Raw genomic sequence first — 144,179 nt, 5'->3', positions numbered from 1 at the left:
TGCATTGCCATGCAAAATGCCAGCCCTGGAAAAGCATACACAAGCATGCATGCAAAGCCCAAGGCTGCAGGTGAGGAAGGAATAAAATGTCAACAAAGATGTGTTGCAAAATTGTGAGTCATTGGGAGGCAATGGTAGTCTAAATGTGCAACAATTCTTGGCAATTGATGCAGTGAGAGTAAAGTGAGCAGCGATCAAGGTTGTGGAAAAGCTTAGTATAGGTAAAGAGTCAAGTATTTTGTTTTGTGAGCTCTTGAGTGAATTGGGTATATTCGAGACCTGGATGAGAAATGAATTTGAGTGATCTTTTGTATTCTCTAGATATTTTTTCGTAATAAAATTCTTTCATCGTTCATGTCTGTGTAGTAATAAATTTTAGATAGCGATTGATTATTGAAAACAAAAACGACAAAAATAAAAAATAAAAATCTTTAAAAAATTATATCTATATGTAGTACATTTTAAATAGCGTTTGATTATTATCTCAGAAAACAAACATTATAAAAATGAATATGTTTTTTTATATTTTCTATTTTGAAAATATAGATATTTATTTTAAAACTACCATAAAAATATATTTATTTCATATATTTATTTTTATTTTTTATATTCGTTTATTCCATCCTGCAACACTAACCAACCACAAACGCAGTGTTGAACCACGTGAAATACTGCATGCAGTTGTATGGTGATTGTTTATCCATAATTTAATTATCTTCATAACTATCTATCTGATATAAATTTGTTAATATGTGTATTTTCTGCAACGAACTGAAATCAGAGCCGCCACGGTAAAACTTTATCAGCTGGGTTTATGATCTGCAGTGAGCCTTCCATATACTCCTGGGGAAAAACCATTAACGAGCTGATGAAACCCCTGAAAACCAAAAGCCACTAGACTATCAATCCACCAAGTACCAGTCTTTTATACTTTTCTTTGGGTTTAAGTCTATTTACTACTGCGTTGTCAGTTCGGTAACTACTGGATATATTATGTCTCCGGCGAAAAGACGAAGTGGAAACAAGTCAACTGGATTCATTGGAAGAAGAGTTACGGGGTTTGGTACTGACGTCATTGTTATGTGAGATACATGGGAATTATGAGCCAATGTGATGAACTTAGATTCAGGACATGCCGAGAAATTGAAGGACCTTATGCTGATTATGTTGGAAACAAACCAATTCGACAAATCTGTATTGCTTTCAGGACCAGTTATACCAGAGCCAAACACCTCAACTTTTTAGATGAGAAGTGGTCTAAGTGGATTGGAGAATTCGAGGCCAATTCTGTGATATACTGTGCTTTTGGAAGTGAATGAACTGTGGAGAGGGATCAGTTTGAAGAGTTGCTCTTAGGTTTGGAGCTCACTGGCATGCCATTCTTGGCAGCACTTAAACCATCTGCAGGCTATGAGCCAATTAAACTCCCATTACCTGAGGGAAGAGTGAAAAAAAAAAAACAAAAAAAAACATTCCAGCCCAGCTCACCATGGTGCAAGGTGGTCCGAAGCTGTTTCTAACTGAAGAAGTAGAGGAGACCCAGGAGGTAGGAGGAGGATTTGATTAACCTCCAAGAGCTTTAAGTTGATTTAAAGCGTAAATTAAATTAAAATCTTAAATTTTCCATTCAAGGATTCCAATTTCAAGCTCAAGCCCTTGTCATTCAATTAGGGGGTTGTGATATGGTGCTTGGAGTCCAATGGTTAAAAGGTCTCGGGTCAATCTTGTGAGATTTCTGTATCTGTCAATGGAGTTACAGTATAATGAGTATTCAGTTAGGCTTTCAAGAATTCAGATATTAATTATGGTTCAGATTTTGTACAGGAGCTTAAAAAGAGGATAAATGAACTATTACTATAAATTTGGAGTTTGAAAGCTGAGCAAGAGGCTACTGGAAAATTGCCAAAATTAGTGCAAGATCTGCTAGAGGAAATTGCTAGGGTTTTTTAGGATCCCAAAGGGCTGCCACCCCCAAAAAAGTTATGATCATCCTTTCCTGGTTTAATTAAACGAAGGCGTGATTGTTTAATCTGCAACCTGCGGACATCTGGATTCTGGGCAAGTATTTATTTAGATAATGTTCGATCTTCTATAGTGAATTATTCCTTAGGCCCTGACTTTTGAATGCAGTTATAACTTAGTCCTCTACGTATAAAAACCTCAAGTTAGAACCCTTAAATCTTTGTTGACCATTGTTGGTTTTTCTCAAAACTCGCACTATGTTGTTTTTCTGAGAATTTAAATTGCCGAATGGCACATTTGGGATTAAGAAAGCGTTGAAGGACTTAGTTACAGGCTCTCAAACATGAAAGACTAAATTATAATTGCATTCATAACTCAATGACTGAAATATAAATACTCAATAATTAGACGAAAACATGAACGATAATAGGATAATTTCCGGCTATCTTAAAATATAATTTATATTATTTTCTAAAACATCAACTAAAAAAATTCAAACTCATAACTCTATCTCGTCAAATAACCATATGTGATTATAAAAAATAATTTATTATAGTACTCATAACCATTACTTCAGTACAAGAACAAGCCAGAAAACGAAGACCGCACCGAAAAGAATACAAGGACTGGACATCAATCAAAAACATTATTCAAGAGCAAAGTCTGCCTGCATTCAGGCTTCACCACATATTATAAAGAAGTAAAATGATGCACATCCACCTTGATTTCAAATATGTTTTGTCAGCAGCATAATATATAGACTTAATAGTAGCAGGATACACAAATGCTAAAACTGGTATCATCTACTGTACACTTAGAGAAGTCCTCTTCAGTATTGACCTTTGTCTCCAACTTAACTGTTGAAGGTGTAGTTGTTGATTACTCTGTACGCTAATTATCTGTGCCAGCAATATATAAAGCAAACTAGGATGTCTCTCCAAATCAACAGAGCAGATGAGCGTCTGCCATTGCTAAATGGAAAGAGAAGTAATGCCAAGATGTTACTAAAGCAGTAAACTTTATCTATACAAAATCACCAGCCATTACTTGCTAAAGAATCATCAGCAATACCTTGTTATAGAATTCTGTTAGTTTCCACAATCAGGTAATATTCTGAAACTATGTTCCACGTATTATGCCAAAGCTATTTAGAAAATGATTGTAAGTAATCATGGCCCGGGGTCCATGCCGCCGCCAGTTTTGTGATCGTGAGCACCATTAACATCTCCAGAATCAGTTTTCTCTATCAGCCTTTGTCTTTCCCTTAAGAGGGGGGCCATTATCCGCAGTTACAACAGCAGTGAGCCTTCCCATTTTCTTCTGCAAATCAGCGAGTGGATCCTTTGAAACTTTTCCTTTCGGAGACCTCTTTCCATTAGCAAGCTTGAGTTCTAACCTATATAATGCACATAAATCGCATTTGTGGATCTCATATTCAAATAAATGCCACTCATGACAGCCTGGAGGTTGTGGGTCCATATAATAGGATTTCTTCTGGCCCCCAAGCTCCTTCATCACCTGCTTTCTTGATTCATGCCAACCACGGCCAGTGTAGTCTGGCAACGACCTCTGCTTCCTATTTCCGCTGTCAAACGCCCTTCTAGGCTTGTCAAAAAAGAGCCACTCCCTAATTGTTTCACCATCGAGTAATGAGAGATCAAATAGTTCTACGACGTGGAAACAAAATGAATTAGCCAAAATAAGATATGACAACTTTTTCAACCATATTAAGTCACATGAAGAAACATAATTAGCAGACCACATGGAGTTCTGAATCATAGATGAATCTTATACCGCATCAAATAATTAGCTTACAACATAGAGACCTTGATCATAGATGAATCTTACACGGTATCAAAATGAATTTTTCACCATTACTGAATAAGAGCAAGAATGCTGTAGAACAAATATGCAATGTAACAAGAAATTGTACTTGAAAATTAAGCAAAGGGAGAAAGGGGGAGGCACGCATGCGGGCTTACCAGCAGCATTCCATGGGGATTTCATGACAGCAGCCCCTTCACATTGAGGAATACCAACATTCTTACCCTGCATCTTTGCAATAAGGGCGTCAAATAGTAAATTATCCTTCAAATTAATGCCTCTAGGCCGCAAAACTGGGGCCATGCCAGGGGGACCTTCATTTAAGGCCAGGGTAGCGTGAAAGCTGCTACAGTAGTCCTCTAACCATTCGGCTACTTGAGCAGGCCTGGTGCAGTCCCATAATGCACATTTGGGCCCCATAAAAGCAGAAGGTGGAGGGCTGATATACTGCAGATTGTTACTCTCAGCATTTTTTCCACACTCTTCAATGTCATTAGTTCCACCAAAAAGCCCAGGGTCAAATTCTTCATCCAAAGTGAACTGTTGACAATCCAATAAAGTAGTTATATCGGGGGCGCTAACCACTACATTTTGCAAACCAGAGGCGGAGCTGTTGGGTTGATGAAACCCTTGAAAACCAAGCCCCTGACCATGACTATTTACCAAATATGCCTGAAATGTAAGTGTTTTATGCTCATCAGTCATCACCGAGAATATCTTTATGCCTTGAAAGATCAAAACTTAGGGCACTAGAAACTGAATACCATGTGAATGACAGTAAATGAATACCTCAGTTGATCACTGAAATTACACATGGACATGCAAATGAAACAAAAAGTAAAATGAATCTTGCTAAAAGCTGAAATCATTAACAAAAAACAGCTCAAGTGCTATGGATTAGCATTTAAGAAATGGTTCCCATCCGAATGTTTATTGTTGTCATAGTCTTGGACATGTATCTTCCCAAAATCAAATCAGGGCAGGGCCTTGCAGTTTTCTCAACACTTGGATAGTTGCATCTATTGGTCTTAAAGTTTTATATTAGAGATGTGTTGGGACTTGAACAAACCACAAGGCTAGTAACATCGAGACCCCCCTATGAAGCTTGCAAAACATAAAATCACCTTCTCAGGCTTATAATATGTCCCACATTGGCTTCACTAAATTACCTTCAAGCAATAGGCTTGCTTCTTTTTTCTTTTTCTTTTTTCAAAAGAAAAAAGTAATAGTTATAATGTGCAATAACAGATAACCAGCAAGAAAACAATCTACACCCTCCATGTGAACTATGGCATCAAGCTTCAAAGTAAAATGATAAGAGAATGTATATTCAGTAAGGAAAATAAAATAAAATAAAAAGGACCATAATCTTTCTGTATATGACTTGCCTCAGCCAGGAGCTAACATGGTTTTTTCTTTTTCCAATTTCCATGTCGGTAAACCAGAAAAATACAGTGCAAGACTTAAAATTCCATTTCTTCATACTTGTAGGTAATCATGATGTAGCCTTTTAAATAAATGAAAGTGTACTACAAAGAACCAAAATGATATGAACTGTGAAGTATGATGCATTTCTACAACTTACTAGTCAGAAGAACATTATAATAATCCCCAAATAGGATCTTACATGTTGAAATGTTGTTAAATTGCCAGGATTAAGGTTTTGAAAATTGGGCTCGGGCTGCATTTCTGGCTTCAAAACTGACTGCATTGTTAGTGGACTTGTGGCATCATCTTCTTCCTCGTACAATTGTAACAAGCGGCCTATATCATCTGAAAAGGATCCCAGACTGATATCCTACAAAATACCCATCCCAAATTAACTCATCTAAATTCTTTAAAGACAACACCACACTGACAGGCAATACAAATATTTCATTATCCACAATAGCAAATAGGAGATGCTAACAAGCAAAGAATTGGCAGGTGATGGCACATCAAGCTCAGCTTTCCACTCACGAAGACCTTGATACACCTGCTCCTCCAACACAGCAACATCACTATTCCACCCCTCTTTCCTTGCAGCTTGAAGGTTAGAGAACCTTTCATGAAGATCATTTAGCCGGGTTTTTGCATTGTCCATCAACAGATGGTGCGACATAGATGTGCATTTACTCTTTTTACCTTTCTGCATTGAACCTCTACCTCCTCAAAATCCTAAAACAAACCAGAATCAAACAATTAAGTTTCACACCAAAAATCAAAACTTCTTCGACATTAAGCATCCAAAAAGAGGTGAATAAAAAACTGAAACAGCACAGCATACAGACTTTCCAGGAGACAAAAACCAGGGCACAAAATAAACTAAGAAACCCTTTTTGCCACTTGTTTCAATCCTCCAAACCAAATATAACAAAACATCAAAATCAAAACCCACACATCTCACTTATGCATAAAAACAAATATCACCACAAAGCTGAATCTTTCGCCTCTAACAATAATCATAGAAATCGCAAAAAATATTGATGATTTTTTATCTAAAACATAAAAAACAAAAACCCAAAAGCCAGTATGTGCCAATCATCGCAGAAACACAGTGAAGCAAAAACAATAAACATAAATTAAACTGAAAAAAAATTAAAAAAGAAAGAAAGACAAGAAATTTATTACCTCAAAAAAAAAAAGTAGGACAGCAGCAAAGGTCTTATCGATGGGGCTGGAGATTCGAGAAAGAAAGAGGTTTTAGTACTGGCTGTAGTATGTTATGGTTTTGGATTTGGAAGGGAAGAAGGTTTGGTGCCCGCCAAACTGCAGAAGCTAAAAGGCTTGTCTTGTACCGACCTTTTCTTTCCGTCTCCTGAAAAAACAAAAATATTGATTGTATTTTAAACTAATTTGCTGAAATCAAACATCATTCATATTTAAAAATATAAATACAAATATCTTTTAAAAAGAGTAGAATATGCATTAAAATCCGAGTTATATACAAAAAAAAATAAACTATGGAGCTCATTAAAAAATAAAGAAAAATCTCAAATTATTTTAGAAATTAATAAAAATCAAATCATCATTTATGAAAGAAAACCAAGACTATTATTTCATTAAAAAATTGCTCATTCTATGATAAATTAACATTATTCAATTAATGTTCTTTTATCTCCTTATTTGATGAGATAATATATCCAACAACAAAACAATTTGATGAGAAAAGGAAGAAAGAACATGACATTGATTGGAATGGATAATTCCATGGTTTTCAATACCAAGTTAATAGTGGATTTTTGAAGGAAAAAAATACATTAACAAGTTGTTAAGAGTATAATTCTTTATATAGAAACAAAAAATAATTTGATTAATTAAAATTTTTTTATCTCATTAAATTGCATAGATCAACTTGGAGGTTACCCTATGTTTTAAATTAGATCATGTAGAAATTAAATTAAAGTGACCCAATTAATATGACAGGTCCAACCATCACCTAATCGACATAGTCAAAACCAAGTTTAATTAAAAAAATTATAGACATTTTTTTAAAAAAAAATATTAACACCACAATATTCTATGTGGACCCAAGTTTTAAGGTGTGGCCCAATGACTCGATTGACTAGGCCAAAATCTGATTTGCTTATTAAAAAAAAATTAAAACGATGTTGATTTAATATTTTTTAATAAAAAAAATACTAAGATAATGATATTTTGGATAAACTTGGGCTAATTTGCCCAAATTATGACTTAGATCATAATCTTTACCGATTTAATAACTTGTTTTTAAAATATATATTTTTTATTAAACCATTAACAATCTAAAAAAATAAGAGGGACGATCCTAATTAAAATTCAAATAAAAAAGCTAATGCAAACTAAAAAAATCATAAAAAAAATATTTGAATTAAAACTTCAAAGAATAAATGAAAAAAAATAAAATAAGGTCAAGTGCTTCTAGCCCTAGCAAGAAACCCAAAAGCCTTAGTGAGCCAAGGTTTGGAAACCTAGGCACGTGCGTCTATGTTGATTTCTTTTTTTTTTGTTGCATGTTATTTGTCTTTTTTTTTTAAAAAAAAGATAGATGATGTGTTGTTTAGAAATCCAGTTTCTGATCACCATAGTGGTGATCGAGAAATCAGGGTTCAACTTTTTAGACCTCAAAACTTATTTTCCAACCAGTTTTTAACATGAAAACACCTAAAAAGCATTCTAGAGGCTTTAAAAAACTCATTTGTGGTCTTAAACTTGAAAAAAATTAGTCCAAAAACACAAAATCAACCCAATTTCAAAAACATTCCCCAACCTCGATCTATTTTTTCAGGCAAGATTAAGGTCAAATAACACATCAATATAACTTCTCTAGTCGTAAAGGAACCTGTTAACACCAAGAATGAATATTTTATGGCTAAAACTTGCTCTCCTGATAACTTTCTCTCTCCTTCATCCTTTTCTAGTGACTCTCTCTCTCATCTCTTAAACCAGGGGCCAAGATAGGATGTAGCCTGACTTGTAAAAACGAAAGGTTTTGAGCATTCAGGTAATGATATGACACTATTACATGGGGATTTAACCAAAACAGGCCATGTAGATAACCTAAGATATTTTTTTATGGATTAGTGGGACCTATCTAGACTCAAAAAAAGGTTTGGAACTGTTAGGCTTGGTTAGTACATTAAAACTGCAAGAACAGGAAATCCAATCATTGGATTAAGAACAAATATTCCCAGGTGATTCTACATACTATTTTCCCTAGTAAAGCAACTATGTTGTTGAATATGGACCATCGAATCTTTTATAGTAGCGTTTTAGAACTTGGTGTTTTTTTTGGACAAGTTTGCTAATTTTCCTAGTTATCTTTGGAATTATTAGTTATTTTTAGATTTTATGTTAATTTCTTTTATGACTTAGGATTCTTGTTTTGTTTTCTAGTCTAGGTTAGTTTTTCTAGCCTATAAAAGCCATTGTAAACCTCTTTAGAAGATCACTTTGATCATATTATTATTTAAAAAATAAATAAGGTTTTTAAGGTTACTTGTGTTTGAACTCGAATTCAACTAGTCTTTTTTCTTTTTTGTGGCCGCCACTTTTTCATTGTGTTTCCACTTGCATCACTTTCTCTTTTTATCTCTTAATCCATGAATTAAAATAGAGGAAAAAAAGTAAAGTCTTGAACTAAAATATTTGATCCCTAAGTTAAAAGGGATCAAATAGGAACCTTTGCAAAACCCCAGGATAAAATTTAGTAAACAGGCAATGGAACATTTAAAAAAAAAAAAAATTATAATAAGGTTTCCTTTCTTTTTCTTCTTTAATTTTGTTTCCCAAACTTTCAATTTTGCACGAACAACAAAATCAAATAGATTTCTGTAAAACTGAGAACCAATAAAATGGCGGGACATTTTGCTAAGACTACAATAGTTCCATAAAAAAAGCAAGAAGGAACAAATAAAAATGACTAATTTTCAATAAACAACTAAATAAAAAAAACCAAAAGAAAAAAAAATTAAAGATTAAAAATAAAATATTGTTTGAAAGGAGTTAGAGTGAATTCATTAATTCTTTTATGTTCTTTTTAATAATTTAATAGTTTTCCATTAAAAAAAAAAGAGAGTTGAAATCAACATACATCTAAATAATTTTTTTTTATTTTAAAAAAATTATTTTTAACATCCTTGCATTATCAAAACGATTTAAAAACTTAAAAATACTAATTTAAAAAAAAATAATTTTCAAAATTTAATAAAACACCATTATTGCATTCAAAATGCCTATGAAAGTTGCAATGAATAATTAATAATAAAGTTTGACATAAAATTTCATGCTTTTCCTTGAAGATTATTTCGAAAATGATCAAAATGCATGGTTAGTCTCACCTTACTCAAGGCCCAGCATATCAATTACTAGTTTAGATTGCAGCACAGGAAGTTCAAAGAAATTTGCTCAATACTTGGTTAAAGCATAATCAGGATAGAATTTCCATTGAAGACCAGACCTATTGGTATGTATATATCTGAAAAATTACAACAGAAACTGAATATGCAGATGGTCCAGCATAAACACAAAGCATATGTAATTGATTTTCACCCATAAATGGGACCTAGATCCACTAGTATATGATTCTGTCGATTTGAGAATTGGAAACTTCATAAGCACTTGATGTCTGGTCGCGTGAGTTAATTGAAGCTTTTGTACAAAGTATTCAGTTCTCGACCATTGTCGGGGTTCTGTAAATGCAAACAGAAAATTTGAGGAACAGAGTATAACCTATTCGCAAAGAAGCTAGGTATATAATATACAAACGCAATAGATCAAGGAATTGAAGTTCAGCCAACGTAGAAAATATGAAGTGTATTGCAAGGAGAAAAATACTTTCCCTAGCGAGGGGCAAGGGTGCAAAGTAAGTTAGGTCAGTTCTTCCAGTAAACTTCTTGCTCTACTTAGTTTTTGAGTGATCAAGTTGGCTTTCCATTTCCATCTTCAGTAGCATGGCCGTCCTTGAAATGGGAAAACCCAACAGGACCTCGTCGTTTAGCAAGTTGTTCCACCTCGCCAAGCTTCTGTTTGAGAACCTGAATTTCTTTTGCTAATTCTTCATCTCTTTGCATCATCGCCTGTGACAGATAGTAGGAGAAACTTAGTTCTAAAGTCAAATAGACAGGGGATTTAACGTCTGTATATTCCTAAAGTTAATGGCAACAATAAATTGTCACAATTATTAGAAGTCTACCCATGTTTCAGGGCTCTCATTCCCCCGCTTGTGTTCACTGTAATTCTTTGCTTTAGTTTCCTTCTTATCCAAAAAAGAAAAAAGAAAAGAAAAAGAAACCAAGACTGCATGTATAAGAAAAATTAAGATGTATTTTAATCACTTCAAAACTTGACAAAACATAAAAGATCTGCAGTTCTGTGCAATGAGCCATCAAGATACTCCACATCAGTCACAAAGAAAAACTGCAGATAAAAAAAAAATCATTACAAAATCAGCTAGGCCCTATATTTTTTATACGAATACCTCCACCAATATTTCAATGTTTACAAAGGCATCCATTACTTTCTACATCCTAGTCTTCATGGTACCAGCAATCCCTTTATCTATACAAGAGATGGTACACCCTATATCCACTATATCCCATCTCTTCTCAACCATCTATCCTCCAAAATGGCAAGAAGCAAAAAAGAATAGAAAACGCAACGAGCAAAGTATAATAAGAGGAAGCATCTTAAAAGATGCCTAAGAATGTGAATAGTGTAATTTCAAAATAAACTAGCAATAAGCTAAATCAAGGAATAGCTTATTGTATACCTCAATTTCCTGTCTTCGCTTCTCCTCCTTTCGAGCTTCAGATCTGGAACTTCTTTGCACCTCGAAAATAACAGCAGCTCCAGCAACCTGATAATGTTTATATATGTTTAGCCAGCTTATAGAAAAGTAAGTTTGTACAGTTCAGCAGGACCATTCAAAAATCATCATGAAAATAACATAGATGAAGGTCAAATTGACTTCTGGACAGGGGTCAGCTACAATGTTTCTCAGGCTGATAATATTATAGGTACGACAATAGCAAATTTGGTGCAAACCCACAGGTCGGCTTCCAACTTGCCTTTACAAGTAGTCAGGGGCGAATCTACATTATGGACAAGGGGTCAATTGATGCAGGACAATAAATAATAAGAATTAAAACAAGAAAAGAAAGAAACTTTTAGAGAAGAAGCTGAGAAGAGAAAGTAAAGAAAAAAAAGAAAGGGGATTGGAGATATACAAAATTTGCAATATTTTCATTAATCATCAAAACTCCTTAACATTTAGAAAAGTAGGGTATTAATACTAAAACCCTAACTAGAACAAGCGATTGGGCTTATGACCAACTAAATAAAATACCTAACAATAATTAAATCAAACCCAACAAATAAAGCCAAATTAATAAACCTCAACTAAAAGTTCATATAAATTAAAACCAAAAACATAAGTTAAAGCCCAATCTTTCAATTGTTTGGGCTGTCTTCCATCGTCTATGATCATACGCATGCATAAATAATACCCCCCCCAAGTCCTTTTACATGAATTCTAACTTCTCCCATTGGTCCTTCTTTTTTATCTTTTCACATAGTTCCATATAAAAATGCATCAATTTTCTTTTTTCTTGTCAATGAAAAAATATTCCCCCACTTAAAAAATATTTCTAGCTTCACCACTGCATGTAGTAAACAGGTGTCAATGATTAATTTTATTTGAAACTATACTGGTTTCATTTCTTTGATCCATTCACAGAAAGGTTAGGAAACAAAAAGTCTTCACTGAAATGAGCCCAAAATGAGTATAACAAGCCTCCTGGTGCATTCACACATTATGGCATAGATATCAAATTGCTGTAGCCCTACGATAGTGGAAATTGCATACCCACATGGTCAAGTAAATCAAAATGTGCATGTGTTTTTTTAAAAGCAACAATAACATTAAAATTAAAAAACAACTGGCAACTTCTGATAACCCAATAACCAGAAAGGCTATTTTATCACCATAGTGTGTACAACATCATACCAGGCCCATTTGAATGATTGTAACTCGTGACTAGTCCTTACAGGGTAGACACATCACAGGTTGTGACAAGAGGTATTAGAACCAACCAACTAGTATCTCCATAGTCTCAGTACACAAGCATGCAGCTCAGACTCATTCATGTATAGGAAGCATATACAAACACAAAACACACATACAATAAACTTTTCCTACCATGGATATGCTTGATTTTTCAGATCCAAATTACACAAACAATAAAGGCAGGAAATGCTAGTACCGAAAACACAAAGAGTTCCCCAGTAAGATCTGCAGCAGCTTGGACAGCCTTCTCCTCATCCAATGGTCGTATTACAGCATCAACTGAATGGCCATAAATGCGTCTTTGCATTTTTGTTGTGAATCTATGATTTGCCTGATTCAGTCACAAAATGAACATATTTCTTACATTCTTTATTTCAAACAAGAGAAGAGAAATCATGAATTACAACAAAACAAGTTTCCGGGGACAAAAGACACAATGAAGCGCAGTGCAAAAATAGATGATGATTTTCAGCTTAACATCGCATTTCATTGCAAACATAGACAATCATAATTTCTTCAGCATAACAACAAAAACGTTTCCACCTAATCATGAGACACACGCGAGGTAAACATATTTCATGTGGATTCCCAGCCCGTAAAGTAAGAGAAAAGAATCAACCTTGAATGGATAAAAACTTTCCATGCTATAGGAGGCAGGCAGGCAGAGTACACAATGAAAATGGCCATAGCATGTATGTATTACAGTGATTACCTACTGAATGTAATAAAGGCCACAATTACAAATGATCTGGCATTGATTAGAGTGAATCAAATCTTAACAGAGCAACACTTAACAACATAACCTTGCTTACGCAACAGGGTTGTAGTACCACTAATGAATCTATACACCAAGTTCAAGACCATCAACCCTGTATTAATAACAAAACCAAGAAATAAACCAGAAAACAAAAGGTACCCCACTAACAAGAACACATTTTTAGACAGAAACCTCCAATCAATTAATTTGATGAAGTTACATTTACCAAGTTCAAGACCAACCCATTATTTAGAAACACAGTATCAGTGATCAAGCAACCAACCAACACTATTAATGCAAAAAAAAAAAAAACAATAAAAATTAGAAAAGAAAAGGTATGCCATTAACAAGAACAAATTTTTAGACAAAACCCATAAAGCAAATAACTTAAAAATGTAAAGAAAAGAAAAAAAGAAAAGAAAAGAAAAAAGAAAACCTGGGCCATGTTGATGATGAAGTGACGGAACTTAGGGTGCAACCCTGCTTCCTTCTTGAGACGATTAGCAATGGGCTTGCAAAATGTTTTGAGAGCAAGGGTTCCTAGCTTTACGACTGGTAATATCATACTTAATGTACCTTTTTACGTTCTGTAGCGTTCTTTCTTCTTCTTGAGAAAGCAGTCCTTTCCCTCCATAGGACGTTCTGAAATTTTCATTCAGGCGTGATGCTAATTAGACATGCTCCCACTTCTCTAAAAACTTTCCCAAATGCTAAAACCCAAGCTGGTTGGTCCATTGGGCCAGCTCCAGTTCGGTTTGGTTTCATGTAAGTGGTTTAGGTTTTATTAGATAGGTAGTCAATGCTTAAAAAAAAGTGTTGAGACAATGATAACAAACCGGGATAATCTATATTTTCCACATAAAGGAAAGAGCAAAAAAATAATAAAATTTAAGATCTAATAATTTAATATTAAATAATAAAATTAAAAAAATAAATAAATTTTAATAAAGAAAAGTTGAAGAAAAAAATTAAAAAAAATAAATAAATTTTAATAAAGAAAAGTTGAAGAAAAAAACATGAGTCAATCTAAGCACACTCGACAACATGTTATCTATGATATGAGATCGACTAAAATTTTTTTAAAAAAATCAAAGTTAAATCAATAAAAAAATTTGAGTAAATTTAGACTAACTTGATTAACTCACAACCCAAGTCAACCCAATAGAAAGAAAAGCAAAAACAATTACAAGGCTTTAAACCCAATAATTTAATATCAAAAAATAAAATTGAAAAAAAATTAATTTAAAAAAAAAACGTTGAAAAAAAAAACTTGAATTAACCCTAGTTAACTCGACTAACCCATGACCCAGAATATAAGATCAAGATAAAGAAAAAGGACCTAGAAGAAAAGAATGAAGTGAAATAAAAACAAAAGTTAAAAAATTCTAATCAACCCGAGTTAACTTAACTAACTCGCAACCCAGTATAATCTCATATAAAAAAAATCATAAAATTTAGGGTCTAATAATATAATTTCAATAAGAAGAGGCAATAACGGGAAGAAGTTAAAAATTGACAATGAAAAGTGTTCGAGCAATATAAAGATCGGAAGGATTTTCAATTTTAGTTCACGAGTCCATAATATTGATGAAAAAACTTTATTATTCTTTACTTGATATTTATTCTTTGTATTTTTAATTATACAATCTCAAATATTAATTTTGATTAGTTGAAATCTTAAAATAAATTTACATAAAAAATATAAGATCAGGAGATGAATTATTGCATGTGTTTGTACCACATCAAAAGGATAAGAAATTACATTTTTTTTTGGTTATGTTGAAGAATTCTGATCAACTTAGAAGTGAGACACAATAAGTCAAAAATAATATAAATTATCAATCACAGATTCTTTTTTTTTTTTTAAAGAAAAAAATTGATGTTATGTCACTCCCTTTCTGTGTCATCGATATAAGACTTTTGAAAACTATAATCTATATATCTGAATTTGATTAATTATTAATCATTGTCAAACTTTTTTAATAATTAATTGTTATCTTTTTAATGTTATTGGAGAATCATTATCGTTTACAATAGTGAACGATATAATATCTAACTCAAGTTAGCATGCTAAATTCATGGCTTAGTCATGAGACCAGGATAGCTCTGCATAGAAGAAATTGAATAAAACAATTGATGTCAACTTTTAAGCGAACTAAATGATGAAAAACGAATATTAAAAAAGTTGAAAAAAACCTGAGTTAATTTAACTAATTCGTGACCTGAGATATAAGATCTGGATAACCCCACATAAAAGAAAGCAAAAAAAAAAATCATGAAACTTAAGATCCAATAACCTAACATCAAAGGATGAAAAAAAAAATCAATTTGTAAAAAAAAACTAAAAAAATACGAAAGTTAAATTGAGCTAATCCTTAAAACTTATAACTTAGGTCATGAGATCGAGATTATCCCATAAAAGAAAAATACAAAAAAATCATGAAGCAAAATTTCTAATCATCCAAAAAAAAAAGAAAACAAATAATAATCAAAACAATGAGGAAAAAATCTGGTATAAAAACTAAATAAATGAAAATAATGAGGGACTAAGTTGAAAATTAAAATAAAAATTTAGAAAATGAAAAAAATAGCAATAAAAAGAATGAGAATCAAATTGAATAAAAAATTAAATGAAATTAAATATTGAGGCAAAATTGAAAAAAAAATATAAATGATAAAAAATAGCAATAAAAAAATAAGAACCAAATTAGATACCAAAATTATATGAAATAAAATGCTTATGAATGAAATTGAAAAAGAAATCAACTTCAAAATGCATTAAAAATAAAACAACTAGCAATTAAAAAAATGATAACTAAAATTAATAATAATAAAAAAAACTGATAGGACACATGTGATTTTTTGAAGGGCTAATGCAAAATACAAGGTGATGAAAGAGAAAAAAGGGAGAAAAAAAAAAGAAGTCTATCGAAGCCCAACCATTGCTCATCGTGAACACTAGCTTAACTTCCAGGAAGAGAATGATACGATGCTTCCAATGCTATCGTGGAAAGAGAAGTTCGACTATCAAGAGATGTCGCATACACTGCTTAAAGAACAGAGGCACATTCCACTCATCACACATGCTAACCACTTTTATTTTTTTAATTGTATTTGTATTTGTTAAAAGATTGATTTGTCCTCATCCAAATTGATTATAACAAAAAAAAAAAAACTATAATGAAAATACAAAAAATACCACTAGACATCATTTTATTTTTTCTCTTAAAGACAATGTAGTCATTATACTTTGCAATTAAAGTAGCAAAAGACCTAAAAGTTATTGCACCATAGTTTTATTTTTTATTTATTTTATTTTAAGTGTATTTAAGTCATTAAAATGTGCTCTAAAATGTAGAAAGACCAATTTATCCATAATTAATATAATAATAACAAATAAACCATATGGAAAAGACTGAATTGTCTCTAATAACTAGTTAAATGATTTTGTTTAAAAATAATAAAAATATCATTTTTACTATTTCAATCTACAATGAACTATGTCTTTGGCTACAATGATCATCTTGATTGATAGTTTTTATTTTATTTTTAATTATTGAAGGAATGTAATTATAAAAAATAAAAATAAATAAAACACAAAAATTGTTTTATGCTATTTGGCATCCAAATATTATATATCGCCAACACAGTAATGCATATTAAAAAAAAAAAAAAAAGGTGTCATATCACTCCATTTTAGTGTCGTTAATATAAAATTACAAAAAAAACTACTTGATCATTTAATTATGAAGTATCAAATCTCTATTATTGTAAATATTATATATAAGAAAAAAAATAAATAAAAGGTTGATTGGAGTAGACATTACTTGTTATTTCCACTTGAATCCTATCTATATCATAGACTTAATCAAAGAGATTGACTCGCAGAAATCTCCTTACGCAATTTGCTAAAATATATCATCTTGAGGTGTAGCTTGAATACATAATTCGGATATTTATAAAGTTAGCTAACCAGGACAGAAAGAAATCAAGAAATCGACTTTGGCAACTTTCCCTTTTGCGAATCTTCTGCTGGCTCTCTCATGCCTTTGGATCGACAACTTTGCTTGTTCCAGTCCTCATGATCCAAAATGGTCGACCCACAGCCACAAGGCTGATCTTGGCCAAGTTAGGATGAGGATGAGGATGAAGTCAGTGGTTAATTCAAGGGTTACTGTTTTGTCTCCCTATCCTTATCAGCCTTCCCCTTGCACTCATGATCTCTCATTGTGTAAATGCAATAAACATCGATGGCTTCACCAAGAAAACGACTGATAAAAGAAGCTTTAAAATCATGGCATCTAATAAACAAGCTCCTGTCGATTCGGCCAAATATATATCATGATTGCACAAACGACATACTTGAAGGGTCTATTTATTTCAAAAGTGTTTACCAAAAAAAATTAAATTTTTTTATTTTAAATTAATATTTGTTCGGTACTGTTTTCAAATCATTTTGATTTTTTTAAAAAATATTATTTTGATATATTTCCGAGCGAAAAACACTTTGAAAAGCAACCGCTATCACACTGCCAAACACCCCTGAAGCCAAGCAAATTATCGTTTCATTTTTGAGAAACTTTATAAATCCCCAAATATATACCAAAAACTTAAAAAGCTCAATGTCTCTTTCACATTTCATCTAAACACAAATTACTGTGGATTGAAGTAGTATAATGATAAAATTGTCATCGCTAAAGAAACTTGTTAACCATGCAGTTAAGGGTAGAGTTGTATTTTTCATGAGATACATTTGGTATTAAAAAAATGGCTAGGGATATGATCCCTTCAGATTTTTTGAGCTTCAATACAAATATTGATTTGTCTTTCAGGGCACAAAAGTTTTTAGGCTTCATTAATATAAGAAGGTGGTGTTAAATGATTCGGATAAATTGTTTAAGAATTAGGAGTTTTATATAAAAAAGGGAGAATTTTATTCTCTTTGATTTAGAAATTTCAACCAAGCCCATTTAAAGGTATTAAGCTTAATTAAATCAAGAAATGTGTAATTTGTTTTAAGTCTTACCGATTAAAAAATGAAACCTATGAAAAAGAAGTGGACTTTTATACATGACAAGAACGTGGAATTAAGCTCAATCTTACTTTTTTATTTAGTATTTTTTTTAATTTTATCTTTTAATATTAGGTTGTTTAAGAATTAGGCTTTGTATTTTTTTTAATTTGCTTTATGTGGAGTTATCCCAGTCTCATGAATTTATTTTTTTCTTTTAATTTTAAACTTCAACAATGGATCTGTTATAAAAGGAGCTTCATAATGTTTTGTTATTTTCCTTTTATGAAGTTATCTCAGTCTTATCACCCAAGTCGCAGGTTTAATAGGTTAGCTTGAATTGTTCTTTTGTGTCCATTTTGTAATTGATTTTATTTTTCGATTTCATTCTTCAATATTTGGTTGATTAGAAATTGGGCTTCATATTTGTTTATTTGCTTTCCATGAGGTTATCCTGATCTTATGACCTGCGCTGCGAGTTTAGTAAGTTAACTTGAGTTGAATTGAGTAACTAGTTTTGTCTTTTTTTTAATTTAATATTTTTTCAATTTCATCCTTCAACATTGGTTTGATTAGGAATTGACTTTCATAATTTATTTTGATTTTTTTTATAGAGTTATCATTGTCTCATAACCCAGGTCATGGATTTGATAGGTTAACTCAGGTCAATCCAATATATTACAGTCTCAATATTTGAAAAAAATTATCATCCAATGTCGATGTATCAATATTTAAAAAATATATCATTCAATATACATTATATTTTGAGTTTATGATTAAAACTGTTTTTATTAGAAAATACGTTATCAATACAGAATACTCTTTTTTAGGTAAAAAAATGGATCTAACTTGTAGCGCAACATAACCTAATAATCTAGTTGATGGATCAATAAATTCTATACACGATCCTTTTGTTTAAGAAGTCCATCGTGAAAAGGACCAAATACAAGGTACTAACCCAACATGCTTGGGCTTGATAGAATGCCAAGACCAAATGACATGGGTGTGATATCCCATATCGGAAGCGAGCGTCCAGAGCCAGGGCCTTATAAGTGCATGCTCACCTTGACTAGTAAGACGCGTTTTGGGGCTATGCGTGGCTGCCAAGAACAAAGCCGTGAGGGGGACTTGGGTGGAAGCCCTGGACATGGGTGGATTGGGAGGCCCAAAGAAGACAATATCTTGCTAGTGAGGTGGGGTGTTATATTTGGTATCAGAGCCGAGGACGGCTCGTCTTAAGGTGGGGGGATTGTGATATCCCACATAGGAAGTGAGCGTCCAGATCCAGGGCCTTATAAGTGCATGCTCACCTTGACTAGTAAGACGCGTTTTGGGGCCATGCGTGGCTGCCAAGAACAAAGCCGTGAGGGGGACTTGGGTGGAAACCTTGGACATGGGTGGACTGGGAGGCCCAAAGCGGACAATATCTTGCTAGTGAGGTAGAGTGTTATATGGGTCTGGCTTGCTTCCAAACCCAAAGCCCTTGGGTTTAATTACATGTTGAGCTCAAGTGCACTTAGATCTGGGAAGATGCCATCCCCAATATCCTTGGACTCAGCTACATATTAAGTCCACATGCATATGGATCGATGGGATGTCATACCCAACACCCTTAGGTTCATCTACGCTGTAAACCCAAGTGCATACGAGTCTGGAAAGATGTCAGACCCAACACCCTTAGGTTTTAGTAGTGCGTTAAACCTAAGTGCATGAGAATCTGCCAAGATGTCAAATCCAACACCTTTAGGATCAGATACATGTCGAGCTCAAATGCTTGTGGGTCTAACAAGATGCTAGACCCAACACTCTTGGACTCAGATACACGTTGAGCCCAAGTGCTTATGGGTCTCGCATGATGCCAGACCCAACACCCTTGAACTTAGCTGCACGCTGAGCCCAAGTGCCTACGGGTCTTACAAGATACCAGTCCCCACACCCTTGGGTTCAACTACATGCTATGTTTACGAGCATATGGGTCTGGCAAGATACTCGACCCAGCATCCCTGGTTTTGGAATTAGTCCGGGTTCGAATACATCAGGAATTGAAAGTCTTTATAGGCGTCATACCAGGTCATAAGGCTATGTTATAGTCTTTAACATAAAAAGTTAAGAATTTAGGATAGTCAATTCTCTATACTCTTAGGCATATAAAAGTTCTCCAAAAGCCTATCTTATTCCAATCATCATTAATGTTGATTAAGGGCTATTTTTACCAACATTAATGTGGTGTACATAATAATATATAAAATCTCCTATAGATCATCTGTATTTTCATCAAACATTAATGTATAAAATCTCCTTGTGTAAGGGATGCTTCTTCTCATCTATGTTTTTAAGAGGAAATAACTCTCTACCCCTTTAACAAAAAAAAAAAAAGAGTTAAGGGGCTATAAATATCCACTGAACCATCAAGGTAAAGAGTTCACATTTTTCATATTCTCTAAAGTATTCATATTTTTATTCTCAGATCATTTATTATGCATAAATAAGAACAAACATTTATGTTTTGGACTTTAAACTCATTTATTTATTTTATTGCAATCCCTTATAAAAAAAAAATCAATGACTTTATCATCAGAGGATCTCTAAATCCCATAAAAAGAAAATGTTTTGCTGGTGTCAGGATTTTTATCACTAACTATCAATTATTAAACTTTGGAAGAGAAAGTATGGAATTGAATATATGATCATCCTTTATCCAAACACTCAAGATTCTAATTCCCTAAGTATAATAGATTTTGGGAAATCATCACTAGTAAATACTAAAATTCATTCACAATATATGCTTTGACAAAATCCATATGTTCTGACTCCCGAACTAATAACATTAGAGTATATTTGTGATCTAACATGTGTAACATCCCTTCTTCGTAATATTATTCTTAAACGTGTATGATGTTATGTTTAGAAAAATTAAGTCACTAATAGTTGAATCTCATTTCCATCTTAACCTCTTAATTCTGTTCTCAAATGTCAAAAATAAAAATAATAAAGAAAACCCAATCTATATTTTGTTTTACTTAGGGAAATTAATGAAAGAAAATCTACAATTTAAAACTCATAAATATTTTTCTCATTTTTTTTAATAATTGTATAAACATTGACAAACCTTTAAAAACAATTTTGATAAAACAGTACCATAAAATTGATAAATTACAATGAAAATGCTGATGAAAAATATTTCATTGATGATTTCTATCATAAATAGATATAGAAACTTTCCATCGGTAATTGTTGATGTAAATGCATTGAAACTTTCCACCAATGAAAATTCTAATGGAATAGAGAGAATAAGAAAATAATAAAAATTGTATCGGCAATTCAATAAGAAATATGACATGTTAGTAATTATTGATGGAATTTTTTATGAATATTCCACTTGAAAAATTAAATGAAATAAAACCTAACAGTTCTCTCTTCCCCTCCATCTTCTTCTTCTTCCTTAAAAAAAAAAAAAACAGCAACCCCATCTCTTCTATATTCTCACAAATTCAACCACTATCCTCGTAGATTTAGTCACCCAAATCACCAGCATCAATCTAAATCTATCAATAGTGTCAACATTTATTTTTTGGTTTAATTTGTTGTGAAGCTTCACCATACCAAGTAAGCAAATATATTTATTATTTAATGAAATCGAGTTTGATTTTGTAACTTAGGTGTTTTATAATTGAAGAAATGATGAGTTATTTAATAGGTATCAAATATATTTTATCAATTTTATTGTCAAGTTAGAAATTGGAGGAAATTTGGAGAAATTGAATTTTTATGGAATTGATAATAATTAAAAGGTATTAATTTAGGTTGAATAAGTTTGAATTGAACTTTACAAATGATGGATAATTAGTTGGGTACTAATTATTTGTTAGTTTTATTGTTCAATTCATATTTTGATGTAAAATTGAATTTGTGTAGAAATGATAATTAATTTTTAGATTGTAAATTCATTTTGTATAGCAAGTTGAATTTTGAATTGATAGTTACATTATTAATAAATGTTGTCATCAATATTCTATATAGGTTTCATAAGTGATAGATGATCGTTCTTGGTTGTAATAAAATTCTTCCAAATTGTTGTATAAGCAAGATTATCTTAAAAGGGTTGAGAGTTTTATTAATTTTATATTTGTTGTTAGTTTTATTGTTCCATTCATATTTTGATGTAAAATTGAATTTGGACAGGAATGATAATTAATTTTTAGATTGTAAATTCATTTCGAATAGAAAGTTGAATTTTGAATTGATAGTTACATTATTAATAAATATTGTCATCAATATTATATACAGGTTTCATAAGTGATGGATGATCGTTCTTGGTTGTAATGAAATTCTTCGAAATTGTTGTATAAGCAAGATCATCTTAAAGGGGTTGAGAGTTTTATTAATTTTATACTTTCTAATCCAAAGTATATTAGTGAAGGTGAAATTAAATGTTCATCTATAATGTGTAAAAATAAAAAGTTCCACCATAAAGATGTTGTGACGATGCATCTATTTAAAAAAAAGGTTTCTAGATGGAGAATCTAATGTTCCTTGCGAAACCATATTAGAAATGATGGTTGACTCAATTCTAGTTTTAGAAACATATACAAGTTTACAAATGATAATAGTAATTCTTATAGGAGTATGGTGATAGATACAATGACAATGAATCAAGATTATTTAGGTGAAGGTTCACGTAACATCCCTTTAGATGAAGAACCAAATGTAAAAGAAGTTAGGTTTTTTGAATTTTTAAAAGATTCTGATAAGTGATTATAGAATGGACATACATGTCATAATAAATTGTTAGCTATTGCATAAGTATTTAACATCAAGTCAGATTATAGATTGAGAGATGTCGGTTATGATAAGATCCTTGAATGAGTGAAAAGCATGTTATTTGAAGAGAATAGGCTGAATGATAACTTTTATGCTGTAAATTCCATGAATACTAAAAAAATGATTTTTGTCCAAAATTTTACATGCTGTACCATGGTGAATATGCAAATTTTACTGAGTGCAAAACCTATTAGCATGCTCGAAATAAACTTAATAGTGGTAGAGGAAGGACACTTATCACATGTAAAAAACTAAGATACTTTCCAATCAAACCAAGGTTACAAAGGTTATTTATGTCCCCCAAAGATTACTAAGCACATGACATGATATTATTCACATGATGAAATGGATAGAGTTATGGTGCACCGTTCTGATAGTGAAACTTGAAAATAGTTTAATAAGGCACGTCTTCAGTTTTCAATGGAACAACATAACGTATCTATTGGCTTATGTACAAATGGATTTAATCCATTTTTATCTTTTGCTGCACCATATTCTTATTGGCTAATCATACTAACAATTTACAACTTGCTTCCTTGGATGTGTATGAAGTTATAATTCATGTTCTTATCTATGGTCATACATGATCCTTACAATCTAGGTATGAATACAAATGTTTATCTTTGACTATTAATTTATGAGCTGAATCAGTTATGATTAATTGAGGCTCTAACATATGATGTCTCAAGAAAACTAAATTTAGATGAATATGGTAAATGCATGGTGGGGAAAGTTTAAAGTTAGATAAATAATATATAGTTTTTTTAATAAAAAAATTGAAAACTAATTAATGTATGAATTGACTTTTAAGGAAGTATTTTACTAGGATGCAGAAAACAAGTGAGCGATTAGGAAAGTGTGGAAAAATCACAGTGCAATTAGAAAAGTATCAAGAAACAAAATGTTATATTACTTGTAAATTTGTAATATTTTATTTCCTTACATAATTTCTATTTAATAAATTTATATATTAGGTTGCGTGATTTGTAGTATGATGCCTATAAATATGTAATGAACAAAGCTAAATATAATGACTTAGTGTTGCGGAAACAATTATAGACCGAGGCATGTCATGGAGAAAAATTAGAAAAAAATTTATAGAATATGTGGCATCAAATGGATTTAAAAAGAGCTCACGATGGGTCTCAAAACAAAAATAAAGAAACTCGTGGTTCAATGAGTAAACATACTGGGGAACTACTTCCCTTTGTGGACCATACAAGGCACTTGATAAGAGCTTGTTGTTGTATATTGAATTATTGTTATTCAATTTTTAATGTAAAATAGCTTGGACACGAACTAATTCTAATAGAGCTATATAAGGAAACTCATACAAAGAAGGTGGATACGGGGAAAACAATGAAAATGTTTGTCGATAGTAGATCAGAAGCATTGTTGTGAGTTTTATTTTTGTAATTATTTTAATTAAAATTCATATTTATTTGCATTATTAATATGGATTTTTTATTTTAATTTTTTTTTGTTTGTAAGAGACATATAATGTTCACATAGTTGTCAAACTTAGAAAAGACACTTCCATCATTTCTCCTCACAATTCTCAATTATGGTTGGAGGTTGGATCAACTAATAAACCCAATAGAAATCAGGTTGATGGTATGCCTATAACATCAATAAGAGATATAACAACAAGCCATACTATTTCAATGGTAGGCACATTACATTCCAGCCTAAGCCATATATTGGTTCGAGATAGCGTTAAGGAACAAATGATTGAAATGAGGGCATAAATAAAAGAAAAAAAAGCATAAGTCAAACAAAAAAAAATTAAAAAATGGGAGGAAATACACATATTTGGCTTTACATTTTCTTTTCCCTCCTGACGTTTTCAGTTTAAGATCTCTTTCTCTCCCTCTATTTTTTATGGAATTTTAATATGTTTGAGTTTTTTTTATATGGAATTCATTTTAATATAACTTTTGTTTATGGAACTCATTTTAATATAATTATTGTTAAACAAGATTTTTGTTGTTGTTGTTGTGAGTTCTTAGGATTATAATCCCAAATGCATTTTGGGGATTATACCATAAAAAAAAACACAAACAAATGTGACATTCTAATAGAAGTATCAATAGAATTGACTATTATGTTGGCATTTCCTTCGGCAATGTTAGGTCATATTTTGTTGTAAAGTTATAGAAAGTTTTGGAATTTTTTATGGAAACACCGACGACATATTCCATCAAAATATTATGTTAGTGATGCCACAGAAAATGACTTGATGGAATATGTGAATAAATATTTTCAACGAAATATGCAATGGAACATTTTGTCGACAATTAAGGAGAATTTCCAACAAAATATTTTGTTAGTAATTAATGTTGCTGATGGAGCTCCCAGCAAAAAATAAGTTGTAAAATCTAATTTTTTTAATTTGAATATTTCATCTAAAATCCCATAAAAAAAAATTTACCAATGGAATCTACGATAAAACACAAATCCATGACAAGTATATTGCTGGTGACATTTTTCCATCAGCTATTCCATTGGAATAGTGATTGTAGACATAAGTTTTTCCTCAATGGGGAAGAAATATTCTGTCAATTCTTTCTAATTTTCTAGTGATGAGAGTAAGCCACCAACTAATGCTCAGTTGAATGATTCTATATCATGAATCAATACTTTTCTAGTTATATGAAAATATATATCAAGAAAAAAAGGAGAAAGATGAAAATGCATCGGAATTTACATATTTATACACCTTCAAAACTAATATTGACAAGAGCAAATATCAAGATAAACAGTAATTTTGGTGTTTTTTTTTATCATACAAGTTTGGTTTGTTTATTTTAAAGATATATTTAGAAAAAATTAATAAAGTCTTCTAAGTATTGCCTTGAACAACCAAATGTTCTTAACCATCTGGTCAACCTTATAATTATAAATTTAATATCCTTATATTAGCTTTCACACAAGAAAACTTAGCCATTTTGTGTTTGGATTTTAAAAATCAACGCATCTAAATTCTAGATAAAACTTGATAGAAGTTAAGATGATAACAAAGAGACAATGTAAGTGGATTTCATAAAAAGGATGGCCCCTCCATGTATAAAACTTGCTTTTTCGTTTTTGGTTTTGTGCATATTTCCTTCATGATTGCAAACATTAACTTAGGCTAATTAACATATTATATATGGGGTATTTGAGAGTGTACTAACGATTGCGGTTCAAAGTGCTTTTTACTGGGAAATACATCAAAATAATATTTTTTTAAAAAAATTATTTTTGATATCAGCACATCAAAATAATATGAAAACATAAAAAAATTAATTTTAAGCAAAAAAAAAAAAAAGTTCTAGATTTTTAGGAAACATGATTTTAACCGTATTCTCAAACACTGCCGAAAAAAACATAATGCTTTCGCAAGGAGAAAAGAAGGGTCATGAAAATATTAAACAAAAAACTAAAACCTCTTGAGAAATTACAGTAGTTCCAAATCTATTGTTTTTGTTCACTTAAACAATATAATAATGTTTTTGTCCTTCCATCCAAAAACTCAAAATTAGTTCTTAAGAGCATTGAAGTCTTTTCATATGGCCCATTTGTCATTACCAAATAAAGCAGGGATAAATAAATATTTTCTCATTTTAATTGCACAGTAAAACGATCTAAATATCATTGGAAGCAAAAACATTAAACCTAGCATCAAGGGATATTTTTGTATTTTCACAATAATTTTTTGGCTATTATTATTTAAGCTGAGGGGCATTTTGGTAATTGCACAAATATAAAAATAATAAACAATTAAAAAGAAAAGTGAAACTACGAAAACAACCTTAAAATAAAAAAAAATTAAGCCTGGGTCAAGTGGTGTTTTCGGTTTTTCACAATGGTTATTTTGTAATTACAAAGTCGGCTTAGGAGTAATTCTGTATTTGGCAAAATAAAAAAAGGTGGGCGTGTGGAAGGAAGCCGTGCCTTGCAAGCGACATGTGTGATGCCTCTTGGCATCCAAAGAGCCCTTCCACCTTGTCATTGAAAGCATTACTAAGTCCTTTTTTTATTGGTGCGACGCGTGTCTCTATTGGTGGTTTAGTTTGGTATTGGTGAGCATTCTATTTTTTTCTCCTTCCCTCTCTTCCCTCAAAAAATATAACTTGCCCCTCTTGGTTATTGATGTCTCAATTTTAGTTTTTATTTTTTTAATTTTAATTTCTTTGTCTTGGTTCTTTTGTAGAAGTTTTTATTTTATTTTCAATTTCATCACTCAATATCAATTTATTAAATATTATGTTCTCCAATATGGTCCCCATTCCTTAGATTTCAATTTGATCCTTATTGTTTTGATTTCTAATTTTTTTCTTGGTTTTTTTTATAAAAATTATTATTCTTTTTAATTTCATTATTTAATTAAAATATTGTTTTTATTTTTATATTAATTTAAATCTTTATTCTTTTTAATTTTTTTTACCCTTTTACTAAAATAATTTTTTTTATTAATTTCAACTCTTCAATTAAATATAATCTTAGCTCCGATTCTTAAAAATACACGTTTGTTATTACTTTAGCTAAACATTATTATTTTTTTATATATATAAAATAAAATTCAGCCGACCAAGCCCAGTGGTGACTAGCTTGCCTTTTATAAGTGGTCACACTTTCCATATCTCTCAATAGTGGATGGATCGCAAGCCGTAAGGTGGTCGACTTTTCCAAGCAATTAACAGGTATTTTACACTCTGGGCTTGTCATTTCGCTGTCTTATCTTATGGGTGGTCTGTCAAGCCCCAGCTGTCGTGGAGGTGGTGGCTTTTAAGCCTTTAGTGATAGGTGGAGAACATGGTGCAAATTATTTTTAAATTTATTTTTTTTAATTAAAAATAATTTTTTTATGTTTTTAAATCTTTTTGATGTGTTAATATAAAAAATAATTTTTAAAAATTTTAAAAAAATTATTTTGATGTATTTCTAAGTGAAAAATACTTTAAATTACAATCATTACTATAATTCCAAACAAGGATTTAATTATAGTGGAAAGAGATTCTAAACAGCATAAAATAATATAGTTCTAGATTTATTTTATAAATTATTATTGTGAATTGTAACAGTTAATTAATGAGTTTATGGATAATATATTTTTTTCATATTTTTTTTGTTATAAATAAAATAACTAATATATTATTAAAAGTAAAAATTCTAAATTGGCATCTAGAGGCTGTTTTGATTCTTCATTGTTTAAAATACAATAAAATGACTCAATTATCATTAAATAAAAAAAATATTTCATCGACTTTCAGGGTTTTTTATATTTTCATTCTGATTTTTTATTATAATAAATGAAAAAAAAAATAAAATTGATAGTTCGATAAATATAAATTTTTAATTTAAATTGGAAAGTGGGTGTTCCAGTTGCTAAACAATGGCTTCCTGGACGGTGTTAAAATCATCTCGGTAGCACATGCATCCTTTGGCGGAGCGTGTGGATAATAGACTTTTGTTATGACGCCGACAACCTTTTCTCTCCCCTCTTCGATCTCTACGCTGAACCCACTTAATTTTTATAGCAGCCATTCAATTCATTTTTCCTTCATACTTGATCCCTTTTAATGTGATCATCAATTGTTTAATTCAAAATTATTTATAAAATTGATTTTTTTAATTTTATTCTCATTTAATTTTCTCATTTGTCATATTTGGTTCCCAATGTTCTTTTTATTGTTATTTTTCTTATTAAAGATAATTTTTAAAATTTATTTTCTAATGATTTCATCCTCCATTTTTCAATTTTATTCTTTAACATTTATTTAATTGGAGAGATTGGGCTCTATAATTTTTTATTTATTTTCTTTCTATAGGATTTTTCACTAATTTTAAAAATAACATGGATTATCTTAGGTCTTTTTAATTGCTTTTTGTGTCTAATGGTGCTAAACCCAAATTTCTTGGTATGACATCCCTTGCCTAACCCAATTAACATAGCTCTGGTGCCCCTGTCAGACCCATGACGTTCCAGACCCAAGGCGCTAGGATCTGATAGTCATGCCTGACCCGAGCATCTATGGTGTGGTTGCTTTGCCAAACCCGAGCGCCTAGGGTTTGGCAGACATGCCTAACCCCAATGCCAGGTGTTTGGCAGCTATGCCATGTGCATGAGGTTTGACAACCATGTTTATTTTTCTTGAGAAGGCAAAAGAAGCCCCCAACCTAAATGTTAAAATTTTATGCCCTGAAGGGCAAATCAATATCTATATTACACCAAAAAAAAACTCCGAACATACCATTCTTTCAATTCCAAATGTATTTCATAGAAAAGACAATCCCACAACTGCATGCTTAGTAAGTTTCTTTGACAAGGACAATTATATCATTACATTACTCTAATCCATAATGATTTATATCTTTATGAACAGTAAAATGATAAACAACGAAACAATTCTATTGTATAATGATGTGATTCATGGTAAAAACACAATTTCTTGGAATAGTAAATATTCTTTCACTTATTAATGTTGTAAAATCTAATTTTTTGATGCGAATATTTCATCAGCAATCCTTTAAAAACAATTTTCAAATAGAAGCTATGATGAAACACAAATCCATGATGAGCATGTTACTGATGATATTTTTCAGCCAGCTATTCCATTGGAATAGTAATTGTGGGCATAAGTTTTTCTTTAATGCCCAATAAATATTCTTCAGTCAATTTTTTCTAATTTTCTAGTGGTGAGAGTAAGCCACCAACTAATGCTCAATTGAATGATTCTATATCATGAATCAATATTTTTTCTAGTTATATGAAAATATATATCCACAAAGAAAGGAGAAAGATGAAAATGCATCGGAATTAATTTACATATTTATATACCTTCAAAACTAATATTGACAAGAGAAAATATCAAGATAAATAGTGATTTTGGTGTTTTTTTACCATACAAGTTTGGTTTGTTTATTTTAAAGATATATCTCTCACATTGATCTAGTATATTTAGAAAAATTTAACAAAATCTTCCAGGTATTGCCTTGAACAACCAAATCTCCTTAACCATCTGATCAACTTTTTATAATTATAAATTTAATATCCTTAGATTAGCTTTCACATAAGAAAACTTAGCCATTTTGTGTTTGGATTTTAAAAATCAACGCATCTAAATTCTAGATAAATCTATCAAGTATAGAATTTAAGATTATAACAAAGAGATACTGTGAGTGGATTTCATAGAAAGGATGGCCCCTTCATGTATAAAACTTGTTTTTTCCGTTTTTGGTTGTGTGCATATTTCCTTGATGATTGCAAACATTAACTTAGACTAATTAACATATTATATATATGGGTTGTTTGAGAGTGTGGTAATAATTGTGATTGAAAATTTTTTTTTCTTGAAAATATATTAAAATAAATTTTAACATTAGTACATTAAAACGATCTGAAAACATTAAAAAAAAATTAAATAAATTTTTTTAATTTTTTCTTAAAAAACACGGTGTAATTCACGTTCCAAAACACTATAAAAAAAAACCTAATGCTTTCGCAAGGAGGAAAGAAGGGTCAAGAAAATATTAAAAAAAAAATAAAACCTCTTGAGAAAGTGTAATAGTTGCAGATCTATATTTCTTTTTTACTTGAATAATATAATAATGTTTTTGTCCCGCCATCCAAAAACTCAAAATTGACTTTGAAGGTCATTGAAGTTTTTTTATATAGTTTATTTGTTATTATCAAATAAAACAGGGATAAATAAATATTTTTTTATTTTAATTATATAGTAAAATGATTTAAATATCATTGGAAGTAAAAACATTAAACCTGGTGTTAATGAATATTTTTGTATTTTCATAATGGTTTTTTTGGCTATTATCATTTAAATTGAGGGGCAACTTTGGTTTTTGCACAAATATAAAAATAATAAACAATTAAAAAGCAAAGTGAAACTACAAAAATACCCTTAAAATAAAAAAAATAAAGGTTGAGGTCAAATGACATTTTTGGTTTTTCACCATGGTTATTTTGTAATTACAAAGTTGGTTTAGGGGCAATTCTATATTTGAAAAAAAAAAAAAAGCAGACATGTAGAAAGCACCCATGTCTTTCAAGCGACGCGTGAGATGCCTTTCGGCATCAAAAAAGCTCTTCCACTGTGTTGGTGAAAGCACCACTAAATTCTTTTTTTATTGGTGTGCCCACGTGTTTTTATTGGTGGTATAGTTTGACATTGATAGAACAAGAAGTGATTTTTGTCCTCTCCGTAGGAAAAATGTGTCGTATTCTATGAGAAATTAACAAGATTCTTTTCCAAAGTTTTTGAAATCCGAACCACTTGTAATCATATCCCTTTAATTCAAAAACCCAAATAAAGATGACGAACCAGCAAACCATGACCACGAATGACTACACACGATAAAAATATGGTTTTTGTGTGATGGGAACCTTATCGAACCCGACTTAAAGTTGATCTGACGAAGAAGATGGGTCATGGGTTGATATATATCAACATGAAGTTATCTAAAAAAATTATTTTTTTTTAAGTTTTAATATTTATATAATTTTTTTTATAAATATAAGCTATACATATTATAAATAATAAAGTTTAAAAAATTATTTTAAATTTTTTTTATTTCACATTAAAAAGATGCTACTATATTATCTTTTTAAATTTAAGTATTTAAACAAAAAAGATTTTTTTATCCTACATTAAAAAAACATAACTTTTTTCTTGTTAACATAAAGTATATATATTAAAAAGTTTCAAATCCTACATTGAAAAAATAACTCTTTTTTTTTATGAATATATAGTATATATACTAAAGTACTTCAAATTCTAAATTGAAAAAATAACACATTCTTCTAGTATTTATATAATGAACTTTGAAAATAGTTAATAACTAACTAAAAAATATGAAAGAAAGGGTATCTGGCGGGTCGATCATGTTTAACAGTTTTTTTACTCTTACCAGTCTTCTATCTTATCTAAATTGATTCAACTACCAAATCAATCAAGTCCTAGATTGACTAACCAAACCGATTCAGGTTTAATAACTATAATAGAAACTCAATATATACACATATTTTGGATTGTTTTTACATCAAGTTTTTCTCGTGTTTAATAATATTTATTTATTATTTATTTAATAAAATAATTATTTAAAGAAAAATCACTATATCTTCCGGATAGCTTGAGATGTTATTAAATTAAATTATTATCTTTATTCTAAAAGCTTGTTTCGATGTTACGGTTAAATACTTTGACAATCATACTAAGTTTAAGCATATAAATTTATTTGACTTTTTTCGAATCCCTCAACAAAACTTGGGATCTTTCTAAATTATTTTCTATATTTTTCAATATCTTAATATTTAATGTTTAAGAAAAATTTTAAAAATGCTTCTAGGCATAATTGTTTTTGAAAGTAAATTCAATTTTTATTAACATATTTCAAAATTTGCAGATCAAATTATCCAAATTTATATTTTTAAAAGGTTCCTATTAATGATAATTATTAAATTAAAAAAATAAAACATTCTCTAAAAAATATTATAATTAGGAACAAATAACAACCACAAACTTAATATAATTTTTCAAAAGTAGCTAATGCATACAACGTGTTCAAGTAGCATGTGTGGGGCCTCCTAGTAACAAAAAACTTTTTTTTTATCATATCGTTAGAAGTATAGCACCATCATCTTCCTATTGTGACGGCACGTGGTGGCTTTGGTTTGGCAATACAACGCCGAAGATATTTTATTTCCTCCCTCTCTTTTTTCTCTTCTCCGCTTGAAATTCTATTAGCCATGCAAAATTTCAGTGTTGCCTTCTAATTTATTGAGATTTTGAATTCGATTCTTGTTTTTTTTTTAAAATTTTTGTTCTTGGATTTTTTGTTAAATTTTGATTTTTTTTTTAATTGTATCATTCAATCCTAATTTGTGATATACTATTTTTCTCAATTTGCTCGTCATTTTTATTGCTTTTTTTTGGATCATTTTGTTAAATCATTTTTTCTTTTCAATTTAACGATTCAATAAAAAAATTTAGTTTTCCTCTAATTTATTTTTTGTTTCAATTTTAATCCTTGTTTTTTAAATTATTCTTTTGTTAAATTAATTTTTCTTTTCAATTTTACTATTGATTTAAAAAAATTTAGTTGTCCTCTAATTTATTTTTTATTTCCATGTTGACTCTTATTCTTTTAATTTCTATTTTTTTTTGTTTTATATCCTTTTGTATAGTTTAATGTGTTTTTTTTTTAATTTTATCATTTAACATTTTATTGGTTCTATTTCATCATTCAATCAAAAAATCTTAGTTGTCCTTAATTTATTTTTTATTTTAACGGCGATTCTTATTTTTTTTATTTTTAATCTTTATTTATAGTTTAATTATTCTTTTCAATTTTATCATTTAAAATTTGATTAGTTAGGAATTGTGCTTTGTGGTTTTGTAAGGTCAGGTGCTTCTATTCTAATAATCTGAGTTACATGTTTGAAAAGTTAATGCGGGTTAATATTATTTTTTTTACTTATTTTTTTTATTTTTTATTATAAATCTACATCTTGTATTAAGATTTATATAGTTTTTTTATACTATTTATTATTATTTCTCATCGTTATTTTTCTTCTTTTTAGTAAAAAGTCTTGTGATTGTTTTGGTCTATAAGAAGAGATTAATTAACAATTATTAATTTTTTTTTAATAATAAGATTCTTTTCCAAAGTTTTTGGAATCCGAACCACTTGTAATCATATCCCTTAAATTCAAAAATATATATATTTTTTTCTTTTTGTGTTTTGAAATCTTTTAATATGAATTATTTTAGAAACAGACTTACAAAGAGACAAATAAATAAAATACTTATTTTTGAAAAGAAAATTAAAAAAAAAATGATTTTAGTTTAAATAATGAATAAAATGAATTTATTATTTATTTTTATGATAATATCATGATAAATAAATAAAATATAAATTCGTTGCTTTTGCACGAATGAAGGGAGCTACGTAAAGAAAACACTTGTTTTTTAGATGTTTGTGGTTGCACTTTTCTTTTCATATCCATAGTTTATTTATTTTTATGATAATATCATGACAATTTTACTCTTTTTTTTTTTGGGATCCTGCTATTTTTAACCAAAAAAGAAAAATACAGCACCAGAACAAACTTCCGTATCTTTTTTAGCCATAGGTTGGGGAGCCCACCGTAGCACCTTTCACTATAAACAGCATGAAAGATATTTTTTTAGATGAAAAAAATATTATTTTATTTAAAAAACAAATTATATTAAAAAATATATTTAGAAAAAAATATTATTAGTTATGGTTTTAAAAAATTGAATTTTAAAAAATATTTATTTAGTTAAAAAAATTATGTTATAGATATTTGTATATAAAATAAATAAAAAATATATTTTCACGGATAGAAAGTAGATTATTTTATATTTTATAAAATCAAAGTTTAAAATATAATAATGAATGAAATTCAGTATAAAAATCAAAAGTTATTTGACTAATCAAATAATTATTTTTTGTTGGATAAAAAACATAAACTACCACAATACTAAATACATTATTTGTAACTTAAAACCACTTGATTTATTCATTTATGAACAAATAGTGATAACATGAGACATAACTATGTATATATTAGCTAACTATCAACAATAAGAATAATTATTATTTATAATAATTAATCATAACTATAAAAAGTATTTACACAAATTATTTAAAAGTGAGATTTGAATCCAAGACATTTATGTATTTTAAGTCAAATTCTTATCATTAACAAAACTCTAATAACCTACTTGAAATCAAATCAAATATAAAATTGAATTAAATTTCATTTGTGATTTGAATTAAATTAACAACTTATTAAATTTTCATATTTGAAATAAAATATTAATCTATAAAATATTTGAATTGAATTATATTGTTTGGAATATACATGGAAATGAAAAGAATTAACTATCTTGACTATTTTGCTCTTAATTCAAAAGAAAACTTGTTACAAAGACTCTTATAATTAATTATGTAATTCTTACATTATTTTTTATTTTTATTTATAAATATACATCTTGTATTTAGATTTATACAGTTATTTATCTACTATTTATTATTGTTTTTCATCGTGTTTTTTTTTCTTTTTAATAAAAGTCTAGTGATTATTTTGGACTATAAAGAGAGATTAATTAACAATTATTAATATTTTTTAAGTTTTAGATCAAAGAGCCTAATAGTATGATTAAAATTTTTAGAGAGTAACCATTTAGGTGGTGGTCCAATGGTAAGAGTTTGGGACCAAGAGATTTGCTCCGTCTGTGGTCTCAGGTTCGAGCCCTGTGGTTGCTCATATAATGACCACTGGAGGCTTATATGGTCGTTAACTTCAGGGCCCGTGGGATTAGTCGAGGTGCGCGCAAGCTGGCCCGGACACCTCGTCAAACTAAAAACTAAAAAAAATAAATTTCAGAGAGTTTTCTTTGTTATTCATATCATCCAATTGTTATTTAAGAATTTATCCTTTTAATATTTTTATGGGATACAGTTGAGAAATTAAGCCTTCTCCGTGGTTACAGTAAGTTTTTCACTCCTATAAATATGACAACATGCACTAGCATATATGTACTACTTAAAATCAATGGAGTTGATTAACGAGGAAAGTGCTAGCGAGCTACTTCAAGCTCAAACTCATGTGTGGAATCATATATTCTACTTTATAAACTCCATGACTTTGAAATGTGCTGTTCAACTAGGCATACCAGATGTGATCCAAAAACATGGCAAACCCATGACCCTCTCTGAGCTTGTTTCTGCCCTACCAATCCACCCATCAAAAGCTCAATATGTCCACCGCCTTATGCGTATTCTCGTGCACTCTGGTTTCTTTTCCCAGCGAAATCTTAACGGCGTTGACAACCAAGAAGCCTATTCCCTTACCCAATCCACTCGTCTCCTACTCAAGGACAATCCCTGGAGTGTGAGAGCTCATTTACTTTTTGTGCTCGACCCAGTTCTGACAAAACCATGGGATTGCTTGAGCACTTGGTTCCAAAATGATGATCGCACTGCATTTAGTGTTGCCCATGAAAAGGCACCTTGGGAGTACGTTGGCCAAGATCCAAGAATCAACAATCTCTGTAATGAGGTCATGGCTAGAGATAGCATACTGGCTTGTAAGTTGGTTGTAAACAAATGTAAAGGCATCTTTGAGGGGGTGAGTTCTTTGGTGGATGTCGGGGGAGGCATAGGAACTATGGCCAAGGGCATCACTGAAGCATTTCCCCACATGGACTGCACTGTGCTTGATCTCCCCCATGTGGTTTCTGACTTGCAAGGATGCAAAAATTTGAAGTATGTAGCGGGGGATATGTTTCAGGCAGTTCCTCCAGCAGAAGCAATTTTACTCAAGGTAAATTAATGTCAACAGTATTCTTCTACCAACACTATATATTAAATTTGCATATATATATATATATATATATATATATATATATATATATATATATATAAACATCTTTTATTAGTTTTTGTTTGAGAGGTGCTTATATACCCACGTCCGCGCGTCCTTGAGCTTATATTTTGAAACATATATAAACTATTCCATTCCTGACCTCTGTGTACACATGCATATGAAGATTTATATTCAAAGATGGACATCATCTCTAACCCAAAACTCTATACTACGGAGTTTTTATATATGTGCATCTTATGTTTTCTATTTCCTTGAGGATTTTTTTCCGTCTTCATTTATTCATGCTACATATCTTATGGCAAATGACAAACAGTGGATGCTACATAACTGGAGTGATGAAGACTGCGTGAAAATACTTAAACGATGCAAACAAGCAATTATGAGTAAGGGACAACAGAAAGCTGGGAAGGTGATAATTATAGATATGGTGAGAGAGAACCTGAATGGAGATGAGGGGTCAATTGAAACGCAGCTGTTTTTTGATCTACAAATGATGGTGGTTGTTGGTGGCATGGAGAGAAATGAAAAGGAGTGGGCTAAGCTCTTCTTTGATGCTGGTTTCCTCAATTATAAGATACACCCTGTGCTAGGCACAAGAGCTCTCATTGAGCTTTATCCTTGATAAGATCTTAGTAATGTTTTGCATTTGTTACGCTTAAGTGTGAAAATTCATGATATTATGATTTTGTCCAAAATAATATTTATGTGTAAAATAATAAAATTGCCGCCGCTGCCGCCGCCGCCGCCGCCGCCGCCGCCGCCGCTATTGTTGTTGATGCTAGTGTTGTTGTCATCATCATTATAATAAATTCTTTATCCTTAATGTTTTATTGTTCCTCACTTAGTGCAACTAAAATGTTTACAATATATCTTTTAAGATTCCAACAACAATAACAACACCTTATTTAAACTCAATTATTTCTTAATAAAATTGAGTCTAAACTCTAGATTAGGAGGAAAAACAAAGTTCAAAAAGTGTAGAGATAACTTTAAAAACTGAGGTGAGGAAGAATATATAAAATCAGGATAAACAATGCAAGAAACTCTTCATTTATCTTTTTTTTTTTTTATAATGGACTTTGGAATTAAAACTGATAAAGAATTAATAATGATGATTACTAGAATTGATTTTCAGCATTATTAACTTTGATTAACCATCATAAAATCAAAATTAAACCTGAATGTTTTGGCTTTAAATTTGATGATTCTGATTTGAAAAAAACTAATACGATTTAAAGAAACTCTTCTTGAAGAAAACTAATTAGATTCATGGGCTGGATTGGACGAAACAATGGGCTAGCAAAAAATAATTATTTATGAGCCAAAGAGTTATTTTATAATAAACCCAAATTCAAGATCAAAATATGTTAGCAAAAAATAACCTAAAACTAAGACTAAGGACCCAAAACTTGGAACAAGGAGCTCGAGTCAGTTGAGAATAATTGGGAGGCTTAACCTAATGGTTAGCCAACCCTTTCTATATATATATATATATATATATATATATATATGTAGGGCAATATACAATAGTAATGGTAGAGGTTACCACACAAGAGTATGTCTACAATATTTTCTATATACAACATTTCCTATATAAGTACATTCTATAATATGCCCCCTCAAGTTGAGGGTGGAGGATCAACCCGAAGCTTGAAACGAAAAGCAGTAAACGAAGAAGTAGGAAGTGGCTTAGTGAAGACATCGGCAAGTTGATCCTGGGAGGAAATAAAACGAATCTGAATCTCCTTCTTTGCAACTCTATCTCGGACAAAATGATAATCGACCTTAACATGTTTTGTGCGAGCATGAAAAACAGGATTCACAGACAAATAAGTGGCAGCAAGGTTGTCACACCAGATAATAGGAGCAGAAGCAGACGGAATCTGGAGATCTGTTAATAAGTACTGAAGCCAAATAACCTCAGCAGTGCCATCAGCTAAGGCTTTGTACTCAGCTTCAGTAGAAGAGCGAGTAACTGTGCGTTGCTTACCGGATTTCCACGAAATCGGCGTCTGACAAAAAAACACAAGGTAACCACCCGTAGATTTTCTATCCTCAACACTGCCTGCCCAATCTACATCTGTAAAACCATGTAAGGCAAAAGAAGAACTGCGAGTAATATGTAAGCCATGTGATGTCGTACCCCGAAGATAACGCAAGATGCGTTTCATGGCAACCCAATGAGAATCTGTAGGAGCATGCATAAACTGACAGACTCTGTTAACAACAAAGCAAATATCTGGGCGCATAAAAGTGAGATACTGAAGAGCACCCACAATTTGACGAAAGCGGGTAGCATCAGAAAACAACGGATCGGGCAGAATGGTAGCTTTGGATGTAGAGATAGGAGTATCAACAGGTTTGCAAGATAACATACCAGCTCGAGTGAGGATGTCAAGTATATATTTATGCTGGTGGAGCATAAGACCCATACTAGTAGACTGAACCTCAATACCCAAAAAATAATGAACAGAACCCAAGTCGCGAAGCTTAAATTCTGAGCTCAGTAGCTGAATGAGGCGTTGGAGCAGAAGAGAGTTACTACCCGTAAGCAGAATATCATCAACGTAGACCAGAAGATAACAAATATCAGCACCAATAGAGAAGATAAACAATGAGGTATCCACCTTAGAGGCACGGAAACCAATAGATAACAGAAAATCATTCAGACGAGTGTACCAAGCCCGCAGAGCCTGTTTTAAACCATATAGAGATTTATGCAATCGGCACACATGAGAAGGGAGAGCAGAATCAACAAAACCTGGAGGTTGTTTCATGTAGACCTCCTCGTCAAGAACACCATTGAGGAAGGCATTATGGATGTCAAGCTGATGAATTTTCCAACCACACGAAACTGCAATGGAGAAGACTAGTCTGACGGTCGCCTGTTTGATGACTGGACTAAAGGTTTCAGAGTAATCAATACCTTCTTGCTGAGTGAAACCTCTAGCAACCAGACGCGCCTTATACCTCTCGATGCTTCCATCAGATCTGCGTTTAATCTTGTATACCCACCGACTACCAACAACATTCATGGAGGGGTGAAACAACACTAAGGTCCAAGTTCTGTTTGCGCGTAAGGCCTGAATTTCCTCATGCATAGCACTATGCCACGCCTCATATCTGTTAGCATTATTAAAAACAAGTGGCTCATGAGAGGGAGGAGAAATTACCCAGCTGAAGGAGACAACAGAGGTTGCGGCAGTGGCTGTGGACAGTACTGTCTTGGGCTGCCTTAGACGAAGAACCATGGGATGTTGACGAGCAGCTGGGCATGGAGAAGTGTGACCTGTACCTAGAAGATGCTGAAGAGGATATGAGGAGAGGTCTACATAGAGCTGCAGACCAGCTGGAGAAGTAGTGGAGGGACTGGTCTGCACTGCAGACACTGGTGAGGCTGCTGCAGAACTGGGCTGCTCTGTTGCAGCAGACCTGAGAACATGCGCATCCGGTGATGGAGAACCTGTTCCTGCACAATGATCATTGGAAATACAAGCATATGGTGACAGTATGGCAGTGTGGGATGGTGATGAAGGGGTGGCAGAATCTATGGGCAAAAGGGTAGGCTGGTGGGGTGCGGTAGAGGGCAGAATTGGGTTGTGGTTGGGGCCGGTTTGGTAAGTAGTAGGCTGAAAGGATGGAGGAGGGTTCAAGGATGGAAGATAGGTTGGTGGGGTGGGAGGTACCGGTGAGGATGTTACCTGTTTAGACTTCGCAAAAGGAAAGACATTTTCATGAAAACGAACATGATGAAAGACATAAATACGATCAGACTCTAAGTCAAGACAACGATAACCAAGATGGGATGAGCTATAACCTAAAAACACACAAGGAGAAGACCGGAAATCTAATTTATGAGTATGATATGGACGCAAAAAGGGAAAACAAAGACACCCAAAAGTACGTAGGAAGTTATAATCAGGAGTGCGTCGAAACAGACACTCAAACGGAGATGTATTTTGGAGAACAAGAGTAGGCATGCGATTAATAAGGTAGACCGATGATTCAAAAGCATAGTTCCAAAATCGCAATGGGGCACTAGACCGGCCTAAAAGGGTTAGGCCAGTTTCGACAATATGTCGATGACGACGTTCAACAGTGCCATTTTGTTCATGAGTATGAGGACAAATTAACCGATGATGAATACCAATGGTCTGAAAAAATTTATTTAATTTATGATATTCACTGCCCCAATAAGTTTGAACAGATTTAATTTTAAGAGAAAACTGACGCTCAACAAGTGTTTGAAAACGTTGAAAAGTGGAAAAAACATCAGATTTCGCAACAAGCAGATAATACCATATATGTTTGGTATGCGCATTGACAAAAATAACAAAATAGCGGAAGCCATCAGAAGAAAATATAGGGGTAGGACCCCAAACATCACTAAAAATTAATTCAAGTGGGGCAGAAGTTTTGTGACCCGTAGGTCGTAATGACAAACGAGACGACTTTCCTAAAGGACAAGCTTGACACTGAGTAAGAGAATGTCTAGAAGTACATACGATTTTATTGCCGGAAACTAACAAATTGAAAATGTGAGGGGTTGGATGACCCAAACGACGATGCCACAGGTCGGCAGTCGCGGAGATGCAAGGAGACCAAAAAGCTTGAGGAACTGACGTGACAGAAGACTCGGAGAGGACATAAAGGCCATCATGACTCTGACCGGAAAGGAGAACTTCCTTGGTGACGAGATCCTTCACATAAAATATAGAAGCGTGAAATTCAAAATAAACACGATTATCACGACATAATTTTTGAACAGATAACAACGGTTTGGTAATGTGAGGCACATGGAGAACATTAGATAATGCAAACATGCGTTTTGGGGAATGTAATGTAGTATGTCCAATATGGGATATGTCAAGGCCCTTACCGTCACTAACATGCAAATAATCATTACCAAGATAGGGTGAAAAATCGGTCAGAGTTCCAAGATCAGGTGTGACGTGTTGATTTGTGTCGGTGTCGGGGAACCAAGTCGCAACAGAGATATTCCCAACAACAAGATGAGTAGAGGGCTGCGGAGAGCTGCTACGAAATTGGGAACAATGAGGAGCTGTGTGCCCAAAACCGGAGCACAATTGGCAGCGTTCATGCTGCTGTCCAGACCACTGCCCAACACTGGAATGGCGTCTGGTTGGTTGCCAGTGGTTTGGCCGCCAATCTGCAACAGAGTGGCCCCTGTTTTGGGGAGTAGAACGGTTGCTGTGGGGACGCCAATTACCTCTAGAGCGACCCCTGTTGCGGCTGAAGTTGGGGCTGTGATGAGACATAGCATGATGTGCAGAAAACTGTGGTGTTGGCAGCAGAGGTAGCTGCTGCGGCAGAGAAGAAGAAGACAACAGAGAGGGAGCGGCAGCCATGGAATGGAAAGAGTTCTTGTGCAGAAACTCATGGGTAAGAAGGTGGCTGTGAAGATCAGCATAGGATAGCGGTTCTGCCTTGGTTATGAGACTCGTTACCAAGTCTTTGAACACACCACGAAGGCCACGAAACACATAAAGGTTGAAATCTTCAAGAGACATGGGGCGACCAGCAGCAACCAATTCGTCAAATAACGATTTGGCTTGCTGCATGTATAGACTAACCGATGAGTCACCTTGCCGAAGGTCTTGAAAGGAGCCATGAAGTTGCATGATGCGAGAATTAGACGGAGAGGCAAGCGCTTTCTCAAGAGTGCGCCAAACACAATGCGAAGTAGAACAATCTACCACGAGATGCAACACATCCACGGAGAGAGAGGAGAGCAAAGCACTCAAAATAAGTTGATCCTGTTGCTTCCAACGAAGAAAAGAAAGGCTGATGATAGAGGAAGAACCAGCAGAGTTGTCAAAAATATGAGATGGAGGACACGGCATTGAGCCGTCAACAAAGTGAAAAACACCTTGACCAAGGAGATATGGCTTCATCTGCATTCTCCAATATAGATAATTTGTGTTCGTAAGTTTTAGCGAAACAACTTGGTGAGTGTTCGCTAAAGGAACAATAGTTGTAGTGTGGGTTCCCATGAGAGGTAAAGGAACGACAGGGACGTGGGAGGAAGAATCAGAGACAAGCTCTACAAGTGGAGGCTGCTGTGGGGAAGAAAAAGCACCGGCGGCAGCAGCTTGGGGATGGTTGGCCGGCTGTGCTGCACCACCTGTGGAGAGGGAGAAGTCGGCGGCAGCAGTAGAATCCATGTAGAGAAAATAAAGAGAGGGCCGGCTGCAAAGGGAGGAAGGGAGAAAAGAGTTCTGACGATAGAAGGCTCTGATACCAAGTTGAGAATAATTGGGAGGCTTAACCTAATGGTTAGCCAACCCTTTCTATATATATATATATATATATATATATATATATATATATATATATATATGTAGGGCAATATACAATAGTAATGGTGGAGGTTACCACACAAGAGTATGTCTACAATATTTCCTATATACAATATTTTCTATATAAGTACATTCTATAATAGAGCCATAGCTTAGCTAATTTGATCATGTGTTTATGGGTTAAACCCATACTACTTTGCTAAGACTCATTTATGACTCCTCAACATCCCACTATATAAACTAAAAAATATATTTATATTTTCTTTTCTATGTTGCATAGAGGGTTTTTGATTTTATAAAAATATGTCAACCAATAGTTTTGTGAGATCAATTTCTCATTTACCCATAACTTATTTTAATCATGTTAATGTTTCATATTAATGAAGTTTTGTTGGGCTCCACTTTTTAATAAAGATTTGACCTTAAAAATGAGTGGACTCTACTTTTAATTTGACCTTAGAGATGCTTTTTAATCATGTTTTATTAGAATAAATTTCAACAATCCTTCATTTGAATGAAAATTGTCTAAGTAGTATAAAAGACTTCAAAATTTATAGAGAGATACTAATTTGGTAGATCATCACATCAAGATAGGTTTCTTTTAACTTTAAATATTTCTTAGTGAAAAACTATTAGATTTACTCGATTAAATAGAGAAGGCGATGTCTTAAACTTTTAACCTTTGGTGTAAACCATGACAACAATATTCACATAGTTTTCTATCTAGATATTTACTTTGGCTCTCATTATTATGTTTATTTTGGCACTAAATAAATCCTAGATTTATGGATGTTTTATAGAAATTTTCCTTCATTAAAGTTCTCAAAGAAATGACCACATTTCTAACTTATATATGTGATTTTTCATTAAAAGTGTTCATTTATACTCTACTTGGTATACCAATATATAAAAATAAATAAGTGCACAACTCACCCTTTTATCACACTACAACTACCACCTATTTCATCATATGAATAAGTAGGAAATAATAATTTTTTAATGCTACCAAAAATATTATATGACTTAGTTTTCTATTTGAACGTGGATTTTGAGATCTCTAATCAACTAGTTGTTCTCACCATCATTACACTCTTTTTATTTTAATTTTTTTTAAACCTATACCCTTTGATGAATTATACATAAGATCTATCAATAAATCTTTGGTCAATGGGTTTGCAATATTTTACTTTGGATTTCCATAGCCAATGAAAATAATTTCATTTGATAACAAGTATTTAATTAAAGGTATTATGTCAATAATTTATATGTCTAGATTGAGCATTATATATTGCTTCAAACTCAAGACTGGTTGTTGCAATAGACATAAATTACTAGCATTGATTTTGGCCAGCATAGAATATCCTCTAAGCAATTTCAAAGCCTCTCGATTACCTCTTCACTTTTATCAAGAACAATAAACTTTGATTTCATCATGTAACTTATGATACAATTTTTTTCTAAGAGGAGTTTTAGGACATAATTACTCCACCAAGTGTGAAGACATATCCACTAGTGGATTTTGAATTCTTAGTATTAGATATCTAACATGCATCACTATACCCTTCTAGTACTCTAGGGTAACTAGCACAATATTATCCATAGTCCAATGTGTACCCCAAATATTTGAGTACCTTTTCTATTGCTTTTAAATGATTCATAATCAGATTATTGGTAAATTTTCTTAAAAAGCAGAGTCATCAGTTGGTTGCTAGTTGTTGTGCTATATGTATGTGCTATTAGTGAAAATATCGATATTAAATACCAAAAAATAACCATTAGCTAGAAAAATGGTGTTAAGACTATATAGAGAAAGCACTTCATGCATAGAACATATTGCATGCATGGAAAGTTTGTGTGGATGACTTGGGAACTTAAAAATACATAAATGTGTGTGTTGGTATAAGATCAGACAAAATGAGGTAAGTAAGGATAGGGTCAGGGTCTGCAATTCAAGGTTTCTTACTATTTAGGGTTAAATAGCTATGATTTCTAATTTTTTGGCAAACCAAAATGGTTGGAATGCTAACGTGTGCAATATACATGCTAGTTTTTTTTTTAATAAAAACATTGCACCATCATTTGCCACTTAAATTTTTTAAACAATCATATTTGAAAGATTTATTAAGCACAAGTAAATAATAGTCAATTAAAGGTTAAATTATCTACCATTCTATCAGATTTATGACAATTTATCCCTCTATTCTTTGCTCCTATTGTTATACATTTATTTGCAGCTTTAATAGTGGTATCAGAGCTTAATTCCTACAAGCTATGAGGCAATTTTTTTTTTTTAGATTGAGTGCTAAACACAATAAGGTTGAGTGCTACACACAGTGAAGTGAGTGCAAGTACTAGATAGTATGAGTGATTTATTTTAGGAACATTACACTTTGTAGCTTGTTTACAATCTTCAGCTTCATTCACGATCTAATCTTTCACCTCTCTTTCCTCCCTTTCCCCTAGATCCATTGCATTTTGCCAGCAAAAAAAGGAATACCACAGGATGATTGTTTTGTCTTGAACAATAAATACATGATACTTGATTATGGGATTAAAACCACATGCTGACAGACATATAAGTCTCCCTGTATGATCAGTTTATAACCCACAAGAAACAAATGCCAGTGATTGGTGGCTTGTTCCAGACTTCGACTAGACTAATAATACCTTGTATGAAGCTATTACGTCACCTTTTCCCCTTGATGAACTTCACAAAAGCCATTACGCGTTGAGTAAGTCATCAAATCTGCATGGGATGCCCTTGGCAATCATATCCTTCCAAACCCCGCGTTAGGTAGTAGTGATTATTTTTTAAAATATTTTTAACTCGGAAATGCATTAAAATATAAAAAAATATATTTAAATTTTACCTAAACCCTATTTAAAATACAATATCAAACGAGGGCTTAAACAAGCCTTTTATAAGAGTAGAGTGGTGTAACTAAAGGTGTCTAGAATTAAGCCTCATAAATCATTTCACTAAAAACTTGTTGTATCCATTTATTAGAATATTATTTTTATTTTTATCATATGAAATAAAATATTAATTTACATAGAAAAATGAAAATATTAATTAAGAAACATGATCAATTTTGAACCAACACATAATTCGCCAAAAATAATAAAAACTTGAAATGATAAATTATCAACAAATAAATCCTTATTATTTTGAATATTAATCTAAAGTCAATGTTGAATTTATTAAGAGAAAAAAATAGTTATCATATTAACTCTATTTTAGTATTATATATTATCTATCCTCAAGCCTCAATTATTATAGAAAAAATTGATTAATATCGTTATTTTTACCATAATGATTATCTTTCTACACTAATTTTTAATAAATAAAAAAGCTAAAATCATGAAAATAATCATTAAGTATTGTAATAATATTGATATTAAGAAAACAATAAATCATTGAAAAGGAAAGGTATTAAGAAAAATTGGGTTGGAAGCATACTAGGTTTGTATAGAAATAGGCTTGTGCTGGATAAGCATGGCCCAATAATATTAAAAAAAGAAGAAGAAAAATCAGTTAGGTTTTACCTCCGAAGCCCATTTTGAGACAATTTTAAGGAGGAGAAAAAAATAGAAAAAGGCTAAAACACCCCCACAACCCTTAATTACCTCTTTTCCAACCCCAAAACAACAAAAAACCAAGAATTAAACTGGATATTAAAAGGCTCTCCAAGTATAGATGTAATTTTTCTGGAATTATCGATGAAAAAAACCACCAGAACTTTTTTTTTTGGACTAAAAAAACTTTTTTTGTTTGCTTAAAGTAATTATTGGTCCCTTGGTTTTTCTGTGTTTTGAACTTTAATCATCTAACTTAGAACTTTGACTCTTAAATGTAAATTATAAGAAATTGATTATTAATTTAGCTATAAAAAATACAATTGAAAAAAAAAAAATTAAGAATCAAAATAAAATAAAAAAGCAATGAACAATATGTGAATAATAAAACAGTGAATGAGTGGTGAAAGGTCTCTTAATGCAAAACAAATAAACATGAATTTCCTATTTTTTTAGGCTATTTTAAGATTAAATTTAGATAATTCAAAATTTTTATACGATATATAAATATTAATTAGCTTATAATTATTAATTTTTTTATTTTAGGCATTTTTTTTCTCTCATTTCTCCGACCATCGGATCTCAAATCACCGCTCATGTCATGGCTCTCGACGCCCACCATTGCCCTGGTAAGCCAATTTTTTTATGCTTTATTTTTTATCCCAGAACCCACCGGCCGAGTTCGCTTGCTTATTCAATCGCAATGCATGAGATATTTTGGGAATCAATTTCAGAAAAAGAAATCATTACCTTCTGGAAATCACTTTTTGGATGGTTGGCTATGGAGATTTGATGGGATTGAACTGTAACAGGAGGGGTCATGTTTTTGTTTCGCGGGGAGTTTGGATGCTTGATGTATACGGGGGATTTTCAATGGGAAGTTGATAACGAGAGGGCAAAGGATGCGAGGAGTAGGCTACTTAATGTTCTCAAGAATGAGACGACTGATGTTCTTTACTTGGATAATACGTATTGTAATCCGTCTTTTGATTTTCCCACTCGAGAAGTTGCTGCTCAGTAGGTAGGATTTACATATTTCTTGTTCACATAACAGTTCTTTCTTTGAGTGTTTTTTGGTAGGTGCTGACGATTAATGTGCATTGCGGGGAATGGATACTGGTTAATAGGGATGAAGCATGGATAAAGAGCTAAATATTGTTGGTGTTGAAAATGAAAAAATATAGTGAGCAATTGATTAGTATTCGTGTCTTAGGAGTGATCATGAAAGTAAGTAGATTTATTTTGAGTTTATGGGCTTGGCAGAGATTATAGTGCTTCAAAATAGGAAACAGATCAGTTATACAACTTTTCTTACTGGTTTAATTACTTGGTAATGACAAGTTATTGATATCATTGCTTCTCATTCGGAGCATGACATCGTTATTGGGATTGATACTTTAGGGAAAGAAGAGCTTCTAATTCACATTTCACGTGTGCTTAACATAAAGGTACGATCATCATTGATGTTGATGGAAGATTCCGATCTTCTATATGCGTGGATTATGAAGGATGAGTTTATGTAAGGTGACTTTGGTTTGACTGCAAAGTCACTACTTCTTACGGTCGACAGTCGGCCAGAACTCAACACATGGTCCACCCTTGAAACGATGCCAAGAAAAATGGCCTCCTAAGTTTGAATTGGTGGTGTTTCATGTCATGTTGCAGAAACCTATGAGAAATTGTTGGAATTCTACGTAATTTTCTTAGGAAAACTCAAAACTTTTGCTACCTTTTTGGAATGCCTTTGCAAGAACCACCTTTTTGGTCATGTTGAGCTGATGGTATCTTAGTTGTTTTCTGTCAATGCTGGCTCCAACTATTTGAATGTGGCTGCTGTGCATGCCAGTGCACTTACTCATGTGTGATCCTCTGTTGTTTGCACTTGTACCTGTTGCTGATTCCCTAGTTTCTTTGCTCAACTTATATCCTCTTAGTTGCTGTTTTGGCACTAAAAAACCTTAGATGCTAAAGGATGCAAATGCAACAACATACCCAGGACCATCGTTTTTACTCTTACATGTCCATGGTAATCCATGTAGCCATGATACTCTGCTATATATGGTGTAACATAGTTGATCTTTACACCATGTAATGGTAAAAAATTCGAGAAAAATCATAGATTAGGAAATATAATGCCAAAGAAAATAAGAAAATTGTATAACTAGCCAGGACTTTACCTTCACAATGACCTAAATAAGGGTTTCCTGCAAAGTCTGCCATACTAAAACATTGAAGTATACTCACGTGGAGTGTTCATTGAGCACTATTATATATTATTCATCAGAATCAAAGCGACTGCCTTGTTTGAGACGTGCTGATGCTACTGACTAGCCTCCTCAGTTTCTAGAATCAAGTCATACTTTTCTTTCTTGTTTGTTGTATGTGACTGAGACATCAAGACTACAAACTGTTGTTAAACAGCTTGCATAATGTTCACGTGGATAAACATTTCACACCCATTTTTTGCAGGAGAAATGCCATCAATGAAGCCGAGGAGTATGACAGAAAATTGTGTAATTAACAACGTTCAGAACAGACTAAGGAGGAGGTGAGCGTTTAGGTTTTTGAAAATCACTTTTCCATACTCCCCTCTTCTTAGCATTTACTTTTGAGCATGTGCTGGTGCTTGCATACACTTTCCAAGCATGCATATAGTAATAAGTAGAGTTAGGATATTTAGGTGATGAATAATTTCTCGAGTGAATTTAGAATCTTCTATTATCTGTATTTTTTTCATGTCCTATTCAAGCATCTTGTATCTGTTGTTCAAAAGAAAACAACCATCATGGATATTAGGTTTGGTGTTTCAGTATATTTTTTGCATCTGTAGATAAACATTTCAGATCCGTTTTCTGCAAGCATAATGCTATGCATCTAGAGGAAAGAAGAAAAAGAAGGCGATATATCGGATCATAAGTGGCTTGTTTCACATTGTTAATTATACCACTTTTATAAGTGGCTTGTTTCAGGCAGGGATAGTTTTGGAAGCCAAAGAGCTTTTCGAGGATATACATGCCCAAAGCCATTTCCCAGATTTAATGACCTACTCAACTTAATTTGCTTGATGGCTTAAGAAAACAAGGGTATCTTGATCAAGCGTTGGGACTATCTCGTTGTTGGTTAATTTCGCAAGTTCACGAATCGTAACAAGTAATAAAGTGATGAGTAGAGTATCATCCTACGAGGATTTGTAAAAATTACTACTAATTATCAAATTCTTTTAAATTATGATCTATTTGAGGAATCAAATGAGATAGTTTATGAAACAAAAAGTAATGATTAAAAAACAAACAACCAAATGATTAAATATTAATGAATTCAATTGTACTGGTTCTAGGATTTCTGACTTACAGTAACTATGCCTATGTGAACTTTCTCGATTAAATTAATTACTCCTAATGTTGATAATCAGGTTTTTCTAATGTAAATATTAATCTCTCTCGAGCATCAATAAATTATTTCGACAAACAAATTTCATATACTCTACGAAAGTTCTGAACTTGTCGAAATTTATTAAGTACTGTAAAACCTGTAACGATTACAAAAGTTCCTAAGATATCTCTATCCTATAGATTTCTTAAGGTATTTCAAACAATAGCTAAAACAATTATCACTTCTCAGTTTCAAATTGAATTCTAAATCATGCAGATGTTGGCCAAACACACGCAAGCATTACACATAGAATGAAATACTCAACATCTTAATGTAATAATTCAATCGAAGAAATTGTTCACATATTCATAGTAAGGTTACATAAAAAATCCCAGAATAAAAGTCTACTCCATAGTTAAATTAAAGAGAAACAAACTTGATACGATGAACATCACTCAAAAGCATAGAATTTAAATGGAATAGATAGTTGTCCTCCCAGTCTTCAATATTTTTGCCTCTGTTCTTTTTGTTCCTGTTGGTATCGCCTCCTCTGTTTTTCTTTGCTATGTTATAGGGTTTCTACGTGTCTCTCCACTCTGTTTTTCAGACCCCGTTTCTCTTCTTTTATATTGTGGCTTTTCTACGCCTGCAGTAATGAGGAAAGTTTCCTTTTCTTTAACCTTTTTTTTTTATTAACCTTTTTTTTTTGTTTCTTTAAGAGAATTGATTAAAGTAAAATTTTGATTTTGATTTTATATAATTTTTTTTATTTAAATCAAATAATTATTTCTAATCAAATGTATTTATAAATCTTCTTTCAAGTAAGAGTTAAAAAATGAAATTTAAATACCTTCAAGAGAATAATGATGAAAACCAAAATATTATAATTCAAGGACAAAGTTTAGCAACTTGATATTATAAGAGCCACGACCCAAATAATTAAGTAGTAAAAAATGTCAATCCTGAGGGGTGTAGCTCAACTGGTCAGGTTTTGAATTTACTCCCTAAAGATCACCAGTTTGAGTTTCACAAACCTCAGGGCCACTGGAGGCTTACATGGTCATTAACTTCAGGGCTCGTGGGATTAGTTGAGGTACACGCAAGCTATCCTGAACACCCATATTAATAAAAAACAAATAGTAAAAAATGCCATCAAACCCCCTCTCGGTTATCAAACCCCCTCTCGGTGTGAGTCTATTGTTACAGTATTTTAACTTGTTTTTCTCATATATATTTTTAAAATCTTATGGCTCTTATCATTTAAGCATTTAATTTTCCTTCTCAAAAACGTAAAACCAAGGCTATCAATTTTGTAGGTGTTTCGCTTTTTCAATTGGAATGGAATATTTCGGTTTCGGAACGTTTTGGCGTGCCGTTTCAGGGTTGTACTGTTCATATATATATATATATATCAACAAACATAATTTAAATTCAAAATAAATTAATTATAAATTATGCAATACAAACACAACGTCAAATAAATATAATTTTAAAATTTAAAATATTCATAAATAGTCAAGATTAAATAGAACTTTGACTTAAAGTAATTCAACTTAAACAAAATACCAATTTGATTTAATGGCTTTTCAAGCTCGGAGCGGAACATGTGAAATGAAACCGGAACATTCTGGCCGAAATTTATCCGGAAAATCCGAAATAGACCGAGATTTGAAATGAGATGAAAATTGTTCCGTTTTGTTCTATTTTTTGAATTGGTATGAAATGTTTCGGCTATTCCTAACAAAACAGAACGGAATTAACAATCTTGTGTAAAACAGATTTTGACAACGAGGTGGTCTTTTTTTTTATTATTATTGATTGTCATTTTAAAAAATAACAAGTTACTATCTTAAAAGAATAAAATAACATAGAAATATATACTGCAAATCTTCATAGCTTATCGATTCAAGAAGTTAGATCGACATAATTGAATTAAATTAAACAACGTTCCAAATTTGCATAACCGGCTTAGGGCCTGTTTGAAAGTGTGATTGCGGGTGCTTTTCAAAGTGTTTTTCATTTCAAAATGCATCAAAATGATATTTTTTTTATTTTTTAAAAATTATTTTTGAGATTAGCGCATCAAAACGATCCAAAATAGAAAAAAAATAATTTTTAGCAAACAAATTGAATTTTTTGAAAACACGGGTTAGCCCGCGTTTTCAAATGCTCTCTTAGCATGAATAATGGAATTGATGAAAACTACAAATGAAATCTTTTAAAATATTTAAAAACTATTTTATTAATATATATTTAACGAGTAAGATCTTGAACAATTTTTATTTTATACTTAATTTTGTTTTGTGAAGTATAGATAATTTTAATTTCATAAAGCAGACAAATATTTCTTATTTAATTTTGAAGCTTTTGTTAAATAAAAATCTTGAATCATTGTACAAGTAAACCTTAATTTAAGTCTGCTTTTGAAATACATTCTATTTTTGTCACTTTACACTTTAATATGATTGTGAGAGGGAGAAACGAAGCACATTTGAAGAAACAAAAAACTGAAAGCACACAACATGTTGCACTGTGAAAACAGATTCCTGTAATGGAATTTTTCCTTTTAATTTTTTTTATTGGATAAAGTTGAGAAATTAAGCCTTCTCCGAGGGTAGAGTAAGTTTCACTACTATAAATATGAAGAGAGATCTCTTGAGGTATCACAACATGCACTAGCATATATACTACTTCAAATCAATGGAGTTGATTAATGAGGAAAGTGAAAGTGAGCTACTTCAAGCTCAAACTCATGTCTGGAATCATATATTCTACTTCATAAACTCCATGACTTTGAAATGTGCTGTTCAACTAGGCATACCAGATGTGATCCAAAAACATGGCAAACCCATGACCCTCTCGGAGCTAGTTTCTGCCTTACCAATCCACCCATCAAAAACTCATTATGTCCATCGCCTTATGCGTATTCTCGTGCACTCTGATTTCTTTTCCCAGCAAAATCTTAATGGCATTCACAACCAAGATGCCTAATCCCTTACCCAATCCACTCGTCCCCTACTCAAGGACAATCCCTGGAGTATGAGACCTTTTTTACTTTTTGTGCTCGACCCAGTTCTGACAAAACGACATTATTGCTTGAGCACTTGGTTCCGAAATGATGATCGCAATGCATTTAGTGTTGCCCATGAAAATACATTTTGGGAGTACGCTGGCCAAGATCCAAGAATCAACAATCTCTTTAATGATGCCATGGCTAGTGATAGCATACTAGTTAGTAAGTTGGTTGTAAGAAAATGTAAAGGCATCTTTGACGGAGTGAATTTTTTAGTGGATGTCGGGGGAGGCTTAGGAACTATGGCCAAGGGCATTGGTGAAGCATTTCCCCACATGGACTACACTGTGTTTGATCTCCCCTATGTGGTTTTTGTTGGTGGGAGAACCAACTGGTGGTGGCTTTGAAACACTCAGAGTGGATAAAACACATTTTTTTTTATTTCAACAAGAAGAAGCTTTACAAAAATGAACAAAAGCTCTTAATACACGCCCTCTCTTTTCTCTCTAGTGTTTCTTTCTTATCTTTCTCACACACTGATAATAGCATAAACTTAGTTTCCTATATATACACAAATTGAAAGTAAGAAAAAATCTTTATTGGTAGTTTGTAAAGGCGGTTGACAACTGGCGGCTGGTGGTTTGAGAAGTCGCTGGTGGTGACTGCAGGCGGTGGATGCAAGTGGTGGTTGCCTTCTTTGACCTTCTAGATTGAGTTTAATACAACAAATCCCCCCTTTAAACTCAATCGAGGGATGTCATGCCAAACATGAACTTCAATCTAATAAATATTTCTCCCTTCAATGACTTTGTAAAGATATGTGCAACTTGATCATTTGTTTTGCAGGATATCAGTTCAACTTCTTTGTTCTTCACATGCTCTCGGATAAAGTGATGACATGTATCAATGTGTTTACTTCTTTCATGATACACTGGGTTCTTTGCTAATGCAATCGCTGATCGATTATCAATATAAATCTCTATAGGATTTTCTTGAGGAAATCCCAAATGCTTCAGCATATTCCTTAACCATATTAAATGGCATATAGCTAAGTTGGCAGCAACATACTCAACTTCACAGCTTGATAACTTTACTATCGATTGCTTCTTGGATGACTATGTGAAAGATGTATCTCCCATGAAAAAGACAAATCCTGTTATGCTTCTCCTTTCATCCAGATCTCTACCCCAATCACTATCCGAGTAGCCAACAAGATTGAAGGTTTTACTTGAAGTATAAAGCATACCTTTATTTATTGTTCCTTTGATGTAGCGAAGAATTCTCTTGGCTGCATTCAAGTGAGACTGGTCTGGTGTCTCCATATATTTGCTGATAAGTTCAACTCCGTAGAGTATATCCGGTCTGGTACATGTCAAGTACCTTAAGCTTCCTACTAAGCTTTTGAAGTAAGTTGGATCAACATTTCCAACTTTACTCTTCCTCAATTCCATTCCATTTTCAACTGGAGTTGATACCGGATTGCAGCTTTCCGTCTTGAACCTTTCAAGAATATCTTTGGCATAATTGCTTTGGGATACAAAAATCTCATCTTCTTTCTGCACCACTTCTAAGCCAAGAAAATGTGTCATCAGACCAATGTCTGTCATCTCAAACTCCTGTACCATGTTTTTCTTGAAGTCTTCAAACATGGTAGGGTTGTTGTCGGTGAATATCAAGTCATCAACATATAGGAATGCAAATAATATGCTGCCATCTGCTTCTTTCTTCACATATATTGTGTGTTCATATGAACATTTTTCAAATCCATTGTCTTGAAAATACCTGTCAATTCTGGTATTCCAAGCACGCGGAGCTTGCTTCAAACCGTAGAGAGCTTTTTTCAACTTGTATACTTTGCTTTCATTTTCAGCTTCAATGTATCCAAGTGGTTGTTCAACATAGATTTCTTCTTCTAGGAAGCCATTCAGAAATGCTAACTTCACATCGAGTTGATAGATCTTCCATCTATGTTGTGCAGGTAGTGAGATCATCAGTCTAATTGTCTCTAGCCGGGCTACTGGAGCAAATACTTCTCCATAGTCAATGCCTTCTCTTTGTTTATAGCCTTTTGTCACTAATCTTGCTTTAAATCTTTGTACTTCTCCTTTTGCATTCTTCTTTGTCTTATAGACCCATTTGACACCTATTGCTTTCTTGTTTCCTGGTAGATTAGTCAGCTTCCAGGTATCACTCTTCTCAATGACATGTATTTCTTCATCCATTGCTTTTATCCACTTCTCTTCTATGATAGCTTCGTTGAAGCTAAGTGGGTCATTATATGCAAAGAAACAAAATAGAGTTGTATCTTCCATGACTTGAGTGACATCATACAACTCTTCTAGATTTCTCATCCTTCTTGGTTCTTCTGATGAGGATGCTGATGGTGGTGTTGATGATGATTCTGGTGTGTTTCTCCTGTTAAATACAGGGGATCTGTGTACCAGACTTTGTGGCTCATTTGCTGGTAATATTGGACCTTCTGCAAGTACTATTGGTACTTCCACTTCGTCTTCAAGGATCAAATCAGTGCTGATCCATTTGACTGCTTCTTGATCATCATTCCATTGCCAAGTTTTATCTTCTTCAAAGATAACATCTCTACTCATAATTACCTTCTTTGTGATGGGATTATACAGCTTGTATCCCATTCTTCTATCACCATATCCGACAAAGATGCATTTCTCACTTTTATCATCGAGTTTGGTCCTTCTTGCATCTGGGATCTTTGCATATGCCACAGAACCAAAGACTCGAAGGTGAGTAACACTTGGTTTATGACCACTCCATGCTTCTTCTGGAGTGACAGCTTGCAAACTTCTGGTTGGGCAGCGATTCAGTAGATACACTGCACATGATACAACTTCAGCCCAATATTATTTGGGCAGCTTCTTTGCTTTGAGTAGACTTCTTGCCATGTCAAGAATCATTCAATTCTTTCTCTCAGCTACACCATTCAACTGTGGTGTATAAGCTGGTGTTGTCTGATGTCTGATGCCTTGTTGTGTACAAAAGGCTTCAAAATCATTTGAAGTGTATTCTCCACCTTGATCAGATCTCACAGTTCTGATCTTATAGCTACTTTGCTTCTCAACAATTGCTTTAAAATCTTTAAAACAATTCAACACTTCTGACTTCCTCTTTAGAAAGTATATCTATGTCTTTCTGTTAAAATCATCAATGAAAGTAAGGAAGTACCTATTTTGTCTAGTTGACATAGGCTTTATGGGACCACACACATCTGTGTGCACTAACTCCAGTGGCTGATTTGCTTTCCAGTTGACTTCTTTGGCAAAATTGGATCTGTGATGTTTGCTGAGGACACAACTCTCACAGACTTCATCTGGATGATCAATGTGGGGCATACCTTTGACCATCTTCTTGCTTGTTAGCATTTTCAGACTTGTGAAATTCAGATGTCCAATCTTTAGGTGCCAAAGCCATTCTTCATTGTTGGTGATGGCACTCAAACACTTTGCTGCATCATATTGAATGTTTAAAGGAAATATCCTATTCTTGGACATCTTCACATAAGCAATTAATCTCCTATTGTATCTATAATTGTCAGATGACAATTCTTCATGAAAAGTGTATAACATTTCTCCATAAGTTGACCTACACTCAACAGGTTGTGCTTTATGGCTGGAACATAGTAAACATCTGCGATGTAGCTGTGATCGCCATTCTTCAACTTGATTGAGATGTTGCCTTTACCTTTAAATGTAACTTTTGAGGTATCTTCAAAGGTGACTAGACCTTGTATGATCTCATCTAGATCACCAAATAGATCTCGTTGGCCACACATGTGATTGCTGGCTCTAGAATCTAGATACCAAATATTCTCTTGATTCTCGCCAAGTCCTTGTTGAATAAATAATGCAGCTGATCCTCTGATGATGGCATCCTCTTCTGCATAGTTGGCCTGTTCACGTACCTCTAATGGAGCTTTCTTTCGACATTTAGTGCTATAGTGCCCAAATTGATTGCAACTATAACACTGGATATTCCTCTTGTCACGGTTATTGTAACCGCCTCCTCTTCCTCTAGGAGTGAATGCTTGTTGTCCTCGACCTCTTCTGGTGGTGTTTTTACCACCTCTTCCTCTAAATCCTGTATTCCAAGATCCTCTTCCTTGAAATCGCTGAAATCCTCCTTGTCTTTGTTGACCTCTTCCCCGAATGGTATAGCCACTTGTTGAAGTCTCCCCTTGCTCATATCTGTCTTTGAGAGATAACTTTGCTTGTAAGGCATGCTCAATTGCCTTATCTCCATTTCTTTTCACAATCTTTTGCTCATGAGCTTGCAAAGAACTCATAAGCTCATCCATCATCAACTTGTCCACTTCTTTGGACTCTTCAATAGCGACAACAACAAAATCAAATTTTGGATCTAGGAATCTCAAAATTTTCTCAGTAATACGAGCATCTGTGAGGGCTTCTCCATTTCTTCTCATCTAATTGACTATCACCATAATTCTTGTGTGATAATCAGAAATAGATTCCGAGGACTTCATTTGCAATAATTCAAACTCACCTCGCAAAGATTGGAGACGAATCTTCTTGATTCTGTCAGCACCTTTGTATTTTTGTTGGAGAGCCTCTCATATTGCTTTTAATGTTTCTGCGGAAGTAATGATCTCAAATATTGCTTCATAAAGACCTTGATAGATGATGGTCTTTGCTTTGTTGTCTTTCCTCCTATTGGCTTTAAGGACTTGCTTCTCTGCCTCATGTAGAGCATCTTCTGCTTCTTTGGACTCTGGTTCATCATAACCATATTGCACAATCTCTATACACTCTTGTGAACCAAGAAATGCCTTTAATCTGATACACCAACTATCATAGTTGTCTTTGGTTAGCTTTGGGATGAGTGTTTGTGTATTTTCTGTAGTCATTTTGCTCTTTGAATGACTATATCACATTCTGGGAGTTGAATTTGGCAAAACAGACACTGTAGATGGATCCAGAATGCTCAAAACAATAGGGAACCAGTCTGACATGGTTGAAAATGGGTCAGAAATTGGCTGAACCGGTCAGGAAACCGATTCTAGACATCGGGCGGTTCACTGGGGTTGAACCAGGAATATTCTCGGAAATATTCTTTTGGCTCGACTAGTGGCTCGGCTTAGCGGCGGCTTAGATGGCTCGGCTAAAATCACTATATATATAAACATCTTTTATTAGTTTTTGTTTGAGAGGTGCTTATATACCCACGTCCGCGCGTCCTTGAGCTTATATTTTGACACATATATAAACTATTCCATTCCTGACCTCTGCGTACACATGCATATGAAGATTTATATTCAAAGATGGACATCATCTCTAACCCAAAAATCTATACTACGGAGTTTTTATATACATGCATATGAAGATTTTTTTTCCCGTCTTCATTTATTCATGCTACATATCTTATGGCAAATGACAAACAATGGATATTGCATGACTGGAGTGATGAAGACTGCGTGAAAATACTTAAACGATGCAAACAAGCAATTACGAGCAAGGGGCTGCAGAAAGTTGGGAAGGTGATAATTATAGACATGGTGAGAGAGAACCAGAATGGAGACGAGGGGTCAATTGAAACGCAGTTGCTTTTTGATCGAGAAATGATGGTGGCTTTTAGTGGCTTGGAGAGAAATGAAAAGGAGTGGGCTAAGCTCTTCTTTGATTCTGGTTGCCTCAACTATAAGATACATCCTGTGCCAGGCACAAGAGCTGTCATTGAGCTTTATCCCTGATAAGATCTTAATGTTTTGTTTTCTTTTGTTCTGTTTTTTGTATGTTTATGTTTGAAACTTCATGATATTATGGTTTTCAAAGCCATTTTCTGTACTAAAGTTTAGCTTTGAATTGCTAAAATAGTTTGACATTTTGAGTGCATTTGTTTTCCGGAAAGTGGTTTTCGGAAAACCACTTTCCAAACTTTCCTGTGTTTGTTTACCATTAGAAAAATTGATTAACGGAAAACATTTTCCAGTCAAAGAAAAATTTGGCTTGGTTTCCATAAAAGTGTTTTCCTTTTATTTTGGGCAGAAAACACTTTCCGGAAATTATGAAAAATTTAGAAATATCGTATTATTTGCTAATTATATCAAATTTGGTCCTCAAACATTTGATTGCTATATATATTTTGTTTTGAATATTTATTTTTTAATTTCATCCCTTAGAATTTAATTTTTATATTAACTTAGGTCCTCATTTTTATAATTGTTATTTGCTTTTCCCTTATCATTTTTTAATTGAAATTTTTTATCTATTAAATTTGGTCCTCATTCTTTTGATTGTTACTTATTTTATTTGAAATAATTTATGAAATGGTAACTATTATTATTATTTTAATTTCTTCATCTTTCAATTTTTTTATTTTTTAAATTTGATCTCTATTATTTTGATTATTATTTATTTTATTTGAGATAATTTATGAAATTATATTTTTTTTCAATTTAATTCTCATTCAACCTTTTAATTTGTAAGATTTGTTCCTCATTATTTTAATAAAATTGAAAAAAATAAAACATTAATAAGTTATTTTCTAGCTCATTTTCCATGACATAACCAAACACTGGCAAGCGTTTTCCAACTTATTTTTCATTACACTATCAAACATCAAAAAATAATTCACTTTTCCGGAATTCACTTTCCAAAAGGAAACTACTTTCCAAAAGGAAACTACTTTCCAGTAAACAAACAGGGTCTTTCTCTCTTATGTAAACAAATTCGTTTTATTTATGGGGATTTATAGCCATCATGTTTTACCAACTGCTCGTGACTTGTATGGAGTATTAAAATATGTTTTTAGAAGTAAAAATTGTTGTCCAAAAATTTAGTGAGTAATAAAACCAGTAAGCATTAATTGTTTAGATCATAAGAATATACTAAGCAAAAAATTGTTCTAGAAATAACTAGAATTTATACAAGTTTTAAACTATAAACATGCAATTTTATATATCATTGCAAACTTGCAATAAAAAATAAAAACTATCATCCATTCTAAGCGTATATTCAAAGTTGCATAAGAGATAGAAATATAATTCTAACTTGTATACTAATCATATAATATATCCATGATTAGATTAAAATAAAGAAGGATACTCACTTGTGAAAGCATTTTTAAATAATAAAGTTTGTTTTGTTGTTGTTGCCAATAATTAATTCTTTGTCCTTAATGCTTCGTTGCTCCTTACTTGGAGCAACTAGGATGTTTGCAATATGTCCTTTAAGATCCCAACAACACTATATTGTTTAGATGCACTTCTAAACAAAGCATCTAAACAAGGTCTAAGAATCAAAGTCAATAGACTCAATTATATCTTAGTAAAACTGAGTCTAAGCTTTAGATTAGGGGGAAAGAAGTTTGAAAGTGTGTAGAAAACTTTAAAAACTGAGGTGGGGAAGAATATATAAAATTAGGATAAACAATGAAAAAACTCTTCTTTCACCCATTTTTTATAATGGATTATGGAATCAAAACTAATAAAGAATTAATAATAATAAGAGTTATTTTATAATAAACCTAAATTCATGATCAAAATATGATATAAAAAAATAAACCCAAAACCAAGACTAAAGACTCGAAACTTGGATCAAGGAGCTCGAGCCAAAGCTTAGCCGATCTAATTACGCATGTGTGGGTTAAACTCATACTATTTTGCTAAGACTCATTTATGACTCCTTAACTTCCCACTATATAAACTAAAAAAAAATCTCTTTTCTTTTCTATGTAGGATAAAGGGTTTTTGGTTTTATAAAAACATGTCAACCAATAGTTCTTTGAGATCAATTCTCATTCACCCATAACTTATTTTAATCATATTAATGTTCCATATTAATAAAGTTTTGTTGGACAATAATTTTTAACAAAGTTTCGACCTTAAAAGTGAGTGGACACCAGTTTAAATTTGATCTTAGATATGCCTTTTAATCATGTTTTATTAAAACAAATTTCAACAATCCTCCACATGAATGAAAATTGTTCGGCTAGTATAAAAGACTTGAAAATTTATAGAGAGATACTAATTTGGTGGATCACTACATCAAGATAGGTTTCTTTTAACTTTGAGCATTTCTTAGTAAAAAACTATCAAATTTACTCGATTGAATAGGAAACGCGATGTCTTAAACTATTCAACCTTTAGTGTAAACCAAGACAATAATATTCACATAGTTTTCTACCTAGATATTGACTTTGATTCTCATTATTATGTTTATTTTGGCCCTAAACAAATCCTGGATTTATGGATGTTTCTATAGAAATCTGCCTTTATCAAAGTTCTCAAAGAAATGACCACATTTCTCGTTTACATAGATGATTTTTCATTAAGAGTATTCATTTATACTCTACTTGGTATACCAATATATAAAAATAAATAAGAGCACAACTCACTATTTTATCACACTATAGTTAGCACCTATTTCATCATAGGAATAAACAGGAAATAACAACTTTTTAATGCTACAAAAAATGTTATATGACTTAGTTTTCTATTTTAATCTGGATTTTGGGATCTCTAATCAACTAGTTGTGGTCACCATCATTATACTATTTTATCTTGAAAGTTTTTAAACATTTTCCCTTTGATGAATTATACATAAAATCTATTAATAAATCTTTGGTCAATGGATTTGCAATATTTTACTTTGGATTTTCATAGTCAATGAAAATAATTTAATTTGAGAATAAGTATTTAATGATATTATATCTATGATGTATATGTCTAGATTGAGCATTATATATTGCTTTCTCAATTAGATTTGAATGAAAGATTAATTGAGTTTAAGAATGGTTCGATTGCAAGAAAAATTGATTTTTAAGTCTATTTAGGTTTTAATTGGAAGAAATAAAAGTTTAGGGGTCGAATTAAAATTTTTAAGAGTTAATTTGGTCAAATCAAGGGCTTAATTGCATAAATATTGAAACATTATGGGCAATTAAGGACTTGATTGAAGAAATGCAAAACCAAGGACTAAACTGGAAAAAGGCATGTGAATATAGGGGCTGAAATTGACCGAAGTAAGAGCCAAATTGAAGAAATTGGAACTTTGTTGATCAATTAAGGGTCAAAATGCACAAATTCAAAACCAATGATCAAAGTGAAAAAGGTAGTGAACTTCAAGGCTGACATTTGAATTTGACAGGGATGCATTTGAATTGATTCTTAAAATCAAAATCTCAATTAAGGGTGTAGCGATGTCGTAGTCACACAAATTAATTACCTTAACTTAAATAAACAATATAGTATAGAGCAAGCAAGGGGTTGATCCCATGAGTAAAGTTTAGTTCAGATTTTTATGCTAGACGATATGCAATTTGGGGGGAGTTTGGAGATTATCTAGGCTACAATAGAATAAAATATTCAAGCTAAATTAAATAAATCAGGAAACAATCAAGAGAACAAACACTAGAATCACTGGCAGAATGCGAGATTTGTCTTTGAAGTCTGTGATTTCCATTCTCTTTCTCTTTTTATTTTTCTTTCCATATATGTATAGAAAGGTATGGATGTTATCTTTCTAATACCACTAGAATCACTTCATTTCGACCACTAGAGCTCAAGTTCTGCACAAAACATCAATTGGAGGTCAAATCTGCCAATTATCTCCAATTTACTTCTTTTTAAGTCTTACATCCAAAAATACCTTCAAAACATAAAGCAAAGAATATTAAGACATTATATATATAAAACATAGGAAAAATAATAGGTAAATGTTGGTAAAACTATCGAATAATATGGTTGCATTAGAGGGCTTGATTGAACAAATCGAAAATTGAGGACTGATTTGGAAACAAAAACTTTTTAGCGTCATTTTTTTAAAATGAAACAACATGTTTTGTTCAAAACGACGCTTTGACAGATCCATGTTACTTGGGTCTGTTGGTGCCAAACCCAAATTCCTTGGTATGACATCCCTTGCTTGACCTAATTAACATGGCTCTGGTGCCCCTGTCAGACCCATGACGTTCCAGACCCAAGGTGCTAGGATCTGACAGTCATGTCTAACCCGAGCATCTATGGTGTGGTTGTTTTGCCAGACCCGAGCGCTTAGGGTTTGGCAAACATGCCTAACCCCAATGCCAGGTGTCTGGCAGCCATGTCATTCTCTAGTGCCTGAGGTTTGACAGCCATGTTTATATTTCTTGAGAAGGCAAAAGAAGCCCCCAAACCAAATGTTAAAATTTTATGCCCTTAAGGGCAAATCAGTATCTATATTGCACCCAAAAAAACCCAAACGAACTATTCTTTCAATGCCAAATGTATTCCATAGAAAAGACAATCCCACTCACAACTGCATGCTTAGTAAGTTTCTTTGGCAATGACAATTATATCATTACATTGCTCCAGTCCATAATGATTTGTATCTTTGTGAACAGTAAAAGGATAAACAGCGAAACAATTATATTGTATAATGATGTGATTCATAGTAAAAACACAATTTCTTTTGTGTTTTTAGTTAATAAATATACTCTCTCTAATCCCTCGCACTGAAATTCTACCTTTGCAGTCTCTTTTATCTACAAAGAATTTTGATGAAAAGAATGAGGTACCGTGGAAAATCACACAATGATCTGGATCAATACATCCCCTTTTGTGTTTATTTGTCAAGCTATGGTTAAAAATACCATTTTAGTATAAAATATATAAAAAATAAATCTTCTGGCCAAATACCGTAGGTGGTTGAACAAAAGTTGTCGATCCTATGATTTATTGCTTTTCATGGCCAAGTTGGGATATAATGGCATTTTTTTAAATCAAATATAAGAATATAATAGAACAAAATGAAACAGGTCAGGAAGCTGGCAAGTCATATATACACATATACAAAATCAGAAGCAAAAGGGAACATGCTCCCATTCATAAAAAATACAGGGAGACAACTACCTAGAGAGAGAACCAAAAGTATTACATCGGTTAGCTAAAGAACTCAAGATCCAGCAGGTGCCAAAGATAACCAACCAAAAAGAATACTACCCAAAAGAAAAACCAACAGCTGACCTAATTTGCAACTGAAACATAAGAGAACCACCAACATCTACTGAAACACACAAGGGCCATTAATAGGAGGCCTGCAACTCCAACAGCAAAAGCAAAATAAACTCAGCCATTATCCAGTCGGGAGTGGTCCACGGCATGGAAGTGGAATATTGTGTAGAATAAGATTTGAAATCTCCTGGAGACTCTATCAACCCCCAAGCACTTTCCTTCAAATATCCGCTTGTTCCTTTCTTCCCATATAAGGTAGACACCGATGCCCAAGGAAACTCTTCGCATTCGAGCTTCAAGATTGCTTTTCCTAGACCTCAAACCACGAAGAGCACTATACAAATCGTCATGTTCTTGCCAATCCGCAGCTATGACTTAATCTTTCCCCACTAGCAGGATGTCCATTCACATGCAAAAAAAAAATGGTCATACGACTCCTCCTCATGCTGGCAGAACACATAAAGGGGATCACTAGGAAGAAAAGGCAACCTATCTCGAGTTTGAAGCTTCCTCTGAACTGCCAGCCACAAAATAAAGTAGTGCTTTGGCAGAGACCACTTTTCCTATACAACTCTTTCCCATGAGACTGGTGAGCCAGATGGTCGAAAGAAGTTATAAGCATGAGACAAAAATGTATCCATTCTAGAATTCCAGCCACTCATGAGTGCAATACTCCCAGATTGACTTCCATAGTGCCGGATGATGTAGTCTTTAAGGAATATAATAGACTTCCACAGGTGAGAGGAAGAATGGCGGGCAGAAGCAGTCCAAATAGCTCCATTGCGCAGGTAGAAATGGTGCACCCAATGTATCCAGATAGAATCAGATTTGGGATTGGTATTCCAAAGCTGCTTTGCAAGAAAACTCCTGTTACGAGTTTTGATATCGAACAATCCAAGGCCTCCTTCTGCCTTAGGCAGGCAAACAGATTTCCAAGCAACCAAAGCAGAAGTGCTCTTCCTAACATCCCCAATCCAGAGGAAGTTCCTGCATATGCTAGTGATTTTTTTTATAACAATCTCTGGCAGCGGGAAGATGTTCAACCAAAATTGTACCTTCCCATATAAAACAGATCTTATGAGCTCTAGCCTTCCAGCAAAAGTGAGGTGCTTGCCAATACAGCCTTGAACAGACAATTCCAAGGAATGTAGAAGGGGAAAACTGACTAGCAATAAGCCTATGAGGGCTCAGGGGGACCCTAAGATAAGTGAAAGGAAAGCATCCTTCACGAAAGCCTGTAGTATGAAGAATACGTAGCTTTTGACTGGGACTAACACCTCCAAAGAAAATTGAAGACTTATTCGGATTAATATCCAACCCTGCAGTCTTGCCAAAGATTGCATGTGAGCTGCTGGAAAGTACCATTAACTGAAGAGCAATCCCCACGAGAAAGCAGCAAGACATCATCTGTAAAAGCGAGGTGGCTAATGCCGTGGATACCACATTTTGGATGGATCCGAAAGCCAAGCTGCCTGCAAGCAAGTATGAGCATCCTAGATAAGTATTCCATGCAACAGATAAACAGATAGGAGGACAGAGGGTCTCCTTGCCGCACCCCACTTTTCCCAGGGAGGAACCCATACAAATCACCATTTACAGCAACAAAGAAGGAGGTTGTGGAAATACATTGCATGATAAGGTGAGCAAATCTCTCAGGGAAGCCAAACTGCCGTAATAGATCCCCTATAAAGTTCCACAAGACTGAGTCAAAAGCCTTCCAAAAATCAACTTACATTTACCCTGTTAGGATTGTGATATATTCAGAACACGGCAATGCCCTATTTGTTATTACAACAATAATTATATTTTAAAATATTATTTATTTTAAAATATATTAAAATAATTTTTTTATATTTTTAAATTTGTTCTTAACGCATATTCAAACTATACAAAAATACTATAAAAAATTTTAAATTAAAAAAATAAATTAAAAACTTGACAAACAACATTTGACCGCAATATATACCAAACTCATTCTAAACCATCAACTATCAATTTGATAAATGATCAATCTTGTACTTGAACCATCATGTTTTTAACAAATACTAACTGTTTGTTTGATTTGATTTTTAGTATTCACCAAAAATCTCTTTTAACAATTTGAAATATAGTATTTTTAACTGAAATTCTTCATAGATGCCAATGGAAATTTAATTCACTTTTGCAAATAGTTTTAAATTTTTTTGAAGTAAAAATGTAGGTTTTTTTTCTTAAGAATACAAATTCAATAAATTATATATATAAAAAATAAGTTGAAATTATCTCAATTTTTTTTTGAAGCTCTAAGATTATAATCCTAAATGCATATTGGGGATTATACCAACAAAAAAACGCAAAACAAATGTGACATTCTTATAGAAATATCAATAGAATTGACTATTATGTTGGCATATTTCACCAGCAATCCTGTAAACATAATGTTGCTGATGGAGCTCCGAACAAAAAAAAAAGTTGTAAAATTTAATTTTTTTGGTGTGAATATTCACACAAATCCATGATGAGCATATTACTGATGATATTTTTCAGCCAGCTATTCAATTGGAATAGTAATTGTGGGCATAAGTTTTTCTTTAATGCCCAATAAATATTCTTCAGTCAATTTTTTCTAATTTTCTAGTGGTGAGAGTAAGCCACCAACTAATGCTCAATTGAATGATTCTATATCATGAATCAATACTTTTCTAGTTATATGAAAATATATATCAAGAAAGAAAGGAGAAAGATGAAAATGCATCGGAATTTACATATTTATATACCTTCAAAACTAATATTGACAAGAGCAAATATCAAGATAAAATATCAAGAAAACTAATATTCAAAACTAATAAACTAATATTTAAAAAACTTTATTTTTTCGTTTTTGGTTGTGTGCATATTTCCTTATGAATCTTATGATTGCACACATTAACTTAGACTAATTAACATATTATATATATGGGTTATTAGAGAGTTTGGTAATGATTGCATTTTGAAGTGCTTTTCGCTCGGTAATATATTAAAATAATATTTTTAAAAATTATTTTTGATATCAGTTCATCAAAATAATTTGAAAAAATATATAAAAAAAACTTAATTTTAAACAAAATAATATTTTTAAATTTTAAAAAAAAATATAATTTAATATATTTTTCCAAACGCTGCGGAAGGTAGTTCCAGATCTATAGTTCTTGTTCACTTAAATAATATAATAATGTTGTTATCTTTCCATCCAAAAACTCAAAATTAACTTTCAAGAATTTTAAATTTTTTTATATAATTTATTTGTTATTATTAAATAAAAGAGGAATAAATAAATATTTTTTATTTAATTACACAGTAAAAGAATTTAAATATCATTGAAAGCAAAAACATTACACTTGATATCAAGGGATATTTTTGTATTTTCATAATTTTTTTTATTAATTTTACTCTTCAATTAAATATAATCTCAACTTGATCATTACAATTACAAAGTTTGTTATGACTTTGGCTGAACATTATTTTTTTATAAATTAAATAATTCAGATGACCAAGCGCAGTGGTGACTGGTTTGCCTTTTATTAGTGTCTATCTCTATCCATGTCAATGTCAAACGCTGGGACAGTAACACGCGGTTTTAAATTGACTCGAGAGTAGTGGATGGATCGCAGGTCGTAGAGTGTATTTATTACTTTGATAGTTATTTTAAAAAATATAGTTTTTATTTAAAAATAAATTAAAATTATATTTTTTATTTTTTAAAATTTATTTTTTATATCAACATATAAAAACAATCTAAAATTATTTTAAAAAATTTCAGTATTTTTTTAAAGTTTTTTTAAACACAAATATAGGATAAGGTGGCTGAACTTTCCAAGCAATTGCCAGGTGTCAAAGTTGTCAAAAATAGTTTTTTAACACGACACAGAATATACAATATAAATTTAAATTATAAACTTGAATCGTAAAATTATAAATAAAATATTTTAATTAATTATATATTAACAATTTCAATCAAGTAGTAACTAATAATATAACACAATAAAAATAAAAATAAAATAAACAATAGAAATATCTTTATTTTATTCACGTTAATTCCTCAACTTATTGGACAAATCGACCCACTTACTTCATCATTTAAAATAAACGAGTTCCTTCAAATTTTGATAGATCATTTAACATTAATTACTCCAAGGGTCAAGCATGTCAATTTACAACTTTTATTCTATATATTTGTCAGCCAAAACAGAGTAATATATCAATTGATATGTTAATAGTTTACATAAAAAATTGTGAAGAATGAATATATATTTTAATTTTACAGAAATAAAATTCACAAATAACTTGTATCATTTAAAAAATTATAATAATTATAGTCAAAATCAAGCCTTGAACAAGTTTTGCAAAATATAAATTTTAAACAGTGAAAATATTAAGGTATATATTACCATAATGAACAATTTATATGTTTTTCAAACTTGTAAAATCAGTCTGATTTTACTGATTTTATCGAGTTGAACTAATTTGTCTAATTTTACAAATTTTTTAATTTTAATCTAATTTGATATGTTAGATACATAAGTAAAATTATAAATTTTTAATAGTAAATTCGTTTTTTACTTTTTCAACGATACTAGGGGCCTGTCATTTCGCTGTCTTATCTTATGGGTGGTGTGTCAAGCCCTAGCTGTAGTGGAGGTGGGTGGCTTTCAAGTCTTAGCTATATTATATTATTATTATATTCCATGTATTTTTGCCTGACTTTATAAATGTTTGTTCTCTTGATCATCTGCTACTGCTCGTTTCGTGCGGTATATGCTTATTGTACCCTTGCCCAATTTCTTGTTGTTATTAACATGCATATAAAATTTGAAGATAAATAAAAATTAATTAATTAATGACTTCATGGATAGAATGTTTTTTATATATATTTTTTTACATGTAAAATAATTAATTAATTTACTATTAAAAGAAAAAAATTTAAATTGACAAGTACAATAAAATCACTCAATTACCATTAAATTAAAAAATAATCTTTAATTTACTTTTAGGGTTTTTGTTTTATATTTATTTTCATCCTACTTGTTTTTGTTATAATAAGCAGACAAAAAGACAAATTAGTATTTCAGTAGATATAAATTATTAATTAAATTGGAAAGCGGGGTGTTTAAGTACTCTTCAAACATATTAGTGAGTTGTTTTTGGTGGTAGAGTGATGTTCGCAACAAAACGACGATGAGTATTTAACATATTTTTTTTCTTTTTTCTATCATGCATGATATTACTAACTTATTTTTTATAGTTATTTACTATTATTTTTTATTTATTGTTAATGTTTTTTTTAATTATATTATTAATTACCTGAATTTATTTATTGAATTCTTATTGTACGAAGTTGAGAATTTAAGCCATCTCTGCTATATATACATGGAGAGGTAGGTAATTGTCCTTTGAGGTATCACAATAGTAGCTTACTAAAAATCAATGGAGTTGATTAACGAGGAAAGTGCTGGTGAGCTGCTTCAAGCTCAAACTCATGTGTGGAATCATATATTCAACTTCATAAACTCCATGACTCTGAAATGTGCCGTTCAACTAGGCATACCAGATGTGATCCAAAAACATGGCAAACCCATGACCCTCTCGGAGCTTGTTTCTGCCCTACCGATCCACCCATCAAAAGCTCAATATGTCCACCGCCTTATGCGTATTCTCGTGCACTCCGGTTTCTTTTCCCAGCAAAATCTCAACCAAGAAGCCTATTCCCTTACCCAATCCACTCGTCTGCTTCTCAAGGATAACCCCTTGAGTATGAGACCTCTTTTACTTATGTTGCTCGATCCAGTTCTGACAAAACCCCATGATTGCTTGAGCACTTGGTTCCAAAATGATGAAGCCACCGCATTTAGTGTTGCCCATGAAAGGACACTTTGGGAGTACGCTGGCCAAGATCCAAGGCTCAGCAATCTCTTTAATGAAGCCATGGCTAGTGATAGCATACTGGCTAGCAAGCTGGTTTTAAACCAATGCAAAGGCATCTTTGATGGGGTGGATTCCTTGGTGGATGTCGGGGGAGGCTCAGGAACCATGGCCAAGGGCATCGCAGAAGCATTTCCGCACATGGACTGCACTGTGTTTGATCTCCCGCGTGTGGTTTCTGACTTGCAAGGCAGCAAAAACTTGAAGTATGTTGGAGGGGATATGTTTGAGGCAGTTCCTGCTGCAGATGTAATTTTACTCAAGGTAATTTTTTGCAGTTTCCATGTACTAATTAGCAGTATTGTAAGTTTGCATATGCTTACCTTTCATTAACAAAAACGAATTAACGCAGCACATAAACATGTTGACGAGGGTTATTTAGCACTAAAGAAATTACAAAAGAAAACACAAAAAACAATTAAAAAAAAATACTTGCAAATTTGAATATACGCCTAACATGACAAATTAACTTGTCTTGTTAGCAACCATAATTTAAAAAGAATATTAATATAAAGAAAATATTGGTTAGGGTGGCATGGTCTATTGCACTGAACTGGTCAGACAAAAGACAAGAAATTAAGAAGCAACCATAATTTCTCCACGCACACAAAAAAAAAATCGTTGGTCCTTCAAACCCAAATTATTATTATTATTAACAAATGACTAAAAGGATTCGGTGATTCACGGTAGGCATATGAGGAGAAATACAGTTTATTCTAACCATGTTTTTTTTTCCCTATATTTTTTTACACTTTAATCCTTAATTTTTTTTATTTGATCCTTTAAAATTATTTTGATTTGCAATTGGTTTTGATGATTTATCTTTCATGCTTGTGTGGATGAAACATTGTTCATTCGAAAATTATTGTAATTTTTTTTAAAAAGAGCTTAGTTATTCACTCATTGTTCATTGAACAATGTCTCTCTCTTTGTAATTCCTATGATTTTTTACACTTTAGTACCTCAATTTATTATTTTTCTTATTTGGTCATTTAACATTTTTTTAATTTGCAATTGATCTTGGTGATTTATTTTTCATGCCTGCATATAAGAATCTTGAGGTGTCGGAAAAATATTATGTCACTCGTTGATACCTAGTTTTACAAAATAAAAATAATTTTTTCATTTATTTAAAAGAATTAGATTTTATGGACCGAATTAATTTGAGGTTAGACAATTCAATCCTTTTTTTTTGTTAATATCAGGGAGATTTGTACGGTCAGGGGATGAGTTTATTTTATTTTTTGGGTCATTTTTTTTAATTCAATCCATTCACATTGATTTTATTTAAAACTTGAATTTGTAGTTTGTTTTTCCCCCCTAGATATAGGGTTCTTGCAATGTATTGAGAATCCCGACCCTTGATTTATGATCAGTTGGGAAATACAAAATGAAATTACATTGATGTAAAATAATTAGATTTTGAGGAACCAAAATTCAAACTAAAAAAATATAGTGGACTATAGTGAATAGGCAGGCTAACTACACAATACACACCATCATGTGAAGGAGGCCCATTGCATTCAAGTGGGCATGTGCGAGCTCCTTTGTTGGCCAAAAACAACCTTCCATCTTGTCTTCTAAAGCGTCGCGCCATAGGCTTTCCATTGGGATAATGCATGTTGTATCTAGTTAGCTGATAGGCGTTGACATTGTTTTTTTCTTATCTCCTCTAGTTTTTCTTATCTTCTTGATATTCACGTTGGTCAAATCAAAAATTAAAGGTGGGTCAATTTTAGTTCTTATTATTTTGATTGCTATTTTTATTTTAGATCCTGTCTTAAAATTAATTTTTTTTTAATTTTATCCTTTAACATATAATTGATTCAAAATTAGGCTTCATGATTTTTTCCGTTAGGTTTATACTAGCCTCATAACCCGGATCACGAGTTTGAAAGATTAACCTGAATTGATATCGGTCCTTCTTTTATATCTATTTTTTACATTAATTTTTTTTTCAATTTCATTCTTTATAGTTGGTTTCATGATCTTTTAAATATTATTGTATTATTTATTTAAAAATTATTTTATTTTAAGTATAAATAAAAAAATAAATAGAAAAGAAACAAAAAGTTAATGGGCAACGAGAATGAAGCCTAGGTGCGACTAGGCTTTGAAGGGATAAACCATGCATTCTAATGTTTGGCCTTTCAAGATATAGGCCTGACACTCTTTAGGCTTGGAAGGCTAACCCTGCATGCCTATCTAGAAAAATGATCCATTGTCCATTGTAACACTTTCTAGCTACATAGTAATAAAAAAAATCAGATTTGAAGTTTTTGGATCCCTGAAATCTAAATTTAACACATTTTTACCAAAAAAAAATATCTTAAAAACCTCTATAACTTTATTTTCAACACACACTTTAATCAAACTAAGAACCTAAGATTAAACAAACTTTTTGAATTCTGAATTATTTTTTTCAACATGATTAAATGGTCAAATCATTTTCAATGAACTCTTCTCTTCAAAATAAACTCATTAACACTACGATCAATATTTTTTTTTGTGGCCAAAACAGGGTTGACCAAAAACTGTCTCCTTTCCTTTTTGATGGCTCTCTCTCTCATCCCTCAACTGTTAGAGACTGAAATATAATATAAATAAAGTTTTATGATTGAAATGTATATTTTGAAAACAAAAGGGATCAAAATATAAAAATTCTTGCCTCTTGAACAATGTAAATAAAAAGACAACTCTTTTTTTTTTTGTCTTTATTCTTTTAATTTTTTTAACAGTAACTTATAATTCTATTTTGTAATAGCTTTTTGTGATGTAATGCAAGAATAAACTCTGTTTTTTATATATATATATATATATATATATATATATATATAAAATCATGATAACATAATTAAGGATGGAAAAAAAAGAAGAAATTAATAAAGTGCAATGACCAAAGCACAAAAACTACATATGAACCTAAAAAAGTAAAAATAGTTATGAACAATGACGTGAGCAATTTAATGAGTCTTGATGAACAATGCATGTATTGTCAAACCTGAATAGTTTTTTTAGTTTATTTTGTAACTATAGTATGTCTTTAATCATGGAAAATGATGAACAGTGGACACTGCATGACTGGAGTGATGAAGACTGCGTGAAAATACTAAAGCAATGCAAACATGCAATTATGAGTAAGGGCCAGCAGAAAGCTGGGAAGGTGATAATCATAGACATAGTGAGAGAGAGCCAAAATGGCGAGGAGTCAAATGAAACGCAGCTGCTTTGGGATCTAGAAATGATGGTGACTGTTACTGGCCTAGAAAGGAATGAAATGGAGTGGGCTAAGCTCTTCTTTGATGCAGGTTTCGTCAGCTATAAGATACATAACGTGCTTGGCACAAGAGCTCTCATTGAGCTTCATCCTTGATAAGCTCTTATTTGGTCTTCTCCTCTTTTTCTTTTTTTTTCTTAAAATGATTATTTTGATCATTCATGATATCAGGTATGGATTTTATACCTTGTGTACTAAAGTTTAGCCATATATGAATTCCACGGAGTTTCGTATGAAAAACAATTGTATGAAGTTCTATCTGGTGCAAATAAATCTGTTTTATTAATTTCCTGGGATTTATAGCAACCCTTTGTCTTGCCAACTGCTCGTGACTTAATAATCCCTAAAGGTTGTTCTAGTGGAGAGACATTGGAGGATGAAGGAGTGTCAATGGCATCAAATTCAACACAAGATGGTAGAAACTCCAACAAAAATGGTAGATGCAGATATCTTGGTTTCAAATCAAATCAGATAACCTTGGCGGACCTAAGATGCGTAGCAATATTGCCCACGGATAGATTTCATGCAATCTATTACTATGTTTTTATTTATATAGAAGTTCTCTAGTTTAATATTACTGCCAAGTGTTCACATTTTTGTGAATATGTACGGGTGAACTTAATTAACTAAAAGAATTTGCGATTTGAATTATAAGACATTGATAATTATAAGATATTAACTAAAACGACACAAATAAAACAATTCAAATTAAATCGGGTTAATTCACAAAACTTATGATCATGTTTAAGAAATCAAAATAACATTATAAAAAATAAACTGTAAAAATAACTCGAGTCAATTTAGGTTAATTTGTCATACTTGTGACCTTGATCTATAAAACTAAGATAATCTCATAGAAAATAAATCAAAATAAATTATGAAGTTCAATTCTCAATGAATCAATTGATGAATGATAAAATTGAAAAAACAATCAATATAAAAAAGGACACAATAAAACAAACCAAGTTTACCCGGGTTAACTTACAAAATCCGTGTCATGAGATTAAGATAACCTCATAGAAAGTAAGCCGAAATAAATCATAAAGCCAATTCACAATCAACCAAATTTTAAAAGATTAAATAAAAAATGTCAATTCAAAAAAAAAAAAACTTGAATCAACTGGGTTAACCTGTCAAACTAGTGACACAAATCATGAGATTGGAATGACTTTATAAAAAGTTAACCATAACAAATTAAGAAACTCAATTTCTAATAATCTAAATATTTAATGATGAAATTAAAAAATATTTAAATAAAAAAAAAATTATTATATTAAATAGTGTTTTATTACGTGATTCACACAAAAAGACACAATTTCTTTTTGTTTTTAGTTAATAAATATACTCTCTCTAATCTCTAGCATTGAAATTCTACCTCTGCAATTCCTTATATCTAAAAAGAATTTTAATGAAAAGAATGAAATCACACAATTCATCCCTTTTTGTGTTTATTTGTCAAGCTATGGTTGAAAATACCATTTTAGTATAAAATATATAAAAAGAAATCTTCTGGCCAAATACGGTAGGTGGGTCAACAAAAGTTGTTGATCCTCTGATTTATTACTTTACATGGCCGAGTTGGGATATGATGGCATTTTTACCCTATTAGGATTGTGATATATTAACAGTGGGGTTTCGTATATAGCAATGATTATTTTTAAAAATAATTTTTATTTAAAAATATATTAAAATAATTTTTTTAAGTTATAAAATTTATTTTAGACATACATTAAAACAATTTAAAAATACTATAAAAATAATTTTAAATAAAAAAATCTAAATTAATTTTTTAACAAACAACATTTTAACCATAATACTAAAAACGTTCTAAAACATTCATATGAATTTAAATATGTATATATATAAAAATAAGCTGAAATTATCTCTTCTTTTTTTTTAAGCTCTAAGAAGATCATATGAATTTAAATATGCAATTTTAGCGCGGTTCTGAAAATATTTGCACATGTTATTCCCAAATAAAGATGACAAACCTCCATAATTCTCAAATTTCTAACCACCAAACCATGGACCACCCGTTCCAGCGCAAGAACCCGAACCCGCCACCACGAGCCTCGGCGCACAGGAAGCTCGTCCTGCTGACGAGGATGGGGGTTCAGCAAACGCTGCCCCACCAACATCAGACCAAGTGAAAGAATCATTGAGAGCCTTCTTGAATCAGTTTAGGAAGAGAAAAGTCAATGATTCTTTCTTGAACAATGCCGCGCGGGACCTCGACCTGGAACGACTTCTTACAAGTTCCAAAGGTTACCCACTATTAGTTAACCTTTGGAACGTTAGCGGGCATCATGGGCAGCTAAGATGATAATTTTTATATTCTATTTGTTTTATATTTTAAAATGAAAAACCTAATCCCAATCCACTCCTGAAACGTTAGCTAGACACCCAGGAAAAAAAAAAGGATCAAGTTGCTATGTTTAATCTGATAATTCACGGACAACATTATGAGAGAAGTCAAATTATATTAACTTAACAAGCAAAAGCAACGACTTCTTACAAGTTCCAAAGGTTACCCACTAAAATTCATATGACAACAATATTCGAGGTCCCGCGCGGCATTGTTCAAGAAAGAATCATTGACTTTTCTCTTCCATAATTTTATTTATGTTATGATGACAAAAGTTATGCTTTTCTAGTATGGTATAATTTTTTTCTTTAATTTAAATATTTCAGCTTAAAATAATAATATATATATAAACGTGTCATGAAAACCATGTAGCTGTAATTGTCTTAATTTTGTAAAATATTGTTTAATAATTTAATGTGATTTCGAAGGAGCACTTTATCTATAACAATCTATAAAATAGAAGATGTGAATGTGAGAGCCACATATCAAATTTTTTTATTGGATACAGTTGAGAAATTAAGCCTTCTCCGAGGTTACAGTAAGTTTGATCACTCCTATAAATATGACGAGAAAATAGTATTTTGAGGTATCACAACATTCACTAGCATATGTACTAGCTACTTGAAATCAATGGAGTTGATTAACGAGGAAAGTGCTGGTGAGCTGCTTCAAGCTCAAACTCATGTGTGGAATCATATATTCTGCTTCATAAACTCCATGACTCTGAAATGTGCCGTTCAACTAGGCATACCAGATGTGATCCAAAAACATGGCAAACCCATGACCCTCTCGGAGCTTGTTTCTGCCCTACCGATCCACCCATCAAAAGCTCAGTATGTCCACCGCCTTATGCGTATTCTCGTGCACTCCGGTTTCTTTTCCCAGCAAAATCTTAACCAAGAAGCCTATTCCCTTACCCAATCCACTCGTCTCCTACTCAAGGACAATCCCTGGAGTATGAGAACTCTTTTACTTTTTGTGCTAGACCCAGTTCTGACAAAACCGCATGATTGCTTGAGCACTTGGTTCCGAAATGATGAAGCCACCGCATTTAGTATTGCCCATGAAAGTATATTTTGGGAGTACGCTGGCCAAGATTCAAGAATCAACAATCTCTTTAATGATGCCATGGCTAGTGATAGCATACTAGTTAGTAAGGTGGTTGTAAGCAAATGTAAAGGCATCTTTGAGGGGGTGAATTCTTTGGTGGATGTAGGGGGAGGCTTAGGAACTATGGCCAAGGGCATCGCAGAAGCATTTCCGCACATGGACTGCACTGTGTTTGATCTCCCGCGTGTGGTTTCTGACTTGCAAGGCAGCAAAAACTTGAAGTATGTTGGAGGGGATATGTTTGAGGCAGTTCCTCCTGCAGATGTAATTTTACTCAAGGTAATTTTTTGCTGTTTCCATGTACTAATTAGCAGTATTGTAAGTTTGCATATGCTTACCTTTCATTAACAAAAACGAATTAACGCAGCACATAACATGTTGACGAGGGTTATATATTGACACATATATAAACTATTCCATTCCTGACCTCTGCGTACACATGCATATGAAGATTTATATTCAAAGATGGACATCATCTCTAACCCAAAAATCTATACTACGGAGTTTTTATATATATGCATCTTATATTTTCTATTTCCTTTAGGATTTTTTTCCCGTCTTCATTTATTCATGCAGCATATCTTATGGTAAATGACAAACAGTGGATACTGCATGCCTGGAGTGACGAAGACTGCGTGAAAATACTTAAACGATGCAAACAAGCAATTATGAGTGAGGGACAGCAGAAAGCTGGGAAGGTGATAATTATAGATATGGTGAGAGAGAACCTGAATGGAGACGGAGGGTCAATTGAAACGCAGCTGTTTTTTGATCTACAAATGATGGTGGCTGCTACTGGCATGGAGAGAAATGAAAAGGAGTGGGCTAAGCTCTTCTTTGATGCTGGTTTCCTCAATTATAAGATACACCCTGTGCTTGGCACAAGAGCTCTCATTGAGCTTTATCCTTGATAAGATCTTAGTAATGTTTTGCTTTTGTTATGCTTAAGTGTGAAAATTCATGATATTATGGTTTTGTGAAAATTCATGATATTATGGTTTTGTCCAAAATAATATTTATGTGTAAAATAATAAAATTATTGTTGTTGTTGCTGCTACTACTGTTAATGTTGTTATTGTTGTCCTCATCGTCATTATAATAAATTCTTTATCCTTAATGTTTTATTATTCCTCACTTAGTGTAACTAAGATGTTTATAATATATCTTTTAAGATTCCAATAACAATAACAACATCTTATTTAGACTCAATTATTTCTTAATAAAATTGAGTCTAAGCTCTAGATTAGAAGGAAAAACAAAGTTCAAAAAGTGCAGAGATAACTTTAAAAACTAAGGTGAGGAAGAATATATAAAATCAGGATAAACAATGCAAGAAACTCTTCATTTACCCTTTTTTTATAATGGATTTTGGAATTAAAACTGATAAAGAATTAATAATGATGATTATTAGAATTGATTTTCAGCATTATTAACTTTGATTAACCGTCATAAAATCAAAATTATACATTAATGTTTTGGCTTTAAATATTTGATGATTCTGAGTTGAAAAAACTAATACGATTTAAAGAAACTCTTCTTGAAGAAAACTGATTAGATTCATGGGCTGGATTGGACAAAACAATGGACTAGAAAAAATAATTATTTATGAGCCAAAGAGTTATTTTATAATAAACCCAAATTCAAGATCAAAATATGTTAGCAAAAAATAACCCAAAATCAAGACTAAGGACTTGAAACCTAGAACAAGGAGCTCGAGCCATAGCTTAGTTGATTTGATCACGTGTTTATGGGTTAAACCCATACTACTTTGCTAAGACTCATTTATGACTCCTCAACATCCCATTATATAATCTAAAAAAAATATTTTTTTTTCCTTTCTTATGTTGCATAGAGGATGTTTGGTTTTATAAAAACATGTCAACTAATTATTCTTTGAGATCAATTCTCATTCACCCATAACTTATTTTAATAATGTTAATGTTCCATATTAATAAAGTTTTGTTGGAGAATAATTTTTAATAAAATTTTGACCTTAAAAATGAGAGGATTCCACTTTAAATTTGACTTAGGTATGCCTTTCAATCATGTTTTATTAAAAAAAATTTCAACAATCCTCTATATGAATGAAAATTGTCCGGCTAGTATAAAAGACTTGAAAATTTATAGAGAGATACTACATTAGATAAGTTTCTTTTAACTTTGAACATTTCTTAGTGAAAAACTATCAGATTTACTCGATTAAATAGGGAATATGATGTCTTAAATTATTCAACCTTTTGTGTAAATCAAGACAATAATATTCACAGTTTTTTACCTAAATATTTACTTTGGTTCTCATTATTATGTTTATTTTGGCTCTAAACAAATCCTGGATTTATGGATGTTTTTATAGAAATTTGCCTTTATCAAAGTTCTCAAAGAAATGACCACATTTCCCACTTACATAGGCGATATTTCATTAAGAGTATTCATTTATATTCTACTTGGTATACCAATATATAAAAATAAATAAGAGCGCAACTCACCATCTTATTACACTGGAGCTAGCACCTATTTCATCAGAGGAATAAATAAGAAATAATAATTTTTTAATGCTACAAAAAATATCATATGACTTAGTTTTCTATTTGAACCTAGATTTTGGGATTTCTAATCAACTAGTTATGGTCACCATCATTACACTCTTTTATCTTTAAAGTTTTTAAACCTATTCCCTTTGATGAATTATACATAAGATCTATCAATAAATCTTTGGTCAATGGATTTGTAATATTTTACTTTGGATTTCCATAGTCAATGAAAATAATTTCATTTGAGAACAAGTATTTAATGTCTTTATATCTATGATGTATATGTCTAGATTGAGCATTATCTATTGCTTTCAACTCAAGACTAGTCGCAATGGACATAAATTATTGGCACTGATTTTGGCCAACATAGAATATCCTCTAAGCAATTTCAAAGCCTCTCGACTATCTGTCCACCTTTATCAAGAGAAATAAACTTTGATTCCATCATGTATACTATGATACAATTTTTCTTAGATGATTTTTATGACACAATTACTCCACTAAGTGTGAAGACATATCCGCTAATGGATTTTGAATCCTTAGTGTTAGATATCTAATATGCATCACTATACCCTTCTAGTACTGTTGGGTAACCAACATAATATTGTCCGTAGTCTAATGTGTACCCGAAATATTTGAGTACCTTTTCTATTGCTTTCAAATGTTCCATAATCAGATTATTGGTAAATTTTCTTTTAAAAAAAGTCATTAGTTGGTTGCTCGTTGTTGTGTTATATGTGCCATTGGTGAAAATATCGATAGTTAAATACTAGAAAATAACCATTAGCTAGAAAAGTGATGTTCAAACTAGATAGATATTGTTATCCATTTTAGGTCCCTACATAGAAAAGAGAATTTTTTTTTTTTGAAGAAAACCAAAAAAATATATAGCAATGAGAAGAAGACACAAGGGTGCCCAGAAAATAGCCAAAGATTGGTTGAGAGAGTTCAAAAATACAAAGATTATAATTTGACATCATATTTTTGACAGATGAAGGCCCTATTGAAAAAAAAAATTAATTTGAGGAAGAAAAGTCTGAAATAGATTTGGTTGAAAGATTAATTGAGTTTATGAAGGGTTTGATTGCAAGAAAAATTGATTTTTAAATATATTTAGGCTTTAACTGGAAGAAATTAAAGTTTAGGGTCGAATTACAATTTTTAAGAGTTAATTTGGTCAAATCAAGGGCTTAATTGCATAAATATTAAAGTTTGATGGGCAATTAGGGACTTGATTGGAGAAATTTAAAACCAAGGACTAAACTAGAAGGGGCTGAAATGGACCGAATCTAGGGCCAAAATTGGAAGTTTGTTGATCAATCGAGGGTCAAATTGCACAAATTCAAAATCAATGATCAAAGTGAAAAAGACGGTCAACTTTAGGGTTGACATTTTAATTTGACACAAATGCATTTGAATTGATTCTTAAAATCAAAATCTCAATTGAGGGCTTGATTGAAAAAATTAAAAATTAAGGACTGATTTGGAAACAAAAACTTTTTGGCGTTATTTTCTTTTAAATGAAACGACACTTTGACAGACCCAAATTACTTGGGTCTGTTGGTGCCAAACCCAAATTCCTTGGGTATGGTATCCCCTGTCAGACCCAATTAACATGGGTTTGGTGTCCCTGCGAGACCCATGACGTTCCAAACCCAAGGCGCTGGGGTTTGGTAGTCATGCCTGACCCGAGCACCTGAGGTGTGGTTGCTTTGCCAAACCCGAGCGCCTAGGGTTTGGTAGACATGCATAGCCCCAGTGCTAGGTGTTTGACAGCCATGCCATTCTCTAGTGCCTGAGTTTGACAACCATGTTTATTTTTCTTGAAATGACAAAATAAAACCCCAACCCAAATGTTAAAATTTTGAGCCTTGAAAGGCAAATCAGTATCTATATTGCACTCCAAAAAACATGAATGAACCATTCTTCCAAATTCCAAATGTATTCCATAGAAAAGATAACCCCACCCCCAACTGCATGTTTAGCAAGTTTATTTGGCAATGACAATTATATCATTATACTGCTTCAATCCACAATGATCTATATCTTGATGAACATTAAAAGGATAAACAACAAAACATTGATATTATTTAGTATATCATATAATGATGTGATTAATAGTAAAAACACAATTTCTTTGTATTTAGTTAATAAATATACTCTTTCTAATCTCTCGCATTGAAATTCTACCTCTGCAATTTCTTAGATCTATAAAGAATTTTAATGAAAAGAATGAGGTGCCGTGGAAAATCACACAATTCATCCCTTTTTGTGTTTATTTGTCAAGCTATGGTTGAAAATACTATTTTAGTATAAAAAATATAAAAAGAAATCTTCTGGCCAAATACGGTAGGTGGGTGAACAAAAGTTGTTGATCCTGTGATTTATTGCTATTCATGGCCAAGTTGGGAAATAATGGCATTTTTACCCTAATTGTGATATATTGTTATTACGATAATAATTATATTTTAAAATATTTTTTATTTAAAAATATATTAAAATAATTTTTTATATTTTAAAATTTATTTTTAACTCATATTCAAATGATATAAAAATACTATAAAAAAAATTTTAAGTAAAAAAAATTTAAATTAAAAACTTGACAAATAACATTTTAACTACAATACCAAAACACTTTAAAACATCCACTATCAATTTGATAAATGATAAATCTTGTACTTGAATTATCATGTTTTTAACAAATACTAACTGTTTTTAAATATAGTATTTTTAACTGAAATTCTTTATAGATGCCAATGACAATTTAATTCACTTTTGCAAATAGTTTAAAAATTCTTTGAAGTAAAAATGTAGGTTTTTTTCTTAAGAAAACAAATTCAATAAATTATATATATATATATAAGCTGAAATTATCTCAATTATTTTTGAAGCTCTAAGAAGATCATATGAATTTAAATATGTAATTTTAGTGCGGTTCTGAAAATATTTGCACATGTTATTCCCAAATAAAGATGACAAACCTCCATAATTCTCAAATTTCTAGCCACCAAACCATGTACCACGAATGATTGAACACAACAGGATAGTTGTAACTTATAATTCAATAAAATGTATGCTAGTGTTTGCCCTTTCAAAATATAGGCTTGACACTCTTAGTCTTGGAAGGCTAGCCCTGCATGCCTAGTATTTTTTTTTTTTATAAATGTGAACAACGTATTGTTTGTCTAGAAAAATAACATATCATCCATTGTAATTCTTTCCAGCTACCTCTAGCTAGTAATCAAAAGGATCCCTAAAATCTAAATTTAACATATTTTTACAAAAACAAAATCTTAAAAATCTCTATAAATCAATTTTCAAAACACACACACTTTAATCAAACTAAGGACCCAAAATCAAACAAACTTTTTCAATTTTGAACGATTTTTGTGTGGCTAGAACATGATTAACCAAAAACTCTCTCTCCTTTCCTTTTTTAAGGCGCTCTCTCTCATCCCTTAACATTTTGGGACTTAAATATAATATAAATAAAGTTTTATGATTGAAATGTATATTTTGAAAACAAAAGGGATCAAAATGTAGAAATTCTTGCCTCTTGAACAATGTATATGAAAAGACAACTCTTTTTTTTTTTGTCCTTGTTCTTTTAAAAAAATTTAGAAGTAATAATTCTATTTTATAATAGTGATTTGTAATGTAATGCAAGAATAAACTCTCTTAGTGTATATGTGAGAGCATGCATAAAAAAACACATTTCAACATATAAAACAATGATGGATGAAAAAACAAAAGAAATTAATAAAGCAATGCTCAAAAACTACATGGACCTAAAAAAGTAAAAATAGTTATGAACAATGAGGTGAGCAATTTAATTAGTCTCGATGAACAATGCATGGTCAAACCTGAATAGTTTATGCGTTTCAAAAACGTTTTTGAAAAAATTTTAATTTTTTTTTTTACTTCAAATTAATATATTTTTGATATTTTTATATTATTTTGATGCACTGATATAAAAAATAATTTTAAAAAATAAAATAAAAATTATTTTAATACATTTATAAATAAAAAACATTTTAAAAATTAATCATAACTACACTCTCAAACAAACAAACAAACAAACAGCCGTGACAGCGATGAGTCAAATGGAACGCAACTGCTTTGGGATCTAGAAATGATGGTGACTGTTACTGGCCTAGATAGAAATGAAATGGAGTGGGCTAAGCTCTTCTTTGATGCAGGTTTCGTCAGCTATAAGATACATAACGTGCTTGGCACAAGAGCTCTCGTTGAGCTTCATCCTTGACAAGCTATCATTTGGTCTTCTCTTTTATTTTATTTTTTATTTTTTTCATAAAATGATTATTTTGATCATTCATGATATTAGTTATGGATTTTATACCTTGTGTGCCAAAGTTTAGCCATATATGAATTCCACGGAGTTTCATATGAAATAAGATTGGATGTAGTTCTATCTTGTGCAAATAAATCTGTTTTATTAATTTCCTGGGATTTATAACAGCCCTTTGTCTTGCTAACTGCTCGTGACTTAATCCCTAAATGTTGTTCTAGAGGAGAGACATTGGAGGATGAAGGAGTTTCAATGGCAACAAATTCAACACAAGATGATATATAGTTTAACAAGATAAGGAAACTCCAACATAAATGGTAGATGCAGATATCTTGGTTTCAAATCAAATCTATCTGATGCAATCTGATAGATTTCATGCAATCTGTTAGTATGATTTTATGTTTAAATAGAATTCCTCTAGTTTAATATTACTGCCAAGTGTTCACATTTAAAAAAAAAAAACCCGAGTTAACTTATCAAAACCATGACTTAAAAAATAAATCAGATAAATTATAAAGTCTAATTCTTAATTAATTCAACGTTGCAGGATATAATTGAAAAAAAAATAATTTTAAAAAAGACAACACGAATAAAAGGAAAGAAAGCTTGGGGAGCATGTCTTTATATCATGTAATATCATAGACTAAAAAAACTAAACACATCATGGCCAACTATCTCCTCTCCAGCGAGCAGAAAAGAAAAAAAGGTGACCCAGAACCTGCCAAAAGATTACCTCAAGTAAAAGAGAACTTTCCTCATGTTTTTACTTTATCCTCTGGGCAAACTATGTTTAGGAGCAAAGCTCCTATACAGAATTCTAAAACAGGGAGACACTCGAACAAAGGACTGGAGGGATAATGAAGACCTTCATGGCTCACAATTCCTCATGAATAAGAGGAGAAGAAAGGAACCCGCAACTCTAACATAAACCCTCATTTTAACTCACAGCCATGAAAGAAAAGGTGGTCAAACAACTTTGTTGCTAAGATGGAAAACGAATGTCCAAAACAAAAGCAGAAATAGATTTTTGAAAAGAACAAAGACCAAACAACAACTTTAAATATGTCAAGGAAAAAGAAAGCTGAGACTTATACCTGCAGATCCTGCTCGTTTTGAATGCAAAAGATGAGATATAAACCGATGGAAAGTATCTGCCCTTTTGCCTCTGATAATTAAAGAAAGCCTTTCTCTTTTGTCGTTAGGAGCTTTTTCAAAACCTTTTAGAGTTTTGTAAATTCCTTTTCGGCAAGGTAGGATAGACTGAAGTTAATCTCCTCTCTCGTTCTCCTTATTTTTCTATTTTTCTACTCTTAGCCTTCTTCTTGTTCTCTGTGCTTTCTCTCTCTCCTTTCCTCTCTGTTTTCTATTTTTCTCTCTGTTTTCTTTTTCTCCCCTGCCAAAACTTGGAGACCACTCTAACATCCTTTCATTTCAACCGTATGTGCTAGGGATAAATCCCAGCCCTTAAGGTTCCTCTCTTTGTCTTCTTTCAAAGCTAGCACAGTGAGATACAAAACCGTTTCCCTTGCTAATATCGTGAATTGCAGCTGAAAACCGGGCATGAAAAGGGGTGATACTTGTACAGACCGAGCTGACCCGAGGATGCAAGGACAAGAGAATAAAAAAAAACTAGCAGGAAAGGTTGCAAAGAAGGGAAAGAATTGCGGACGAGAAGAGGCATTGTTCAAAACATGGAAATGAACAATACCATACTAATTATAAATCCAGGATGGGGCAGTGTCGTTTGTGTCCAAAAAAGGTTGCACGACGTCGTCTTGTTTCCTTAGCATTAAGCCCTTGATTAAACCAATTAGACTTTCCAAAGTTTAAGATTGGCCCTTAATCAATCAAATAAGTCCTTGAAAAAATAAATCGGATCCCAATATACATTTTTTCTTGCACGATCTAAGCTCTAAACAACCCAAATTGTACTGTCCAAAAATCACAAACTTAGTCAATTTGTCTTAAATTGTCAAATCTCCTTTTTATATTAGTTTCCTACTGCTCGTTTTCTCGGTATCTCAAACAGGGCTAGCAAAACAACTCCCTAGTGCACGACCACCTCGCCGCCGCCTAGACCACCGCTTTAAGCCACTGTTGCTGCCAGTTGCACTACCCCCTATGACAGGTAACTTTCTCTTGCCCGCCACTCCTTTTCTTCCCTGCTTGCAGCAAGTTCGCTGCATGCAGAATGTCAATTGGTTCTGCATGCAGTGCTATTAATTAACCCCAGTTTGGGTCGTCCTCGACCCAATTTATTATGGGTAGAGACGCAGCCCAGCTGTTGTGTTGTCGCCCTCGACCCAGTTAAAAGTTTTGTTTAGGCCTAGTTGCGGCCCAGTTTCTATGGGGGTGAGTCGCAACCCATTTTACCTTGGGGTCAGTCTTGACCCATTTTCTCATAGCCATGACTCGATCCCTCTCATCCCAGCTACCTTTTGTCTAGGGCGGTTTGGGTCCAATCATTTTGAGGCTGGTCAAGACACCTCTCTTTGGGGCTGGCAAGACCCATTTTCGCTTGGGTCCGGACATGACCCTGCTGGTTTTGGAGCATCCAAGGCCTAGTTCCTTTGGGCGGTCAAGACCTAGTTTCTCATGGGTCTTGCCACAACCCAGCTCCTTTGAAGGCTGGTCAGGACCTAGATTCTCCTGGATCTAGACTCAACCTAGCTACTTTTGGGGCCGGTTAAGACTCCTTTTCTTTGGGGCTGGCAGGACCCATTTTTGCTTGGTCCAGACTCGACCCAGCTGTTTTGGGGCCGGTCAAAACCCCTTTTCTTTGGGGCTGGCAGGACCCATTTTTGCTTGGTCCAGTTGCTTTTAGGGCCAGTCCGAGACCTAGATTCTTCTAGGTCCAGACTCGGCTCAGCTGCCTTTGTGGTCGGTCAAGACCTCTTTCTTTAGGGCTGACAGGACTCATTTTTGCTTGGGTCTAGACTCGGCCCAGCTGCCTTTAGGGCCAATCAAGACCCTGTTTCTCATGGGTCTGGACTCCTTCTCTAGGCCGAATTTGGGTCCAACCAAGGTGGGCTTAGACCACAAGATTAGGTTGAGCCCAAACCCAATATATTTTATTTTATTATATTTTATTATTACTATTTTCAAAATAAAATATTTTTTCTACTATTTTTTTGTTTTTTTTTCGTGGGATCCAAAAATAGGTAACAACAATAATAAAAAAATGTCATTTAAAAAAAAAACTCGAGTCAATCAGTTTAACCCGTTAAACCCGTGACACAAATCATGAAATTGAAATAACCTTATAAAAAGCTAACCATAACAAATCATAAAAATTAATTTCTAATAACCTAAATATTTAAAAATAAAATTAGAAAATATTATAACATAGAATAAAAAAATTATTATCATATATAGTATCAAAGTAAAAACACATTCTCTTTTAGTTTTTGTTAATAATTATACTCTCTCTAATCTCATGCATTGAAATTATACCTTTGCAATCTCTTATATCTACAAAGAATTTTGATGAAAAGAACGAGGTACTGTGGAAAATCACACAATAAGATGGATCAATTCATCCCTTTTTGTGTTTATTTTTCAAGCAATGGTTGAAAATACCATTTTAGTATAAAATATATAAAAATAAATCTTCTGGAAAATACCATTTTTTTATAAAATATATATTAAAAAAGGTCATCAAACCCACGGTGTCAATATCTTGTAACATTATTGTAACTTATTTTTCTCATATATATTTTTAAAATCTTATGCCTCTTATCGTTTAAGGCTTTAAGCATTTCATTTCCTCCTCAAAAACGTAAAACAAAACTTGTGAGACATGTCCATTAACTGCTTTCCTTGCTAATGAGAGGTTAACCCGCTGGTAAGAAGTGATTGGATGAGCGTGTGGTAGTATGAATTCATTCCCTGCGTAGGTAGGGATTGCTGGAAGATCTGTTATATGGTAGGCTTATTGGAGTGCTTTCAGCAAGCACATTCTTTGATGGAAGGATCAATCGTCTGCTGCTGCTCCCAAGATTGGAGAGGGTGCTCAATCGCTCTCTTGGCAAGGGAGATGGAGAGACAACAATGTGGTTATTTTTTTTATATTAATTATCATTGAAGAAAATAACAAATAGCTATCTTAAAGAATAAAATAACATAGAAATAAATATTGCTAATCTTCATTAACAAAAGCTAAAAAGCACCTTGGAAAAAATATTGTTCACCCAAATTCAATGACATTGTTCACTAGATCAGTAAAGGATAGTTTTGGCCTTCTGAATCGATTATTGAGAATAATGAAGTATTTTTACGAGGTCTATAGATCATTATTAAATTAATTGAGATGATTCAGTATTTTAAAATTTCTAAAGCAAAGTGGAATGACTTAATTAACATTTTAAGAAAAAAAAATACTAGTATCAGAGAAAAAACAGAATTGCTACAAAAAAAGAGTCTTTTTATTATACTTGAACTTATGCCCTATACACTAACAAACAAGGCTATACATAGACTAACACATTCATAGCTGTTACACAAGATAAGGAAGGAATATATTACTATTTTATCTCCACAAATTCAACAGCTAAATACTGATGGGAAATATCAAATATAACTATCAATTAGTCGAAGTTTTCTTTATCTATTAAACTACCATTTACGTAGGAATTTGTTACTTTTTAAAAGTCCTTGTCACCAACCATATTTTCTTTGATATTTATGTGAGTATTGTCGTGGGTCGCGCCATGACATCGTCGGGCGACAACGAAGGCTTTTATCATGCCTCTTGATGAGGTGTGTGTGTGTGTTAGGAAGGGTTTTTGGATTTCGGTTTAATCATAAAATTATGGTTAATGTTTAGGAGTCGCCACCTAGTATTATGGTCACTAGGAACCTATGGTCTGCAAGAGTCTGGGTAAAGGACTGATTGTACAAGGGAAAGATGCATCACCCCCAGCGCACCCTACCTAAAGTAAGCTGCGTTGTTGTTTGATTGTTTTTCTATGTCGAGTTTCTATTCGTTGGTCTTTTCTAGGTTGACTTTCTAAGGTCTTTTCTAAGGTATATTTAGGATTCAACTTAACAACTCCAAGCTTGGACCTGGTTAGCATAGGATGATTTACTAATGCTTCATAAGGTTGCGTTGTGTTTATGAAAGGAGGGGACTTAGGTGTAAGGAAGTGTTCAGGATGTATATCAGAGTTTAATGCAGACATTAATGTAGGTAGATTGAGATCTTCGAAAGGTTGATCATTAAAATCAGTTCCAACATTTCCTGTCACAGTTGCGTCATGTGGTGAATTTGGTGCAGACTGCCAGCAATGACTATCAACATATGGTAGAGGAATGGAATTTATTGATGCAGACATTTGTGGGAGAATACCTGATTCAAGAAGAGTGTCAGAATAAGGTAGCCAAAAATCAAATATAATAAGAACATGTGATGCAGTAGTAGAAAGTGATGAAGATTTAAATGGAAAAATAGTCTCATAAAAAACAACATGATGAGAAATGAAAAATTTACGAATGAAAAATTTATAACTAGGTGGATGGAGGCATTGTATCCTTTATGTTTTTCATTGTATCCTACAAAAACACATAAGATAGTTTTAGGGTCAAATTTATGATTTCTTGTATGCCATGTATATGGAAAACATTTAGAACCAAAAACTCAAAGCGATGTGTAGTAAGAATGAGTTCCATGTAACATGAAATATGGAGTGTTAAATTGAAGAGATGAAGATGGTAACCAATTAAGAAGGAAAACTGTTGTGGTAAAGGCTTCCACCCATAAACTATCTTTCAAAATACTGTTCAAATGCTAGATAGGCAAGAAAAAAAATTACATTTGTGTTTCAATGGAATAATCCAAGTATGCTTTCACAAATCATTAACTAAATGAGCATAAAACTTAAACTTGCCAATAGATAAAACAAGGGTAAGTCCCCACAAATCACAGTGAATCTTATAAAAAATGCTAGAACTAGAATGTTCAGAAAGAGCAAAAGAAAGTTTACATAGTTTTCCTAATTAACAACTATCACATTAATGTTTTGTCCGTAAAGGACCTATAACATCAATTAATCTTCTATTCTTTAACAACGAAACAACTAAAGCTTGAGGGTGTCCTAAACGTTGGTGCCAAACATCTATAGTGCCAGATTTAAACCAATAAGAGAAGTGTGCTTCTGGTACATTGGATAAAACATACAAGTCACCCTTCCTTTTCCCTGTTATTAGCGGATGTCTTGTTTTCCATTCTTTTACACAAAAATCAACATCAGAAGATTCACAATTGACAGGAAATTGAGAGGTTAGTTGACTTATTGAGAGAAAGTTTTTTTTTTCAGATTTGGAACTAAAGGAACATCATGAAAAGCAAAGTCTTATCTTTTTATTTAATATACGAATCACCAATACCTGTTCTAGGTATAGAAGAACCATCTCCAATTATGATTGAATTAGATCTAGAGTATTTATGAATATTAGTCAACATACCTTGCTTTCCTATCATGCGATTTCAAGCTCCTGTGTCAGAAGTCCATTCTGTTTTGGTAATGGATTTGTCTAAAGTGAGGGTTACAAGAGCTTGTGGAATTGCATCATTTTGAGTTGTTTTTTTTTGGTATCTACCAACAGATTTTGTCAATATGGCCTAGTTTCCCATAATATTGATATGTTTCATTGCGATATAGATCTAGCTCCGCTGCTACCATACGATGTTCTCCTGGTGGTGGTCGTCATTGTTGTGTAGTTGGTGTTGAATTGTCTGGATAGCTTTGACTTTGGTTTCGAAACTGTTGTGCTTGAAATCCATGACTTGGGGAAGTAAAGTTATTGTTGCGATTCCTTGAAATGATACTTTGAGATTATTTCTGTTGCTGACCATAGAAAGCTAAATGTGGAGTGAGTTGAGAAAGAGATGCATCTGATTGATTTGAAAACCAGTTACAATGCTGATCAAGATTTTGTAATTATGAAATTAGCTTAGAGTAGGTTGGTCTTGGAGGTTTCAATATTGTTGTTGTAAAGGTTTCATATTGTGGTCCAAGACTTGTGAGAAGACAAAAAACATTTTATTTATCTGGTATAGGTTTTTCAATACCAACAAGATTGTCATACAGACCTTTAAAAAATGCATATGTGATCTCCAATGGTCTTGTTATCATCCTTGCGAGGGTAGGTCAGTTGTTGTCGCAGTGTAAACTCTCACTCTTGAGAGTCCTGTGCATAAGCATCTTTCAGTGCTTCCCACACTGCAAGTGTTGTGTCTAAGCCAATGACAAGTCCAAGAGCTTCTTTAGAGAGGGTTCTGATGATCCTGTGCATAAGCATATTTGATGTAACCATATTATTTGATAGTTTCACCCATATTTACCTAATGTTTTGCCTATGTTTTATATGTAAAATGTCTTGATATTCTTTGTTTTATGTTTTGAATGCACTTTTGGATGAAAGATGCAAAAAGGAGTAAATTGGAGGTAAATGGTAGATTTGACCTTTAGTAGATGTTTTGTGCAGAGCGTGAGTTCTAGAGGTTGAAATGAAGTGATTCCAGTGGCATTAAAAAGCTAACATCTATACCTTTTTGAACATCTAAGACAAGAAAATAAAATAAGGAAGAGCATGGAAATCGCAGCCTTCAAAGTCAAATATCGCAATCTGCTAGTATTGACCTTCGATCATTCCAACTTGAATATCTTGAACTATAGAAGTCCAATTGATGCAAAATTAATTTTTTTGGATTCCAAACTCAAAGAAATATCAACTCTCCAAATTTCATCCAAAAAAAATGTCATATGAGGGAGATATGAGTTTTCAAATATGACAACTGAATTCTGCGTGCAAACAGGTTTCGTGAAGAAACGAGTCCAAATTACGTTCCGAAGCATCTAAACCGACATCCAAGTTTTTATTTCAGTAATTTATCTCCTCTAAGTCAAAGCTTGAAGATTTCATGCAAGGCTATTTCTCTTTTTTAGAAAAATAGTTATTGAAGTACTTAAATGTAAACTGTCGACTTAAGGGATGACTATTTTGTAAAATAGAGCCTAGGGTTTCCTAGGATATAAAAAGAATTAGAGAAGAGAAGGGAAGAGCCAGTCAAGAAGAGAAAAACACCCCCTTCCTTTAAAAAACTCGAAATCATGCATTCCTCCTTCTTTTTTATTAGTTGTTAAACAAACATATAATGCTAAACTCTTTTTCTTGGTTGCAAGGACACGAAAACCTTCGAATTTCAAGAACTGTGAGATTTATTTTACATTTTCTTTCCAGTTTATATGATGAATATGTTTGTTCTTCTATGCTTATTTTTTCTATGATTGTTTATTTTAATTGCTAGAGCAGACTCTAAGTTATTATTGTAGACAATCTATTGTTAAGTTTAATATCATAACTGGAGTTATTAATCTTAGGGATAACATTCAATCAAATCAAACATAGACTGCAAACAGTTAGTTTTTTTTATTAATCAACTTATCTAGTTCTTAAGGCTGCCATTGAATTAAATTACTAGTGCGGACACTATATTTGTTTGATGGCTAGGGTTAGTTATATGGCGGATCCGTTAACTAACCAATGTTAAGAAGAGATAAATATTCAGAATATAAATTGATGTTTCGTTTCTATGATTAGTTCTGATTTCTGTAGGTGAACGTTTACTTGTGACCAATGTTTGTTCTCTTGATTATTTTCTGATTTTATTTAATTTCGCTTGATATTTTTATGTTTTCTTTTGCTTTAGCCTAGATAACTTCACAACCCTCCAGTAGCATATCATATAACATAAAAATCTAACTTGAACCTTCCTTGTGGGTTCGATCCCTTACTTGCTCTATACTATCTTATGTATTGTGTTTTAAGCTAGGGTAATTAATTTGTGTGACAGCGAAATTGCAACAGTCTTGTTATCATCCTTGCGAAGGTGGGTCAATTGTTGCCGTAGTGTAAAATCTCACTCTTGAGAGTCCTGTGCATAAGCATCTTTCAGTGCTTCCCAGACTGCAAGTGTTGTGTCTAAGCCAATGACAAGAGCTTCTTTAAAGAGGGTTCCGATGATCCAGCTCCAGAGAAGGCGATCCGACTTTTTCCAAGCAACAAATTCCTTTGTCAATTATGGTGCAGTGTTTCCTGTTTTCATGGTGTTTGAATTTGTAGTATATTTTGTTGGGATTGGTGTTTCATTGGTTAGATGATAAACCATGTCTTGGCTCTCTGCTAACCCTAAAACTTGTTTTCTCCATAGTGGGTAAATGGATTGTGTAAGTTTTAGTGTCACAAAATTTATAACATTCAAATACAACGAGGTCATGGTGATTAGAATAAAAGACATGACTGTTCCTGCTCTGGTAGCAAGAGAAAAAATAGAATTGCTACAAGAAAATAAAGTCTTTTTATTATACTTGAATTGATACCCTCTACACTGACCAAGAAGGCTATTTATAGACTAACACATTCATTGTTGTTACACAAAATAAGAAGGAAAAGATAACTATTTTATCTCCACAAATTCTGCAGCTAAATAATGATGGGAAATATCAAATATAGTTATCAATTAGTTGGAGTTTCCTTTATCTATTGAACTACCATTTATGTAGGAATTTGTTACTATTTGGAAGTCCTTGTCACCAACCATATTTCTTTCGATATTTCTGTGAGTATGATCATCCTTATCACCTCATAATTTATGGGACTCCTTATCACTCCATCGACTCACAAGATTGGTGCTAAAATGAGGTTGTAGGTTGCTAATAGTATTTAGAGGTTTTTTGTATTTTTATATTGTTTTTTTGTTTTTTGTTCTTATCATATTGGCGTAGGTAAATTTGATATTTGAATAAGTATGAAATATAATTTTAAAAAAGTAACATGTGCGTGCAATGTGTTCCGGTGGCGTGTATGGTGCAAAACTCCTTTTTGCCATGTTGTTTGAAGTGTCGCACCATCCACTTCCTATTGTGGCGGCACATGGTCGCTTTGGTATGGCGATGCAACGTCGATGACATTTCCCCCCTCATCTTTTTTCTCTTCTCCCCTAGAAATTCATGCTGGTCAAATTTTACTGTTGCCTCCTAATTTATTGAGATTTCGAATTTGATCCTTGTTTTTTTAAAAAAAAAATTTGTTCTTGGACCTTTTGTAAAATTTTGCTTTTTTTTTTTATCATTTTGTTAAATCGATTTTCTTTTCAATTTCACCTTTCAATAAAAATTTTTGTTAAACTTTTATGCAGTTTTCCTCTAATTTATTTTTTGTTTAAATTTTTATCATTATTTTTTTAATTGTCCTTTTGTAAATTAAATTTTCTTTTCAATTTTACCATCAATTTAAAAAAAATTAGTTGTCCTCTAGTTTATTTTTTATTTCCTTGTTGATCCTTATTCTTTTAATTTTTCCATGTTGATTCTTGTTCTTTTAATTGATATTTTTTGTTTTATATTCTTTTGTATAGTTTAATGTTTTTTTTTCAATTCCATCATTCAATATTTTAGTGGTTCAATTTCATCCTTCAATAAAAAAATCTTAGTTTTCCTCTAATTTTTTTTTATTTCAATGGCTATCATTGTTTTTTTAATTGCTATTTATTTTTTTTGTTTTGAATCTTTTATTTTATAGTTTAATTTTTCTTTCCAATTCCATCATTTAAAAATTGATCGGTTAGGGATTGTACTTTGTGGTTTCGTCAGGTAGAGTGCTTCTGATTTAATTATTCGAGTTACATGTTTGAATAGTTAATGCGAGTTGATATCGTTTTTTTACTTATTTTTTATTTTATTTTATAAATCTACATCTTGTATTTACATTTATATAGTTGTTTATGCCTATTTATTATTTTTTCTCATCATGATTTTTCTTCCTTTTAAGTAAAAGTCTTGTGATTGTTTTGCTATACAGAAGAAATTAATTAACAATTATCAATATTTTTTAAAAGGGTTATTATCATACTTTTGATTTTTTTAAACATGTCTGGCAAGAAAAATAATATATACATAAAATAAAATGATTCATCAAATCATTTGAAATTTGGTAAACAAATCAAGACATGGATTAACAAATAAAATTTGTGAACTTCATAACAATTTTACATATTCTCTGGAGTCCTTCAATTTTTAACCAAAAAAAAAACAAAACCAGAGAAGATTTTTATAATTTTTTTCCCATAGGCTGGGGAGCCCACCTTCCGACCTTGTACTGAGAAATGTCTACAAGTCTATTCGCCTGCTGTTTGTCGGCAAGCTTATGGCCACAATATATATATATATATATATATATATATATATAAAAGATAGAACAACTTTATTTTAAAACTATTTGGTGCATAAGATAGAACAGGAAGTGGTTTTTGTCCTCTCCGAAGGACAAGTTTGTCATATTCTATGAGAAATTTGTAAGGTTTTTTCCCAAACCACTTGTAATCATATCCCTTAAATTAAAAAATATTTTTTTTCTTTTTCTGTTCGGAATTTTTTAATATGTATTATTTTAGAAACAAGCTTACAAAGAGATAAATAAATAAAATACTTATTTTGGAAAATGAAATTACAAAAATTGATTTTATTTTAAATAATAAATAAAATGAATTTATTATTTATTTTTATGATGATAACATGATAAATAAATAAAATAGAAATTCGTTGCTTTTGCACGAATGAAGGGAGCTACGTAAAGAAAACACCTACTTTCTATATGCTAGTGGTTGCACTTTTCTTTTCATATCCATAGTTTGATAATGACAATTTTACCTTTTTTTTTTTTTTTTTTGGATCCAGCTATTTTTAACCAAAAACAATATAGCACAGAACGAACTTCTATATTGCTTTTAGGCATAGGTTGGGGAGCCCCCCATGGTGGCTTTAACTTTAAATAGTATGAAAGATATTTTTTTTAGATGAAATAAATATTTATTTTATTTAAAAAAAATTACATTAAAAAATATATTCAGAAAAAATATTTTTAATTATGATTTTAAAAATTTAAATTTTAAAAATATATATTTAATTAAAACAAGTAAGTATATTTTCACGAATAAAAAGTAGATTATCTTATATTCTATAAAATTAAGAATTGAAATATAACAATAATGAAACTCCATGTAAAAGCAAAATTTATTTGACTAGCACTTGAGAGTCTAGCTGCTGTGGTCAATCGTGGACTTGTTCCGCCCCCGTCCCGGGTTCGACCCTCTATATGCACGCCTGTCACCCCCGCGGTGCCTTACCTGCTCCTGGGCTTGCAGGATGTCCAGTGGGCCTTGGGGAATAGTCGTGGTGCGCGTAAGCTGACCCGGACACCCCACGTAAATAAATAAAAAAAAATTTATTTGACTAGCTAAGTTTTTTTATTTTTTCTGGACAAAAAACATAAACTACAACAACACCAAGCAATATATAAAAAAAAAATATCTAACTTAGAACCACTTGATTTATTTATTGTCAGACAGTGATAACATGGGACAAAACTAGATATTAGATGATGATAGATAATAAGGATTATTATTATTTATAATAATTAATCATAACTATAAAAATTATTTACACAAATTATTTAAAAGTAAAATTTGAATCCAAGACTTTTATGTGTTTTAAGTCAAATTCTTATCATTAACAAAACTTTAATAGCCTATTTAGAATCAAATTACATATAAAATTGAATTCAATTCCATTTGTAATTTGAATTAAATTGATAATTTATTATAGTTTTTATATTTGAAATAAAATATTAAATTATAAAATTCAATTTTATTATAGTATTTGGAATGGAAATGAATTGAATTAACTATTTTGCTCTTAATTCAAAAATAAAAAAATAAAAACTTGTTAGAAAGACTCTTATAATTATCTTGCCCTTAATTCTTACATTATTTTTTATTTTTATTTATAAAGCTACATCTTGTATTTAGATTTATATAATTGCTTATCGACTATTTATTATTTTTTCTCATCATGAAATTTCTTATTTTTTTTTAGTAAAAGTCTTGTGATTGTTTTGGGCTATATATAAGAAATTAATTAACAATTATCAATTCTTTTTAAAAACTTAGATATGTTACGTTATTACTATATTTTTTATTTTTTTAAAACATGTGAGGCAAGAAAAATAATATATATAAATTACATTGATTCTTCAAATCATTTGAAATTTGGAAAACAAATCTAGACATGCATTAACAAATAAAATTTGTGAACTTCATAACAATTTGTTTATCGACTATTTATTTTTGTTTCCTATCGTGATCTTTATTCTTTTAGTAAAAGTCTTGTGATTATTCACTGCTAAAAAATTAGCAAATACAAATAAAAATATCAACAAAATTTGTCTATTGGTATATTGCAATGACATTTACCGACCAAATTTTTCCATCACTAAATCTGTTGGTATATACCGAAGGAATCACAGTGGAAACAAAAGGAATAAAAAAAAGCCAAACAATATGATTATGTGTAAGTTCTTACAAACAATATTACCGACAACATTGGACCGATGATACAATTTGTCCATGAATATCCCAACGAAAAACTTTTATCGGTATATACTGACGACATTACGGACGATATTACAGTGGGATTAAAAAAAAATCATATGGTGATGTGACATTTATACCGACAAAATTACTAACGTAGTTACCATCAAAATAATTTTATTGGTCAATCCATCGAGAATATTTAATTTATGACCTAACGCTCGACCCTCCTCTCCCTCTCCCCCATTTCTTCTTCTTTGTAAAACTTTTCTATGTAACAAAATAACCACCCCTCAATCTCAATCTCAACATAACTCAACCTCCCATAATTTTTCTAGCAACAACAACACTCAGTTTGTTAGCATCCATGTTCTGATTTAAATTTTATTGAGATTCTCCACTTTAAGGAAGCAAATCTATCATTTTTTTAATTTGAACACAATTTTAAAATGTTAATTTTTTGCATATTTTTGTAGCATATGTATTTTATTTGGAAGTTTACTTGTTTTAAAAGTTTTTCTCAAAAAAACTTATTGTATGGATTTATGTTGTGTAAATGTTATGATTGGTTTTATATTTTGTAAAATTGTATTTGTTTGTAAATTGTTGAAACTTATGTCAAATTACAAACTTAGGTGTTTTGTGATGAAATAAATAATGATTTATTTAATGGTTCCATTTGATATTTGTCAATTTTATTGCCAAATTGTAATTTCTGGTAAATATGTATAAATTTGCATTTATATAGATAATTGATAATGAATTAAGAGAAATATTAAAATAGATTGAATAAGCTTGAGCTAAACCAATATTTTTGCAAATTTCTTTAGTTAACGAATTAATTAATACATGTTGTCATCATTATTTTATATTGGTTTGATAAAAGTGATGGATGATCGTTCATGGATGTATCGAGATTCACTCCAAGAATTACGAAGGATGGATTATTGTAATGGGGTTCATGGTTTTATTAATTATGCAATATTTAATCCGAAAAAATTAGTTGAGGTGATATTATATGTCCATACAAGAGATGTAAAAATAAAAATTTTCTTGATCCAGATGTTGTAACAATGCATCTTTTACAAAAAGGGTTTATTGAGCAATACATCTGTTAGTATGCACACGGAGAACCAGATGTTACTCTTGAGATCGTGATAGAAAGGATGACTGAGTCAACTTCTACTGCTAGCAATGTGCATGAAGTTGTAGATGACTAATAATCCTTATAGAAATATGATTATGGATATGATGAGAATGAATCAAGGTCATGTCGGTTAATGTCCAATAGTAGATGAAGAACCTAATACAGACGCAATAAGATTTTTTTGATCTTTTAAAAGATTCTGATGAACCATTATGGACTCGATAGAAATCACAGTAAATTATAAGCCGATGGACTCAATAGAAATCGATCGTATGGACTCTCTAACACTTAGCCGAGAACTTGCAGACGTCCCATAGTGTTTCAATCGTTGGGTGTTCGTAATCGTTCTTGAGCACTCAATCTCTGAAGTTCGCGACCTATTAGATTAAGGAGTGTAAGAACATACAACCCATTTTAATGAAAAATATGAACAACTCTCTACAAGAACTCCGTTAAATGATTATGGATATGAGATCACAGATGGACGGTACATGTGCACCTCCTTATTGGTCATGAGGACGACTAACCTCCTCCTCCTCCAACACCGCCTCTATTCTAATTTTATTATACTTGAATGTATAAATTTATAATAATTTTTTTATTTTTATATTAAGATAATTGATTTTTAAATATTTGAATTTTATATTAATTAAAATTTAAAATTATTTTCTATTTCTGTTCAATAGAATTTTTTAAAATATTTTTAAATTAGTATTGACGGGCTTACCGACAAAATAATTCTGTTTGTATATGTCAGAGTTGGAAATAAATTATTGTAAATGCCACTGCAACTGTTAAATCACCGATGAAATAATTCCATCAATATATTCCAGAGAGTCAGAAAAGAATTACTGTAAATGCCACTGCAACTCACCAATAGATTTACCTACGGTTATTCTGTCGGTGATATGCTAAATAATACCGAAGGATTGAAGCGGGAAAATTTTTGTTTTGGCTTGCATAATCCGTCTGTAAAACTATTGGTAAATTTATTATTGACAGACCAGAAATTACCGATGAATATTTTTTCGATGGATAGTTTTCGTCCGTGATTCCATCGGTAAAATAATCACAGATAAAATATTAGTGTAAATATCGATATAAATTTCTATTGATAAAACTATTAAATCTGGTAATGGTTTTGGACTATACATAAGAGATTAATTAATAATTATCAATTTTTTTAAAATCTTAGATATGTAGGGTTATTATAATACCTTCTATATTCTTTTAGCCATTCATCACGGAGCCCACCATAGTAGCTTTCACTTTAAATAGTATGAAAGATATTTTTTTAAGATGAAAAAAATATTTATTATATTTAAAAAATAAATTACATTAAAAAATATATTTAGTAAAATAATTTTAGTTATGGTTTTAAAAAATTAAGTTTTAAAAAATATATGTTTTGTTAAAATAACTATATAATAGATTTTTGTATATAAAATGAATAAAAAGTATATTTTCATGAATATCGTTTATTATACAAAATCAAAGTTTGAAACTCGGTGTAAAAAGCAAAAATTATTTAACTAATCAAATAATTTTTTTTTATAAACAAAAAAATATAAACTATCACAATACCAAGCATTATCTAACTTCTAACTTAAAACCACTTGATTTATTTATCAACAAATAGTGATAACATGGGACATAACTACGTATAATTAGCTGAAGATAGACAATAAGGATTATTATTATGTATAATAATTAATCATAACTATAAAAGTTATTTAAAAGTGAGATTTGAATCCAAGACTTTTATGTCTTTTAAGTCAAATTAATTCTTATCATTAACAGAACTCTAATAGCTTATCTGAAATCAAATCATACCCGTTGTTATTTAAGAATTTATCTTTTAATACAAATTCTTATCATTAACAGAACTCTAATAGCATTTGAAATCAAATCATTTGTTATTTAAGAATTTATCCTTTTAATATTTTTATTGTATACAACAGTTGCGAAATTAAGCCTTCTCCAAGGTTACAGCAAGTTTCACTCCTATAAATATGGCGAGATAACAGCATATATACTACTTAAAAATCAATGGAGTTGATTAATGAGGAAAGTGCTAGTGAGCTACTTCAAGCTCAAACTCATGTGTGGAATCATATATTCTACTTCATAAACTCCATGACTTTGAAATGTGCTGTTCAACTAGGCATACCAGATGTGATCCAAAAACATGGCAAACCCATGACCCTCTCTGAGCTTGTTTTCTGCCCTACCAATCCACCCATCAAAAGCTCAATATGTCCACCGCCTTATGCGTATTCTCGTGCACTCTGGTTTCTTTTCCCAGCAAAATCTTAATGACATTCACAACCAAGATGCCTATTCCCTTACCCAATCCACTCGTCTCCTACTCAAGGACAATCCCTGGAGTATGAGACCTCTTTTACTTGTGTTTCTCGACCCAGTTCTGACAAAACCATGGGATTGCTTGAGCACTTGGTTCCAAAATGATGATCGCAATGCATTTAGTGTTGCCCATGAAAATACATTTTGGGAGTACGCTGGCCAAGATCCAAGAATCAACAATCTCTTTAATGATGCCATGGCTAGAGATAGCATACTAGTTAGTAAGGTGGTTGTATGCAAATGTAAAGGCATCTTTGATGGGGTGAATTCTTTGGTGGATGTCGGGGGAGGCTTAGGAACTATGGCCAAGGGCATTGCTGAAGCATTTCCCCACATGGACTGCACCGTGTTTGATCTCCCCCATGTGGTTTCTGACTTGCAAGGCAGCAAAAATTTGAAGTATGTAGGGGGGGATATGTTCGAGGCAGTTCCTCCAGCAGACGCAATTTTACTCAAGGTAAATTAATTTTAACAGTATTCTTATACCACCACTATATATTAAATTTGCATATATATATATATACACGTCCATCCTTGGGCTTATATTTTGACACATATATAAACTATTCCATTCCTGACCTCTGCGAACACATGCATATGAAGATTTATATTCAAAGATGGACATCATCTCTAACCCAAAAATCTATACTACGGAGTTTCTATATACATGCATCTTATGTTTTCTATTTCCTTTAGGATTTTTTTTCCCGTCTTCATTTATTCATGCTACATATCTTATGGCAAATGAAAAACAGTGGATACTGCATGACTGGAGTGATGAAGACTGCGTGAAAATACTTAGACGATGCAAACAAGCAATTATGAGTACGGGACAGCAGAAAGCTGGGAAGGTGATAATTATAGATATGGTGAGAGAGAACCTGAATGGAGACGAGGGGTCAATTGAAACGCAGCTACTTTTTGATCTACAATTGATGGTGGGTTTTAGTGGCATGGAGAGAAATGAAAAGGAGTGGGCTAAGCTCTTCTTTGATGCTGGTTTCCTCAATTATAAGATACACCCTGTGCTAGGCACAAGAGCTCTCATTGAGCTTTATCCTTGATAAGATCTTAGTAATGTTTTGCTTTTGTTATGTTTAAGTGTGAAAATTCATGATATTATGGTTTTGTGAAAATTCATGATATTATGGTTTTGTCCAAAATAATGTTCATATGTAAAATAATAAAGTTGTTGTTGCTGCTGCTGCTACTGTTGTTGTCGTCGTCTCGTCATAATAAATTCTTTATCCTTAATATTTCATTGCTCCTCACTTAGCGCAACTAAGATCTTTACAATATATTTTTTAAGATTCCAACAACAACATCTTATTTAGACTCAATTATCTCTTAATAAAATTAAGTCTAAACTCTAGATTAGAAGAAAAAACAAAGTTCAGAAAGTACAGAGATAACTTTAAAAACTGAGGTGAGTAAGAATATATAAAATCAGGATAAACAATGCAAGAAACTCTTCATTCACCCTTTTTTTATAATGGATTTTGGAATTAAAACTGATAAAGAATTAATAATGATGATTACTAGAATTGATTTCCACCATTATTAACTTTGATTAACCGTCATAAAATCAAAATTAAACATTAATGTTTTGGCTTTAAATTTGATGAACTGAGTTGAAAAAACTAATACGATTTAAAGAAACTCTTCTTGAAGAAAACTAATTAGATTCATGGGCTGGATTGGACAAAAAAATAGGCTAGCAAAAAATAATTATTTATGAGCCAAAGAATTATTTTATAATAAACCCAAATTCAAGATCAAAATATGTTAGGAAAAAATAACCCAAAACCAAGACTGAGGACCTAAAACCTGGAACTAGGAGCTCGAGCCATAGCTTAGCTGATTTGATCACGCGTTTGTGGGTTAAACCTATACTACTTTGTTAAGACTCATTTATGACTCCTTAACATCCTTCTGTATAAACTAAAAAAAAAATATTTTTTCTTTCCTATGTTGCATAAAGGGTTTTTGGTTTTATAAAAACATGTCAACCAATAGTTCTGTGAGATCAATTTCTCATTCACCCATAACTTATTTTAATCATGTTAATGTTTCATATTAATGAAATTTTGTTGGACTCCACTTTTTAATAAAGATTTGACCTTAAAAGTGAGTGGACTCCATTTTTAATTTGACCTTAGATATGCCTTTTAATCATATTTTATTAAAACAAATTTCAACAATCCTTCATATGAATGAAAATTACCCGAGTAGTATAAAAGACTTGAAAATTGATAAAGAGATACTAATTTGGTTAGTATAAAAGACTTGAAAATTGATAAAGAGATACTAATTTGGTAGATCATCACATCAAGATAGGTTTCTTTTAATTTTGAATATTGTTTAGTGAAAAACTATTAGATTTACTCCATTAAATAGAGAACGCGATGTCTTAAACTTTCAACCTTTTGTGTAAACCAAGACAATAATATTCACATAGTTTTCTACCTAGATATTTACTTTGGTTCTCATTATTATGTTTATTTTGGCACTAAACAAATCCTGGATTTATGGATGTTTTACATAAATTTTCCTTCATTAAAGTTCTCAAAGAAATAACCACATTTCTCACTTATATATGTGATTTTTCATTAAGAGTATTCATTTATACTCTACTTGATAAACCAATATATAAAAATAAATAAGAGCACAACTCACCCTTTTATCACACTACAACTACTACCTATTTCATCATAAGAATAAGCAGGAAATAATAATTTTTTAATGCTACAGAAAATATTATATGACTTGGTTTTCTATTTGAACCTGGATTTTGAGATCTTTAATCAACTAGTTGTTGTCACCATCATTACACTCTTTTATTTTTAAATTTTTTAAACCAATACCCTTTGATGAATTATACATAAGATCTATCAATAAATCTTTGGTCAATGGGTTTGCAATATTTTACTTTGAATTTCCATAGTCAATGAAAATAATTTCATTTGATAACAAGTATTTAATTAATGGTATTATGTCAATGATGTATATGTCTAGATTGAGCATTATATATTGCTTCCAACTCAAGACTGGTTGTTGCAATGGACATAAATTACTGGCACTGATTTTGGCCAACATAGAATATCCCCTAAGCAATTTCAAAGCCTCTCGATTACCTCTTCACTTTTATCAAGAACAATAAACTTTGATCCCATCATGCATGTATCTTATGATACAATTTTTTTCTAAGAGGAGTTTTAGGACATAATTACTCCACCAAGTGTGAAGACATATCTGTTAGTGGATTTTGAAATTTTAGTATTAGATATCTAATATGCATCACTATACCCTTCTAGTACTCTAGGGTAACTAGCACAATAGTGTCCATAGTCTAATGTGTATCCCAAATATTTGAGTACCTTTTCTATTGCTTTTAAATGATTCATAATCAGATTATTGGTAAATTTTCTTAAAAAACAGAGTCATCAGTTGGTTGCTAGTTGTTGTGCTATATGTATGTGCCATTAGTGAAAATATCGATATTAAATACCAAAAAATAACCATTAGCTAGAAAAATGGTGTTAAGACTATATAGAGAAAGCACTTCATGCATAAAACATATTGCACGCATGAAAAGTTTGTGTGGACGACTTGGGAACTTAAAAATACATAAATGTTCAGACAAAATGAGGTAAGTAAGGATAGGGTCAGGGTCTGCAATTCAAGGTTTCTTACTATCTAGCTAGGGCTAAATAGCTATGATTTCTAGTTTTTTGACAAACCAAAATGGTTGGAATGCTGAAGTGTGCAATATACATGCTAGTTTTTTTTTTAATAAAAACATTGCACCATCATTTGCCACTTAAATTTTTTAAACAATCATTTTTGAAAGACTTATTCAGCACAAGTAAATAATGTTCAATTAAACGTTAAATTATCTACCATTCTATTGGATTTATGAAAATTTATCCCTTTATTCTTTGCTGCTATTGTTATACTTTTATTTGCAGCTTTAACAGTGGTATCAGAGCTTACTTCCTACAAGCTGAGAGGCAATTTTTTTTTTTTTGAGATAGAGAGCTAAACACAACAAGGTTGAGTGCTAACACAGTGAAAGTGAGTGCAAGTACTAGATAGTATGAGTGATTTATTTTAGGAAGATTACACTTTGCAGCTTGTTTACAATCTTCAGCTTCATTCACGATCTAATCTTTCACCTCTCTTTCCTCCCTTTCCCCTAGATCCATTGCATATGCAAGAATTATATAGGAACACCACAGGATGATTGTTTTCTCTTGAACAACAGATACATGATACTTGATCATGGGATTAAAATCACATGCTGACAGACACATAAGCCTGCATGTATCAGTTTATAACCTACAAGAAACAAATGCCAGTGATTGGTGGCTTGTTTTAGACTTCGACAAGACTAATAATACCTTGTATGAAGCTATTACGTCACCTTTTCCGCTTAATGAACTTCACAAAAGCCATCATGCGTTGAGTAAGTCATCAAATCTGGGGATGCCCTTGGCAATCATTTCCTTTCAAACCCCAGTGTTAGTTAGTGGTATTTGATAGTGTAGTAGTGATTGTTTTTTAAAGTGTTTTTCATTCGGAAATGTATTAAAATAATATTTTTTTTATTTTGTAAAAATTATTTTTAATATTAGCACATTAAAACCATTAAAAAATATAAAAAATATATATTTAAATTTTGTCTAACCCTATTTAAAATACAATATCAAACGAGGGTTTAAACAAGCCTCTTTACAAGAGTGGTGTAACTAAAGGTGTCTGGAATTAAGCCTCATAAATCATTTCACTAAAAACTTGTATCGTATCCATTTATTATAATATTATTTTTATTTTTATCATGTGAAATAAAATATTAATTTACATAGAAAAATGAAAATATTAATTAAGAAACATGATCAATTTTGAACCAACACATAATTCGCCAAAAATGATAAATTATCAACAAATAAATCCTTATTATTCTGAATTTAATCTAAAGTCAATGTTGAATTTATTAAGAGAAACAAATAGTTATTACATTAACTCTATTTTAGTATTATATATTATCTATCCTCAAGCCTCAATTATTATAGAAAAAATTGATTATTATCGTTATTTTTACCATAATCATTATTTTTCTACACTGATTTTTAATAAATAAAAAAGCTAAAATCATGGAAAAAAATCATTAAGTATTGTAATAATATTGATATTAAGAAAACAATAAATCATTGAAAAGGAAAGGTATTAAGAAAAATTGGGTTGGACGCACACTAGGTCTGTATAGAAAAAGGCTTGTGCTGGAAAAGCATGGCCCAATAATATTAAAAAAAAAAGAAAAGAAAAATCAGTTAGGTGGTTTACCTTCAAAGCCCATTTCGAGCTAATTTTAAGGAGGAAATTAAAAGAAGAAGCCTAAAACACCCCTGCAACTCTCAATTGCCTAAATAGTGTTTGACACTGCGGTCGGAAAACGCTTTAAAAAAATATATTTTTTATTTATTTTTTTCTTTACATCAAATTAATATGTTTTTGATGTTTTCAGATCATTTTAATGTGCTAATGTCAAAAATTGTTTTTTAAAAATAAAAAAAATATTATTTTAATGTGTTTTAGAATGAAAAACATTTTGAAAAGTAACCGCTACCACATCCCAAACATCTAAGTATAAATGTAATTTTTCTGGAATTATCCATGGAAAAAACCACCATAATGAACGTTTTTTTTTGGGATTAAAAATACTTTTTTTTTCTCAAAGTTATTATTGGCCACTTGGTTTTTCCGTGTTTTGAACTTTAATCATCTAACTTAGAACTTTAACTCTTAATTGTAAATTATAAGAAATTGATTATTAATTTAGCTATAAAATATACAATTGAAAAAAAAAATAACAATCAAAATAAAATAAAAAAGCAATGAACAATATGTGAATAATAAAACAATGAATGAGTGGTGAAATGTTTCTTAATGCACAACAAATAAACATGAATTTCCTATTTTTTTAGGCTTTTTTTAAGATTAAATTTAGATAATCCAAAATTCTTATACGATAGATAAATATTAATTAGCTCATAATTATTGATTTTTTATTTGAATATGATCAAGCACATCTTATAAGATTTCATTCTTCAAATTTTCTACCTCCGAAATATAAAAAACACATGCGCTGTGTCTCAATAAGATAAAATAAATCAAAAAATAATTCAAATAAAATCAAATTTCCCCGCAAAATGAAAAATCAAAACCTCTTCCTCTCTCGAATCTCGATGGAGAAAGGCTTGATATCAGTGGACCGATTCACCAAGTCAAGCCAAGCATACTTCTTGACTCACTTACACACGGACCACACTCAAGGCTTGACCTCAAAATGGGGAAAAGGTCCTCTCTTTTGCTCTAAACTAACCGCTAAGCTCTTACCTTTCAAGTTCCCTGATTTCAACCTTTCTCTACTTCGCGTTGTCGATCTCCACATCTAGCATTCTTTTTCTCTTATTTCTCCGACCATCGGATCTCAAATCACCGCTCATGTCATGGCTCTCGACACCCACCATTGCCCTGGTAAGCCAATTTGTTTATGTTTTCTTTTTTATCCCGGAACCCACCGGCCGAGTTCGCTTGCTTATTCAATCGCAATGCATGAGATATTTTGGGAATCGATTTCGGAAAAAGAAATCATTACCTTCAGGAAATCACTTTTTGGATGGTTGACTATGGAGATTTGATGGGATTGAACTATAACAGGAGGGGTCATGTTTTTGTTTCGCGGGGAGTTTGGATGCTTGATGTATACGGGGGATTTTCAATGGGAAGTTGATAGCAAGAGGGCAAAGGATGCGAGGAGCAGGCTACTTAATGTTCTCAAGAATGAGACGGTTGATGTTCTTTACTTGGATAATACGTATTGTAATCCGTCTTATGATTTTCCCACTCGAGAAGTTGCTGCTCAACAGGTAGGATTTACATACTTCTTATTCACATAGCAGTTCTTTCTTTGAGTGTTTTTTGGTAGGTGTTGACGATTAATGTGCATTGCTGAGAATGGATACCGGTTAATAAAGATGAAGCATGGATAAAGAGCTAAATATTGTTGGTGATGAAAATGAGAAAATATAGTGAGCAATTGATTAGTATTCGTGTCTTAGGAATAGTCATGAAAGTAGGTAGATTTATTTTGAGTTTATGGTTTTAGCGGAGATTACAGTGTTTCAAAATAGGAAACAGATCAGTTATACAACTTTTCTTACTAGTTAAATTACTTGGTAATGACAGGTTGTTGATATCATTGCTTCTCATCTGGAGCATGACATCGTTATTGGGATTGATACTTTGGGGAAAGAAGAGCTTCTAATTCACATTTCACGTGTGCTTAACATAAAGGTACAATCATCGTTGATGTTGATGGAAAATTCTAATCTTCTATATGCGTGGATTAGGAAGGAAGTGTTTCTGTAAACCACAGAACAAAGTTCTTAGCTCAGTTACCATGACTGTTTATTGTTTTTATTATAATTCTAGGGCACCCATATTTTCTTATCGTTTTACAAGAAAGTAGTTGTTGAATGAAATTTAGTGAGCTACTTGCAAATTACATTTACGAACTATTTTTGGTTCATGTTTGTTTTAGCTTTAATTTCCTTTCCTTCTTTGAAGATTTGGTTGTGGCTAGAGCGTTTACAAACCATGCATCTTCTTGGATTCCATGACACATTCACAACTAAAAATTCTCTAACAAGAGTCCGAGCAGTTCCTTGTTACAGTCTCAGCGTTGAAACTTTAGAGGGATTAAACACAATGCGGCCAACAATAGGAATCATGCCATCTGGTCTTCCATGGGTGCTGAAACATGTTAAAGGAGATGACAATCTTTTCGGTTCTCTCTTAACTTCTCGTTACAAAAAAAAACAGCCGTCTGATAAGTTGGACGGTAATTTAGCATATGCAGAAAGGTATCACCAGTACATGTTTTCAGTTCCTTACTCTGATCACTTATGCTTTGCAGAGTCCAACCAACTAACATGAAAGTTATTGTGTCTTCATCATCTTGTTATGTTGACCCACTTTATTACTTCAGTCGCCTTTATGGTGTAAACCAACCACCAAAGAGGTTCGTCTACAAGAATTAAACGAAAAAGGGAGGCAAAAAAGAAGTTGTTGTATCTTATTTTGAAAGTGGTAATTCTCCCAAGGCAGGAAGGAAAAAAAGCAGGCCAGTAGGAGTGGATTATAAAAGAGTTAATGTAAGCAGAGCGAGCGCATCAAGAAGAGTGCGCTGTGGAGCCAAAATTGTGGAAAGTGACTGTTCAGATTAAAAGTGTTAACTTTTGTAATTGGGTGAGCCAAAAAGATACTTGTAGAAATACTTGTTGGGTGAGCCAAAAAAATACTTGTAGAAATACTTGCAATCGAGCATATATCTGTAGAATTCTGGTATGGGTATCACGAGAGTTGCTGGAAATGATAATTTGCCCTGTTTTCAGTATCTAGAGTTTTACTGTGCAGTAGTTGATGAACTTCATCATGAATTATCAAATACGAGGAGTCCATATCTGAATCTTATTTAGAATGAAAATCACAATCTAGTTTTTCAAGCAGCACATACCAAAATATCTGTGTTCATTGCAATTCTTGTTTCTAATGGATTTTTCCAATTATCTTGATGGGACATGTGGTTGATGTACTTAAGAAACCGAACAAGTGGGATACATTGATCCAAATCTTCAGGTATTTTGTTAATGCAAAACTTATGGGATTTTGTATGCTTGTGCACCCCTTATAGAGATTTAAACTCTCTCAATTAACATCATGATCAAGACACTAACTATGAGACTTTCAGTGCAGGCATTCACCAAGCTTTATAAGTGCTTTGCCTCATCTCATTCTGCATGTTGAACTTTACATTATAAGCTGAAAATGTTCATTAGTAGTGTCATGTATTGAAGATCAAAAAATGGGTTGTAGCCTTATTGGGTCCCCTGTTAAGGTGACTTTGGTTTGACTGCAAAGTCACTACTTCTTACGTTGGACAGTTGGCCAGAACTCAACACACGGTCCACCCTTGAAATGATGCCAAGAAAAATGGCCTCATAAGTTTGAATTGGTGGTGATTTTGTGTCATGTTGCAAAAACGTGTGAGAAATTTGTGGAATTCTACGTAATTTTCTTAGGAAAACTCAAAACTTCTGCTACTTTTTTGGTCATGTTGAGCTGATGGTATCCTAGTTGTTTTCTGTCAATGCTGGCTCCAGCTATTTGAATGTGGCTATTGTGCATGCTAGTGCACTTACTCATGTGTGATCCTCTATTGTTTGCACTTGTTCATGTTACTGATTCCCTAGTTTCTTTGCTTAACTTTTGTCCTCTCAGTTGCTGTTTTGGCACTAAAAAACCTTAGATGCTAAAGGATGCAAATGCAACCACATACCCGGACCACCGTTTTTACTCTTACATGTCCATGGTAATCCATGTAGCCATGATACTCTGCCATTTATGGTGTAACATAGTTGATCTTTACACCATGTAATGGTAAAAAAATTCGAGAAAAATCGTAGATTAGGAAATATAATGCCAAAGAAAATAAAAAAATTGTACAACTAACCAGGACTTTACCTTCACAATGACCTAAATAAGGGTTTCCTGCAAAGCCTGCCATACTAAAAGATTGAAGTATACTCACATGGAGTGGTCATTGAGCACTATTATATATTATTCATCAGAATCAAAGCGACTGCCTTGTTTGAGACGTGCCGATGCTACTGACTAGCCTCCTCAGTTTCTAGAATCAAGTCATACTTTTCTTTCTTGTTTGTTGTATGTGACTGAGATATCATGACTACAAATTATGGTTACTTGCATAATGTTCACATGGATAAAAATTTCACACTCATTTTCTGCAGGAGAAATGCCATCAATGAAGCCGAGGAGTATGACAGCAAATTGTGTAACTAACAAAGTTCAGAACAGACTAAGGGAGGAGGTGAGCGTTTAGGTTTTTAAAAATCACTTTTCCATACTCCCCTCTTCCTAGCATTTACTTTTGAGCTTGTGCTGGTGCGTGCATACACTTTCCAAGCATGCATATAATAATAAATTGTGTTGAATAATTTCTCGAGTGAATTTAGAATCTTCTATTGTCTGTAATTTTTTCATGTCCTCTTCAAGCATCATGTATCTATTGTTCAAAAGAAAACAACTATCATGGATATTAGGTTTGGTGTTTCAGTATAATTTTTGCATCTGTGGATAAACATTTCAGATCCGTTTTCTACAAGCATAATGCTATGCATCTAGAGGAAAGAAGAAAAAGAAGGCGAGATATCAAGATCATAAGTGGCTTGTTTTTCAATGTTAGTTATACCACTTTTATAAGTGGCTTGTTTCAGGCAGGGAGAGTTTTGGAAGCAAAAGAGCTTTTCAAGGATATACGTGCCCAAAGCCATTTCCCAGATTTAATGACCTACTCAACTTTGCTTGATGGCTTAAGAAAACAAGGGTATCTTGATCAAGCGTTGGGACTATTTCATGACATGCAAAAAAGTTACTTGAAGTCTCATGATTTGGTGATCTATGATATCATAATCATTGCCATGTGCAGATCTAGGAAGCTTAAAGATGCATCGGAGTTGTTTTCGGAACTCAGTCAAAGGGTTGCAGCCTGATGCTCGGGTTTTGACTTTAGTAATGAATGGACTTTGTAGAGAGGGATTGCTAGATGAAGCATACAAAGCTTTCAGACTAATGAAAGAGGATGGCCGCCCACCAGATAATTGTTCTTATAATGTTTTTATCCGAGGATTTCTCCAGCACAAGGATCTAAGGGCAGGGCAACTTATCAATGAGATGAAATGCCGAGGATTCTCAGCAGATGTGCAAACAACAAAGTTGGTGGTAGATGATGATCAAGCCACCAATCACTTGCTTTTCTTTTGCGTGGTTGTTAGTTACGTGTTTGGGGACTAGCATTTGATTCTTGTGGATTATAAATCGATACATGCGGATTTATGAGTCTGTCAACATGTGTTATGATAGATTTAATTGATGAAAGCTATTCTAGTTTTCTCTTCATCATCCGAATCAAGACGCCGCTTCTTCAACCAAATAAGAATATTGGTAGATTATTTGTGAATCATTTCTTCATTCCATGGTTATTTTTCATGGTGCATTTCTGCATGGAATGCTACCCCTTCATCTTTTTTCTTCTTGGTTTTTGGATCTTTTGTTCTGTTCATTTGGAAGTAAAGATGATGTAGTTGTTTGAAAGAAATGTTAATATAATTGCTTGTTATATATATTTATACTAAACTGAATTATATGAGAATTTTATATAGAAAAATAACATATGTTTATAGAAAGGCTCACATGATGATTGTTTAAGTGATTCTTAGATTTAAGATCACTAAATCATCTTATATAAAAAATGTTATGCTATGATCCTGTTACATGTTATCTTAATCGGGGTAATGAAAGGGAAGATATGAGGTATAACATGAACCATATGAAGGTATTTGAGTGATCAAGAGAAGATTCATCATTCTAGATGAATTTGAGAAAATGTTTCATCTATTCTCAAGAAATCCTTGGCCAAGATAGAATGAGATTTGAAAAAAGTTTCAAAATTTAATCAAACGATCAATGACTATTATGTAGAGAACAAACATGATTTAACATGACAGACATACTCCATGCTTTAATGTTAAATCAGAACATTATTGATGAAAATATATTAATTACACTAGGAAATCGGTCACTGAAAGGTTAAGTCAAACTACTGATGATTTTTCTAATATTGAGGGGATCATGACATGTTGTTAGATGATATACCTAATCTTTAAATATAAATTAATCAATTGTTGAATTGATAATAAATTAAATTGTTTCACTTATTCAATTCTATTTAATTAGAATTATAATTTATATTTGGGCCAACATAGTAGAAACCTAATGAGTCATACACATTAAAAACCATTAGTCAGAAATTAAACTGTGATGATTTAATTAAGTATGACTTAATTAAAATATATTTTAGAAATTAAGAATTAGAATATAATTAATACAGAGATTATATTTTTAGATTTAGAGAAAAACAAGTAAGGACTTGATTGATTAAATTTTTAAAATTATCCTTAAATAATATATGTATATTATTTAAGGGGAAAATAGAGATTTTGTCATTTATAGGGTTTTTAGAATTCCTTGTAAATATAAAGCTAGGCCTATTATTTTGTAATTAAAAAAAGGAGCGGTTGTCTGTTAGACATAAAAACTACGTAAATACAATAATAGAGCTAGTTCTCTAGACATAAAAATCCCTCTCTTCTAAATAGGAATTTATGAGATTTGTCACGGGTGGTTCGAGTGAATTATCTTTGAAGACCGGACAATTGAACGACTTCTGGTTTGCAACAACTCAGTCTTTAAGAAATTGTTCAAACCCGAAGAAAATCAGATTTCAGGTAATAAATCTCTAAAAAACTTTAGATCTATCTAAATAGATTCTAGGAATTCCCGAATAATTTTATTTTATAATTTTTGTTGCGTGTATAATATTCAAAAAACCAATAGTTGTATCAGAACCATCATTAGACAATAGAAGTTGTTGATTGCATGTTTTAATTGTTGTTGATATTAATTTCAAATTAATTTTATGTGAACAAAATTGATTTTTTCCTTTTGATTTTGTTTTCAAAAACAATTTGATTATTGTTCCGGTAAATTTTTCCAAATCTTCTTCCTTGTCGTCAGGGATAATCTTTCAAGGGTATATAGGTAAAAACCAAGTCAAGACTGATCCAATTTTCAATCTTTTAGAAAGGATTATTTATATGACCAAGTGCGGTCTTGCTTCTCGAGCCCTAAAGAAGACTTCTTATTTAGGGCATGACCTCGAACCAATTCAAACTTAAGCAGGGAAGACCAGTTATAATTTTCTTTTTAAATGGATGTACAGATATATTGATGAAGAGTATTGCATATTTTTTTAAAAAAATCACGAGCTAGGAGGAGAGGATTAATTTACATGGACATTATATATATATATATATATATATATATATATATATATATTAAAATAATGTTATTTTAATAATTTATTTTTAAAATTATTAATAGAATTTTAATCGAGTTTTACCTAGGACAACCCAGTCTCAAATCATTTAAGCTTTTTAATTAGGTCAAATTAGGTTAATTGTTTTTTTATTATTCAATTTAAATCAATTTAAACCCAAATCATCCGAGTCTCTAGATATGTCTGCCATGTAGAGATGAACAAAAAAATTAAAAAACCGATTAAACCGAGAAAATAAAAAACAAAATAATTGAAAAAACTCAAACATGGAAAAAACCGATTAAATCTTTTAGAATATTTTAAAAAATATTCGGTTTTGTTTGGTTTCATAAGCTTGAAACTGAAAAACTGAACCGAACTGAAAAAACCGAACTCAACCAAAACCAAACCCACTAGAAAAGTAAAAAAAAAACCCTAAATAACAATATAGTTTTTGGCTTTTAATATAAAATAACCAAATCGAACCGAAACGTAACCGAACCAAACCGAAACCAAACCGAACCAAACCAAAACCGGTCGGTTGGGTTTTGGTTTTTAATATAAAATAATTGAACCAAACTGAAATTGTTTGGTTTGAACCGGTTTCAGTTTTATTTTTGTATTTTATAAAATTTTGATTTGGTTGTTTTTTACAAGTAAAAACCCATATTGAACAAAAAAAAATAATCACCCCTCAGCCATGCATCATAAAAGATACGAGCAAAGGAAAACATTGTTTCATTAAACATGTAATGAAGACAATTTTTTATCATTAAAAAATCACCCAAGGCAACAATATATTTTATTTATGTTCATGAAAGTGATTGGAGCGAGTTTTCCACACGGCAAATGAGAGCACCCAACTCGATCTTAACTACGGTTGAGATGTATTGTTTTACTAATCAACTAGTGTTATTTATCTAATACTTCATATCACACATTAATAATAAAATATTCTAATCAACAATTTGAACCATTATTATCTTTAAAATCCGTTTTACATGATTTATGACTTCTGAAACCATCGTTTTTAACTCTGAATCACAATTTAATATTATCTTTTCATAAATAAATTATCAAAAAAATTTGAGTTAAATTGATTAAAAGTATGTTTGACAAAAAATAAATAAATTATATTAACTTTTTTCTTGTTTCTTTAAGAGAATTGATTAAAGTAAAATTTTGATTTTGATTTTATATAATTTTTTATTTAAATCAAATAATTATTTCTAATCAAATGTATTTATAAATCTTCTTTCAATTAAGAGTTAAAAAATGAAATTTAAATACCTTCAAGAGAATAATGATGAAAACCAATTCACAAACATGTAACAATATCAAGAAATTAATAGCCAATGGTAAATATTAATATGAAATAATATTTTACAAGAGTTCTTGGCTATGTGGCCTTTCCTTCATCTTCCACGAGAATGACTTTTTTATCATAAAAAAATCACGCCCACTGCATCTCAAATGATGAAGGGTGTTTCGGGAGCTTAGTTGATTTTTTTTAAAAAGATTTTTTTATATAAAAATATATAAAAATAATTTTTATTATTTTTTAAAATTTATTTTTAATACCAACACATCAAAATAATTTAAAAATATATAAAAAATTAATTTGATTATTTTTAAATTTTTTTTTACTAAAACTCCATTACAAATGCAGCCAAAAGGACACTAAATATTTATTAAAAGAAAAAATATGAGACACATATTTACCTATTAATTTGTCATTTTCGTTTTAATGAATGCATCAACCACCGCATGTAAATAATTATAAATGACAAGATTTGATAGATATTGAAATATAGGTTTAACTTTAATTTTAATATATATAAATAATTTGGATTTAAATGAAAATTGATTGAGAATATCATATGGTAATAAAATAAACAAATAAATGATGGGGAGATGGCATTAGGAAAATGACGCTGAATGTGTCCAGAAGAAAGCTCGGTTGACTTATGGTTCAAAACAACAGTCTTTGAAGTTTCTTTTTCAAATGCTTACGTAGCAAATTGAGACCAAGTCTTGTTTTCTCTCTTTCAGACTCTTAAACTAGCTGTAGTGTACATTCTTGCACCTCCAGCATCTAAATCTTGCCTGCAAAATTCTTTGGCAGCAGCCATGGATGTCCGAAACAATCCATGGATCATGTTTTTGGTTATCTTTTTTTGTTTTCCTCTCAACTCCCATGTCTCCCTTGGAGCTGATACAATCTCTGCAAACAGTTCTCTCTCTGGAGACCAAACTATTGTCTCAGCACGAAAAGTCTTTGAACTTGGTTTCTTCCATCCAGGTAACTCCTTATCTCAAACTACTAATATAGGCATGTGGTACTGTAGAGATAAAGTGTCTGAACAGACCATAGTTTGGGTAGCAAACAGAGACACCCGTTTCTGATAAACTTTCTTCAGAGTTAAGGATTTCTGGCGGTAATTTAGTTCTCTTTAATGAGTCCAAGATCCCAATTTGGTCCACAAATTTGATCTCTAGTAGGTCAAGTTCTGTGGAAGCAGTTCTTGGTCATGATGGAAATCTTGTTTTGAGAGATGGGTCTAATTCATCAGTCATAGTCATGGTCGCTAGCAGTTTTCACCTTTGTCCACCGTTGGATCTTGCTCTATGTTTGATATGTAGGTCATATTGATGAGCTCTTCATTATGAATGGTGGAGATCGGTATTAGAGACTCTGACAAGAAGTTATTCATCGGAGAACAATGTATTGTCAATTTTCAGGTCCGTTTTGGTTTGGTCTTGATTTAGAAAGATCTAACCGTTAAAATGCTATGATCTGTTGATATGTGTTTCATGATATAATGGTGGTTAACTTCACCATTTGGATTGTATTCATTCGGATTGAGTTGGGAGAAACTTGAACCTTAATAAAACATTGTTTAAAATAGGTTAGCAGAAATGAAATGAATGGAAAGTGTGGTGGCTTGATTTGTGTTTAACCATCAAAAGCATGCTAATTATGATTTAAATTGAAGAAAATCCTTAGTGTCTTTCCTTAGGCATGTTCGGCCATATTATTGATAGTAGAAAAATGGAGATATTGGTTGTCCCAATCTATGTATTAGAACTTAACAGTTTTATCACTCACCTTTTGGCTATGGTTAGGGAACCAAAATGATAAAATTCCAGATTGGGTTCTTCACAAAGGTTGTAGGTATGGATGTTATATTTTAAACAAAACTAACCTCGTGTAATTTGGAGCTATAGAACTCCAGTTATGGGTCATCAACCGAGACTGGGTCATGACAGACTCTATAGGGTAGTAGGTCTGATTTGTTGACGAATAATTTCGAGTGTCTTGGGGGCAGAACTGGGTTCTCCTCCCTCATGGAACTTGTAGCCCCGTGTCTTAGCTTTCCAACGAGACCAACCTTGCTTGAAACGGAGTACTAGAACTCCATATATAGTAAACAATCTGAGGAGAGGTCGAAATACGACCCCTGCTGGCAGATTCAGAAAGTCGCTAAAGCGACTATTTAGACACGTTAAAAGGTGAACATTTGGGTCCTTTCCCTTCGGGGAAGATGTGATATTATATCTTAGCTTCAAAAAGAAACGAGCTATGTTCAAAATGAAAGTTTTTAATGATAAGTATGATCGGACAAAGAATGACAATATTAATGGGTGAAATTGGCATGGACTAGCATACATTTAGTGTATGTTAGGATCCCGGGTAAGGGGATCACCATGCATCGATGCCTATGGGGCATGGACTAGCATATATTTAGTGTATGTTAGGATCCCGGGTAAGGGAATCACCATGCATCGATGCCTATGGGGCATGTACTAGCACACATAGTATACATTTAGTGTATATTAGGATCCTGGGTAAAGGGATCACCATGCATGGACTATCATACATTTAGTGTATGTTAGGATCCCAAGTAAGGGGATCGACATGCATCGATGCCTATAGGGCATGGACTAGCATACATTTAATGTATGTTAGGATCTCGGGTAAAGGGATCACCATGCATGGACTAGCATACATTTAGTGTATGTTAGGATCCTAGATAAGGGGATCGCCATGCATCGATGCCTATGGAGCATGGACTAGCATACATTTAGTGTATGTTAGGATTCCGGGTAAGGGGATCACCATGCATCGACGCCTATGAGGCATGGACTAACATATATTTAGTGTATGTTAGAATCCCGCAAGGGGATCACCATGCATCGACTAGCATACATTTAGTGTATTTTAGGGTCCCGGGTAAGGGGATCGCTAAGCATCAACGCCTACGAGGTGATGATGATACCGGTGAAATTGGTATTGATAATGAGTTAGGCAGAAATAGTTGTGGTTGATCTTATGGAATCTTGAATGGAAGTTGAAAATGGAAGATAAAACGGTTTTAGTAGTTGAATGAGAAAGAGTTCCAATGAAAACAAAAATGAAGAAGTGAATAGAATATGAATACATGTTTGCCTTTTTAAATTGTTGGATATTTGTGTTACTATACTTATTGTGATATTCATGTTTCAATAATATGTATTTTGTTTCTGGACCATCACATGCATGACAGGAGTAGATCCTAGCTTTTGTTAACTTTTTGTTATGTAGTTCTAGGGAGTTTATCCTTGTATTTTGAAATATTAAAACATTTATATAACTTAATTTATATAATTGATATTTAATGTTTCATGTATGCGTGTTTATCTCATTTATTTCTCTATAATGATATTTGTTGTTCAATGTATGTTATAAATATTATGGTTGTGATGATGATGATGTTTGTGGAATTGAGACCCAGGACGATTGAGTCGTGATTGAGTTATGAGATGTGAGATATTAGAAGTGTAAGCAGGGTACATGTCGATAACTTGGGACCTCCTGGTATAGGGGAGACTTTGTCGAAATTTTGGTGGAAATTTCGGTGGACTTTTATATGAGAATTGTAAAAAACAATCACTTGTATTTTTACGTACTAAATCGTAGGAAAATAATTATAAATGCATATGAAAGTATGGGGTGTTACAAAGATGATTCATCTTTCGCTAGGTAATGCATTCTTCGGTTAATCTTGGTGCAGAAATTTTTGCATCTATGTGTTACTTGAATCTGTAACCATGTTTAACTAAAAAAAGTTAAGACATCTTTTTTATTTTTTGTTAAAACAAAATATTGAGATAAAAATATATTTGACTGATTCGAGTTAGCTTAGGTAACTGAACAAATTTGTGACTTAGGTTATGAAACCATGATAACTCAATATAAATTAAATCAAAATAAATTATGAAGTCTAGTTCCTAATCAACTCAATATGGATGAAATTGAATATATATATATATATATATATATATATATATATATATATATATATATTAAAAAGACCCGAGTTAACTTGTCAAACCCACGACTTGAGTCATGAGACCAGGATAATCTCATAGAAAGTAATTCGAATAAATTATGAAGTCTAATTTCGAATCAACTAAATGTTGCAGAATATAATTAAAAAAAGAACACAAATAAAACAATCTGAATCAACTCGGGTTAATTCACCAAACTTATAACCCTGGTTATGAAACCAAGATAACCTCATAGAAAGTAAACTGTAAAAATAATCCAAGTTAATCTAGGATAATCTGTCATACTTGCGACCCTGGTCTATGACACTAAGATAACCCCATAAAAAGCAAATCAAAACAAATTATGAAGTTCAATTCTTAATCAATCAATTGTTAAAAGATGAAATTGGAAAAAAAAATCAATATAAAAATAGGACACATAAAACAACCCAAGTCTACCCGGGTTAACTCACAAAACCCTTGTTATGAGACCGAGATAACCTCATAGAAAACAAACCAAAACAAATCATAAAACCTAATTCACAATCAATGCAATGTTAGAGGATGAAATAAAAAAAATATCAATTTCAAAAAAAAAAAAATCTAGTCAATCAGGTTAACCCGTCAAACCTGTTACACGAATCATGAGATTAGAATAACCTCATGGATGAAATTAGAAAATATTTAAATATAGAATAAAAAAACTATTTTAATAAATAGTATGATGTGATTTACATTAAAAACATAATTTCTTTTTGTTTTTATATAATAAATATACTCTCTCTAATCTCTCGCATTGAAATTCTACCTTTGCAGTCTCTTTTATCTACAAAGAATTTTGATGAAAAGAATGAGGTACCGTGGAAAATCACACAATTCATCCCTTTTTGTGTTTATTTCACTACCAGAAAACCGGCGAAAACCAATAGAATTACCGACGGAAATATTTCATCGGTAATAATTACCGACGGACTAAATTCCATCTCAAAATCTGTCGGTATATACCGACCGTATCTCCGACGGACTATACATTTTGTTTGGAAAGATGCAACGGCGTGGTGACGTGGAGTTTTTTCAGACGATTTTACCGACGGAATGACTGAGGGATTCAAACTGAGATAGTCGTACAGTGACATGGCACTGTCACCGACAGAATCACCGATGGAATCACCGATGGAATGTATCCGTCAGGGATCCCATCAGTAAAAACCATTATATACACCCCCTCAGCCGACACTCTCTTCCTCTGTTTCTCCTTCTTCTTCTTTCCCATCCCACCTCTCCCCTCCCAAACTGCAACCAACCACCTATCCCAACTCTCCACTATTCTTAACACAAGCACTCAAGTTTCTTATACCTTGTACGTGGTCACAATATCCGTTTCTTGTGGATTTTATCATTTTTTTGTAAGTAATTCTATCCTTTTTAGTTTTAACATTTAAATGTGAATTTTATTGTTTTTTTAGTATATATATTTTGTTAACGTATGTACTTGTTTGATTGTTATTTGTCAAAGAAACTTGTAGTATGAATGTGTAATTTTATAGTTGTTATAGTTTGTTTTAGATTTTGTCAAATTATATTTGTTTGTAAATTGTTGAAATTTTGTTTGAATTACACCAAATTAAATGTATTGTGATGAAATAAATAATCAATAGCTTGTTTAACGGGTCTTTTTTAATTGTTATCAATTCTATTTCGAAGTTGTGATTTCTGGAAATTTATATATGTATAAATTTGTATGTATGAACGTTGATAGTTGATAATTGATAATGAATATTTAACATAAGTGTTGTTTTAGTTTGTTTGATAATGTCGGGGAAAATCAATATTTTTGTTATGTTTTATAGAGGTTCAATAGAAGTCATAGATGATCGTTCATGTATGTATCGGGACTCACCCCAAGGATTGCGGAGGATGGATTATTGTAATGGTGTCCAGGGTTTTATTAATTTCGCAACATTTATTCCGAGGAATTTTACTGATGGCGGTATTAGGCGTCCATGCAGGAAGTGTAAAAATTTAAAGTTTCTGCATCAAGATGTTGTAACGATGCATCTTCTAACCAAAGGGTTCATGGAGGATTACCTGTGTTGGTATGCACACGGAGAACTATTTGTTCCTAATGAGAGCATGGAAGAACAGGTGGTTGGGTCAAGTTCTAGTGCTAGCAACATGCATGAAGTTGGAAATGAGAACAGTAATCCTTACAGGAATATGGTTATGGATGCAATGAGAATGAGTGAAGGTAATGTCAGGGAATGTCCAATCGTAGAACAAGAACCTAATGCAAGTGCAGCAAGGTTTTTTAATCTGTTGAAAGATTCTGACGAACCATTATGGGATGGTTGCACGAACCACAGTAAATTATCAGCCGTAGCACAGGTGTTCACCATCAAGTCAGATCACGGGTTGAGTGAGGCCGGTTATGACAAGATTATTGAATAGGCGAGAAGCATTTTACCTGAAGGGAACAGGTTGAAAGAGAACTTCTATGCTGCCAAGTCCATGATGAAACCCCTCGGTTTAGGATACCAGAAAATTGATATATGCCCTAACTTCTGCATGTTATACTACCTTGAAAATGCCGAGATGACCGAGTGCATGACATGCGGGCATTCCCGTTACAAACCCAGAACTGGTAGAGGGAAGACTCTCGTGGCATATAAAAAACTTAGATACTTCCTAATCACACCTAGATTGCAGAGGTTATTCATGTCACCAAGGACTGTTGAGCACATGACATGGCACCAATCACACCATGCGGTTGATGGAGTGATGGTTCATCCTTCTGACGGTGAAGCATGGAAACATTTTAATAGTGTGCATCCTCACTTTTCAGCTGAATCAAGAAACGTGCGTCTTGGGTTGTGTACAGACGGATTCAACCCATTCGGGTCATTTGCTGCTCCTTATTCTTGTTGGCCGGTCATACTGACGGTTAATAACTTGCCACCGAGGATGTGTATGAGGCTAGAGTTCATGTTTTTATCTATGGTCATACCAGGTCCGAGCAGTCCGGGGCGGAATATAGATGTTTGTCTTCGTCCGTTGATTGATGAGTAGACGCAGTTGTGGTCCTCTAGAGCTTTGACTTATGACATATCGAGGAAACAGAATTTTGTTATGAGAGCGGCTTTGATGTGGACTATCAATGATTTCCCAGCTTATGGAATGGTTTCTGGTTGGAGCACGCATGGAAAGCTAGCATGTCCATACTGTATGCAGCACAACAAGACATTCACGCTAACAAACGGTGGTAAAGCTTCTTTTTTTTACTGTCACCGTCATTTGTTGTCGCCGAATCACAGGTATAAAAAGAACAAAAATGATTTCTTTGTTGGCAGAGTTGAAAAGGATGTTGCACCCCCGCGTCTTTCCGGTGAAGAATTGTTTGATGTTGTGTTAAAGTACGGTGACATTATGTTTGGTCTCCAATCAGGTAAGCAGAAGTTTCCTAGTTTTGGTTTGACCCATAATTGAGTGAAGCGAAGTATCTTTTGGGAGCTTCCTTATTGGAAGACCAATATTCTCCGCCATAACCTTGATGTCATGCACATTGAAAAGAACGTGTTTGATAACATTTTTAACACCGTCATGGATGTGAAGGGGAAGACAAAGGACAACATTAAGTCTAGATTTGATGTAGCGCTGTTCTGTAACAGTAAAAATATGGAGTTGGTTCGTGATGGGTCACGGGTCGCAAAACCAAGAGCGTACTATTTATGTTCGACTTAAACTTTGTCAAGAGTGTACTATTTATGTTTTGTGATACCATACACTCATATAATTTGGAACAACCTTGCAGGCAACATCGACGATACTTACTGTCCAATAACTCACAGCTGATCGAATCCCAGATCTTTCAATTACAAGATGAACAATTTGCCACATGGTTTAGAGCACATGTAAGTCCTATCACAAACTCATTATCTCTTGCAATGTAATTAATTGTATGTCAATTTTACATAATATCCGTTTATTGATTATTGTTGTATTTAATTTACAAGGTTTATCAAATGGGAGGTAGTGCTGCTATTTCACTGTCTTTACTAAGCCTGGGCCCTAAAAGAAAAGTCAAGTGCTATAACAGGTATTTTGTCAATGGATATGTCTTTCATACTGAAGAATACGGGCATGGAAGAAAGACATACAACAACGGTGTTTGTATTAAGGGATCAACTTCTAGTGAGTTTGAAGTTAACTACTACGGTAGATTGGAAGAGGTCATCGAACTGCAATATCATAGCGAGCAGAATAGAGTATTTTGATTCAAATGCTATTGGTATGACACAACTAACAGAGGAATCAGAGTAGATCCTCAATATGGTCTCGTTGAAATCAACTCAAAAGCTAGACACCATAACGTAAACGATGTCTTTGTTTTCGCAAAGCAATGCCAACAAGTTTATTACACATACACCCTTTCCTTTAGAAAGGACCGATCAAGAGTTTATTGGTTATCCGTTTTAAAAACAAAACCCAAGGGTCGTGTCGAGGTTGTTCAGGATGAGAACGAAGACACTAGTGTGATAGATGAAGTCTTTCAAGCTAGTGAGTTGGTTGAACCATACCGAGTTGCTCCTTCGATTGACTTAGAAGAAAATTTGAATTTTCATGTTTTCAATGATAGTCTTGTTGATGTTGACGTAGAGGAGTTGAATGCTATTTTGAGCTCTACTAGTGGACAAAAGAATGTTGTTGAAGAATATGATAACGAAATTGAAAAGTGCGATGAAGCTGATGATAACAATTTAATTGAGGACGAAGATGAAAATTCCGACTAACTAAACATGTTCTAAAGCTTTATTTTTATAATGTAATAATTTGGAACATGAAATATTTATTCTTCTTTAATGGTCAGCTCTTGTTATTGTGCTGCGTGTGCTGTAAGAGTGCAATTCAAGATTTTGTGACAGGGTTACACAAAAAAACAAGAAAAATTTACGGTTTCACTGACGGGTACACCGACGGACTATAACCCATCGGTATTTCACAGAGAGTTGAAAAACATTTACGGGATTGTGCCACACTCACCGACGGCGTCACCGACGGCTTATAACCCGTCGGTATTTCACAGAGAGTTGAAAAAAATTTACGGGATTGTGCCACAATCATCGACGGAATCACTGACGGTGTTACCGACGTATATTACCGATGGATTACCCAGATCCCGAAGCGCACGCATGTCAGACGTGTGTCCATCGACACAAGTACCGACGGATTTTCCGACAGATCGAAAAGTCTAGCGGGATTTTCGAACTTTTTTGGTGCGCATATAAATTAATTTCCGATAGTATTACTTACGGAATTTAATGCCACCGACAACAATTAATGTCCGTCGGTAATTCCGTTGGAAAAATTGCCATATAAAACACCCCCTTCCCCCCATTTGGTTCATTTTTTTCTCTCGGCTCCGTTTCTCTTCTTCTCCATTTCTCTTCTCCTCTCCATTTTTATTTGGCTTTTTGAAGAGATTTTATTATTTTGGTGGTAGTTTTAAAAGGTATGTATTCTTTTTTCTTTATCTTTGTATTTTTTTATTTTAATTATGATTATTTTTTTTGGTGTTCTTTGTTTTGTGTATTGTTTGTAGATAAAATCTTAAATTCAACACACTATTAAGGTAAGCATTTTTTATTCCCAAATTTATTTTGAATTGATATAGTGTTTTTTAGTTTTGTGTATTGTTTGTTTTGTGTTTAGGTTGTCTTGTATATTGTTTTTTAGTTTTTTAATTTTATTTATTAATTTTATGATATTATTGTTTGTATTGCTATAATTATTATTGTTGAATTTATGTTAAAAATGTTAATTTATATATAGAATTACATTTAATTAGTTTATCTTAATTTAGGATATTATTATTTGTATTGCTATAATTGTTATTGTTGAATTTATGTTTTAAATGTTAATTGAAATATAGAATTAAATTTAATTAGTTTATCTTAATTTTAGGATATTATTGTTTACTTGTCATTGTTATTGCTTGTAACTCTAAGTACCAATTTAACAATGAATGTTCATAGTTGAAATTGATTCTTTTACTTGGATTTTGTTATATGATGTTATTGAATAAGATGTTTTGTATTGATGATGATGAGTTGGGTTGAGATCCAGGATGATTGGATCGGGATGTGAAATAAAATTGGAAGTGTAATATGATTTTGTCGATAACTTGGGACCCCCCAGTATAGGGGAGACTCTGTCGATTTTTTTTTAAATAATCGAAGTTAATTATGTAATTATTCGTATAAATTTGTGTAGATGCGTAGAATGAAATTTACAGCACGTCGTCAGAAGACGGTTGCAGCTAGTTCTTCTAGCAGCGAGGAGGACGTATCCTTAGGTGCTGATCACGACGAGGAATCTACGCCAACTTGTGATGCTGCCTCTTCTAGCGCGGTGTCACAGCGCAGAAGCGGTGTGCTTTCACAGTGGGGTCAATTCACCCGCAAGTACCAGGCACAATGGAAGGATGACCTCTCAATGTATACTTATAACATAATTTATGAACAACTAATTAATATTATTACTTTTATTTAATTTCAGGTTCACAAACATTGAGGCTGCAAGGGCTATAACATTGGCGTTTAAATCGTCGATGGAGATTCCATTGTTTCAATGGAGCCAGGTTTCCAGACATCCTGAGTGGAAACCTAATATCGATGCATGGTTTAAGCGATTTCAGGTCAGTGTTAGTTTTTAATTTTCAGCTTATTTTTAATAAATAATTTTTATAATTTTATATCTTGTAATATTTTTATTTTATATGAATTATTTATATACACAGAACAAATTTGAGTGGGATAAGGCGAACAACAATGTTGTGAGGAGGGTATGGGAGAATCACGCGGCAACTAGGTAACATCGAAAATAATATTTATTTTTGTTTTATAATTTTATGTTTTAAATTCTAATTTGTTACTATGGAAGTAGGTTGCGTGATTTTTGGTATGACACCCAAAAACAATCAAAAAGAAACGCGAGGGATAACGGTCTTGAAGGATGGAATGAGGTGGCGGTTTGACGGGAATTCAAACCGCCATTCATCTCGGGGGAAATATGGACAACATATATTGAGCACGTGACCTCAGAGCGGTTCTCACGGCGCTCACAGTTCGGCGCCGACAATCGGAACCGGCAAATTCATGGTTCGGTGACCACGCACACTGGCGGATCTGTCCCATTCAGCGCACATGCAAAGCGGATGGTAAGATTAATTTTAATGAAATATATCGTTAATTAATTTGTCGTTCCTTATTAAATAACTTTCAACCGATTTTTTCCTTACAGGCTGCGTCTCTTGGACGTGAGCCGAGTCCAATGGAGCTGTTTGTAGAGACGCATGTGCGGAGTCAAGACCGCCAAAAGGGGATGCAGCAGTTTGTGGACAACCGTGCTCAGCACTTTGTGGACAACCGTGCTCAGCACTTTGTGGTATGTTCGTTCATTCATTTTATTTTGTAAGTTATTATTTTCTTGAATTGCATATTGAATTGCATATGATGATTTTTTAAAAAATTTTCAGGAGACCTATAATAGCCGGTTGAGGGAGAGATATGGGTACAATCCTTCGACCCATCCAGATTTCGATCCAGATTTGTGGATGGAGGTGGGATCGTCTGGTGGACCCGATAAAAATCGGGTATACGAGCTCTCCAACATTACGACTGAAAACTTGCGTTCGGGTCGTAGTGTCTCAACCGTTGGGAGCTCTCCATCAGTATCGAGCACCCAGTCTAAGGAGCTCATTGCCTTGAAACAACAATATCAACAACTCTCGACGAATTATAATGAGCTCCATCATATAGTCATGGAGATGAGATCAAAGATGGGTGATGATACTTGTGCAGGGCCTTTTTGGTCGTACGATCCCGGGAACAACCAGCCTTCTCCTCCAGCTCCACCGCTATTCTAGTTTAATTTTGTTTTTTAAACACATTAAATTTGTAATGAATATTTGGATGAATATTATTTAACATTATTTTTATATTTTCAATGTTTAATCCAATTTATTTGTTTATTAGAGTTTTACTATTAATAAATTATTTTTTATATATATTTTAAATAGATACCGACGGCTTTACTGACGACAATTATCCATCGGTATTTCACAGAGAGTTGCCAAACAATTACCAGTCGTGCCATAATTACCAACAAACATATTTCATCGGTGATTACATACAGACGGCTTTACCGACGGATAATATCTGTCGGTATTTCACAGAGAGTTGCCACACAATTACCACCGATGCCATAATTACCGACGGATTATCCGTGGGTAATTACCTTTGAAAATTTAGACAGATTTAGTCCGTCGGTAATGTTCCCGCGGGAAAAATTTTTTTGGCGCGCGTATCTGTCTGTAAGACCGTCGGTGTTCCGTCGGTGGATTGTTTTTTTATTTGCGACAGAATTAGCGATGGAAAAGAGAGTTACCGATGACTATTATACCGACAGACATGTTCCGTCGGTGATGCTGTCGGTAATTATTTCACCGACGGAGTTCATTCCTGTCACCGACAGAATTAGTCCGTCGGTAAAACTGTTTAATGGTGTAGTGTTTGTCAAGCTATGGTTGAAAATACCATTTTACTATAAAATATATAAAAAGAAATCTGCTGGCTATATACAGTAGTTGGGCGAACAGAAGTTGTTGATCCTGTGATTTATTGCTTTCATGGCTAAGTTGGGATATGATGGCATTTTTACCCTATTACGATTGTGATATATTATGAGCGTGTGTTTGTTATTACGACAATAATTATATTTTAAAATATGTTTTATTTTAAAATATATTAAAATAATTTTTTATATTCACCACTAGAAATTCGTCTAAAACCAACGGAATTACCAACAAAATAATTCTGTCGATAAATTGCGGTGATAATTACCGACGAATACTAATCCATCGGTAATTCAGTCGGTATATACCGACAGACTAATGCTATCGGTATATATCAATTGAATTACAAACGGAATATATAGAATTTTTTTTAAGAAAAAAAAGCAGTTCAATGACGTGGAAGTTTTTGCGGGTGATTTTACCGATGGAATGACCAAGGGATTCAAACCGAGATCTCCGTACAGTGACGTGACTAATTCACCGTCAGAATTACCAATGGAATCACCAACAGAAGTATTCCGTCGGTAATTCCATCGGTAAAAGTTAATTTATCACCACTCTGTCAACCCTCTCATCCCCTACTTCTCCTTCTTCTTCCTCATGCCAACTCTCCCCTCCCAAACTGTAAACAACCACCCCCCTAAAAATATCCCCCTCTTCTCAACACAAGTCATCTTTCTTTAACTTTTGTGGTCACAACATCTTTGTTCTAATTTATTGTGGATTTTATCATTTTTTGTAAGTAAAGCTATCTTTTTTAATTTTAACATTTAAATGTTAATTTTTTTTTTTAGTATATGTATTTTGTTAGTGTATGTACATGTTTTATTGTTATTGCTCAAACAAATTTGTAGTATGAATGTATAATTTTGTACTTGTTATGGTTTGTTTTATATTTTGTAAAATTGTTGAAACCTTGTTGAATTATCGAATTAGATGTGTTGTGATGAAATAATTAATAGCTTGTTTAACGGGTCCGTTTTAATTTTTATCAATGCTATTGTGGAGTTGTAATTTCTGTAAATTTATATGTATAAATTTGTATACACGTTGATAATTAATAATGAATATTTATGAGAAGTTTTAATTAGTTTGTTGGATAATCTCGAGGTAAACCAATATTTTTGCAAATTTATTTACTTAACATAGTTAATTAATACATGTTGTCATCATAATTTTATAGAGGTTCGATAAAAGTCATGGATGATTGTTCATGGATGTATCGAGATTCACCCCAAGGATTGCGGAGGATGGATTATTGTAATGGGGTTCGGGGTTTTATTAATTTCGAAACATCTATTCCCAGAAATTTTACTAGAGGCAGTATTAGGTGTCCATGCAAAAAGTATAAAAATAAAAAGTATCTGCATCCAGATGTTGTAATGATGCATCTTCTACACAAAAGGGTTTATGGAGGATTACCTGTGTTAGTATGCACACGGAGAACTATTTGTTCGTAATGAGAGCATGATAGAAAGGGTGGTTGGGTCAACTTCTAGTGCTAGCAACGTGCATGAAGTTGCAAATGACAACAGTAATCCTTACAGGAATATGGTTATGGATGCAATGAGAATGAATCAAGGTAATGTCAGTCAATGTCCAATCGTAGAAGAAAAACCTAATGCAGATGCAACAAGGTTTTTTGATATGTTGAAAGATTCTAACAAACCATTATCGGATGGTTGCACGAACCACAATAAATTATTGTTTGTACCATAGGTGTTCACCATCAAGTTAGATCACGGGTTGAGTGAGGTCGGTTATGACAAAATTATAGAATGGGCGAAAAGCATTTTATCTTAAGGGAATAGGCTGAAAGAGAACTTTTATGCTGCAAAGTCCATGATGAAACCCCTCGATTTAGGGTACCAGAAAATTGACATGTGCCCTAACTTCTGCATGTTATACTACCTTGAAAACGCTGAGCTGACCGAGTGCATGACATGTGTGCATTCCCGTTACAAACCCAGAACTGGCAGGGAAAAGAGTCTCGTGGCATATAAAAAACTTGAATACTTCTCAATCACACCTAGACTGCAGAGGTTATTCATGTCACCAAGGATTGTTGAGCACATGACATGTCACTAATCACATGATGTAGTTGATGGAGTGATGGTGCATCCTTCTAACAGTGTGCATCCTCAATTTTTTCGCTGAATCAAGAAACGTGCGACTTGGGTTGTGTACAAACAGATTCAACCCATTCGGGTCATTTGCTACACCTTATTCTTATTGGCCGGTCATACTCATAGTTTGTAACTTGCCACCAGGGATGTGTATGAGGCCGGAGTTCATGTTTTTATCTACGGTCATACCCGGTCCGAGTAGTCCAGGCCAGAATATAGATGTTTATCTTTGATCGTTGATTAATGAGTTGACGCAGTTGTGGTCCTCTAGAGCTTTGACTTATGATATATCAAGGAAACAAAATTTTGTTATGAGGGCGACTTTGATGTGGACTATCAATGATTTTCCAGTTTATGAAATAGTTTCTGGTTGGAGCACGCATGGAAAACTAACATGTCCATATTGCATGGAACACAACAAGGCATTCACGCTAACAAACAGAGGTAAAGCTTCTTTTTTTTACTGCCACCACCATTTCTTGCCAACGAATCACAGGTATAAAAAGAGCAAAAAGGATTTCTTTGTTGGCAAAGTTGAAAAGGATGTTGCACCCCCGCATCTTTCTGGTGAGGAATTGCATGATATTGTATTAGAGTACGGTGATATTTTGTTTGGTTTCCATTCAGGTAAGCAGAAGTTTCCTGGTTTTGGTTTGACCAATAATTGGGTAAAGCGAAGTATTTTATGGGAGCTTCCTTATTAGAAGACCAATCTCCTCCGCCATAACATTGACGTCATGCATATAGAAAAGAACGTGTTTAAGAACATTTTCAACACCGTCATGGATGTGAAGGGGAAAACAAAAGACAACATCAAAGCTAGATTGGATATAACTTTGTTATGTAACCGTAAAAATTCAAAAATTCATGTTTTCGATGATAGTCTTGTTGATGTTGACGCAGAGGAGTTTAATGTTGTTTTGAGCTCTAGCGGACAAGAAAATGTCAATGAAGATGATGATGATGATGATGATGATGATATCCACATTGAAGATTGTGATGGAGCTAATGACAATTCAATTGACGACAAAGAAGAAGAAGAAAATTCTGACTAACTATTAGAACACGAAAGTGTAAAGCATTTTTTTATAATGTAATATTATGGATGATATTTTGTAACACAAATTATTTATTTTATAATTTTTCACTGTTGTTATTGTTCTGTGCAGACAGTTTGTAATTTAAGTGTTTGTAGGAGGAAAAATAGGCAATACAAACATAATCTGTCATGCACAGTGCAAAATCACCGACGTCTCTACAAACATATACAGTCTATCGGTATTTTACCGAGAATTGCAAAATATTTACTGCACATGCCATAATCGCTGACGTCTCTACAAATGGATACAATCCATCGGTGTTTTATCAAGAGTTGCAAAATATTTACTACACATGCCATAATCACCGATGTCTCTACAGACGGATACAGTCAGTCGACATTTCTCAGAGGGTGGGGCTATTTAGTTCTATGTCAGTGCAGTTCATAATTACCAACGGACTCACCGACGAACTGTGCAAATTGCAAAGCATAGGTATTAATGCATCTCTGACCGCGTGTATATACCGACAGACTTACTAAGAAACTTTGAAATTTCTGGAGGGTCAATTAAAAATTTTAGTGCAAAATTCAAAATTTACCAACGGACGTTTGAAAATTCACCGACGGAATAATTAAAAATAATATTATTTAAATAGTCTGTCGGTAATGCCGTCCGTAAAACTGCAGTATAAATCCCAGCGACCACCCCTTCAGTTCATTTCTCTCTTCTTTCGTTTCATCTCATCTTTTTTTTCTCTCATCTATTGTGAAAATTTAAGTTATTTTCTTGTAATCTTCAACAAATTAAAGGGTATGTATTTTCATTTAATATGCTTAATGATTTTATTTTTCTCATTTTTTCTTCGTTTTATTAATAATATATTTTTGTTGTGTTTTTTGTTTTTTTTTGTATTTGTACGTAGATAAAGTCCTGAAATAAACGCACTATTAAGGTAAGCATTTTTCATTCCTAAAGTCTATAGTTTTTTTTTTTAATTTGCTCAATATAGTTTATTGTTTGTATTGCCATAATAATTGAATACTTTGTTGAATTTTAATTGTTATTGTTGAAGTTACCTTGTAAATGGTAATTGAATATATATGATTAAATTTAATTATTTTACTCTATTATTGCAGGATATGCGTTTAATTATTTCGATTAATTTTAATTGTTATTAATTAATTTATATAGATGTTAGTTGAATATATAAAATTAAATGTTATTTTTTCCCTTTATTTTATTGTTAAATTTGTATAGATGTTAGGTTATCTATAAGATTTTTCAATAGAGTCAATTGGTTTGTGGCTATTGTCAATATTTGCAGGTTTGAAAACTTTGGGTAGTCTCTAGTATAAGGGAGGTGCTACCGAATTTTTTTTAATAATCAAATTTAATTATGTAATTATTCGTATAATTGTGTAGATGCATGGAATGAAATCAACAGCACGTCGTGAGCATATGGTTGCATCTAGTTCTTCTAGCAGTGAGGATGACTTTTTCTTAGGTGCCAATCAAAAAGAGGCACCTGCGCCGACTCGCGATGCTGCCTCTTCCAACGCGGTTTCACAGCGCAGAGGCAATGTGCCTTCATAGCGGAATCAATTCACCCGCAAGTACCAGACACATTGGAAGGACGACCTTTCAATGTAAGTTTGTTTCGGTTTTAGTTTTTTTTTAATTATAACATAATTTATGAACAACTAATTAATATTTTATTAATTTATTTTATTTTCAGGTTCCCAAACATTGAGGCGGCCCGAGTAATAACATTGGCTTTTAAATCATCGATGAAGATTCTATTATTTCATTGGATTCAGGTTTCCAGACATCCTGAATGAGACCTTATATCGATGCATGGTTTTAAAGATTTCATGTTGATGTTAATTTCTAATTTCTAGCTTATTTTTAATAAATTATTATTATAATTGTAAATAAATTATTATTTTTATTTTAAATAAATTATTTATACACATCACAAATTCGAGTGGGACAGCGCGCATGACAATGTTGCGAGGAGGGTGTGGGAAAATCTCGCGGCAACTAGGTAACATAAAAAACAATACGATATTTTTTTTTAAAAAAAATTATGTTTTAAAATCTAATTTGTCATTATGGAAGTAGGTTGCGTGATTTTTGGTATGAATCACAAAAAAAACCAAAAAATACACGAGGGATAATAGTCTATAATGTTGGAATGACGTGGTGGTTTGGAGGGATTTCAAACCGCCATACATCCCAGGGGAAATATGGCCGCAATATATTCAGCACGTGACATCTGAGCAGTTCACACGACGCTCACAGTTCGGTGTCGACAACCGGAACCGGCAAATTCATGGTTCGGTGACCATGCACACCGGCGGCTCTGTTCTGTTTGCTGCACATGCGAAACGGATGGAAAGATTTATTTAAATGAAATATATTGTTAATTAATTTGTTATTACTTATAAATATATTTAACTTGCAACATTTTTTTTCTTATAGGCTACGTTTCTTGGACGTGAGCCGAGCCCAATTAAGCTGTTTATAGAGACGCACATGCGGAGTGAAGACCGCTAAAAGGGGGTGCAACATTTTGTGGACAACCGCGCTCAACACTTCGTGGTATGTTCGTTATTATTTTATTTCGTAAGTTATTATTTTCTTGAATTGAATATGATGATTTCTTTTTTAAATTTTAGGAGACCTATAATAAGCGGTTGAGGGAGAGACATGGGGACGATCCTTCGATCCATCTGGATTTCAATCTGGATTTGTGGATGGAGGTAGGACCATCTGGTGGACCCGATAAAAATCAGGTGTATGAGCTCTCCAACACTACGGCCGAGAACTTGCGGGCGGCCCATAATGTCTCAACCGTTGGGAGCACCCAATCAGTATCGAGCACTCAGTCTGAGGAGTTCATGGCCTTGAAACAACAATAGCAATGACTCTCAGCGGATTATAAACAACTTTGCCAAATGGTCATGGACATTAGATCATATATGGGTGATACATGTGCGCCTTTTTTTCGGCAGTTTGGTCCTGGGAACGACCAGTCTCCTCCTCCTCCCCCTCCAGCTCCGCCATTATTTTAGTTTAATTTTTTTTGGAAACACATTAAATTTGTAATGAATATTTAGATGAATATTATTTAACTTTATTTTTGTATTTTTGATGTTTCATACAATTTTATTTGCATAATTGGTTTTTTTTTACTATTAATTTATATAATTTATTCTAAATAATTTTTTTTTAAATCACAACCTATGGATTTCCAGAAGGACGCAGTCCGTCAGTATTTTACAGAGAGTTGAAAAATATTTACTGCATATGCCACCATCGCCAACGTGTATACTGACGAACATATTCCTTCGGTATTGTACCGAGAGTTGCAAAATATTTACTGCATATACCACACTCATCGATGGAACTATTCCATCGGTGATTTACTGCTGGATATACAGACAAAATTATTTCGTCGGTATATTTACAGCATGAATTTTTTTTTGCGCGCATTTTGCCGTATGTACAACCATCAGTTTTTGATTTTTTTTTACCAACAGAATTAACGATAAAATATGGAATTACCGACAAACGTTATGCCGACGGACGTTTTCCGTCGGGGAATTAGTCGGTAAAAAATTTACCTACGAAGTGGTAGCAAAACTGTTCAATGTTGTAGTGATTTTAAAATTTATTTTTAACACATATTAAAATGATATAAAAATATTATGAAAATAATTTTAAGAAAAAAGAATTTAAATTAAAAACTTTACAAACAATATTTTAACCGTAATATCACACACGGTGTAAAGCATCCACTGTCAATTTGATGAATGATCAATCTTGTACTTGAACCATCATGTTTTTAACAAATACTAGCTTTTCGTTTGATTTGATTATTAGTATCGACCAAAATTCTCTTTTAAAAATTTGAAATATAGTATTTTTAACTGAAATTCTTTATAAATGCAAAAGAAAATTTAATTCACTTTTACAAATGGTTTTAAAAGTTTTTGAAGTAAAAATATAGGTTTTTTCTTTAGTATACAAATTTAATATATATATATATAGGTATCTATTTTATCTTGATTGTATTTAGATCAAGTTTTGAGTCGTGTTTAATAATATCTATATTTTATTCAATACATATTGAATAACAATTCAAAAAATAAAATCATTACATTTTCAGAATAGCTGAAGCTTTTTATCCATCAAATTTACATTTGAAGAAAAAAAATTAAAACTAGTATATAGGAGTTTTTTTTGTATTTTATATTTTTTTGTTATTATTAGATTGTCTTAGGCTAATTTGATATTTTGATAAGTATAAAATATAATTTTAAAAAAGTTGCTAGTACGTGCAACGTGTTCGAGCAGCGCGTATAATGTCTCGTAGTAGCCAAAAACTCCTTTTTGTCATGTTGTTAGAAGTGTCGCGCCATCCTCTCCCTATTGTGGCAGCACATGGAGTCTTTGGTGTGGCGATGCAACGCCAATGACATTTTCTTTTCCCCCTCTTTTCTCTTTTATTCGCTCAAAATTCATACTGGCCATGCAAAAATTCATGCTGGACTTTTTATAAAATTCATTTTTTTTAATTTTATCATTCAATCGCAATTTGTGATATGTTATTTTTCTCAATTTGGTCGTCAATTTTTTATTGTTTTTTTTGGATCATTTTGTTAAATCGATTTTTCTTTTGAATTTCACCATTTAATAAAACAATTGTTGTTTTCCTCTAATTTATTTTTTGTTTCAATTTTGATCCTTATTTTTTTAATTGTTCATTTGTTAAATTAATTTTCTTTTCAATTTTACCATTCATTTAAAAAAATTTAGTTGTCCTCTAATTTATTTTTTATTTCCATGTTGACCCTTATTCTTTTAATTGTTATTTTTTTATTTTATATGTTTTTGTATAGTTTAAAGTTTTTTTTCAATTCCGTCATTCAACATTTTATTGGTTCAATTTCATCCTTCAATAAAAAAATCTTAGTTGTCCTCTAATTTATTTTTTTTATTTCAATAGCAATTTGTATTTTTTTAATTGCTATTTTTTTATCTTTTTTTTATAGTTTAATTTTTATTTCCAATTCTATCTTTCAAAATTTAATTTGTTAGGGATTGTACTTTATGATTTTATTAGGTAGAGTGCTTCTCGTCTAATGATCCGAGTAACATGTTTGGAAAGTTAATTAATGCGGGTATATCTTATATTTAGATTTATATAATTGTTTATCGACTATTTATTATTGTTTCTTATCGTGATTTTTCTTCTTTTTAGTAAAAGTTTTATGATAGTTTTGGGCTATATAGAAGATATTAATTAACAATTATTAATATTTTTTAAATCTTAGACAAGGAGGGTTATTATCATTCCTTTGATTTTTTAAAACTTATTAGGCAACAAAAAAAGAAATATATGTATAATACAATGATTCATCAAATCATTTGAAACTTGGAAAAAAAATAAGACAAAAAAATTTTGTGAACTTCATAACAATTTTACATATTCTCTGAGTCCTATATTTTTTTAAAAAAAACAAAAAGCACAATAGAAGGTTGGGGAGCCCACCATGTACGGAGAAATTAGTGAACTTCATAACAATTTTACATATTCGGGTGCTGTTTGTCGGCAAACTTATGGCCACAAAAAAAAAAAATAATCAAAACAATTTTATTTTAAAACTATCTGGTGCATATCTCAGATAGAACAAGTAGTGATTTTTGTCCTCGCCGAAGGACAAGTTTGTCACATTCTATGATAAATTAATAAGATTATTTCCCCAACCACGTGTAATTATATCCCTTAAATTCAAAAATATATTTTTTTCCTTTTTGTGTTTGAAATTTTTTAATATGTATTATTTTAGAAACAGACTTACAAGGAGACAAATAAATAAAATACTTATTTTGGAAAAGAAAATTACAAAAAAATGATTTTATTTTAAATAATGAATAAAATGAATTTATTATTTATTTTTATGATGATATCATGATAAATAAATAAAATATAAATTCGTTGCTTTTGCACGAATGAAGGGAGCTACGTAAAGAAAACACTTGTTTTCTAGATGCTTGTGGTTGCACTTTTCTTTTCATACCCATAGTTTTGCTAAAATTGTTTGACATTTTCTCTCTTAAGTAAACAAATTCGTTTTATTTACGGGGATTTATAGCAATCATATCTTACCACCCGCTCGTGACTTCTATGGAGTATTAAAATATCTTCTTCGAAGTAAAAATTGTTGTCCAAAAATTTAGTGAGTAATAAAACCAGAGAGCATTAATTGTTTAGATCATAAGAATATACTAAGCAAAAAATTGTTCGAGAAATTACTAGAGTTTATACAAGTTTAAAACTATAAGCATGCAATTTTATATATCATTGCAAACTTGCAATCAAAACTAAAAACTAGTATTCATATTGAAATAACCTATTTCTAGGTTATTTCCCCCAAATTTATCTTTTTTCTTTTCAAAATAAAAATAAATAATAAAATAATAATTGTAAGAAAACTGACAATGTTAAAAAAATTGGCTGAGGAAGGAGTTCAAATATAGAAAAATCAAGTTGCAATTTTGGATAGAATCAGGAGCTTAATTGTACCCTATTATACCCAAAACTAGAGAAATAATGCAGATTCAAGGTCAAATTAAATGATTATTGAAAGAATCTACATAAAATTTAAGTCAAAGGACATAATTAGATTTTTAATAGGTCAATTTGATTTAATCATAGGTCAAATTAAAAGTTTAATTATGTGTAAGAATTAATTTAGGTCCATTAGAAAGATTTAATTAAGTGCAATGATGTAATTATACTTTAAATGGGTCAAATTAATTTTATTAGGGACTTAAATGGTGAAACATTAAGTCTGAGAGCTCAATTTAGGTTTAATTGAGAAGATTATAATTTAGAAGACTAAATTTATTTTTTATCAAGTTAACTGATTGAAATTAGGGTTAAAATTGTAAGAAAATCAAAAGTTTAGGGTCAATTAAGTGCTAAATTGAAGAAATTTGCAGCTAATGTCCATTTTGCAAAAGGCACCGAACTATGAGGACTCAATTGATTGAAATCTGGGGTGACATTGAAGAGAATTAAAATTTTAATGGTCAATTAAGAGTCAATTTTCATAAATCCAAGACCAATGACTAATATGAAAAAACGCTAAAATTCAGGGCTGATATTGAAGTTCGACAGGGGCAAAATTGCATAAAATTAAAAGTTTGAAGCCAATTAAGGGTGTAATTAAAAGAAATCAGAAGACGAAGGACCAACTTGAACTTTGGCCAAAATCTCTAATTTAAAGTCCAAAACAACATCATTTTGAATAGTAAAAAAAGGAACCAGACGACGCGTTGTGTGGTTATTGTTCATTGTCTTCTTCCTTTATAGCTCGAAAAGACTACTTAGGGGGCTAGTTCATGGAGGAATACATGTGTTGGTATGCACACGAAGAATTATTTGTTCCTTACGAGACCATGGTAGAAAGGATGGTTGAGTTAACTTTTAGTGCTAGCAACGTGTATGGAGTTGAAACTGACAACAGTAATCCTTATAGAACTATTGTTATGGATGCGATGAGAATAAATCAAGGTCATGTCGGTTAATGTCGAATCGTAGAAGAAAAACCTAATGCAGACGCGATCAGGTTTTTTGATCTTTTAAAAGATTTTGACAAATTATTATGGGATAACTGCACAAATCGCAGTAAATTATCAATCGTTACACATGTGTTTACCATCAAGTTAGATTAGGGGTTGAGTGAGGCCAGTTATGACAGAATTATCGAATGAGCTAGAAGCATTTACCTAAAGGGAACAGGCTGAAAGAGAACTGTTATGGTGCTAAGTCCATGATGAAACCCCTCGGTCTAGGATACCATAAAATTGACATGCGTCCAAACTTCTGCATGCTATACTACCTTGAAAATACTGAGCTGACCGAGTGCAAAACATGTGGGCATTCCCGTTATAAACCCATAGTTGGCAGGGGAAAGACTCTTGTGACATATAAAAAACTTAGATACGTCCAAATCACACCTAGACTGCAAAGGTTATTCATGTTACCAAAGACTGCTGAGCACATGACATGACACCAATCACATGATGCGGTTGATAGAGTGATGATGCACCATTCTGATGGTGAAGCATGGAAACACTTTAACAGTGTACATCCTCACTTTTTAGCTGAATCAAGGAACGTTCGTCTTGGGCCATGTATAGACGGATTCAATCCATTTTGGTCATTTGCTACTCATTATTCTTGTTGGCCGGTTATAGTAACTGTTTACAACTTGCCACCAAAGATGTGTATGAGGCCGGAGTTTATGTCTTTATCTATAGCCATACTGAGTCTTAATAGTCCAGCCTAGAATATAGATGTTTGTCTTTGACCGTTGATTGATGAGTTGATGTAGTTGTAGTCCTCCGGCGCGTTGACTTATAATGTATCGATGAAATATAATTTTCCTTATGAGGGAAGCTTTAATGTGGACTATCAATGATTTTCCGGCTTATGAAATGGTTTTTGGTTGGATCACGCATGGAAAACTAGCATGTCCATATTGCATGGAAAACATCAAGGCATTCACGTTAACAAACAGGGGTAAAACATTTTTTTTTACTGCCACTAGCGTTTCTTACCAACGGATCACAAGTACAGAAAGAACAACAATGATTTTTTTATTAGCAAAGTTGAAAAGGATGTTGCACTCCCGTGTATTTCTGGTGAAGAATTATATGACGTGGTGTCATAGTACGGTGACATTGTGTTTGGTTTCCAATCTGGTAAGCTGAAGTTTCCTGGTTTTGGTTTGACCCACTACTGGGTAAAACGAAATATTTTTTAGGAGCTTCCTTATTAGAAGACCAATCTTCTCCGCCATAACCTTGACTTTATCCACATAAAAAAGAATGTGTTTGAGAACATTTTCAACACGATCATAGATGTAAAGGGAAAGATAAAAGATAACATCAAGGCTATAATGGATATAACGTTGTTTTGTCACCGTAAAAATATAGAGTTGGTTTATGCTGAGTCACAGGTTGCAAAGCCCAAAGCAAGCTTCGCCTTAGACAATAATGCACAACTACTAGTGTACCAATGGTTGAAGAGTCTGTATTTTCCCGATGTACATGCCTCAAACATATCGAGGTTGATTAATTTAGAGGATTGCAGATTGTATGGAATGAAGAGCCATGGCTGCTACATATTAATGCAAACTCATGTTCCATTAGCTTATCATGATTTATTGTCAAAGGGGATATGGGATCCACTCACGAAGATGAATCATTTCTTTAGAGATTTATGTTTTATCAAGTTGCAGAACACATTGAGAGGCTTGAAACGGATATCGTCGAGATAATATGCAAACTTGAGATGATATTCTCTCCATTGTTTTTTGACTCTATGGAGCATCTACCCATACATTTACTGTATGAGGCAAAAGTTGGAGACCTAATCCAATATAGATGGATGTATCCATTCGAGAGGTTAGAGATTACACATGCAATGTAATTAAAAATATATTTTCATTGTTTTAGTTAATTAAAAACAATCATTTTATTCCATGCAGGTACTCGTTCAACCTTAAGGAAAAGGTAAAAAACAAGACGCATGTTGAGACATCGATATGTGAGGCTTATATTGTTTAAGGAGATCTCAACATTTATCTCGTACTATTTCGAGCTTCATTTGAGAACAAGAATCAATCGCGTGCCAAGGCATGACGATTGTCGCACGTGTGCGGCGTCGCGGCGAAAACATCCACCCTCAAAATCTTATCTAATATGGCAAATGTGTGGAGACAAGGAATTCATGTCTTTTATTAGTGGAAAAATAGAATGGGAGTCGCCACCTAGTATTTTGGTCACTAGGAACCCTAACTGGTCTCAGAGATCGGGTACGGAGACTGGTTGCGTAAAGGGAAGGTATTAGCACCCCAAATACGTCCTACCTAAGGTAAGCTGCATTGTTTTATTGTCTGATAAAATCTAAAGTCATGTCGTGCTTTTTATTTGTTGGTCCGTCTATGGCTTAAGAAAAGTTCTCTTCGGTAAAAAGATCCTTATCTTATCGGGTAAAACCTAACCGGTCTAATGCCAACAAAGAAAATTTTAATATCCGGAACACGTCTTACGTATAAGATCATAACCCCAGATATTAAAAGAAAACAAAATAAATTTTTTTAGAATTTTTGAAATATTGGCCTAGTTCTCGTGACTTTAATAAACTGGTTATTAAAGCCAAAATGCATGCTAATACATATTTTTTTGAAATTTTCTTTGTTGTATGAAAATACAATATGATTTTTTATTTTTGAGAGACTTGGCCGTATGCATGAAAACAAAACATTTTTTATGTTTTGACAAAAAAAAAATATTTTAATACCGGATTTGTATCTTTACAGTATAAAAATACAAACCAATATTGATCAAAATGCAGTAAAATATTTGCGGAAAATCACAGATTTTTTTGAAATAAATTTTGAAATTTTTGTTTTGGGGCTGGGCCCAGCCCGGCCCATGTGGCTGGGCTGGACCCAGCAAGCCCCAGCCGGGTCACTGGCCCAAGCCAGTGACCCGACTGACTTTTAAACGCAAACGTGCGTGAACAATTCACGCACGCCTGCTACAGCTAGGATGTAATTAAATTGCACCTGCATAGTGTTTGTGCAATTATAAACGGAAGGAGAAGGAATGAAAAGCTTACCTGGTTCACAGCCGCTGCTGGGTGAAATTCCTCCTGAGCTTGTAACTGGGATTCTGGGAAGAAGCTTTGATGCCACTCCCTGCGTCTGGCTTCCTTTCCGTTCTGTTTTCCCTTCGTGTCCGTCTCTTCTCCTCTCTCTGCGTCTGGTTCTCTCCCTCTTTCTGTTTCTTTTCTTAGTTCTTCTCCTGTTCTGCTCTGTCTCCTGCTCGTCGTCTTCTCCCCTGTTCTCCCCTTTTTTTTTTTCTTCTGTCGTTCCTCCCTCTTCTCACGTTCTCCCTCTCTCGGTTTTCTTTCCTCTCTTACACTCTCCCCCTCTCCCCCTCTCACTGTCTGTTCTTCCTGCTTTTATAGGCCAGAGACGGCCTTGTGCTGGTAAGTGGTAACGGTCGCCTTGTAATCTGGAAACAACGGGATAGCAGCCATAAAATGTGCCCCAAGATTGGAGCAATTTGGCGCTTTTGCTGCAAAACGTATATCTGTTTCTTTACTGCTGAAAACGGCTTCTCGAGGGAGACAACGAATATTGCTTTTAATGAAACAGCGTCGTTTCAAAATTCAAATGAATGTCCTTGTATGTTTTTATAATTTTGCAATCAAACCCCCGGATGAATTGTAATTGGATCCCTTGATCTTAGCGCTTTTCTGGTTTGGTCCTTGGTTTCAGATTGTTTCAATTAAGTCCCTAATTGACCATCAAACTTCAATAATTATGCAATTAAGCCCCTAATTTGACCAAATCAACTCTTTAAAATTATAATTGGACCCCAGAACTTTAATTTCTTCCAATAAAAGCTTAAATTGACATAAGAAATCAATTTTCTTGCAATCAAACCCTCCATAAATTCATTTAAACCTTGGATAAAATTTAATTGAGTCCATAAACATTTGATTTTGGACTTTTCTTCCTCAAATTGAATTTTTCTTATCAACAGGGTTCTTATTGTCAAATTTCAATTCTTGTATTTCTGAACCTCCTCAACCAATTCCTAGCCATTTTATGGTAGTTCCAGCATCCTTTTCTCACTCTTATTTTTTTTCTTCCGAATATATTTTTTTATGTGTATTTTTTTTGTATTTTTTCATTTTTTTGTGGGGAACTCAAAAATGGGTAACAACAACGATAGCGGTGAAGTGCCTTTGAGTGAGAATTTATCAATATTCTCCAATCTTGGATGGCCTGCATAAAAAAATGTTGTTAGGGGAAGATATTTTTCTGAAATAAAATTCAGACAAGCACATAATTATATGCTATTTAAGTGCGATGAACTGAGACCTTTTATTCAGTAAGTATACTACTTAAAATTTGCTATTAATGGACTATTTCTCTCATATAATATCACAAACTCATACATTGTTGAATACCTTATAGGCAACATCATCAATATTTACTATCTAATAACTCACAGCTGATCAAATCTCAAATTTTTTGATTACATAATGAACAATTTGCGACGTGGTTCAGAATACATGTAAGTACTATCACAAACTCATTATCTATCGGGATACTTAATTTTGTTGTAGAATTCTTGATCACTATTTATTATTGTACTTGATGTGCCAGGTTTATAAAATATAAAGGAATGCTAGTGCTACATTGTCTTTACTAAGTTTCGGTCCTAAAAGAAAAGTGAAATGCTATAACGGGTATTTCATTAATGGTTACGTGTTTCATATTGAAGAGTATGGATATGGTAGAAATAGATATAACAATGAGGTTTGTGTTAAGAGATCGACTTCTAGTGAGTTTGAAGTTGACTATTATGAGAAATTAGAAGAGGTAATTGAACTGAAATATCATAGCGAGCATAATAGAGTTTTTTTATTCAAATGTTATTAGTATGACACCACTGGCAGAGGAATCAGAGTAGATCCTTATCATGGTTTGGTCGAAATTAACTCAAAAGCTAGACTCTGTAATGTCAATGATATCTTTGTTTTCACCAAGCAATGCCAACAAGTTTATTACATATACACCACTTCCTTTAGAAAGGATCGTTCAAGAGTTGATTGATTATCCGTATTAAAAACCAAACCCAGGGGTCGTGTCGAGTTTGTTCAGGATGAGAGCGATGACTCAAATGTCAGAGATGAAGTCTTTCAAATAAGTGAGTTGGTTGAACCATATCGAGTTACTCCATCGATTGACTTGAAAGAAAATTAAAATTTTCACGTATTCGATAATATTTTTGTTGATGTTGACGCTGAAGAGTTGAATGCTATTATGAGCTCTAGCGGACAAGCATAAGTCGATGAAGATGATGATAACAATGATATCAATGTAGAAGATTGCGTTGGAGTTGACGACGAGTCAATTGAAGAAGAAAAAGACAATTTTGACAAACTATGAAAACATGAGAGTACTGTAATGCCATATATGATAATATAATAGTTATTGATGAAATTCTCAACAAATAAGTATTTTTTTTTTATAATTGTTATTTAAACTGGTGTTACTGTGTTGTGCGTGCAACTTTCAATTTAAGTATTTGCAAGATGGATAGATAGGGAATGCAAATACAATCTGTCATTCATTGTGCAAACCACTGATGGAAAAACTGATAATTTGTGTCCGTCGGTGTATTCAAGAGGCGAGGGGAACTGTTCCCCTTCTCATGTCGGTGATGACAATTACTCAATGTCAGGTTCCTGAGGGAATTACCGACAGAATGAAAATTCCAATGCATTGTTAATTAATGCATCTCTGATTGTGTACTGTTTACTTTTTTTACTAACGGAATCACGGACGGACCACAAAAAATCTATAGGTTTTTGAAAATTTTAGTGCTAAATGAAAATTTATAGGTGCATTTGTTGAGGGAATCACTGACGGATTAATTAAAAGTAATATTATTTAACATGCCTTCAGTGATTTCAGCGGTAAAAACACAGTATAAAACCCAACGAGACACTGAAAGTTCATTTTTTTTCTCTCATTTTCATTCTCTCTTCACTATTTACTAATCCTCTCACTCAAATCCTTTTTTTTTTAGTTTCAAGTAGTACAACTTAAGGTTTTTACCATCAACAAGATTAAAAGGTGTGGTGAATCTTTTGACTTATTTTCTTCTTATTTTTCTTCGGTTTATTAACAATGTATTTTCATTTTTATTTTATTTTTTTATCGTACGTAGATAAACTCTAAAATTAAACACGCCATTGAGGTAAACATTTTTCATTTCTAAAGCTTATATTTGTTTTTATATTTTTTTTGTCCACATTGCAATAATGTTTTATTGTGTTTGTTGAATTTTAATTGTTATTGTCAAATTTGTGGTATAAATGTTAATTGAATATATAGGATTAATGTTTTTTCTATTTT

The 144,179-nt window shown here is 32.4% G+C and overlaps 7 protein-coding genes, 1 long non-coding RNA gene and 2 pseudogenes across 20 annotated transcripts; 8 read left to right on the top strand and 2 right to left on the bottom strand.

Annotated features, from left to right (window-relative positions):
- Positions 1–2,492: 2,492 nt before the first annotated feature.
- Positions 2,493–6,622, bottom strand: LOC18104553 (transcription factor VOZ1). Of its 3 annotated transcripts, none has more exons than XM_052446209.1 (5): positions 6,397–6,622; positions 5,696–5,943; positions 5,414–5,584; positions 3,945–4,326; positions 2,493–3,629 (listed from the first exon to the last, which is right to left on the bottom strand). In XM_052446209.1, the coding sequence occupies exons 2-5, from the start codon at positions 5,918–5,920 to the stop codon at positions 3,196–3,198; spliced, it is 1,212 nt and encodes a 403-aa protein (XP_052302169.1). In that variant the 5' UTR covers positions 5,921–5,943; positions 6,397–6,622; the 3' UTR covers positions 2,493–3,195. The 3 variants fall into 3 exon arrangements, with proteins under 3 accessions (XP_052302169.1, XP_024438833.2, XP_052302168.1); XM_024583065.2 differs by having other exon boundaries at positions 3,945–4,458; positions 6,397–6,620; XM_052446208.1 differs by lacking the exon at positions 6,397–6,622 and having other exon boundaries at positions 3,945–4,458; positions 5,696–6,222.
- A 3,014-nt stretch (positions 6,623–9,636) lies between these two features.
- LOC18104552 (OPA3-like protein) lies at positions 9,637–13,842 on the bottom strand. 2 transcript variants are annotated; one of them, XR_002977299.2, is made up of 5 exons: positions 13,504–13,842; positions 12,507–12,641; positions 11,015–11,101; positions 10,081–10,322; positions 9,637–9,935 (listed from the first exon to the last, which is right to left on the bottom strand). XR_002977299.2 is itself a non-coding variant. In XM_024583355.2 (4 exons), exons 1-4 carry the CDS (start codon positions 13,630–13,632, stop codon positions 10,164–10,166), a joined length of 510 nt encoding a protein of 169 aa, XP_024439123.2. In that variant the 5' UTR covers positions 13,633–13,842; the 3' UTR covers positions 9,637–10,163. The 2 variants fall into 2 exon arrangements, 1 of the variants encoding a protein (XP_024439123.2); XM_024583355.2 differs by having other exon boundaries at positions 9,637–10,322.
- A 21,548-nt stretch (positions 13,843–35,390) lies between these two features.
- Positions 35,391–37,143, top strand: LOC18104551 (trans-resveratrol di-O-methyltransferase). The gene is made up of 2 exons (XM_006376334.3): positions 35,391–36,250; positions 36,627–37,143. The coding sequence occupies exons 1-2, from the start codon at positions 35,462–35,464 to the stop codon at positions 36,933–36,935; spliced, it is 1,098 nt and encodes a 365-aa protein (XP_006376396.3). The 5' UTR covers positions 35,391–35,461; the 3' UTR covers positions 36,936–37,143.
- Positions 37,144–46,606: 9,463 nt separating this feature from the next.
- Positions 46,607–111,312, top strand: LOC18104550 (uncharacterized). The gene is made up of 4 exons (XR_008057092.1): positions 46,607–46,838; positions 47,022–47,230; positions 48,679–49,005; positions 110,220–111,312. It is a non-coding gene; the product is annotated as an uncharacterized LOC18104550 (long non-coding RNA).
- On the top strand, positions 52,099–58,432 carry LOC18104549 (trans-resveratrol di-O-methyltransferase-like; annotated as a pseudogene).
- LOC112323868 (trans-resveratrol di-O-methyltransferase) lies at positions 68,905–83,257 on the top strand. Of its 2 annotated transcripts, XR_008057085.1 has the most exons (3): positions 68,905–69,770; positions 72,574–72,969; positions 83,150–83,257. XR_008057085.1 is itself a non-coding variant. In XM_024583677.2 (2 exons), exons 1-2 carry the CDS (start codon positions 69,012–69,014, stop codon positions 72,877–72,879), a joined length of 1,065 nt encoding a protein of 354 aa, XP_024439445.1. In that variant the 5' UTR covers positions 68,905–69,011; the 3' UTR covers positions 72,880–73,069. The 2 variants fall into 2 exon arrangements, 1 of the variants encoding a protein (XP_024439445.1); XM_024583677.2 differs by lacking the exon at positions 83,150–83,257 and having other exon boundaries at positions 72,574–73,069.
- Positions 75,779–77,380, top strand: LOC18104547 (trans-resveratrol di-O-methyltransferase). The gene is made up of 2 exons (XM_006376330.3): positions 75,779–76,537; positions 76,861–77,380. Exons 1-2 carry the CDS (start codon positions 75,779–75,781, stop codon positions 77,167–77,169), a joined length of 1,068 nt encoding a protein of 355 aa, XP_006376392.2. The 3' UTR covers positions 77,170–77,380.
- On the top strand, positions 99,683–101,238 carry LOC18104545 (trans-resveratrol di-O-methyltransferase). Its single transcript, XM_006376328.3, is given in 3 exon segments — positions 99,683–99,891; positions 99,893–100,492; positions 100,791–101,238. Coding segments are annotated over 3 exon segments (1,080 nt in total). The 5' UTR covers positions 99,683–99,720; the 3' UTR covers positions 101,100–101,238.
- Positions 106,244–111,147, top strand: LOC112323820 (uncharacterized; annotated as a pseudogene).
- Positions 111,313–115,008: 3,696 nt separating the features above from the next.
- Positions 115,009–126,392, top strand: LOC127904186 (uncharacterized). Of its 9 annotated transcripts, none has more exons than XR_008057089.1 (9): positions 115,010–115,355; positions 120,373–121,622; positions 121,711–121,805; positions 122,172–122,271; positions 122,374–125,054; positions 125,157–125,227; positions 125,303–125,576; positions 125,660–125,803; positions 125,895–126,392. XR_008057089.1 is itself a non-coding variant. In XM_052446409.1 (7 exons), exons 5-7 carry the CDS (start codon positions 125,574–125,576, stop codon positions 126,282–126,284), a joined length of 537 nt encoding a protein of 178 aa, XP_052302369.1. In that variant the 5' UTR covers positions 115,040–115,355; positions 123,960–123,989; positions 124,631–125,054; positions 125,157–125,227; positions 125,303–125,573; the 3' UTR covers positions 126,285–126,392. The 9 variants fall into 9 exon arrangements, 3 of the variants coding, with proteins under 3 accessions (XP_052302369.1, XP_052302370.1, XP_052302368.1); XR_008057090.1 differs by having other exon boundaries at positions 121,711–122,271; positions 122,374–123,989; positions 124,631–125,054; XR_008057086.1 differs by having other exon boundaries at positions 115,009–115,355; positions 121,711–122,271.
- Positions 126,393–144,179: the final 17,787 nt, after the last annotated feature.

The sequence above is a fragment of the Populus trichocarpa genome, chromosome 13 (genome assembly GCF_000002775.5).
Source record: "Populus trichocarpa isolate Nisqually-1 chromosome 13, P.trichocarpa_v4.1, whole genome shotgun sequence".
Lineage (NCBI taxonomy): Eukaryota > Viridiplantae > Streptophyta > Magnoliopsida > Malpighiales > Salicaceae > Populus > Populus trichocarpa.
Note: the sequence above shows the minus strand (reverse complement) of the source record. Positions and strands in the feature narration are given on the sequence as shown.

Excerpts from the sequence above, each read along its gene's own strand:
- LOC18104553 (XM_024583065.2), bottom strand. The coding sequence starts at position 5,920 with ATGCAGAAAGGTAAAAAGAGTAAATGCACATCTATGTCGCACCATCTG. Across the intron at positions 5,585-5,695 it reads CACCTGCCAATTCTTTGCTT|GATATCAGTCTGGGATCCTT; the intron begins GTTAGCATCTCC and ends GGTATTTTGTAG. Across the intron at positions 4,459-5,413 it reads ATTTAACAACATTTCAACAT|GCATATTTGGTAAATAGTCA; the intron begins GTAAGATCCTAT and ends CTTACATTTCAG.
- LOC18104552 (XM_024583355.2), bottom strand. The coding sequence starts at position 13,632 with ATGATATTACCAGTCGTAAAGCTAGGAACCCTTGCTCTCAAAACATTT. Across the intron at positions 11,102-12,506 it reads GGGAACTCTTTGTGTTTTCG|GTTGCTGGAGCTGCTGTTAT; the intron begins GTACTAGCATTT and ends AAACATTATCAG. Across the intron at positions 10,323-11,014 it reads AGCGAAGACAGGAAATTGAG|GCGATGATGCAAAGAGATGA; the intron begins GTATACAATAAG and ends TATCTGTCACAG.
- LOC18104551 (XM_006376334.3), top strand. The coding sequence starts at position 35,462 with ATGTACTACTTAAAATCAATGGAGTTGATTAACGAGGAAAGTGCTAGC. Across the intron at positions 36,251-36,626 it reads CAGAAGCAATTTTACTCAAG|TGGATGCTACATAACTGGAG; the intron begins GTAAATTAATGT and ends AATGACAAACAG.
- LOC112323868 (XM_024583677.2), top strand. The coding sequence starts at position 69,012 with ATGGAGTTGATTAACGAGGAAAGTGCTGGTGAGCTGCTTCAAGCTCAA. Across the intron at positions 69,771-72,573 it reads CAGATGTAATTTTACTCAAG|TGGACACTGCATGACTGGAG; the intron begins GTAATTTTTTGC and ends AATGATGAACAG.
- LOC18104547 (XM_006376330.3), top strand. The coding sequence starts at position 75,779 with ATGGAGTTGATTAACGAGGAAAGTGCTGGTGAGCTGCTTCAAGCTCAA. Across the intron at positions 76,538-76,860 it reads CAGATGTAATTTTACTCAAG|TGGATACTGCATGCCTGGAG; the intron begins GTAATTTTTTGC and ends AATGACAAACAG.
- LOC127904186 (XM_052446408.1), top strand. Across the intron at positions 125,804-125,894 it reads ACCGTGCTCAGCACTTTGTG|GAGACCTATAATAGCCGGTT; the intron begins GTATGTTCGTTC and ends AAAAATTTTCAG.